The sequence below is a fragment of the Pelobates fuscus genome, chromosome 12, assembly GCF_036172605.1.
Source record: "Pelobates fuscus isolate aPelFus1 chromosome 12, aPelFus1.pri, whole genome shotgun sequence".
Lineage (NCBI taxonomy): Eukaryota > Metazoa > Chordata > Amphibia > Anura > Pelobatidae > Pelobates > Pelobates fuscus.
The window spans coordinates 88791489-88910962 of NC_086328.1; the positions used below are offsets into that span (position 1 = coordinate 88791489).

The 119474-nt window shown below is 43.1% G+C and overlaps 1 protein-coding gene across 1 annotated transcript; it reads left to right on the top strand.

The window, feature by feature from the left end:
- Window positions 1-44854: 44854 nt before the first annotated feature.
- Window positions 44855-88256, top strand: CAPN1 (calpain 1). Its single transcript, XM_063438045.1, has 22 exons — window positions 44855-44978; window positions 46902-47213; window positions 58246-58315; window positions 60419-60537; window positions 61473-61606; window positions 61886-62054; window positions 62610-62693; window positions 63841-63926; window positions 64182-64253; window positions 68868-69028; window positions 71999-72171; window positions 73160-73171; window positions 73668-73879; window positions 74317-74356; window positions 75166-75231; window positions 75380-75437; window positions 75520-75584; window positions 83876-83944; window positions 85693-85771; window positions 85906-86022; window positions 86473-86531; window positions 87739-88256. The coding sequence occupies exons 2-22, from the start codon at window positions 46947-46949 to the stop codon at window positions 87763-87765; spliced, it is 2139 nt and encodes a 712-aa protein (XP_063294115.1). The 5' UTR covers window positions 44855-44978; window positions 46902-46946; the 3' UTR covers window positions 87766-88256.
- Window positions 88257-119474: the final 31218 nt, after the last annotated feature.

Below are 119474 nucleotides of genomic sequence, written 5' to 3' on the forward strand. Positions count from 1 at the left end.
TGTGCTATATAAGTTCATCACGAATGGTGGAGCAGGTTGTCCCCTGGAGCTGGATGACTGTTGGTGCTTCAAGTGGTGCCATTGGCAGGCGATGATCTTTGGGGTTCTCTTGGGGTGAACTCTCGTACGTTAGCAGGGTTTAACTGGGACAGTCCCGTTTTGTTCATCGGTGGCATTCGCAGTATACCTGCTACTGACAAGATGGACTCCAGCTCCTTGTGGTCTTTAGCCTTGTGGGTGGTCCCTTCGTAGGTGAAGGAAATCGCTTGTGGTGTTCCCCAGCGGTATGGAATCCCCCTATCGCGGAGGCTCTGCAGGAGCGGTTGCAATGATTTCCGCCAGGTAAGGGTGTTCTTAGTTAGGTCTGGAAATATTTTCAGTACTGTGCCTTCGAACAGCAAAGGGGTTTTCCCTTTTAACGCTGCCAGGAGGGAGGCCTTATCTGCTAGTGTCTGGAATCTCAATATAAGGTCCGCCGTCGCGGATGCAGGGGCTTGGGCTGCCTTCGGCAATCGGAGGAGCCCGTCCAGTTTTATAGATTTGACCTGTTTCGCAGGTAGCAGGATTCCGAGGAGATGTTGAGCATAGTGGGGTAGTTCATTGAGGTCGACCGTTTCCGGTACCCCTTGGATTTTCACGTTGTACCGTCTCCTCTGGTCCTCTAAGGCATCCAGCCGATCTGTGGTGGTGTCTTGCCGTGCCTCCAGGTCTGTCACCCGTTGTTCTATATTGGTAAGTCTTGAGTCATGGGTGCTCGTGCAAGCCTCTAATTGAGTGATTTTGGTCGTCGCTCTTTCTATGGCCTCCTTGTAGTAAGCCATGTCTGCCCCCAGATCCTTGCGTAGCTCTGCTAGCATTTTTTTTTATTGATCTGCCGTGACCGGGTCACCTGTTTTCATGGGTTCAGTGCTGCGGTTAGGTGTGGGCTGGAAGGAGGCCCCTTCCATGAGGTCTGTGGCAAAGTCCTCGGAGGAATAGGAGGAGAAGTCGTCCGTGAGCACCATCTTGGACCATGCGTCCTGCTGCGTGTTTTGCAGCATGTCTCCTATGTCTCTGCCATGGGGACCTTTGTCTGCTTTCGCCTTCTTTGATTTCCGGGCCATTGTCTGCTTGTTGTCGGCAGCGTACTTTGTAGGGACTTTTGGGTTCAGGTTCCCACATAAACGGGTCGTTTAGGTTTATATTGGGTCGGAGCTCCAGGAGATGCGACTGCTCCGTTGCGCTGCTGGCTCCGCCCCCCCAATTTCTGTTTATTTTACATGTACTTGCTAGCTATTGCACAAGGTAAACATAGAAAGTGCTAACAAGATATAGAACTTTTTTTTTTTTTTTTTAAACGCACCACTTTTCTTTTTCTTTTCACTTTTCTTTTTCTTTTCACTTTTCTGTGTTGTTGGTGTGTATTTGAGGGATATAGAGGCAGGTATTTTGGTTTTCTAGATACATTATATATTTTAAAAAGTGCCTTGTTACACGCCTTTTTGCTCATTTATTTATTTATTATTGTGAGCGTTGTCTGAATTTTGCGGTTTCAGTGACAAACAGATTACTTTTTCAAATCCAGAGTAGGAGCAATTTGGACTTTAGTAAATAACCCTCAATGTGATACCCATTTTTGTTAAAGGGAATTTAATTTAGAACATAATAAATATTTTTATTTTTATTTTTTACTAATTTCCATTTTCCAAAATTTTTATTGTAAATAAAATTTTAAAAAGAAGACAATTACTGGGTTTGGGTGCCAAACAGGGACTGTCCATCCTAAATATGGACACTTGGGAGGTATGAAGCTACTGCTGTATAGTGATGTCGCAAGCACAAAATTTTCGGTTCGCGAACGGCGGACGCGAACTTCCGCAAACGTTCGCGAACCGGGCGAACCGCCATTGACTTCAATGGGCAGGCGAATTTTAAAACCCACAGGGACTCTTTCTGGCCACAAAAGTGATGGAAACGTTGTTTCAAGGGGACTAACACCTGGACTGTGGCATATCTGAGGGGGATCCATGGCAAAACTCATGGAAAATTACACAGTTGATGCAGAGTCTGGTTTTAATCCATAAAGGGCATAAATCACCTAACATTCCTAAATCACAATGGATATGGATTGACACCTGACATATGACATATTGACACCTTGACATATGGATTGACACCTGTCCTCAGAGACCCTGATACACACTGACACAGAGCAGAATAGGGACTGTTCCCCCTACATAGGGTCACTTGGCAGATATGGATTGACACCTGTCCTCAGAGATCATGATACACACTGACACAGAGCAGAATAGAGACTGTTCCCCCTACATAGGGTCACTTGGCAGATATGGATTGACACCTGTCCTCAGAGCCCCTGATACACACTGACACAGAGCAGAATAGGGACTGTTCCCCCTACATAGGGTCACTTGGCAGATATGGATTGACACCTGTCCTCAGAGCCCCTGATACACACTGACACAGAGCAGAATAGGGACTGTTCACCCTACATAGGGTCACTTGGCAGGTATGGATTGACACCTATCCTAAGGATCCCTGATACACACTGACACAGAGCAGAATAGGGACTGTTCCCCCTACATAGGGTCACTTGGCAGATATGGATTGACACCTGTCCTCAGAGACCTAATTGTGTAATAATGGTAATACTATTACCTATTATATAATATTGGAAGGGGCAAGGAAATTCCCTCTAAATAGATGGGTATAGGCAGAGAGTATGGAGACCGCAGTGATAAAGTGTCAATAAGGTGATATAAAGTTAAATGTATCACAGACACACAGCCACCCTTTCTCTTAGCTAGTTTCCAGAAATGCTGGATAGGTAGAAGGGCTATAAAGACTCAGAGAGGTCTAAGAAGAATCCTCTAAACTAGCCCTAATCTCCTTAAACACCTTCAAGGGTGTTTTCAGCTAAAGCTCAATCTAAACGTTTAGATGACTGCCTGATTTCCCATCACAGATGCTGGCTAGGAATAACAGTGTGCAAGACAAAGAGTGGGTCTAAGTGCCCATAGTGCAGTAAAGTGTCCCTAGTGAAGTGAAAAAAGAGAATAACGAGCTGTCGCCCAAGAGAATAACGAGCTGGCGCCCTATCAGGGGACGTGTATATGGCATCGATTTTAGGAACCGGGAGATGGAAAAAGATGCTTGGTCGGTCCTCCTACTTCAAATTTGGGGCACTGCGCGTGCAATCTAATATGCTACCAGATAGGAGTGGTGTGTTAAGTAGTACTATTCCTATCAGTTTAATCCCTGTTATGTGCCTTTTTTTTGGTTTAGTTTTTGAAGCCACAGAGGGACGAAAAATTAGGCATGTACACATGCTTGAAAAATTAGGTATTGTTGTTTGTTTCCCAAGCAGAAAGTGCCCTAAAACATTGCGGCTTGAACCCTAGTTGGTGGCGGATAAGTCACGCAAGTCAACCGGCATTCAGAGCTAAAATACAGCAGCATGTGGACCATTTTTAGCCCAAGGCAGCTCATCTCATCAGGCCTTTTTTAGTCGAATGTATCGCCCACTGTCAGTCCTTTCGGGATCCATCCCTCATTCATCTTAATAAAGGTGAGGTAATCTAGACTTTTTTGACCTAGGCGACTTCTCTTCTCAGTGACAATACCTCCTGCTGCACTGAAGGTCCTTTCTGACAGGACACTTGAAGCGGGGCAGGCCAGAAGTTCTATCGCAAATTGGGATAGCTCAGACCACATAGTCAAGGGGTTCATCGCTCCTCAGAGTGTCGATATCTGCAGTTAAGGCGAGGTAGTCTGCTACCTGTCGGTCGAGTCGTTCTCTGATGGTGGATCCCGAATGGCTGTGGCGATGCGTAGGACTTAAAAAGCTAAGCATGTCCTCCATCAACAACACGTCTTTAAAGCGTCCTGTCCTTGCCGGCGTGTTCGTGGCAGGAGGAGGATGACTTTCACCTCTTCCCCTGTTAGATTCCCATTGTGCTGTGACATCACCCTTATACGCTGTGTAAAGCATACTTTTTAATTTATTTTGCAAATGCTGCATCCTTTCCGACTTGTTGTAATTTGGTAACATTTCCGCCACTTTCTGCTTATACCGGGGGTTTAGTAGCGTGGACACCCAGTACAGGTCGTTCTCCTTCAGCCTTTTTATACGAGGGTCCCTCAACAGGCACGACAGCATGAAAGACCCCATTTGCACATGGTTGGATGCCGAGCTACTCATTTCCCTTTCCTCCTCCTCAGTGATCTTAATGAAGGTATGTTCTTCCCCCCAGCCACGTACAACACCACGGGTACCAGATAGGTGACAATGAGCACCCTGGGATGCCTGTTGTGGTTGGTCTTCCTCCTCCTCCTCAAAGCCACATTCCTCCTCTGACTCCTCTTCCTCACAATCCTCTTCCAGAGTTGCCGCAGGTCCAGCAAGCGATGCTGATAAGGCTGTTTCTGGTGGTGATGGTGACCACAACTCTTCCTCTTCCTCTTCACGCTGATCTACGGCCTGATCCAGCACTCTTCGCATGGCACACTCCAGGAAGAAAACAAATGGTATGATGTTGCTGATGGTGCCTTCGGTTCGACTGACTAGGTTTGTCACCTCCTCAAAAGGACGCATGAGCCTACAGGTATTGCGCATGAGCGTCCAGTAACGTGGCAAAAAATTCCCAGCTCCCCAGAGGCTGTCCTAGCACCCCAGTCATACAAATATTCATTAACGACTTTTTCTTGTTGGAGCAGGCGGTCGAACATTAGGAGTGTTGAATTCCAACGTGTCGGGCTGTCGCAAATCAAGCGCCTCACTGGCATGTTGTTTCGCCGCTGGATATCTGCAAAGTGCGCCATGGCCGTGTAGGAACGCCTGAAATGGCCACACACCTTCCTGGCCTGCTTCAGGACGTCCTGTAAGCCTGTGTACTTATGCACAAAGCGTTGTACGATCAGATTACACACATGTGCAATGCACGGCACATGTGTCAACTTGCCCAACTTCAATGCCGCCAACAAATTTGTTCCGTTGTCACAAACCACTTTGCCGATATCCAGTTGCTGCGGAGTCAGCCACTTTTCCACCCGTGCGTTCAGGGCGGACAGGAGTGCTTGTCCGGTGTGACTCTCTGCTTTCAAGCAAGTCAAACCCAAGACGGCATGACACTGCCGTATCCGGGATGTGGAATAGTACCTGGGGAGCTGGGGGGTGCCGTTGATGTGGAGCAAGACACAGCAGCAGAAGAGGACTCAGCCGAGGAGGTTATGGAAGAGGATGGAATAGGAGGAGTAGAGTAGGTGGCAGCAGGCCTGCCTGCAAGTTGTGGCGGTGTCACCAACTCCTCTGCAGAGCCACGCATTCCATGCTTGGCAGCCGTCAGCAGGTTTACCCAATGCTCAGTGTAGGTGATATACCTGCTCTGACCATGCTTTGCAGACCAGGTATCAGTGGTCAGATGGACCCTTGCCCCAACACTGTGTGCCAGACATGCCATTACTTCCTTTTGCACAATCAAGTACAGGTTGGGGATTGCCTTTTGTGAAAATAAATTTTGTCCGGGTACCTTCCACTGCGGTGTCCCAATAGCCACAAATTTTTTGAACGCCTCAGACTCCACCAGCTTGTATGGTAAAAGCTGACGGGCTAATAGTTCAGACAAGCCAGCTGTCAGACGCTGGGCAAGGGGGTGACTTTCTGACATTGGCTTCTTACGCTCAAACATGTCCTTGACAGACACCTGACTGTGGGCAGATGAGCGGGAACGGCTAAAGGCGAGAGACGGAGTGGCGGATGGTTGAGAGGGGGCAAGGAGGACAGCAGTGATTGACGTGGCTGAAGATGCTGGACCAGGAGGAGGATGGCGGCTTTGAGTTTGTGTGCTGCTTGTACTCATGTGTTGATCCCATAGGCGTTTGTGATGTGCGATCATGTGCCTACGCAAAGCAGTTGTACCTAGGTGGGTGTTGGACTTCTCACGACTCAGTTTCTTTTGGCACAGGTTGCAAATGGCATCGCTGTTGTCAGAGGCAGACACACAAAAATAATGCCAGGGGGGGCCTGACAGCTGAAAGGAGAGGACAGAGACCTGGTTAGCTCCTGCTCTGCAGCGATAATTAAGCTGAATTAAGCCACCTAAACGGGACCTAATCGGCCCAAAAAGGCTACCAACTGGAAGGTGACAACCAGGGGCACACAATCATGCCACACAAGCGACAAATTTGGTATACAGCACCTGCCCTTCCTACGAGGCCTACACGCGTGGTCGGCGTGAGGGAGATGGCCACTCCCCCGCTGACATCCACGGCTGACAGGCGGAGACCAGACCCTCATTCCCCCCCCTCTGGACCGGTGGGGGTTATCCCGGTCTACCCTCGGGAGACCCTGGCACGACCCGGCGAGAAAGCTGTGGAGACGCAGGGGCCTGCAACAAGCGGTGGCACTACACTTAAAATACTCACAGCGAGCAGCCAGACATAGGGCACCGGCTGGACAGGGCCTTCCAGGTTTTATGGGACAAGCTGGCAGTGCCACCAAGCCACGTACTCACCCAAGCGAGATCAAACAGGTGCAGGCACGGACACCTTGAGCACCGAGCCGCCCAGAAGGTCGGAAGCAGCAAGACACTCTCCAGCGGCAGGAGACCGAAGACCTGTCTGGCGGCAATAGGAACCGGCAAGTAACCGTGCGGACGCACATTAGCCCGACCTCCCACCAACCTAACAGAGAGGGCTTGTCCCCAATGATTATGACAGAAGTGCTGGAGGAGTGGGAGGCCGCTCAGCGAGTACCCCCGCCAGCGACCATTAACTTTGCCGCCAAGCACAGCTCACTTACAGCGGAGCCAACTTTACACGCACATCCTGCAGTGCGGCAGCACCAAAGAGGGAACAAAGGAGACACCCAGCAACAAGCTTTAAAGAGCGAGGTCCAACTACCTCTCACGGCGCACACCAACCTCCAGAGGCACAGAGGTGGCAGGCTTACCCCGACAGGGCTGCAGCCCAAGGGACCCGATAGCTACCTGAACTCCCACAACTGGCACCAGACACCTAGCAGAAGAGGCATAGGGTGAAGTGTGGCCCGCAGAAGGACTTGCCCACTCGCTCAGGGAGAAGACTAACGCGGATTGGGGCCCACACCATACTGGACTGAAAGTCTTACTGCATACACAATACCACAGAGATACACTTACTCAAGCGCGTAGGATATATCATAGGTATCACTATGTGTGTCGTGCCACTAGCCTAGTCCAGTCAGTTTAGACATATAACGTACAACTTGTTCATAGGTCCTTTCTCACAGCTGTTGCCTGCTGTCTTATTCTACACTGCATCTTACTTGATGTTACATGCCTCCTACAAGCATTACAGCTGGCGCAACCCCAGAGGTCAACACAATAATCCTGCTTCACCAGCATGTAATCTACACACTAATAGTTAAACAACGCCAACAGCGCTATACCTAGCCTGTAACCGATTAGTCACGACTAGGGGTGCACCGAAATGAAAATTCAGGATGCCCTTGACCGAAAACCGAAACCGAAACCGAAACTGCCTTTTTGCCCAAATACTTTTAAAATACTTTTTTTTTTCTATGATTTTATTAATATAATTCTTTTTCATGAATTTAATAAATCAAATATGAAAAACTACAAGCAAATTTGGTGTCTTTATCAGAAACTTTGAAATATTTCCAAACCGCTGACATTGTAAAGTCACTGAAAGAGGACTATGCCTCAGCTATAGATTTAAAAAAAAAAAAAGGAAAGTGACTTAAAATATATAAACAGATACAAAGATATTATACACACAATGCCACCCAAAGCTGTTAGTTTAAAAAAAATACTAAATTGATGGGGTAAAAGACCTTTAAAATATGATAAGTGCATTAGGTATTAGCCAGGTATTAGTGCATTATTGCCTTGGTATGTTATTTAAAGAAAAAATAAATAAATAATAATTATAATATAATATTTTATTAATTATATTTATTTACATTTGAGTCTGAGTGCAAGGACTAGTCAGACTCATGGCACTATTTTCAGAAACGGCAAAATGTCGGATGGGCGCGAAAATTGTTAGAGCAATACACTTTATCTTCCTGGAGGCTATCTAAGACACAATTAGCCTCCTGTACAGCAGGGCAATCATCACTTAATAGCGAATAGCAATAGAAAAAAAAAGAGAAAATACTTTCTGTGTAAGTGGATGGCTTCCCACAGGATTGGGGATTCTTAGTGAATCTCTGTAATTAATTTTATTAAATATCATTACTTACCGCAGGCGATGTGGGTAGTTTTACAGCAGGCTTCCCCACTGCTCTCACGGCACGCCTGGCACTTCCGGTTAGAAGGTTGCGCGGCGGCAGTGTGCTGTCTTCTCACAGCGGTACCAGGGCGGATGGTGAGCTACTGGGTAGTGGTGTATACTGAGTTACAAAACTCAGTGAATCACACATGTTCAGCCGTTACTTCGCATTTAAAAGTAGCTAACTCGTGAACACTCTTGATTACCTGCATACTAACTATAAAATTGTGCAAGAACTAACATACTCCTGATTGTTATAAATGTTTGAAAAAGCATGTGGATTGCTGTTGGGGTACCCCATGCATGTTGTTCTCTCATTTGCACTACAAAAATAAAGAATTAAAAAAAAAAAAGCCGCTCTGCAATGACGGCATTCTGGTGGTGGACACAGCATGCGTTGATTGGCGTGCTGTCGGGCTGACCCCAGGTGACTGTGCCACTAGCTCCTTGCGACGACCTCCCCCTGCTTCCAACTCGTCTCCTCCTCCTCCTCTCTGTCTCCCCATCTGAACTTTCGCCCTGTTCTTCTTCTTGCCGAGCGGGCACCCACGTGACATCCATGGACGCATCGTCATCATCAACCGCTTCACTTGTATCTGACAACTCAGCAAAGGAAGCAGCAGCGGGTACAACATCATCATCATCACACCGTACGCCATATCCCTGTTATCTACAACCTCTGGCAATAATGGTTGCGCATCACTCATTTCTTCAAACGGATGTGTAAATAACTCCTCTGACATACCAAGTGAAGCGGCTGTGGTGCTAGTGTTGGTGGTGGCGGCAGGCGGGTGAGTGGTATCTTGACAGGTGCCCGAAGCTAAGCTGGAGGAGGATGGTGCGTCAAGGTTCTGAGCGGAAGCTGTAGAAGATTGGGTGTCCTGTGTTAGCCAGTCAACTATGTCCTCAGAACTTTTCAAGTTCAGGGTACGTGGCCTCTGAAAACTGGTGGCCTGCCTCTGCCTGTCATTTTTTTTTTGGATTAGTGGTACTATGCGTGCAATCTACTGTGCGACCAGATATGAGTGGCACTGTGCAGTGGCAGAGGTTGGCAGAGTACACGCTGTAGGCCTGACACACCCGCTTGAAGACAACTAACTGCTATTCAATCTATAACAGTGAAAAAAAATGTTTTGTTTTTAAATCAACGCTATTGTGACACCAGATATGAGTGGCAATGTGCACTTGCAGAGGTTGGCAGAGTACACGCTGAAGGCCTGACACCAGCTTTAAGGACACTGACTGCTATTAGCTTACAGTGAAAAACTTTTTTTCTTTTTAAAGGCACGCTATAGTGACACCAGATATGAGTGGCAAAGTGCACTTGCAGAGGTTGGCAGAGTACACGCTGAAGGCCTGACACCCAGACGCTTGCAGACAACTAACTGCTATTAGCTTACAGTGAAAAACTTTTTTTCTTTTTAAAGGCACGCTATAGAGACACCAGATATGAGTGGCAAAGTACACTGGCAGAGGTTGGCAGAGTACACGCTGAAGGCCTGACACCCAGACGCTTGCAGACAACTAACTGCTATTAGCTTACAGTGAAAAACTTTTTTTCTTTTTAAAGGCACGCTATTGTGACACTAGATATGAGTGGCAAAGTACACTGGCAGAGGTTGGCAGAGTACACGCTGAAGGCCTGACACCCAGATGCTTGCAGACAACTAACTGCTATTAGCTTACAGTGAAAAACTTTTTTTCTTTTTAAAGGCACGCTATAGAGACACCAGATATGAGTGGCAAAGTGCACTTGCAGAGGTTGGCAGAGTACACGCTGAAGGCCTGACACCTGCTTTAAGGACACTGACTGCTATTAGCTTACAGTGAAAAACTTTTTTCTTTTTAAAGGCACGCTATAGAGACACCAGATATGAGTGGCAAAGTACACTGGCAGAGGTTGGCAGAGTACACGCTGAAGGCCTGACACCCAGACGCTTGCAGACAACTAACTGCTATTAGCTTACAGTGAAAAACTTTTTTTTCTTTTTAAAGGCACGCTATAGAGACACCAGATATGAGTGGCAAAGTGCACTTGCAGAGGTTGGCAGAGTACACGCTGAAGGCCTGACACCCGCTTTAAGGACACTGACTGCTATTAGCTTACAGTGAAAAACTTTTCTTCTTTTTAAAGGCACGCTATAGTGACACCAGATATGAGTGGCAAAGTGCACTTGCAGAGGTTGGCAGAGTACACGCTTAAGGCCTGACACCCACTTTAAGGACACTGACTGCTTTTAGCTTACAGTGAAAAACTTTTTTCTTTTTAAAGGCACGCTATAGAGACACCAGATATGAGTGGCAAAGTGCACTTGCAGAGGTTGGCAGAGTACACGCTGAAGGCCTGACACCCAGACGCTTGCAGACAACTAACTGCTATTCAATCTATTACAGTGAAAACAATTTTTTGTTTTTAAATGTAAGCTTAAGCTATTGTGACACCAGATATGAGTGGTGGCACTGGGCAAGTGGGCACAGTATCCACTGTGAGCCTGACACAGAAGTTGGCAGGCAGGCAACTGCAATTACATTACACAGAAAAAAAAAAAAGCAGACTGATGCTCTAGCCCTAAAAATGGCTTTTTGGGGTGCTGTCCTTACAGCAGAGATCAGATGAGTCCTTCAGGACTGTAGTGGACACTGAATACCCTAGCCTAGCTATCAATTTCCCTATCAAATGAGCAGCAGCTACACGTTCCCTCCTCTATCTAAGAATGCAGCTTCAGAATGAATCTAAAATGGATGCTGTACAGGAGGTGGGAGGGTCTGGAAGGGAGGGTCTGCTGCTAATTTGCTGGAATGTGTCTGCTGACCGTGAGGCACAGGGTCAAAGTTTACTCAATGATGACAAATAGGGGGCTAATAGAACCGCGCATGTGTTCGCCCGCCGCGGTGAACGCGAACACGCTATGTTCGCCAGGAACTATTCGCGGCGAACAGTTCGGTACATCACTACTGCTGTACCTAAATTGACCAACTAAACAAGGGGACTCCCAAGCTATTACTACTAGTGCAGAACTAGTGCTGTACCTGAGCAATACTGACAGCATGGAAGAAACTTTGCTGGAAGAGGCACACCAACACCATGCAACAACTGATCAGGTTAAGAAAGAGGGAGCAGAGAGAATATAGAGATTGAAAGCAAGAGTGAATATTGGCTGCTCAGGATCGGTTGGTGAAGACATGGGAAAAGGTAAAGGGTCAGGTGGTAGGTATGGAAGAAACATTTGGGTAAAAAAGGGATGGGAGAAACAGGGTCATTAGTGAAGACAGTGGAAGAGACTCAAGGGTGATAACAGCATTTGGAGAGACACATGGATGGGTGTCAGGGGCATTACTAGATTCCAAAAACATCTGAGGCTACAGCACAAAAAATGTGATGACCTCTATGCTAATAGAGATGCCTTTCAGTAATATGTCCACACCTCTTTACCCAATGGGGTAGTGATGTACTCTAGGAACCCACTGAAAATATTGGAAGACATAAACAGATGATGCACGTACAGGTATTTAATGTGATCCCAACTAGCTACCTACATATTATAGAGAGGGTGCTGAGCAGTCCTTTCCCCCAAACACTTCATTAGTGACCCAGGAGATACCTCAACCTCCCCTTAAGGGAGACAGGCAGAGCAATATACTACAAAACTTTCTTTATTATCATCAGTTCAGCTGCTTTGAGAAGTATGATATAAAATGCAAAAATCTTGCTAATATCTTGCTGCCCCATTTGCAGTGAATGCAGGTGTGTGTTTTTGCAGAGTCAGATGCACACAGTCCTGGGAACATAGTCACACACACAGTTACAGGTATATAGTCAAACACACAATTACAGGCAACCACACATAGATACAGGCAGTCTCACACACACAGTTACAGATAGCCACACACACAACGTTACAGGTAGTCAGTCATACATACACACACACACAGGTACTGGCAGTCACACACAGTCACAGGACGACAGTCATACACACAGTTACAGACAGTCATACACACACTGCTAGAGGCAGTCGTACAACACTGTTACAGGCAGATAGTCGAACACACAATTGCAGACAGTCACACACACATTTGCAGGCAGTCACATACACATTTACAGGGAGACACACAGTTACAGGGAGAAGCACACATACACACAGTTACAGACAGACTGTTACCTCATTCCTTTACGGGCGTCAGGGGTTGTAGGGGCACAGTGGAGAAGGGTGGGGGAGCAGGGGCAGTGTAATGAAAGGGAGGGAGCAGGGAGCACAATGGTTGTAGGGGGTGGGAGCAGGGGTAGTGTATGGGGAGGTTGGGGAGCATGGGGCACAGTGGTGGTAGGTGAGGTAGCTGTGATAGTGTAGTTGTAGGAAGTGGAGCAGGGGACAAAGTGGAGGGTGGTGGGGGAGTAAGGGTAGTGTAGTGGTAGGTGGGGGAGCAGAGGTATTGTATTGGTAGTTGGGGGAGCAGGGGCACAGTGGAAGAGGGTGAGGGAGCTAGGGTAGTGTAGTGGTAGGTGGGAAGCAGGGAGCACAGTGGTGGTAGCTGGGGGAGCAAGGGACACAGTGGTGGTTGTAGGTGGGGGAGCAGGGGCCCCCTTTGCCCTTACTCATAGACCCGAGTGGAGTATGATTACATCTTCCCCTCTGATGCTGCGCGGCCTGTATTAGGGGATTGCTATGAGGACACCTTACAGCTTTCACTTGGGGCATGTGCGAGCTGTGTTGCCCGCATGGCGCCCCCTACTGCCATGGCGCCCTGTGCGGCCGGCACAGCTCGCACACCCCTAATGCAGCCCTGGTTGGGCTGACCCTACTTACATGTAGATGCCTATAAGTGTTTGAACACACACATATCAGGCAGGGCCCTCAACCCCCTCTGTTCCTGTACGTCCAGTGGTCTGATCTCAATTATGTGTCTGTTAGTCCACCCATTGTACAGCGCTACGGAATTTGTTGGCGCTATATAAATAATAAAATAATAATAATAATCATAATAATAACACAATTGTATACATTTTTTTTATAAAGAGGGAGCATGCATTAATGTGCAGAATACCTTTGTGACAAACGCTCTTTACCCTGGACATTTGCCATGAACTCCTAGAGGAGTGTGGAAGCTGGCCTCCTGCCCACCGACTGTGGGCCATATAAAATGTGAGAAACTCACTATTTGTCTTATTCGAAGGACAGTTCCATCCTTGTCCGTGTTAAAAGTTTCCCCGAACACAAATATGTTTCTTCAGTTCGGGAGCTGTAATCTACCGAGTTGTAATCTACCGAAACCACAAACTTAAGTGCTCTCTATGTGTGGCCACTGTTCGTATAACCGAACAAAACGTGCTGGGGAAAATGGTGGCCATCTTATCGCACGGCGTTGGTCGTCGAGTGTCTGGAACTTTAAGTTGGACACTAGACCCTGCGAACACCGGTAACTCCTGGGCATGTTGTGGCGTGTTTTACTATGTTTTTGCTGGAGACCCCATGTTAGGGGTCTGTGTATATAAGCAGGCCACTGGGCCATAATAAATCAGTCTTCTTGTTACCCATCATCAAGTCTTGGCTGATATTTGGATATACCAGAGCTATAATCACTGCTTCGCTTGGTACTTGGGAGAATTACAACGGATATACTCAGTTGGAGTATAGGGGATCTATTACATGGGTGGTAGTGATGGGAATTTTTTCCCCAATGGATATCCCGAAAAGCAGTGAAGGGCCCAGCAGAATCCCTGTCTGAAGAGGAACTCGAGAGAATGGAGCGAGCTAGCCCCCGGGCAGCGTCCCCATATGAGGAGAAGTTCCAGTGGAGACTGCAGGGCGCACTGGCCCAGGAACATGGCCCTATTTCAGCAGAGGAGAAGCTGGCCTAGAGAGAGGGTATACGGCGAGATCTCTGGCAAGAGGCTCTGGAGCAGACTCGAGCTCCAGGGGGAGAGAGCCTTCCCAGTTCAGAACAGCGCAGACAGAAGCATGCAGTGCTCAGGATGCCTATACTGGAGTATCTGCCCCTGGAAGAGTGGGTCATAGAACTCCAGTGTCTGATCAAGAAAGAACTGTGGCTGGACAAGCCATACCGGGCACAATGGTGGTACTCAGTCCAAAGGTGCCCTTGGATGGGTGAGAGTGCAAGACGAGAGGGTGATGACTACAATGGCCCTGGTCTACTATGGGAGGCATTAGAGGAGGACAGTGACTTTGGTAGCACAGAGGAGTCTCGGTATTGGGACATCCGGGAATACCGTATGGACACACTGGAGCTCCTTGATACTACAGGCCTGGGACCCGATATTACCCGTCTGGTCACTATTGAATAGGAACTGGAGCAAGATTACCAGAACCTGTGAGAATCGATTCAGCAACAGGACCTCGACGCAGAGCAAGTAATGAGCTGGGTAACTACGGGAGAGGAGATGATCAGTCTCTCTCCCCAGCGGCAGTATGAGTTAAAGGGAGAAGAGACAACTGTTCTCTCTCCCCAGCGGCAGCCGGAGTTACAGGGAGAGTAGATGATCGGTCCCTCTCCCCAGCAGCAGCAAGCATCACTGGGAGTGGAGCTAGTCAGTCTCCCTACCCAGAAACAGGCAGCGTCACAGAGAGTGGAGGCAGTCAGTCTCACTCCCCAGCGGCAGTGTACCATTCACCTCCCTGACGCTGGGGAGACAACCGTTTTCTCTCCTCAGCGGCAGCTGGAGTTACAGGGAGAGGATATGATCGGTCCCTCTCCCCAGGAGCAGCAAGCATCACTGGGAGTGGATATAGTCGGTCTCACTCACCAGCAACAGGCAGAGTCACAGGAAGTGGAGACAGACAGTTTCACTCCCCAGCGGCAGTGTACCATGCAGGGAGAGGAGACAACTGGTCTCTCTCTCATCAGCAGCAGCAGGCATCAATGGGAGTGGAGACAGTCAGTCTCACTCCCCAGCGGCAGTACATACAACAGGAGGCGGATAGTTTCTTACTCCTTCCCCAGCGAGAACTTGGTGCATCAGGAGTGGATTATAGCAATCTCCCTTCCCAGCAGGAACCTGGATGTACAAACTGGAGCGTGTGGCAGGAGGCCCTCTGGATAACTGAACTTTTTGGGAAAAGTCACAAGACTTACAAAGACCCAGACAGATTGGAGGTTTGGGGTCTGGTTAGTCTCTCCAGTAGGGGGACGATATGTGACAAACACTTTTTACCCTGGCCATTTGCCACAAACTCCTGGAGGAGTGTGGAAGCTGGCCTCCTGACTATGGGCCATATACAATGTGACAAACTCACTATTTTTACTTTTCTAAGGACAGTTCCCTTCTTGTTCAAGTTTCCCTGAACACAAATATGTTACCTCAGTTTGGGAGCTGTAATCTACCGAACTCCAACCACCCCTCTGGCTCATTGTACTTCAAATAAAACCACGAACTTAGGTGCATTCTCTGTGTGGCTGCCGTTCATATAACCAAACAACACGTGCTGGAGAACACAGGCAGTGAGACTTGGTCGTCAAGTGTCTGGAACTTGGACACACGACCCCGCGAACACCAGTAACTTCATACAAACGCCTGCTTCTATTCCCGACAAGCCAGGAGAGCGCTGTTTGGTAGGATTGTTCGCACAAACCAGGCGAATGATCGCTATCTACGAGCCAGGGGAACCGTTCGGCTGTGTTCGTTGCTTCTGAGCGCTATTTGGATATGTTGGGTGCTCAGATCCAGGCTATCCGGGATATAGGATTTGTGGAGGTCCCTATTAATATTACGTATGTTTTGGGGTGATTTGTGTTTTATATTTTGTATTGAATGCCTGGGAGACAATTAGTTTAAGCAAAGTACACTCAATTATTTCCCAGAAACAGAGACTCCTGGGCGTGTTGTGGGAGTGTTTTACTATGTTTTTGCTGGAGACCCCATGCTGGGGATCTGTGTATATTAGCAGGCCACTGGGCCATGATAAATCAGTCTTCTTGTTACCCTTCATCAAGTCTTGGCTGATGTTTGGGTATACCAGAGCCATAATCACTGCTTCACTTGGGACTTGGGAGAATTACAACAGATATACTCAATTGGAGTATAGGGGATCCGTTACAACCTTGCTGTAAATACAATATAACTTGTCTTTAACTATATAAGTCTAATAATTCTATAAAATCTCACAATATTACTATTACATTAATAGGCTTATTTGACTAATCATGTAATAGTTCATCTTACAAAGAGTATTCTACGGATACATAAAACTTGGGGTGAGCCACAAAAGCAGGATTAGTCTCTACATAATATACCATTTATACATAAAAAAGCACGCTCTGCTGTCTGGGCAATATCCAGTATTATATCGTTTTCTCATGGTGAGCGGATATTTTCTCTGTCAGATCTGGTCTGTTACCCGTGTCTCATGACAATAATTATGTCCTCACCTGAAACAGACGAATTGTTGAGATGGTTGCTTAGCAACTGATGATTGTTATGAAAAATGTATAAGCATGGTTTAGACCTACCCTATATACAGTTCAATAAAATAAAAGTTCACTCTAATGAGAACTGCTCTTATAGAGAAAACACGCACATCATTAAAACACGTTATTACACACAGTTCCCTTTCCAATAAAGTCAGCTGCTTTATTTGCAAACAGTGTTACCCAGCAATTTCTTAGTCTCTTACATACTGGACCTTGCTGTAACAGCTTTTATCTGCTTATTTCATGTTAAATGTTGTGACCAGGGCCGGATTAAGAGCCCATTGGGCCTGGTGCTGGCAAATATGATGGGCTTAATTACAGAATCGTATCGACAGAAAACACTAAAACAGTCATACCTCCCAAGCATCATGTATCTGGTGGAGGTAGTGCTGAAAGGAAACTCACAGGATATAGCTATCAGAAAACACATACCCTATGCTAATCTCTCGCTTTCATCTTTCAAGTAAATCCATACCCCCTAACAGCAGTGTCTGGTAAAGCAGGATTTCGGTGGGCAGGGCAAAAGGGTGAGCCACTAATGGGAATCATGTAACCAGAACAGCCGAAAGGGACAAACATGCTCACAAAGGTCAGTCTGACGTGAATGCACATCAGGCAGCCTGCCAATCATGCAAGATGACCAACCAAGGGCATACTGTACAGACAGCACCCTTAGTTTGGCATAAATGTGTCTAATGATGTGTTAGCTTTGCGCTTTCCAAAGACTGTCCCCTAGCACTCGCTGGTCGAATCCTCTCCTAACCTTCTTACTATCAGGCAGAAGCTCCTGTTATACAGTCTGGGACAGAGAAAAGGTGTATGTAGTAAGTGTAGAAGAAACGGAACATACCACAGTGTTAAAAAAATGAAAGCAGGAAGATTATTTGCATAGTGCACAAAGTCAGCTTTACATTGGCTAATTTCATTCCCAGCTAGACCACACCAGTTTTGTTCCCTCTACATCCCTCTTAAATTTCCATACTTAAGCAAGAGCATGTGGAGAGTAGTAAAAAAAACAAATATATATATATATATATGTGTGTGTGGCGGACCGCCTGGCACCCCGACTGGGTGCCTCTGCCAATCAATGCTTCCTAGTGCTCACCGAGTACTCCAAGCACTCCACCAGACACCACAACCAGCATAAACCCTGCAGCCAGAGTTACAGCTTGGTTGAGGTTTTGCTGTCCTTCACCCACCCTGGACCAAAGACCAAAGGATCCAGCTTCCAGTGGGTAGACCTCTCCGAATCCAGAGAGTAAAGCAGGATAGTTCTTACTAGAGCTAGTGATTATAATCCAAGGGAGTATAATGAGTATAGCAATTCCCAGAGTGAATATAGCTGTCCCCTCCACACATGAGATGAGGCTCTATGTTGAGGGTGAAGAGGAACTGGTTTAACCCCTTAAGGACACATGACATGTGTGACATGTCATGATTCCCTTTTATTCCAGAAGTTTGGTCCTTAAGGGGTTAATGGCAGCCACAACTGGCCTTATATGCAAGTCCCTGTGCAATATTTCAGGGGCATTCCCAAGTTGACCTGAGAGGGGACTGTGACAAAGTACACACTGTAATTACATTGGCTCTCAGGTCCAGGACACTCCCACACAAAACATGATAATCCCTCCCCGATGCCTGAAAAATAATTGAGTCAGGAACTGTACTAAACTCAATTATCTCCAGGCACAGAAAACATATATTTACAATAACCCGAAAGTACCCCCAAAACACATGGATACCCCACAAAATATATATAATAAATATCCCCTGATAGCCTCGATCTGGGGGACCAACATATCCAAAAATCACCCAAATCAGTTCAGGGGTTCCACAGGTTCTCCCCAGCCGGTCCATGCAGGGCCGGCACTATCCGAGCGCTGGCTCGCTGTTTTCCATGATGGCCCAGTGGGGAGATCAAATATCTCCCTCACCGGTCCACTTGCATAGACATTCGGCTGGTGAGGGAGAGGTGCACCCGGCGGAGCTATATCTTGCAGCTGTTGGGTGCCTTTCGCAAGATCCAGAGCATTGCCATGGCAACGCCCCCGATCTCGCAAGAGTGAACTCTAGCCTCGTAGACTAGAGTTTACTCACCACTAGCACCACCAGGGATGGTGTGAGAGTGCTGTTCCCCCCTCTCCCAGGTGCCACCGGGGATATAATGCCTGCTTATTTTTTTACCCCTCCAACACACAATCCCTTCAAACATCACACTCACACACAGAACTCTCACATGCAGCACTCTCACACACATCACCCTCACACACAGCACCCTTACACACATCACCCACAGCACCCTCACACACATCAGCCTCACACACAGCACCCACAGCACGCTCACACACAGCACTCTCACACACATCACCCTCACACACAGCACTCTCACACACAGAACCCTCACACACACACACACACTCACACACACTTCACCCCTCACACTCACAGCATCCATCAAATACACACACTTTACCCCTCACACACACACATACTGCACCCCTCACATACACACTACACCCCTCACACACACACACACACCCACTACACCCCTCACACATACACACAGAACCCCTCCAACACACTGCACACACACAAAATACTTCTAAACATATTTATATTATATATATATATATATTTATATATATTGCAGCACCCCTCACACACATACTGCACCCCTAAACACATTACATTCCAGACACACACTAGATCCCTTACCTCTAACTCTGGATCATCTACACACATACACACACTTGCCAAGGAATTGAAAGACAGGGAGAGCAGCAGGCACGGACTGGCCATTAAAAACAAATACATTATTCATTTGTGCTACGTTTGTGTGTTAAAATATTAATTTCTGCTGCTTCGTTTTCATTTTTTAGTTATAACAGTTTTTCTTTCAGGGGATACAATGTAATCTAGCACCCAATTTGACACCAATTTTGCCTCAAACTTGACAAATTGCTAAACATTTAGTACTCCTTTGAAGGAAGCAAAATAAGCTTTTAAGTAAGCACTTAAATTGCAATATAAATCAGTTGTGTGTGTTTTATTTGAGAGATTAAAAGGGAAATGAAAGTGTCAATTGACATCACAGATTTTTCAATGCCCATAGTGATATAATTCCGTTTGTGATCATCTTAACATACTTTCAATGCTAAATTTGCCAGTGCCATAATTAAAGACATCAATCTGGTAAAACATGTATTTTATTATTCTTTTTCACTCAGTAGGAAAATGGCATTTTACAAAAAGCAAAAGCATTTCTCTTTAGAAGTCATAAAAAAAACCTTTCGGAACAGGAACATATTTTTACAAACAAATAGCAATTTATGGTTTCAAATAAAAAATAATAATTTTATGAATGATTATCAATGATAATTGATTTTCTTGCTTTGACTGCATATTTAAGAACTAATATTATGATGATTTAAATGTTTACTTACATTGTAAAACATATACAATCATGGGAAAAGAAAATACACCCTCTCTATGGTTTTACATATCAGAACCAGGGCTGTATTTACCACAAGGCATTTGCCTAGGGTGGTTCTTCTTAGGGCCCCTCCCCCGAGGTGTTAAACTACTAATATTCTAGCCAGGCGGCGAGGAAGCGCTGTCCTCCGCTCTTCTTGCTCTCTCACGCTCTGTGAGTGAGTGAAGCTGTCAGTGTGTGTCTCTCAGAGTGTGTCAAATCAGTGAGGATGGGTATGTGTGTGTCATTTTATGTGTATTTGAGAGTGTGTGTCAGTGAAAGTGTGTGTTGGTTAAACAGTGTGTGTGCCAATGACTATAGGTGTGTGCCAATGACTATGTATCTGCAATTAAGTCCATGTATCAATGAGGGCCTGTGTCTGTCAGTCAAAAGAGTGAAGTGGCCTTGACACAAATTGGGGGGGGGGATTTAGATTTGGGGGGTGCCCGAATTTAGTTGTGCCTAGGGCAGCACAAATCCCAAATACACCACTGATCAGAACATAATAGACATAATAACAATTGTCTGTTCCTTAGCAGGTAAATACCACCTCAGATGAACATAAAAATAAAAACGAACCCATGGCGCGTGGAATACACACACCTTCCACAAATTGCCCTCCCTTCTCCCTCTCAGGGGCTCTATACCAGGTTAGCCTTCCACCTCTTCTAGGTATTGTTCTCACAGGTCCCATACCTTGATAACCGTTTTCAGGGCTGCCATCAGGGGGTGACAACCATGATGGTTGTCACGGGCCCGGCGGCCCTGGGGGGCCCGGCCGCCCGGGCCCCACGTGGAGCGGCAAAACTGCCGCAGGTGCATCTGCACCACGGCCCATCAGGTGGCCCAAGCATTTAGGGCCACCCGATGGGCCCTATATCTTCAGGGCCCGGTCAGCGCTGCGACCGGGTAATTGCGCGACCGGGCCCCTTTAAAAATAAAATAAAAAAATTGCGGCAGCACCGCAAGGGCTGCTGGGAGGAAGTGACGTCCGGTCACTTCCTCCCAGCTTACTGCGCGCGGGAGGAGAGCGGAGGGAGAGCAGAGGAGAGGAAAAAGGAGAGGCATCTGCTCACTCCCATCACCCCCAGCCACCCTCCTGCAACTTAAAGGTAAGAGGAGGGTGGCTGATAAATGAGGTGTATGTATGTCTGTGTGTATGTCTGTCTGTGTTTATGTCTGTATGTCAGTGTGTGTGTGTGTATGTCAGTGTGTGTGTGTGTGTATGTCAGTGTGTGTGTGTGTATGTCTGTGTGTGTGTATGTCTGTGTGTGTATGTCAGTCTGTATGTCTGTGTGTCTGTGTGTGTATGTCTGTGTGTGTATGTCAGTGTGTATGTCTGTATGTTAGTGTGTATGAGTGTGTGTCAGTGTGTGTCAGTGTGTATGTCTGTGTGTGTGTATGTCAGTGTGTGTGTATGTCAGTGTGTGTGTATGTCTGTGTGTGTGTATGTCTGTCTGTGTGTATGTCAGTGTGTATGTCTGTTTGTATGTCTCTCTGTGTGTATGTCTGTATGTCTGTGTGTGTGTGTGTATGTCTGTATGTCAGTGTGTGTGTTTATGTCTGTGTGTGTGTATGTCTGTCTGTGTGTCAGTGTGTATGTCAGTGTGTGTGTATGTTAGTGTGTATGTCTGTGTCTGTGTGTATGTATGTATCTATCTGTGTATGTATATATCTATCTGTGTATGTGTGTGTATGTATGTATCTGTGTATGTATATATCTATCTGTGTGTGTGTGTGTGTATGTATGTGTATGTATGCCGTTATGTATTTATGTGTATGTCTGTATGTCAGTTTGTATGTATGTCTGTTTGTCAGTATGTATGTATGTGTGTGTGTCAGTATGTGAGCATGTATGTACGTCAGTGTGTGTCTGTATATCAGTGTGTGTGTGTGTGTGTATGTATCAATATGTGTGTGTGTCTGTTAGTATGTGTTTATCTTTCTGTGTCTGTGTCCTTTTGTGTCTGTGTGTGTGTATTCCTGTGGGCGGGATTTGGAGGCGGGGCTTGCAGGCGGGCACACGGGGGCCCAGACCTTGAGCTGTGTTAGGGGCCCCACAATTTCTGATGGCAGCCCTGACCGTTTTAGAGCTGTTGCGGACCATTGAAGTTAGTTTATCTATAAGGTAGTTATCTTTGATTTGGGCGCTTACCAGAGCCAGAGATGGCACCTCGGCATGACCACTTCTGGGCCAAGGCCCTACGGTCTGCCAAATAAATCATATTGAGTAATTTCTGCTCAGGCTGGGTAAGGCCATCTGTTGGTTTGGATAAAAAACAGGCCAGGGATCTAACTTTAATTTTCTTTTCATTATTTGTGACCAACATGCCTGTATGGAGGAGATGGAGGAGCAGGACCACCACATATGGATATAATTCCCCTTGGTACCACAGGAGTGCCAACAGGTGTCTGTGGGGGAAATGATAAAAGACACAAAATACCAATAAAAGTATTGAAAGCATAGAAGAATAGAAAGAGCTTATAATAAAGAAAAAAGCAATCTGGCTTTAAAGGTAGAGGGAGTAGAAGTATAAAAATCACAAGTCAGATGATGAAATAGAAAGCTGTTAAACTGGAAATGGGGGGAGGTTCACCAGTTCTCCCTATACATACCGATAAAACAATATTACTTATAATAGTGAGTAAAAAAATCCAAATTAAAAATAGTAATGCTACAATCAGTCTCAAAATTGAGCTCAACAGTGGATTAGATACATATATATATTCACAGAGAACTTATATAAATAGTCCTGAATACATTCTTACATAGAGTCCTGATAATAGTAAATATAAAATATACTGAATATAAGTTCAATAATCCACAGAATGTAGCAAGAGGGAAAATCACACTGAACTGTGTATATAAGTGATACACAGTCGTGGAGCCCTATTGCAGATGTAGTATAATTCACTGGTAATTAATGAATAGAAAAGAAAAAATAACCAAAATCAAACATGAATAAATCAACTGAAAAAAGAAAAGAAAAGGGGGGTGGGGCCTGAGCTTTATGGCGGCTGGACGCGTTTCAAGAGAGCTCCACGCTAAACTGGAGAATTAAGCGACTATACTGCGTCCCAGCAAGCCAAAAAGACAAAGTATGCAACTAACCTCAGCCAGGAGCCTGCCGGGGCACCCTGACTCCCGAGATTCTCAGCCAAATCCTACCTATAACGGAGGTCCCGGCGAGGCCTGGAGAAATAGCCGGGCGGGCGAGACGGCCGCTCTCCCGCACGGCATACAGCACCTCACTGACATGCATCCGCTGACCCGTCCCCCCCCCCCTCTGGACCAGTGGAGGTTATCCCGGTCCCCACAGGCCAGTCACAAACCTCACAGAGAAACAAGGACACTGCACCCTATCCTGCCCGGCACGCAGCTCCCCTTTCCAAGATGGCGGCTGCACCCCCACCTCGTGGCACTGAACCCACACTGCCCGAGAGAAAATACTCTGTCAGCATCCAGCAGACCTTGAAGAAACTGGACAAGATATTCGCCCACTTCTGGGCCTCTCTTGAGGAGAGACATTTTAGCTCCTGGTGGCAAAAGGGGAGACGGAGAGAGTGGAGGAGGGTGGGCCTACTCAGGGCCTCAACCTTAAACATGTACGTGCACCTCCGACAACCAGGACCCCTAGACCACGTGTCCAAAGGGGCAAGACCCTGCAACGTCGTTCACGCCACCAGCGAGGAGCCCGCAGGTAGCGGCATCACCGCACCACGACCTCCTGTCCCCCTCCATGCTGCAAGGACAACCTCAGCCAGGTCAGCAACACAGCGAAACTTGCCGACACCAGGCTGGAGAGAGGCTCTACACTGCACCTTCCCTGCTACGGTGCTACTGGACTCTTACACCCAACACGAGCAGATAGACACCGCAGGCATCGGCTGACTTCTGGCAGTCCAACATGCTCCAGGCGATAACTGATTGGTTTTATCCGTAATTGCCTTTTATGCTTTTACTCTTCTCATAAATTACTCCATGAGACATATTAATATAATTTCTCCTACCTGTTATTTGCTCCTGCCAAAAAACAAAAAAACGTGCTGTTTATTTCTCGTTTGTCTATGTTCAGTTATGCATTGCCCTGATAGGCACGCTGGCTCTGCTAGTTTAGCATGTCCAATATACGATATACTTTTATGTTGTCTGGATACAGGGCATTCCTCTGTCATTAACTCCTGTAATTCTTGCCTGTTATGCAGCATTTTTACTTAGGAGCAACCACAGTAGTAGTTCTAGCTCGATTTTATATATCTAGCCTGATGTGCAGCAACCTATTTACATCACCTGTATGGCAGTCCTGGCAGGTCAGCATAGATTGTACATTTCTGTTAGCTTACTTACTATAAAAATTAGGCATGTGCATGGGGGAAATTTTCGGTTCTAATCGGCATTCCAAAATTCGGGACTTTCACAATTCGGGACTTCGCCAATTCGGCACTTCGGCAATACCTAGTATTAGTACATTTTTCCCCCATAGGCTGCTCACTGTTTAATAGACATGCCCCTACTTGCAGTATAGCGAGTAGGGGCATAATTTACTAATACTAAGTAATCTTTACTTAGTATTAGTAAATTTGGCTGAAAGACCAATTTAGGTCTTTCAGCCTTTTAGTAGATAGCTCCCTAATACCGTGGGAATTAGGGAGTTATCTACTTATTCATTCCTGTCATTACACTGACTGGCTAAGTAACTTACATTTTATATGAATGTATGTTATGTTGTAAGTGTTGCAAATGCTTACAGCTGAATCCTGGCTATGTTTGAATACTTTTTTTATTTAAAATTGTATACTGTGTAACATTCTTCATTCTTCCTCTGGGTAAGTATATTAGTTCTTAGGCAATACTGTGCTTCGGCACTTCGACACTTCGGCAATTCGACATTTCGGAAATTCAGTAATTTCGGAATTTTGGGACTTCAACCATTTGGCAATTCATCTATTCGGACACTCGGAAGTACCCGAATGTCCGAATTGCCCGAAATTCGTCCGAATTAACATTCGGACCGAAACTAATTGCACATGTCTAATAAAAATGGGGCAATGCTATATGGTGCAGAATCCCCACACCATATGTGCTCATCCCTGCCACCATACAGTCACACTCACCCATGGCTATGCCGTGCACTTAGTCCTGTTCCTAAGCTTGTTAATGTTAGAATATATACATGTCCTAATGATTAGATGCATGAACCTGGCTTGTGGTTTATAAAACACCCCTCTTGTCTGACATACTCTACCAATAGGAAAGTTTAAATTTTGATCAAACATTTAGATAAGCATTCCTAACCTATCTCTGATACACTCTGTTTACTAACCTTGTTTTACAAAAATGTGCAAAGTTCTTGATGCCACACTAATGTACTCATATGTTTAACACTGTTTGCACCAGCTGTTGTGGCGCAAATCTGCCTGTATACCATATATACCATATGCACAAATAAAATAAAGAATTTTAAAAAAGAAGAAAGAAAAGCAACACAGTATAGAAGAAAACTGCTTGCTGTAAAAGGAGACAAAACTGAAAAGAAAAGAAAAATAAAAGAAAAGGAGGGAGATGCTTCTTAAAAATCCATAAGTCTTTAATGAAACTTGAATAGCTAAAATAAGTTTGTACACACAAAATAAAATAGGGTAAATAGTACCAATCTGCGCTCAGGTGCCATGCAAAGATACTGCATCAGTAGTTCTCCTGGTGGATGATGTTTGTGGGAGACTTATGGATTTTTAGGAAGCATCTCCTTTTTTTATTTTTATTTTTATTTTATTTTCAGTTTTGTCTCCTTCTGCAGCAAGCAGTTTTCTTCTATACTGTGTTGCTTTTCTTTCTTTTTTTCAGTTGATTTATTCATGTTTGACTTTAGTTATTTTTTCTTTTCTATTCATTAATTACCAGTAAATTATACTACATCTGCAATAGGGTCCACGACTGTGTATCACTTATATACACAGTTCAGTGTGATTTTCCCTCTTGCTACATTCTGTGGATTATTGGACTTATATTCAGTATATTTTATATTTACTATTATCAGGACTCTATGTAAGAATGTATTCAGGACTATTTATCTAAGTTGTCTGTGAATATACATGTATCTAATCCACTGTTGAGCTCAATTTTGAGACTGATTGTAGCATTAGTATTTTTAATTTTGATTTTTTTACTCACTAGCTCCTGGTAACTTTTAAACTTATTTTTATAAGTAATATTGTTTTAGGTATCTGTGGGGGCTAGGCTTCATATGGAACAGTTTCACTGGGGTGGTATACCATTGGAACATGGTCTTAAATGCTTGCTCTTGGAGGGTTACGCAAATGGAAGACTGAGCAGCGGCCTCCCAGATGTCTTGCCAATCTGTGCCCTCTGATGTTTCCCCTAGATCTGACTCCCATTGGTCGGTATATTGTAGATCGCCCCACTCGTGGGATTATACAATAAGGATATTAGCTGGGGTGTTGTTCTTGGAGGCACATTTTCTCAAACCACGTTAAAAGGAGGGGAGCAGCGGCTTTAACCTGATTTTTGGCAGCAAAGTCACGTATCTGTATAAAGAAAAAGTAATGTGAGAGTTTTCTTTTTTTTTAATTCTTTATATTTGCAGTGCATATGAACATAACAAACTTGCATGGGGTACCCCAACGGCAGTTCTCATGCTTCTATTTTCAGACATTAGTAACATTGAGGTGTGCGGTAGTACTTGCACAATTTTAAATTTAGTAAAGGTAATAAGTCACAGGCTAGGTAGGTAAAAATGCTATATAGAGTAGTCTGCAGGTTTACATAACAAGATACGAACAGGCATAACACATGATTCTAATCTAACCTGTAAGTGAGAGGTTATACATAGATAGATGGTGACCCTCAGGCGTACCTAGGGTTTAGGTGTGGGATATACATGCGGAGTGAGGTAACCACTGGATTATAGGGCTTTGGTTATTCCTATATTACTTTTGCATTTAAGAGCAAAAGAGCTAGTAATTAAAGAAGAATATCCTGTAGACTGAGTATGCGTGTCTAAAAGTTAGGTTGGCTTGTCAACAAAAAAAAAGTGAGTGGACAGATTGGCTAATATTTCGAGTATCCTATCTCATATGTTAGATTCATGGCTCTCGCTTACTATTGCTAATAATCATATCCAGTGCATACTTAAACATGAACATATTTAGATTAGCAGGTTGAACTACCGATTTCAGCCCCTTTTGCTCCTCCCCTTATTACACATGCTTTAAGAGTATGGTTATGGAAACGTGAAAAGAAAAGAAAAAACACAAATAGTAATCCTTAATCATGTATCTTGGGTAGTTTTGCAACCGGCAAATAGTGCCTGTCAGTGTGTGGTCAAGCCTTTCACGTTCCGGGGGCCCTTTTCTTCGATCATCCGATCCCTGTAGGTGGCAAGGTTGCTGCGGTCGATGGAGACTGCTTCCAGGCTAGATTTGAGAGTTCTTTAAGTCTCTCATATGTAACTATTTGCTTGTCTACGTACAGGTGTATATATCATTGTAGGCCTGTGTGTTCAATACCTTTGAAGTCTCTGGCTCTCATTCCTGGTGGGAAGTCCCTGTTCCTGAAGACAGGTGTCATAGGGGAGGGGAATTTACAAAGGAAGAATTTGCTTGCTGTTAGGTCCCAAATACAAATTTAGTTGATTATCGCCAGGCAAGTGGTTCTTATGAATGCCCTGTGTTTCCTTGGTAGCCATATAACAAATTGGGGGATATCCTGCCCCATGAGCAATGATTCGATATTGACCCAGCAGCGGGACTCAGGCGGAGAATGCCAGTATGCTATCTGAGTTGTTTTTGCGACTAGGTAATAAAGGTACAAGTTAGGCAACCCTAGTCCCCCTCTGTATTTTGGGCGGTAAAGTAAATTTCTTGAAATTCTGGGGCGTTTCCTTTGCCATATAAACATTTCAATATTTTTTTTTGTTTTTTTTTTGTGATGGGTACCGGCAGGGTTTGGAATAAAAACAAAACAGCGGAAAGGGGACACGACTGGCCCTCATGATCATTGTTTGGGCCGTAAGTTCTGTCGTGATTTTTAAAAACAAATTTAAGCCAAAATGGAAAATATGTTTGAAAAACTGAGCACCAGGGGTGGGCTGAGACAGGGGGCGATTACCCCCAAGGTGGCCCTAAATCCAGGGCCGTCCACATCCAGCAAAAAAAGGAAAAATTTGAATCCCCTTCCTCTGGCTGGGGACTCGGATTTTCCAACTTACCTCACTCTTCCTGCAGCCTGCAGCCAGTGGAGTCGGCAGGCCTCTCCTGATGATGTCAGGAGGACGGGGCGTGACTTTCACTGCTCTTCTCCCCGGGGCGCTGGGGAGTCTGGGAGAAGAGCAGAGGAAGTCACGCCCCTTCCTCCTGATATCATCAGGAGAGGCTGTCCAACTCCACTAACTGCTGGCTGCTGGCTTCTGCTCCTGGCTCCTGCCCACACAGGCCTAACCTAACTCAGTTTTTTTTGGGTTTTTTTATCCTCTTCCTCAGCCCTGTCCTCCTTCCTCAGCCCCTGACCCTCTTCTTCAGCCCATGTTCCCCTTCCTCAGCCCCTGTTCCCCTTCCTCAGCCCCGTCCCCCTTCCTCAGCCCATGTCCCCCTTCCTCAGCCCCTGTCCCCTTTCCTCAGCCCCTGTCCCCTTTCCTCAGCCCCTGTCCCCTTTCCTCAGCCCCTGTCCCCCTTCCTCAGCCCCTGTCCCCCTTCCTCAGCCCCTGTCCCCCTTCCTCAGCCCCTGTTCCTTTTCCTCAGCCCCTGTCCATGATGCTTTGCCATTGTAAAGGCATTTGAAAGGCATGCAAAGCATCAAGGGAGTTTTAGTTTTACAACATCTGGGGATCTACCTTTTGGGCACAGTAATGCGACACATGCAGAAAACATAATCCAAATTAAAGAAAAGGTTGCACTGTAGATGAACCAAACCCATTGACTCTTTGGCTAAAGAATTCTAATTAACAGCACTTGTTGGGAGTTTGTAGGGTGCATTTGAGTGAAAGATAATAGAGAAGATATGAAAGAGCAAGAGAGTGAGAAGAAAAGAAAAGGAGTGGGAGAGGAGGAGAAGAAAACAAATGGGGGGGGGGGGGGGGTAGGGAGGTGAAGAGATCATTTAAAATGTTAACCAAAGTAATGACTCCTCAGCCACCTGGGGTTAACCATCATACATAGAAAGCAGGCAGTGGGACCTCAAGGCGCTTCCTTCTGACTCCTATATTTTCAAACCTCCTGGAGAGGAAAGGAATTCCAGCCAATAAAACCAATTTCTTCCACATGCTTCCTGTTTCTTAGGGGAATCCGCGCCCAGCACATCCATTCTAAATTGGCCTTTAAATAGATGCATAGGTATGCGCAAGTGTTTTTTTGACTGTGCCTGGGCACACCTTAGTTACCTAATTTGCACAAACACTGCTCCAAGGGGCACTATGCCACTCCTCATGCCAGCGGGGAGATCAAAGAGATTGCTCTGACTGGCCCGTAGCAATTCTGTGCAGTCGCAGAGTGCTGTGACACAGCACCCTCACACACACACAGCACACTACCAGCACCCTCACACAGACACAGCACCCCTCCACACACAGCAGCCTCACATCACACGGCACCCTCACACACACACGGCACCCCCGATACATACACACACGGCACCCTCACACACACACACACATGGCAGTGTATGTATGTGTGTATATATATATATATATATATATATATATATATATATATATATATATATATATATAAATAGATATATTGTATTCATACACACATACATATACACACGTCGTGTGTTTGTGCTTTAGGGTGCACACCCTTATGCAATAGGCTGCGTACGCCTATGGTGTCCGTGAGTATGCTTACTGTATAATTAAACATTTTACTCTGAAAGGACCAATATTTTATATTAGAAATATCAATATATATATATATATATATATATATATATATATATATTACTCAATAATTTGGGGTGGCAAGACATAGCCTTACATATTACATGCAACAATATATGGCGCATTGACTTATGGGGCTGGCATAGATTTTTTTTCCAGGGCTGCTTTGTATATCCAGTCCATCCCTGTGTGTCACTCAACAAAATAAGATAATTTAATGTTGAGCAAATGGAAATGTGAAATAAGACAACAAAAAGCATATCTGACCACGAGCTCTATTGCAACAATTGCGGTATTATAACTGTATGTTAAGAGGAAGTCTAGAGTGACAATTTTTCTAAACCAATCAATACAGTCCACTAGTATTTAGTGGGAAATACTAAAAGTTTAAAAGTCGCTAATATTACATACACATTTAACAAAAACCTAGGGTAAAACTATAGCATATACTTAAACACATCTTAAAATAAAGATGATAAATAATTATTAATATATCAAAAACTGAAAGAGAGACAGAAAGGATATTTAAACGGCACAAATGCAACAGTAATCAAGCAGCCCAGTTTTATGTCCTTACGTTTTTGTAGGCAGGCATGGTTATCTTAATAAAAAAGTTAATATCTCGAAAACAAATAAAAGAGCCAGAACTGAGATTTAAGTTGCACTAACAGACCATGCCAGTTTCAATTTCCTGAGTGATCTTTTGTGATCTTTAAATTATTAATATTTCAGTAACTATAATAGATCAATTTATTTAAATGGCACAAACAGGTACATGCGCAACCCTAGCAAATCAGTCAGATTTGGGCAAAATCGGAGTCAACTCGGGTGCTGATGTTCTATCAGATTTCCCTACCCAGTGAAAATTCCCTAACCCCCTTACTTCTGGTGATGCTGCCCCACTGGAAGTGAGCCAAATCATCTCTAGGGGGTAGGGGATTCTCTCAATGAGCTGTGTGGTGCTGGAACCTGTGTACCAGCGCACGTGCAGGAGCACCAGCAAAATACCCTACCCTTCACTGCACATGCGTATAACACAGCTGATGCTGGCACATGTGTATACGCACCGTAAAAATAACCTATCCCACTATTGCGCATCCGCACTTATGACATCACAGTGGCACGCACTCTACACGCGCATGCACCGGGTGAATCCCTTACCACCCTCCTGGTGTAGTGCAGGCACCCTACACAGGTTAGCCAACCTACAGCTGTTTCGGCTCACTTCCTGTACGGTAGTGTCACTGGAAGTGACGGGGGTAGGAAATTTCCACGGGTTAAAGTTTTTTTCATAGAACACCGGGTTACATGATTTGCCTTGAAAAATAAAAAATAACCAAATCAGCATATATAAAAATTTTAACAGCACAAATTGTATATTTGTTTTTAAAATGTAATACTGTTGTGGTGGAATCTCGGTAAAAATAAATTTAGTAGGCCGAGATTACCACGTGGCATGTGTACGTGCATATGCTGATGTATCGATCAGTTGGTTGCACGAGGCAAGATACGATCAGTAGTGTACGGAGCATGTGCAAGAATACAGGATGTAGTATTCCCCTCCTCCATGGTGCTGGACAAGCCATGCGGTCAAGCAGGAAGTTAATTCTTATTTGTATTGATTGGTCAAGAGAATGTGCGGGTGGAGCTTAATATGGGAGGAGTTATGTGCCTATATAAGGAGCCTGCACTATTGTCCGGGGCTCAGAACTTGCTGTATTTTGGTGACATTAGTCCCTCTGAGTCCCGATCGGTGATCCAATAAAGAATCTCTTCCTTCCTGAAGAAACCTGTGTCCATCTCTCTGTGCTTGGCTTCCGTCAGTTTCTCCGGTATCATTTGGTGCATTGGCCGGGAAGCTCATCGTTCAACGGTAGCTGAGAGGCAGAGGCGTGAGACGGTCTATCTTTGCCCACGTTCTCTACGGCTGCACCCCTGAACTTCTGCGTGGACCTCCCTTCGTCTCGGCGCCACTGGTCTGTTGTCCAGGAGATCATCGGCCTCTACGTAAGAAGTGCTGGGGTATCCCCGTCGATGAGTGTGAACTCAGGTTCAGGAACGAGGAGGTAAGACAACTGCTGTTTTAGACGGCAGACCCACTAGGGGTATACCGATTGTGCGGTAGGCCCATAAGGGGTTATTTGTGTATGGAATCTGCCCCCTCTGTCGGAGGGAAGGAGCGAAGGCGCACCGCTCAATCGAACGCTCTTTAGTCAGACCGTTTGATTTGGTTAGTCAGGCGGGGTTCTGGTGTAAATAGCCCTAGCCGGACACCGGTGTCTTGTCTAGACTAGCGTTCTAGGGTGTATATTTTGTTCGCTAGGTCGGAGGGACCGGGAGACTAAGCGGCGTCTGTGTAAATTCGGTTCGCTAGCTCTCAACCTATCTTGGCTAAGTGGGAAGGCGTGTAAATTTGGAACCCACTAGATTTTTGATAGTAATCGACTAAGAGGCGTCTGTGTAAATTCGGTCCTCTAGCTCGCTATATGTGGTGCTTGGGCAGTGTGGCTAACCAAAACGGATGTAGATAGTTTTAGGTAGTCCATTCAAGGTACTGGCCAATAGTTTAGTTGGGAATTGTAAATGTGTTAAAGATTGTTTAGTAAAGTGTATATCTTGTTAGATAGCGCGAGCTCAGCCGTCTAGCGAGAGTGTTAATAGTGTGTTGCTGTATCATAGTGCACGGTACCATAACCCTGTATATTTACTGACACTGTATATAAGTACTAATCACTGTCGTCCATTGCATGTTTAACACCATAACCACTAATAATTGTATTGTGACCTTAAATTGTGCTTTGACCTATGCTAACCGTACTGTAACCGCTATTTGTAAAAGACGATGTTACTGGGGTGTGTTATAGACGGGTAATTCATATATAGAGAATTATAGCGTGGGTGACTGTATAGTTTAGCCAAAGGGCATAATATTGATTATCTAGTGACTGGTTTAACAGCTGTGTGTGTACGGGAATTCCCTGATTGTTTATTGTGTTATTGTGTACGTTTCACTTGGTAACCGTACCACGTGGTGCTGTTGCCAGAGGAAACGGGTGTGACTGTTGAAAAGTACGTGTGCATAGTATTCGTTGTCAACGACGTTCCATTAATAAGTATGGGCGCGTCGGAGTCAACGATTCCGGATCCCTTAGGTTGTATGGTAAAGAATTTTAAAAAGGGATTCAAAACATGTGATTTTGGGGTTAAAATGTCTCCTGTACGTTTGGTCACTTTGTGTACTAGGGAGTGGCCTACTTTGGTTGCGGCATGGCCGCCACGTGGCAGTTTGGATCCAACTCTGGAACAGCGCGTACACGTGGCTGTATCGGGTAGGCCTGAACTTTACGGGCAGTTTCCTTATATTGATTGTTGGAGACGGGCCGTAAATGACTCGCCAAAATGGATTCGGACATGCCACGAGGAGCAATGTCGCCTCATGGTGGCTAGGACTTGTTTGTCCACTAGGACTGGTGTTAGGCCCATTTTGGACACGCCCCCTGAGTCCGAGATCCCTTTGCCGCCCCCTTACTTTCCTTTAAGAGGAAGTGACGCGAATGCAGGAAGTCCTGCACCCCTTCCCCCATTGCCCCCATCCACTTCCGCTTCCTCCTCCAGTACAGAATCCACCCCCTCTCGTACTAAATCTCCCCTTCCGGAACCAGAACCAACCCCCATTAGATCTGAATATCCTGATTTGGCGCCACTTCAGACTTCCGGTCAAGCTTCTTCTAGCTCGGCTCGAAGTGTTCTATTTACTAACTTTTCCCAAAACCAAGCTCCCACATCCTCATGCTTTATTACCCCCCGACCGGAACCTCTAACTGACGCCCCTCCACGTAGCCCCATACTAACCCGACAACTGACCGGTACCCAACAATTAAAACATTATCAGATGCCTCTTCGTCTGAATCCCGGGTCAGCCTATATCGATGCCGCAGGTCAAATGGCACATGCTGACCCAGTCTTCGTATATGTCCCGTTCACGACTACCGATCTCTTGAATTGGAAGACCCACAATTCCTCGTACACTGAGAAACCACAAGCTATGACCGATCTGTTCACCTCGATAGTTCAGACACATAACCCGACATGGGCTGATTGCCAGCAGTTATTAATGACTTTGTTCAATAATGAGGAAAGGACAAGGATTAATCAAGCGGCCATTAAAGCGCCAGAGGATAGAGCCCGTGCTTTGAATCAAGCCAATCCAGCAGCATGGGCCGCAACACATTAACCTAACACCGATCCCGACTGGAATGTAAATGGCGCAGATATGGTTCAACTCAGAGCCTATAGAGACGCTATAATTGCTGGCATGAAAGCCGGAGGGAAGAAAGCCATTAATATGTCGAAGACAGTTGAGGTGATTCAGAAAAGTGATGAAGCGCCCAGTGTCTTTTATGACCGATTATTGGAGGCATACCGCTTGTATACCCCCTTTAATCCGGAAGACGCAGATAATTCCCGAATGGTGAACTCCGCCTTTGTCAGCCAAGCTTACGGAGATATTAAGCGCAAGCTACAGAAGTTAGAAGGGTTTGCAGGAATGTCTATCACCCAACTAATGGAGGTAGCAAATAAAGTATACATGAATAGGGAAACAGAGACAAAGAAAGAGGAAGAGCGCAAGATGCGTAGAAAGGCAGATATGCTAGCGGTAGCGATCGCAGGCGTAGATAGACGGGGCCCAGATAGAGGCGATAGTAAGTGGAATGAGGAACCTCTGAGTAGAAATCAGTGCGCATACTGTAGGGAAGAAGGGCATTGGAGAAATGAGTGTCCGCGAAGAGAACAGTATGAGAGAGACCGACCTAGGACAGGTTATGGAAACTTTAGAGGCAGAGCGAGAGGTAGAGGAGGCCCCGGAGGGAGCAATGGTAATAGAGGGAGCAATGGGAACAGAGGAAGTGTTAGGGAAGATAGGTATTTTCCAGCCGCGCAAAGGTCCCGCGATAGAGAAGGTAGGGACTTTGTAGGATTGGCTGACACGGTCATGGAGGACTATTGATACCGACCGGGCTCCATCCCCCTTGGTCGAGCGGAGCCTATGGTCGATGTATCAATAGGGGGAAAAAGGAGTGCGTTCATGATCGACACTGGTGCTGAACATTCGGTGGTGACTAATCTAGTTGCTCCTCCATCTGGAAGAACTATTACTGTAATAGGAGCAACTGGAAGAAGTGCTGAAAAACCGGTTCTTAAAAGTCGACTCTGTACATTGGGAGGCCACGTAGTAAAACATCAATTCCTTTATATGCCTGAATGTCCAGTCCAATTGCTGGGACGTGATATGCTATCTAAATTACAAGCGCAGATTACGTTCCTACCAAATGGAACAACATCCTTAAAGTTTAATGGACCTTCAGGTATTATGACATTATCCATACCAAAGGAAGAAGAGTGGCGACTTTATACAGCGTTGACTAGCCAAAACCCTAGGAGTGATGAGTCCTTATTCAACATACCAGGAGTTTGGGCAGAGAACAACCCACCAGGACTGGCCCGCAATATTCCACCTATTAAAATCTAACTAAAACTTGGGGTTTATCCAGTGAGCCTAAGACAATATCACATCCCGCAGAAGGCTAAGAAGAACATCCAATCTTATCTGGATAAGTTCATACGGTATGGTATCCTAAAATTCTGTACTTCCCCCTGGAACACCCCATTGCTGCCTGTTCAAAAGCCCGGTACAGATGAGTATCGACCTGTGCAGGACTTGAGAGCAGTCAATGATGCGGTTGTTAGTATACATCCAGTTGTACCCAATCCATATAACCTGCTTGCTTTAATTCCGGGCGGGGCTACCTATTTTACAGTCTTAGACCTCAAAGATGCCTTCTTTTGCCTCCGAATTGCCGCAGAAAGTCAATGTATCTTTGCTTTCCAATGGGAAAACGCTGTAACGGGCTCAAAACGCCAAATGACCTGGACAAGACTGCCCCAAGGGTTTAAAAATTCACCTACCCTATTTGGTTCAGCTCTAAGTCAAGATCTACTGGATTTCGAGTCCATCCCAGGAGAGTGTGTATTGTTACAGTATGTAGATGACTTGTTGATAGCAGCAGTTACAAAGGAAATATGTCAGCAAGCAACGCACGATCTACTACACATTCTCTGGAAGGCAGGATACAAGGTGTCTAGAAAGAAGGCTCAGTTGTGTTTGCCAACTGTCAAATATCTGGGATTCCATATCTCTGAAGGTCAAAGAATTATGGGGCCAGAGAGAAAAGAAGCTGTGTGCCAAATACCGATACCCAAGAATAGAAGACAAGTGCGAGAATTCTTGGGGGCAGCAGGCTTCTGTAGGATATGGATTCCCAGCTACACGATACTGGCAAAACCTCTGTATGCAGCTATCAAAGGTACAGAGCACGACCCCTTCTTATGGACTCAAGAACAGCAAACGGCATTTGAAGATGTGAAGAAGGCTTTGATGAGTGCCCCAGCATTAGGTCTACCTGATCACACACGACCATTCTACCTGTATGTACATGAGCAAAGAAGAATGGCTGTGGGAGTATTGACACAGTACTTGGGATCATGGCAAAGACCTGTTGCCTACATGTCTAAGCAACTGGATGCAGTGGCCAGCGGACTTCCACCTTGTCTAAGAGCTGTAGCTGCAGCCGCCCTGCTAGTAGCTGAAGCCGATAAACTCACTCTGGGTCAAGAACTTTATGTACGAGTCCCACATGCAGTACAGACGTTGTTGGATTACAAAGGAAATCATTGGTTCAGTAATAGCCGTATGACCAAGTATCAAGCAATGTTGTGTGAAAACCCAAGAGTGCATTTAGAGACTGTAAACACCTTAAATCCAGCTACCCTTTTGCCACAACCTACTGAAAGTCAACATGATTGTTTGGAAGTAATGGATGAAGTATTTTCAAGTAGACCCGATCTTCGTGATTTTCCCATCCAGAACCCCGATGTTCAATATTACACCGACGGCAGTAGTTATGTGAAAGAAGGGATCCGCTATGCAGGATATGCAGTAACAACAATAGACAAGGTGATAGAAGCTCGGCCACTGGCGAAAGGAACATCAGCACAAAAGGCAGAATTGATAGCACTGACACGAGCGTTACAATTGGCTGAAGGTTTAAGAGTGAACATCTACACGGACTCCAAGTATGCGTTTTTAACCACTCATGCCCACGGAGCTTTGTATAAAGAAAGAGGACTATTGAATTCAGAAGGCAAAGAAATCAAGTATGCAGCTGAAATCCTACAACTATTGGAAGCAGTGTGGGAGCCGAAAGAAGTCGGTATCATACATTGTCGAGCGCATCTGAGAGGAGATGGTGATGTAACCAAAGGAAATCGGATGGCAGATAGTGCAGCTAAGCGTGCCGCTGAATCGGGAAGACAGGAGTATGTGGGGCATATAGCTGCTCTTATACCAACTCCACTGTCTCAATGGACTCCAGTTTATACAGCTCAAGAAGAGGAGTGGTTAAAAACTGAACCTGGAAAGTATTTGGAGAACAAATGGTATCAGTTAGAAGATGGAAGAATAGTCATTCCGGCATCACTAGCGGTAGAAATTGTCCAAAACTATCACAACGGGACACATTCTGGGAGAGACAGCACAGAAGAATCTCTCAGAAAACATTTCTACATACCAAGATTGTCCAACTTGACTCAGGCCATTGTACGAAGATGTGTAACGTGTGCTAAAAATAATGCAAGGCAAGGACCAGTAAAGCCACCAGGAGTCCAGTTTATGGGGGGACTCCCCATGTCCGATTTACAAATTGACTATACAGTGATGCCTAAATCGGGTGGACATCGTTACCTGCTGGTAATTGTGTGCACCTATTCAGGCTGGGTAGAAGCATGTCCTACTCGTACAGAGAAAGCAGGAGAAGTTGTGAGATTCCTGCTACGAGAAATAATACCCCAATATGGACTACCCTGCTCTATAGGATCGGACAATGGTCCAGCTTTTGTTCATCAGTGCCTACAACAACTGACTCATATGCTTGGTATAAAGTGGAGGCTTCATACGGCATATAGACCCCAGAGTTCTGGTAAGGTAGAGAGAATGAATAGAACTATTAAGAATCAGTTGGCTAAAATGTGTCAGGAAACCCAACTTAAGTGGAACGTTCTCTTGCCCATAGCTCTATTGCGAATCCGCAGTACACCTACCAGAAGGATGGGCCTCTCTCCTTTTGAAATCATGTATGGGCGACCACCTCCCGTACTTGGTAACTTAAGGGGGGACTTGAGTCAGTTGGGAGAAGGAATTACCCGGCAGCAGGTTGTAGAGTTGGGTAAGACTATGGAGGAGGTACAGAAATGGGTACAAGATAGATTACCTGTGAATATTTATCCCCCAGTTCATAGTTACCACCCAGGAGACCAAGTGTGGATTAAAGAGTGGAATAATGTACCGTTAGGGCCCAAGTGGAGAGGTCCTTATGTTGTCCTTTTGTCTACCCCTACAGCGATAAAAGTAGCCGAAGTGACTCCGTGGATACATCACTCCAGGGTTAAACCAGCAGCAGTCGATTCTTGGCAAGTTACAGCAGATCCAGAGAATCCCTGCAAGATCCGGTTAAAGCGCACGACTCAGTCGGAGTGACGAGGAACTTTGTGGATTACAAAATTTTATTGTTTCAGAGATTTGGTAAGTGAGTGAGAGGGCCATAATAAAGCCTGTCCGCTCACCGACGTATAGTATATAAGCCAGGAAAAGTCTCGAAGGGACTCCTGTGAAGACGAGCAGAACTCCATTCCCTGCAGCCCTTACATCCTGGAGGCTGAGGTGCCTTCGCACGGACGAAGACTGAGGATGACGACGAAAGATGTGTTTATGATAATGTCTATTTATGTGTATTTTTATATTCAGGAAGGTAGAGGTACCGACACTCCTAGCTGTGAGGTATGCATTAAGACTACAAGAACAGGTAACCATATTTCCCAAACCCTAATTTGGCATTCACAATACGAGTGTAAAGGAGATGTATCAAGATGTAGATACCTAAATATAGAATATAGTGTGTGCCATTTAGGAGTAGGAGAACCTAATTGCTTCAGTCCGGAGTATCTCGTACAATTTGTACCTCGTACAATTTGGTTGACTCTCAGGAATGGAGATCCTCAGGGGACCCTAATTAATAAGACGGTATTAGAATCCGTACATTCTTCGGGTGTTCTGCTATTTGATGCGTGTAAGGCGATATCAAGTGGTAGAAAGCCGTGGAATGTATGTGGGGATCTTAGATGGGAGAGGACGTATGGGTCTAACGATAAATATATTTGTCCCAGTAGTAAAAATAAATATGTGAGTCCTAGATGCCCAAATAGAGATTATAACTTTTGCCCATATTGGTCTTGTGTGGGGTGGGCAACTTGGGGACAGACAGTAGACAAGGACATGATTGTGACTAAGTTGCCTACCAGCCCATATTGTAAGTCTATGGAATGCAATCCAGTCCATATACTTATAAATAACCCCGACAAGTTCTTAGATACATATGGTAATTTATTTGGGTTTCAAATATATGGGACGGGTTTAGATCCTGGGACAATATTGTTTATAGGGATAGAGACTGATACGGTATCCTCCCAAACTCATCAAGTATACCATTCCTTTTATGAAGAGATGAGTATAGATAATAAGATCCCCCATAATGCTAAAAACCTGTTTATTGATTTAGCCGAAAGTATTGCCGGTAGTCTTAATGTTACCAACTGCTATGTGTGTGGAGGTACTAACATGGGAGACCAATGGCCTTGGGAAGCAAAGGAGGTAATGTCCGGTTCTGAGGCAGTTGACCAATTAATATCTACACAAGCCGATTATCATATGAGTGTTAGAGGTAAATCTGAGTGGAGATTAAAGACCTCCATCATAGGTTATGTTTGCATAGCAAGGAAAGGAATGATGTATAATACTTCTGTAGGAGAATTAACTTGTCTAGGGCAAAAAGCTTATGATGATGATACAAAGAATACAACTTGGTGGTCGGCTTCAAATGTCTCAGAACCATCTAACCCGTTTGCTAGATACGCCAATTTAAAGGATGTGTGGTTTGATCTATCCATCACATCTACCTGGAGAGCCCCAGCAAATTTGTACTGGATCTGTGGTAAGAAAGCCTATTCGGAGTTGCCACAGGACTGGGAAGGGGCATGTGTGTTGGGTATGCTCAAACCATCCTTCTTCTTGTTACCTATTGAAACAGGTGAGACTTTAGGTGTTAAAGTGTATGATGTGAATCATAGGAAGAAAAGGGGACCCATAGAGATAGGCGCCTGGGAAGATAATGAATGGCCTCCCCAGCGTATTATAGATTATTATGGGCCAGCCACGTGGGCAGAAGATGGTACTTTTGGTTATAGAACCCCTATTTATATGCTCAACCGTATTATACGATTACAGGCGGTGGTTGAGATCATTACTAACGAGACATCACAAGCGCTCAATCTTCTAGCGAAGCACAATACCAGGATGAGGACAGCAGTATACCAAAATAGATTAGCCTTGGATTACCTATTGGCAGTAGAGGGAGGTGTATGTGGGAAGTTTAACCTGAGCAATTGCTGTCTTCAAATAGATGACGAAGGGCAAGCAATAGCTGAGCTTACTAGCCATATGGTTAAACTAGCGCATGTGCCTACTCAGGTATGGAAAGGGTATAATCCAAGCAGTTGGTTTGGTAGCTGGTATGAGTGGTTTGGAGGGCTTAAGGCAGTGGTAGGTGGAGTCCTACTGATTTTAATGTTTTTTTTTTTTTTTTTTTTTTTGTAATTCTTTATTTTTGTTGAGGCATGTGATTATAGGGGTACAGAAGAAAGAGAGGGAGACTTTTCAAGGGTTGTACAGGATAGGGTCGTCATAACAAATTGTCAAAGTCTGTGATTATCAACCTCATTTTGTATATAGTAACATGCTATGGCTAAATACTGTTATCTCTCGCTTCAATACTGTTATATACTGTTATCTCTCGCTTCAATACTGTTATATACTGTTATCTCTCGCTTCAATACTGTTATATACTGTTATCTCTCGCTTCAATACTGTTATATACTGTTATCTCTCGCTTTAATATCGCTATCGCTCGCTTTAATACCGCTATCTCTCGCTTTAATACTGTTGGTAATCTCGTTACTTCGTTAAGCAGGCTTAGATATGTGTATGTGGAGTACGCATGGGAGGTTCGATTATAAAGAACTGCACATTTTTCTCGCTATGTTTTGTCGTTTGGTACAAGCAATAAACATTTTTCGTGTAATAACTATAGTATAACCGTCATGTTGCGCCTTTGGTTTAAGTAATCTTCTAGTGCTTCTCATTTACTTTGCAGCAGATGATTTCACTTTTAACAAATAGAGGTCATGTTTGCTCTATGCTATGTTTTGTAGCCACTCTGCCTGCTAAGACTGGACTAAGTTATATGCTATATCATGCTAATGTATATTTAGTAGGCTACGAGCATCCAGTTAAAACGTGACATCTAGAATATAATTCTGACAGGCTAGGACAATGGGAGAAGCAGGCTAATTTCAAACTGATGAAACAAATAAACAAAAACACACACACACACACAAAAAAAAAAAAAAAAAAAAAAAAAAAAAAGAGAAAAATGAGCATTACACTTTCTGCATCATAGAACGCTGTGCAAAGTCATGTGAAGGGTGTATATCAGGCGATACCCGATCCACAATGTCTCTATGAGAGGGTCCCAGCGTGCAAGTGTGAGGGGTCTATAAGCCGATCTTCCGACCTGTCTACTGCTTGCTGTGTGCGGCTGGTGCCTCGGTGATAAGGTCGGTTCAGCCGATGCTCCGCTTGTTCAGGGGTGTTGTAGCTGGAGAGGGTGACTGACTGAGAGCCACTTTAGTCGTCAGCGTGTGAGGCAGGTCAGTTTCTTGGGTAGGAGGTCTCAGGAGTGTTGGGAGTTCCTTCCCTGTGGGGGCACTGCTGTAGAGCCTGGTGGTAGTCGCCGCCAGCGGCCTCGGTTGTCCGGCGTGTGCGGCTAGTGCTTCGGGAGGCTTTCCACTGTGGCCCTCAGCCCATGTGGGCCCGCTGCGTGTGGTAGCAGTGTTATCTGAAGTGCGCTCTGGTGGGGCCCGCTCTTTCCCGCTCCCCCTCCGCCTCCACACCCCCTTATCCTCATTGCAGGCGTGATGTGGGCATAAGGCTTGTCGCGGGGGCTGCTGCAGGGCTCCGCTGTGAGGTAGAGTCCAAACTTACTGGTGCTACTTGGTGTCAGCGGAGTTTCCCGCTCAAGAGAAGTGGCTGTCGGCCATCTTGGAGTCAACCATCTCCGATCTCTGTGTTTATCAGGGCCTGTGTGAAGGCTCTGCGGCATGCTTATGTGGCCACCCGTGGGGACCGGGATGACCCCCCCGGTCCAGAGGGGGGGGGGTGGCAGAGCGCCGGTCGGAGAACCGGGCGAGCGGCCGTCTCACCCAGGCTCAAGCTCGTAGGCCTCCGGCTCTTGTCGGGTTACTTTGGCGCCGCTGGGGTTCTTGTTAGGTGTCCCCTGAATCACCGTCGCCTGAGTGGTGCTTTGGTCACATTTCCAGGTCGGTGTCTGTTTTTGGTCCGCAGTTGGCTCCGTTTTCCAAGCTCAGAAGCAGGAGCTCAGACAAAGCGTGTCTGATCCGACCGGCGGTCAGGCCCCGCCCCCACTGATTTTAATGTTGTGTCTACTCCTGCCGTGTCTTATACCCTTAGTAGTTAGGTCTGTGCAAAGCCTGATAGAAAATATAGCAGAGAGGAAGGCTGCTGCACAGATAATGGCAATTTATAAATATAAGGCTCTAGATCAGGGAGAACCAATGCAGGAAGATGAGTGTTGAAGATTCACATCATAAGATAAGTCTGGTCTGGTTCAAGGTAACTTGCGGTGTATGCAAACTAAGGTTAAGTGATGCCTCAAGTAATTGTGAAATATCAAGAGGCATCAAAGGGGGGAATGTGGTGGAATCTCGGTAAAAATAAATTTAGTAGGCCGAGATTACCACGTGGCATGTGTACGTGCATATGCTGACGTATCGATCAGTTGGTTGCACGAGGCAAGATACGATCAGTAGTGTACGGAGCATGTGCAAGAATACAGGATGTAGTATTCCCCTCCTCCATTGTGCTGGACAAGCCATGTGGTCAAGCAGGAAGTTAATTCCTATTTGTATTGATTGGTCAAGAGAATGTGCGGGTGGAGCTTAATATGGGAGGAGTTATGTGCCTATATAAGGAGCCTGCACTATTGTCCGGGGCTCAGAACTTGCTGTATTTTGGTGACATTAGTCCCTCTGAGTCCCGATCGGTGATCCAATAAAGAATCTCTTCCTTCCTGAAGAAACCTGTGTCCATCTCTCTGTGCTTGGCTTCCGTCAGTTTCTCCGGTATCATTGTGGATTATAATAATTTAATAATGTGAATATTTATTCACATTTTAAAAACATGGGGTGCCAACTTTACACAGCTGACTCAAATTGGATGGCAGGTTACATAATTTTCCCTGACAAAAAACATAGTTATAACAAAAAACCAAAGCAGCAAAATAAACATTTTAACAGCACAAACCGGCCCAACCAACCAGCCAAGTTTCATGTATTTTTGCTGCTGTAGGGGGCCTGTATGACTTTTATTTAATTGGCAATAAAAGCATCACAAATCTTAATTTGTATAGCACAAAACAGCACAAATGTAGATCTAAGCGGATTTATTCTTGTTAGCGCCAATTGTAGAGGGGCCAGCTTCACACAGCCCCAAAGGACAAATTTCGGCTTTCATTTTTTTTTTTTAAGATTATTTAATTTCTGCATTTTTATGATGCATTATATAGATAATACACCAAATGATGTTCCTTTAAGTCAACTACTTAGAACTATACCTCTGTTCTGTAATGGGGGGAGGGGTGGTATGTGGCTCTATGCCATTCTCATAAGAGGAGGGTGCACTTTACTGTATATTGCAGGGGCCAAGTAGGGAGCTTTATTAATATAAATGTAAGGAGGATGGCTATTTTCTGTACACATCAGGCTGTTTGAGGTTTGCCTGGCTGTCCCAGTGACTACTCAGGATGTACAGTACTGTCAGATGCCATTGCTATGTATCATATAGTAGTGGGAATTAGGGCCAGGGTGCTTTCAGCTGCAATAGATCTCATATTACTCTCTCTGCCAACTTCTCATGGAAATACCTCTTCAGGCCCACTGGCCCAGATTATTTGGGTTGGGCCTCTGCAGATCTAGGCGTCACCCTGCAGAGACAGAGCAAGAACGAGATAAAGATAGAAAGACGGGGCTAAGGGGAAAAGAACGTGTTAAACAAGTTATCAAATTCAAAGCTTCTAAGGAGGGATGCAAGTAATATGGATTGCAGTAATGAAAGCGAGATAGATTCATAGACTGTACAGTTTGACAGGAGAGGAACAGGGTGGGGCTGTTAGAGAATCACTTACAGGGGTATTGAAAAACAGCCAAAACCTGCAAAATGTAAGCAGGGGTTTTATTTACTAAACAGTGAAATGTGGTGAATTTTACTCCTACCATTGCAAATGTTAGGGTGACCATATGCATTGAAAAAAGGAAGTATATAATTCTGATATGTTGTTTCCACACGCTGTTTTGTTGTACACTTTCTTTTGTTGCATTCCACAGAAATTCACAGGTTAGTGAATACACCCCATGATAATTAGTGCAGCAGTAGAAAACACTGGCATTGGTTTTTGGATAGCCAGGGAGTATCTGAGACTGGTGGGTGAGTCTGATCCAGGGAGTGTCTGCAACAGAGACAGCCTCGGGGAGTGTCAGACAGCGAGACAGCCAGAGAGACGAGTCAGAGGGGAGTGGGGAGGAGACTGCAGAGAAAATAGACCTAAAGATTTTACCAGGAAGGGAGAGACAGTAAAGGTCTGTGAACCAGAGAGAGAGATCTGGAGTGTCCTGCACATGTAAGTGGCACACGGTTCGACAACCATAACATGTATTTACCTTTCACCAGGGATTCTGCTCTATTTATAAATACATATATAGTCCCTTGTGGCAGAGGGTATTGGGACACATGACATGGAGGGCTCTTAATAAAAATAGTTGAGTCCTTGCCATACCTCCCTCTTTAAATATCATTCCAATTCTCATTATGCTCATCCTTTGGCTGCCTCTGCACGATAGGCGTTGTAATTTGCAAACCCTTAGGTTGCCTAGTCCCTGGTTTGGCACAATAACCCTTAGGCTGTGGGTGTTATATTTTACCTTATTAAAAGTCAATTTATTTAGCTGATTTATTAGTCATTTATAGTATTAAATGTAATGTTTTTCTAATCTGAAAACATGTTTTCACTCTCCTTCCTGTAATGTGTATTTAATATATGCACAATGACTATATTTTTTTCCCCCTGAGAACCGTTTGGTTTTATTATCTATATGTAGTATAGCATAGCTGTAAAATGGTTATTAAATTACTGTAGTTTTGGCAACAGAGACAAAGTTTTGACAACAAGAACATAAGCCATAACATTTTAACAAGCGCTAATATATCTATCTATACATTTATAGAATAATAATACAATTTTTATTTTTACACATTGTACAGAAGCGTTGCTATTTTAATGCAAAATATATTCTATAGTTTTGTTTTTTACGACGTACATTATAATAGTTAGAAATGGTCCCTTTAAAACTGTTTTATTAAAAGAAAGGGATATTGGCATAAGAAATGATTTGGTATGCAGGAATTACTTAACCAAAGTATGACTCAGTTACAGCATCACTTCAACCCTTTTTATTTCTTTTTCTTTTTTTTTTTTTTAGTTGAAACCTGTTACGTTAGTGTTAAACAACAATCTTGTCACACAAATTGTTGTTCGGTGATAACTTAAACAAACATTTTTTGTGTATTTCTTTTCCTCTGCAGATAGGTTGAGAGTACCATATTATTAGATAGTATTCTTTATATATAGATTCTTTGTTATTGCAGTAGATAGGCATGCCCTGATATGTCTCTTCAGCCGCAATCATTGCTATTTAGCAATGCAGGCTCATGTACATTTTGATTATGGTTTGGGAATTTATAACTCCTCTGCATGAGTCAGAGGGACTGGTTGCGGTATGGTGGATTAATTTATTACTTTACTGGGTGAGGACTAGTGCAGGATGAGAGGGAAGGTAAGTAAGAGCTTTTTATAAAAGGACACTAAGCCTGGGGTAGGTAACCTTTGGCAACCCAGATGTTGTGGACTACATCTCCCCTGATGCTTTGCAGGCATTCTGGTTGCAAGAGCATTATCATAGTTCTAGTCCACAACATCTGGAGGGCTGAAAGTTGCCTTCCCCTGCTCTAAGCCAAATAACCACTACAGGTCATTAAATTATGGCAGGAGTAGGCAAACTACATCTCCCATGAGCATTATGGCTGTAAGAGTATTATGGGAGATGTAGTCCACAACATCTGGAGTTCCGATGGTTGCCTACCTCTGATTTAGGCATTGTTAATTGGTTTTCTGTCAAGCCGTTCTGGAGCAGTTTGGAAGACAAAAAAAACAAAACAGGCCTTCCGCATGATCCTCATAGCCTACTCGCTCTACAGCCGCACTGATAATGCAGAAACATCACTAATGCAGTATCAAATATGAATTTGGCAATGGTATGCTTAGAGCAGATGGATAATCCGTCTTTCAGTCCACATTGGGACAGATTTTCACTTGATAATCCGAAAGTGTAATTGTCACAAAATCAGTACACCCTTTTTTATTTTGTTTTTTTTTTGATTAAATGTTGAACAGAACCAAGAATGTACATATACAATGATAATGGAGATGGGTTTCATAAATTGATAGAACATATACAAATATAATTATATATTTCTTCATATTTAGCTTTAACCTCACTGCAAATACACCGATACAGTCTGCATTGTGAATATGGCTGAGGAAGAGATTGTCCCAGTTTATGCCACTGGAATTTCGGCGCAGTTGCAGAAGCAGCGGGAACAGGAACTGGGTATAGGAAAACATGAAAATGCAGTGAAGTTTCTGGGTCAGGATTTTACTCGGATCCAGCAAGAATGTTTACAGAATGGGACTCTTTTCACGGATGATACCTTCCCAGCCACAGTTCACTCACTAGGATTTAAGGACCTGGGTCCAAATTCATCGAAAACCCGTGGTGTTAAATGGGTCCGGCCCTCGGTAAGAATGCATGAATGGAGAATCCCTAGTGATAGTTATGAATTTGTAAATGATTTAGCTGGGGTGGTTATTTTGTAAAAAGGGACTTTTGGCTTTCTGACTATAAAGAACACTTCAAGCACCATACATACCGCTCTAGTGTTTATGGTTCTAGAAGTGCTTAGTAGAAGGTGCTTTTAAAAGGGCTTTTGGCAGCTAAACTCTAACTTTGTAAATCTGACCTCAGGCTGGTACATTCATAACTCAAAATGGTTGACCTTTATTATGTAGGATGGGTCTATTGATAGTGATTGACAGATGGAATGCACATTCACACTTCCCCCTCAGGTCCCTCACCCATCTGTCATGCACTAGGAGAGGCGCAGATATCCAATGTTTACTAGTAATCCCCTAATGTATTATCGTGTGTAAGCACCACAGTACCAAGGAGCATGACAAATTCACATAAGGTGTTTTGAAGAACAAATATTATGCTGAGGCAGAAAAGTTAACAAGTTTAGCCTTGAATTTTAAATTTCCATGTAACTTCTCCTCAATTCCCAGTTTAGTGTGGATAATTTTTTACAATTACTCATTGGCAGGCACTGCGTGTTCTTCTGCAGGTAACTCATTAGCATAGCCCTAAAGATAGTTGCTCTGAGTTCGCTATGTTGTTTAAGGGGAACATCTACAGACGCTGGTAGAAAGGCACTATGAGGGTGTAGATTGACTCTGCAGCAATGTGACCATGTCTGAATATGGTTGACTTCACAACAAGTGAGAGATATAGGGGAACACCACAAACTGTTAATTCTGTACTATATTGATATGATGAGTCTGACAGTTACTCTTTGATAGTGATTAGATTGTATCTTACAATTGCCAATATTCTGGGAGAGAGAGACAGGTCCCAAATGCCTTGGGTACCCACATTGTTTTGCCAAACTGCTGGAAAACAGAACCATTGGCCTGTAGTGATGTCGCGAACACGAAATTTTCGGTTCGCGAACGGCGAACGGGAACTTCCACAAACGTTCGCGAACCGCCATTGACTTCAATAGACAGGCGAATTTTAAAACCCACAGGGACTGTTTCTGGCCACAAAAGTGATGGAAAAGTTGTTTGAAGGGAACTAACACCTTGACTGTGGCATGCCGGAGGGGGATCCATGGCAAAACTCCCATGGAAAATTACACAGTTGATGCAGAGTCTGGTTTTAATCCATAAAGGGCAGAAATCACCTAACATTCCTAAATCGCAATGAATATGGATTGACACCTGACATATGACATATTGACACCTTGACATATGGATTGACACCTGTCCTCAGAGCCCCTGATGCACACGGACACAGAGCAGAATAGGGACTGTTCCCCTTACATAGGGTCACTTGGCAGGTATGGATTGACACCTATCCTCAAAGCCCCTGATACACACTGACACAGAGCAGAATAGAGACTGTTCCCCGTCCTCAAAGCCCCTGATACACACTGACAAAGAGCAGAATAGAGACTGTTCCCCCTACATAGGGTCACTTGGCAGGTATGGATTGACACCTTTCCTCAGAGACCATGATACACACTGACACAGAGCAGAATAGAGACTGTTCCCCCTACATATGGTCACTTGGCAGATATGGATTGACACCTATCCTAAGGATCCCTGAAACACACTGACACAGAGCAGAATAGAGACTGTTCCCCCTACATAGGGTCACTTGGCAGGTATGGATTGACACCTTTCCTCAGAGACCATGATACACACTGACACAGAGCAGACTAGAGACTGTTCCCCGTCCTCAGAGACCATGATACACACTGACACAGAGCAGAATAGAGACTGTTCCCCCTACATAGGGTCACTTGGCAGATATGGATTTACACCTATCCTAAGGATCCCTGAAACACACTGACACAGAGCAGAATAGAGACTGTTCCCCCTATATAGGGTCACTTGGCAGGTATGTATTGACACCTGTGCTCAAAGCCCCTGATACACACTGACACAGAGCAGAATAGAGACTGTTCCCCCTACATAGGGTCACCTGGCAGGTATGGATTGACACCTTTCCTCAGAGACCATGATACACACTGACACAGAGCAGAATAGAGACTGTTACCCCTACATAGGGTCACTTGGCAGATATGGCGTGGTCGTGGGAGGAGGAGGATGACTTTCACCTCTTCCCCTGTTACATTCCCGTTGTGCTGTGACATCACCCTTATACGCTGTGTGAAGCATACTATTTAATTTGATCAGCATGGCCACTTGAGTTTTTATAGTTTTCACGCTGCTTGTAGTTTATATATGGTTCACAAAAATCAAACAAACGATAAAGTAAACATGTAAGGATTCTGAATTTTCTTTCAAACCCTTACACATTGTGTGTACGTATTTGTTGTCTTAAGTTTGTGGCTTTAAAGAGGTTCACGTTGTTTCTATGATGTGCATAACATGTTCTTGTAAATGTTTGTTAAATTTTTCCTGGAATTGTAATTTTGGAATCTGAATAAAGATAGTCAAATCCCTGATACACACTGACACAGAGCAGAATAGGGACTGTTCCCCCTACATAGGGTCACTTTGTGCCTTTTTTTTTGTTTGGTTTTTGAAGCCACAGTGCAGCACCAGAGGGCCTAAAAATTAGGCATGTACACATGCCTGAAAAATTTGGTATTGTTACAGCCGCTGCTGTAGCAGCGGCCAGAAAAATTGATGTTTGTTTCACAGGCAGAAAGTGCCCTAAAACATGGCGGCTTGAACCCTAGTTGGTGGCGGATAAGTCACGCAAGTCAACTGGCATTCAGAGCTAAAATACAGCACCGTGTGGACCATTTTTAGCCCAAGGCAGCTCATCTCATCAAGCCTTTTTTAATCGAATGTATCACCCAGTGTCAGTCCCTTCGGGATCCATCCCTCATTCATCTTAATAAAGGTGAGGTAATCTAGACTTTTTTGACCTAGGCAACGTCTCTTCTCAGTGACAATACCTCCTGCTGCACTGAAGGTCCTTTCTGACAGGACACTTGAAGCGGGGCAGGCCAGAAGTTCTATCGCAAATTGGGATAGCTCAGGCCACAGGTCAAGCCTGCACACCCAGTAGTCAAGGGGTTCATCGCTCCTCAGAGTGTCGATATCTGCAGTCATGGCGAGGTAGTCTGCTACCTGTCGGTCGAGTCATTCTCTGAGGGTGGATCCCAAAGGGCTGTGGCGATGCGTAGGACTTAAAAAGGTCCGCATGTCCTCCATCAACAACACGTCTTTAAAGCGTCCTGTCCTTGCCGGCATGACTTCCACCTCTCCCCCTGTTAGATTCCCGTTGTGCTGTGACATCACCCTTATACGCTGTGTAAAGCATACTTTTTAATTTATTTAGCAAATGCTGCATCCTTTCCGACTTGTTGTAATTCTGTAACATTTCCGCCACTTTCTGCTTATACCGGGGGTCTAGTAGCGTGGACACCCAGTACAGGTCGTTCTCCTTCAGCCTTTTTATACGAAGGTCCCTCAACAGGCACGACAGCATGAAAGACCCCATTTGCACAAGGTTGGATGCCGAGCTACTTATGTCCTGTTCCTCATCCTCAGTGATCTCTCTGAAGGTATGTTCTTCCCCCCAGCCACGTACAACACCACGGGTACCAGATAGGTGACAACGAGCACCCTGGGATGCCTGTTGTGGTTGGTCTTCCTCCTCCTCCTCAAAGCCACATTCCTCCTCTGACTCCTCTTCCTCACAATCCTCTTCCAGCGTTGCCGCAGGTCCAGCAAGCGATGCTGATAAGGCTGTTTCTGGTGGTGATGGTGACCACAACTCTTCCTCTTCACGCTGATCTACGGCCTGATCCAGCACTCTTCGCAGGGCACGCTCCAGGAAGAAAACAAATGGTATGATGTCGCTGATGGTGCCTTCGGTGCGACTGACTAGGTTTGTCACCTCCTCAAAAGGACGCATGAGCCTACAGGCATTGCGCATGAGCGTCCAGTAACGTGGCAAAAAAATTCCCAGCTCCCCAGAGGCTGTCCTAGCACCCCGGTCATACAAATATTCATTAACAGCTTTTTCTTGTTGGAGCAGGCGGTCGAACATTAGGAGTGTTGAATTCCAACGCGTCGGGCTGTCGCAAATCAAGCGCCTCACTGGCATGTTGTTTCGCCGCTGGATATCGGCAAAGTGAGCCATGGCCGTGTAGGAACGCCTGAAATGGCTACACACCTTCCTGGCCTGCTTCAGGACGTCCTGTAAGCCTGTGTACTTATGCACAAAGCGTTGTACGATCAGATTACACACATGTGCCATGCACGGCACATGTGTCAACTTGCCCAACTTCAATGCCGCTAACAAATTTTTCCGTTGTCACAAACCACTTTGCCGATATCCAGTTGCTGCGGAGTCAGCCACTTTTCCACCTGTGCGTTCAGGGCGGACAGGAGTGCTTGTCCAGTGTGACTCCCTGCTTTCAAGCAAGTCAAACGCAAGACGGCGTGACACTGCCGTATCCAGGATGTGGAATAGTACCTGGGGAGCTGGGGGGGTGCCATTGATGTGGAGCAAGACGCAGCAGCAGAAGGGGACTCAGCCGAGGAGGTTTATGGAAGAGGATGGAGTAGGTGGAGTAGAGGAGGTGGCAGCAGGACTGCCTGCAAGTCGTGGCGGTTTCACCAACTCCTCTGCAGAGCCATGCATTCCATGCTTGGCAGCAGTCAGCAGGTTTACCCAATGCGCAGTGTAGGTGATATACCTGCCCTGACCATGCTTTGCAGACCAGGTATCAGTGGTCAGATGGACCCTTGCCCCAACACTGTGTGCCAGACATGCCATTACTTCCTTTTGCACAATCGAGTACAGGTTGGGGATTGCCTTTTGTGAAAATAAATTTTGTCCGGGTACCTTCCACTGCGGTGTCCCAATAGCTACAAATTTTTTGAACGCCTCAGACTCAACCAGCTTGTATGGTAAAAGCTGGCGGGCTAATAGTTCAGACAAGCCAGCTGTCAGACGCTGGGCAAGGGGGTGACTTTCTGACATTGGCTTCTTACGCTCAAACATGTCCTTGACAGACACCTGACTGTGGGCCGATGAGCAGGAACGGCTAAAGGCGAGAGACGGAGTGGCGGATGGTTGAGAGGGGGCAAGGAAGACAGCAGTGGTTGACGTGGCTGAAGATGCTGGACCAGGAGGAGGATGGCGGCTTTGAGTTTGTGTACTCATGTGTTGATCCCATAGGCGTTTGTGATGTGCGATCATGTGCCTATGCAAAGCAGTTGTACCTAGGTGGGTGTTGGACTTCCCACGACTCGGTTTCTTGGCACAGGTTGCAAATGGCATCGCTGTTGTCAGAGGCAGAAACACAAAAAAAATCCACACTGCTGAGCTCTGCAATGACGGCATTCTGGTGGTGGACACAGCATGCGTGCTGTCGGGCTGACCCCGGGTGCCGATGCATGCTGTCTGACTGTGCCACTTGCGACGACCTCCCCCTGCTTCCAACTCGTCTCCTCCTCCTCCTCTCTGTCTCCCCATCTGAACTTTCGCCCTGTTCTTCTTGCCGAGCGGGCACCCACGTGACATCCATGGACACATCGTCATCATCAACCGCTTCACTTGTATCTGACAACTCAGCAAAGGAAGCAGCAGCGGGTACAACATCATCATCATAACACCGTACGTCCATGTGTGTAATGCTGCCTGCCTGAGACATATCCCTGTTATCTACATCCTCTGGCAATAAAGGTTGCGCATCACTCATTTCTTCAAACGGATGTGTAAATAACTCCTCTGACATACCAAGTAAAGCGGCTGTGGTGCTAGTTTTGGTGGTGGCGGCAGGCGGGTGAGTGGTATCTTGAGAGGTGCCTGAAGCTAAGCTGGAGGAGGATGGTGCGTCAAGGTTCCGAGCGGAGGCTGTAGAAGATTGGGTGTCCTGTGTTAGCCAGTCAACTATGTCCTCAGAACTTTTCAAGTTCAGGGTACGTGGCCTCTTAAAACTGGGCATTATTCTAGGGCCAAAGGGAATCACAGCACCACGACCACGATGGCCCCTGCGGGGTGGCCTGCCTCTGCCTGTCATTTTTTGGGGGATTAGTGGTACTATGCGTGCAAACTATTGTGAGACCAGATATGAGTGGCAATGTGCAATGGCAGACGTCTGCAGAGTACACGCTGTAGGCCTGACACACCCGCTTGAAGACAACTAACTGCTATTCAATCTATAACAGTGAAGTAAGTTTTTTGGTTTTAAATGCACGCTATTGTGACACCAGATATGAGTGGCAATGTGCACTGGCAGAGGTCTGCAGAGCACACGCTGAAGGTCTGACACCCGCTTTAAGGACACTGACTGCTATTAGGTTACACTGTAAAACTTTTTTTCTTTGTAAAAGCACGCTACAGAGACACCAGATATGAGTGGCAAATTACACTTGCTGAGGTTGGCAGAGCACACGCTGAAGGCCTGACACCCAGACGCTGGCAGACAACTAAATGCTCTTCAATCTATTACAGTGAAAACTTTTTTTTTTCTTTTTAAATGTCAAGCTTAAGCTATTGTGACACCAGATATGAGTGGTGGCACTGGGCAAATGGGCACAGTATCCACTGAGCCTGACACAGAAGCTGGCAGCAACTAACTGCTCTTCAATCTATTACAGTGAAAGAGGTTCTTTGGTTTTAAATGCACGCTATAGAGACACCAGATATGAGTGGCAAATTACACTTGCTGAGGTTGGCAGAGCACACGCTGAAGGCCTGACACCCGCTTTAAAGACACTGACTGCTATTAGCTGACACTGAAAAACTTTTTTTTCTTTGTAAAAGCACGCAATACAGACACCAGATATGAGTGGCAAATTACACTTGCTGATGTTGGCAGAGCACATGCTGAAGGCCTGACACCCAGACGCTTGCAGACAACTAACTGCTATTATCTTACAGTGAAACACTTTTTTTTTTTTTTTAAAGGCACGCTATAGTCACACCAGATATGAGTGGTGGCACTGGGCAAATGGGCACAGTATCCACTGAGCCTGACACAGACGCTGGCAGACAACTAACTGCTCTTCAATCTATTACAGTGAAAACTGTTTTTTTTCTTTTTAAATGTCAAGCTTAAGCTATTGTGACACCAGATATGAGTGGTGGTGGCACTGGGCAAATGAGCACAGTATCCACTGAGCCTGACACAGAAGCTGGCAGGCAGGCAACTGCAATTACATTACACAGGGAAAAAAAAAAGCAGACTGATGTTCTAGCCCTAAAAGGGCTTTTTGGGGTGCTGTTCTTACAGCAGAGATCAGATGAGTCCTTCAGGACTGTAGTGGACACTGAATACCCTAGCCTAGCTATCAATTTCCCTATCTAATGAACAGCAGCTACACTTTCCCTCCTCTGACTAAGCATGCAGCTTCAGAATGAATCTAAAATGGATGCTGGGAGGGAGGTGGGAGGGTGTGGAAGGGAGGGTCTGCTGCTAATTTGCTGGAATGTGTCTGCTGACCGTGAGGCACAGGGTCAAAGTTTGCTCAATGATGACGAATAGGGGGCGGATCGAACCGCCCATGTGTTCACCCGCGGTGGCGAACGCGAACACGCTATGTTCGCCGGGAACTATTCACCAGCGAACAGTTCGGTACATCACTATTGGCCTGCTATCACTGCAGCCACTGCAGCAAACTGCAGTGCTTCTGGTGCCTAGAGTGCCCCTTTAATAGTAGTGTGGCTGAAATGACCACAATTTATGGAATACAGAAAGAAGGATCTGCACATTTAAGCAAATATTTTACTGTTTCATATTGTTCAAAGCTTCTTAGAGTGCACCTGTGTTATGTACATTAAATGTATACTTTGTGTTATTGTCAGAATCGTACATTAAATCTATGATAGAAGAATGTGTTCCCTCCCCTCACCTTTCAAATAGTTTCTCAGGATACAGAAATATGGTGACAGATAATTTTATTTTATTTTTACCTCAATGAACTGTCAATAAAGCCAACTTGTCGTGTCTTGGGGAAGGTGCACCATTCACACACTTACACATTTATAATGAAACTGTAAGGCACACATGTCCTGTATATTGCCCTGCAGACTCAATCTTTGGATGAATTCCAGTCATTGAGTTCTTAAAGCTGCAGCTCCTCTATATTTTGATGGCGTCTATATTTTGTTGCTGAAGAGGACTTATGCATTTAGAGCAGATTTTATTGCTTAAAGTGAACTTATAACACTGTAACGGTCACTTATCTGGAAGTGACATTTCCCTCACCAGTAAACCTTATCGAATCATGTACTGTGATGCGCTGCAGAGGTAAGTAAAAAACAAAACGAAATAAACAAACACAATGTACTTATCTCCATTGCACTTCCATGTTCAGAGCAACACGTGTGCACTTATGTGTGCCTAACTTACCACAGCTGCACGTGTGCTCGGCCTTTCTTTCACAGACGGTAATTTGGGATCCATTTTAATTAATATGGCAAGCTCTGTCTGTGCTAAATTAGCAAAGCAAACTGTGCACATTAAAATGTTAAAACTACTGACAATTAAATAGATTAAAAAAAGCACAATCCACTGCTAACTTTTCCTCCTAAAAGATATAAAACAGGCCAGTTTGCTTTTTTTTTTTTGTTTTGTTTTTTTTGTGATACATGCAGGAAGACTGGTCATTCCCTACTTTTATTGTTCGGGGATACAGAATGGAAAATGTTATTTTTTTCTGTCTTCCGGAATGGGCTGAAGAGAGCTATGATTCTCTATCTCCCATTGAAAGGTGACAGGGGCGTATCAGTCTGTTACTCCCAATTTATCCTGGACAGAATTGTAAAGAAAGTCTGTTTCTCCTACCAGAAGGTGACACGAGACATAAAGGAAAACAATGAATAAACCTACTGCTTGCATGTTTTGCCTACAGCTATGCTGAAAATATTTTTATGGCTCCTCATACTTTATAAATGACATGTTTTACAGTAATCCTCTCTCACACAATGATTGGGGAGGGGGTCACTGCAAGACCAGGCAAGCTAATACTAGTCAAACAGGTTGGATGGCATTTAACTGTCTTAATCAGTAGCATGCTGACTGCTGTAGTGACATTAAAGGGACACTGTCATATCAAATGATTTTTAACCTTATCTTTACTTATCCCTATATTTAAATGAGGTGTGAAAAATAAAATGTAGAAATGTACATCTTTTTTATCTGGGTGCCTCCATCTTAGCTCTGTCTCAATCAGTGTTGTAAGCTCTGTCCTTTGCACCTGGCAGTCCGTGTAGAAAAAGCATACGGCAAACATTAAACAATGCTTCTATTTCACCTGTTCTTTGCAACTTTTTCCATGGCAATGTCTTGTCTGAACTGGATTATGATGCCCTTTAATAGTTCTTTAATATAAATTTAAAACAAATTTGGGCCAGCTCATGAAAGTAGGTAAACACAGGTTATAGGTGATTTTTAATGTTTTATTCAATGGTGTAAATTCTAAAAAGTAACAGTTCCCCTTTAAGCACCAGTAAAATAATACTTTGCATATATAGATTATCAAATGTATTTTGTTTTTGATTGTATAATTCATAATAGCTTAGCTTGATTTCTGCAAGGTATTTTTTGTTGTTTGTTTTTACATTATGCAACACGGGTATCTTTTTAAACAAACTTACAAAGTCAGTGCTTAAAGGAAAACCGTAATCAAACAATGACAGTCAAATAATGCATGGGAAAAATAATGCAAAAATAAATTGTAATTATAATAATAAAAGAGAGAAAATAAATTACTGCCCTTCTATAACCAGGAATAGATTCCACCAATCGGTAGCCACTCATTCTGACTTACAGGGTTTCTTCTTATCCTTCCAACTACTCTCTAGCATGATTTTATTTGATTAAATAAATAGTTAATCCCCCCCCCCCCCCCCCCCCCCAGCTACAGTTTCACTCAATTCATAGGTTGGCTGCTCAATAGGTTGTGCAGCAATCTCTGCCTGCCAATGTGTGTGGTTAAAGCTCCTGTCTCTCCAAGAGGTAGAGAGAGAGATCCTTAGTACTTGTGCCTGTGCAAAGTTGTTATGGTGCTTAGAGTGGCCCTTGAACACTAACAAATTTGAGTGCAATAGCAATTGTTGACAAACGTGTTAAAGTATCTTCACCACACGAAGATCAACATTTCTGTGCTTGTGATGGGGTCCATCTCTTTTAATATTTTAACGTTTACATCAGGTAATTTTTGTCTTGGGTAACAGAGATCTGCAGCAGGGTAGACATTCATGCTAATAAGAAATTATGTAGGAATATAAACAGAATAAACAAGGAGTTTATTCCTAATCCTTAAATAGAAAGGGGTTTGGCAGAATTTAGGCCAAAGTAGTTTGCTTGGTTCACACATTGCAATCCCCTTGTGAGCAGCTGACAATATACTCTTGACAGAATAAACTGTGAGTGTTGACAACTGAGGTTTTATTGTAATAGTCCTGATAGAACACGGACAGAATAGAACCAAAGCAATAACAATAGAGAAAAGTCACAGACATGATTGTCTTTAGTCTTTCAAATCGACTGCCATAGAAATAAAACAGCTGGTAATGCAACAGGATATTGGGTTGTAACAGAAAAGAGAATTGTGTTTGTGGTGCTTAACTGATGAAACGTTAAGGTCATTATAAGCACTGTCCTTATCATGTCTTCTTTTGCTTGTTTTGTCACAAGTACTTGTATGTCAGGATTATCTATTGTATATTGCTGCAAGATATGTTGGTGTTTTATATATAACTCCCAATATTTACAGTGACTTTTAATACAGAGTTTATAGACTCCATCTTAGCAAGAACTGGTGAATATTACTTCAGGGTATCTTTCAAAAAGTAATTTTAAAAAAGGCATCTGCAATGTGATTTCTGAGTTTGTTTATGCTAATATTTCTGTGTTGATCATAGAAACATGCACAAACCGAGTGAATCACTCTGATACTTTGTATAAAGATGCTAATTATCTTTCATCTGATATAAAAATATACTGTTTCGTATTCAAATTCAGAAAATTTATTTTATCCCTTGTCTTTCTTCCAGCAAGTTGTATCAAATCCACAGTTTATCGTAGACGGTGCTACAAGAACAGACATCTGTCAGGGTGCTCTGGGTAAGGGGATCGGTTATAAATGTTAAATACCTATAAAATGTGCAGTTACCTTGTTTTTGTGTAATTTGTGTTTATACAATACATGCATATAAAATGAACGATAGTTAATGGCTGCAACTATTGTTTAGGCTCATCTCTTTTCAGATAGTGGGCGTTTCAGGGTGTGATGTGTGTGGGTGATGGAGGGCGTAATATGTGTGGTTTTTATTAGGCGTGTGACACTCGGATTCCCTCAGGCCTCCCCTTCCCCCTGTTGGTTCACATTTCTGTTCCGTGACTCACTGCTCTGGTGTTGGGCGTGTTAAACTTTCTCTCAGTTTGTGTATGTGTGCTCTGTGTACATTGTTACTTGTGTTTGAATAGTTTTGGTTTATTTATTTATGTATTATTATTTTTCCAAGGATGGGCATAGTTCCATATTTTAACTAAAACTTTGATTTGTTTGAAAGTGATGTGAGTTTTTTTTTTTTTTTCTCTCGTTCCATATGCACAGTATAATACGCGTATATCATGATTATAATACCGTGATATAACTGTCATGAGACTTGGTATTCATGATTGCTTGCGTACAGATGCATATTGTATTAGATGTCAATTTGTTTTATTAATATTATTTTGTCTGACTAGAGTTTGAGGAGAGGAAATACAAAGTGCCAAAAATGTCACACAAGTAACATTCGGATGCAGAATTGCAATGCCCTCTTGAACATATAGTTATATTGATGTGATAAGACAGCCTTATTATACATGCAATAAATGTTTATATTGCTGTGTAATGCTTTTGGAATGTACCTGGTTATTACCTTGCTCATAATTCTTATACTTTTAGTCCTTTTCTCTTCATAATTTTTTTTCAAGCCTTAAAACTGTTTTGAATACAGTATATATATTTTCTATATTATAGGGTTACTCCAATTAGCTTCTTAAGTCTATTCATTTCTATAGTAGTAGTCTTATACTGTCTATGTATTTACATTTGTAGTCAAAATAATTTAACCCCCATTGAAAAGCAGGTTTGTCAACATTTAGACTTTCAGTTGTTTGCAATGTACACTGTAAACTGTAATTGACCCTTATTTTTCGAACAAATAAACTTCTTCAAAATACTATAAAACTTACCTGTAATCCGGGCCAAGCTCTTCCTGATAAATTCTATTTCCTTTTTTGTCATCATGCAACGTCTTATTATACCAACTGCCAGTGTGCAGTGCGTTCAGATGACAAAAGTAATTTTTGCACAGGACTAACTGGCAGTCCTGAGCAGAGTTTCAGGCTTGCTAAGTCATGTGTGCCACTGGAGCAGAAACACTGCTCATACAGATTGCTTGCTTAACGACAATTAAATGCAGAAGTGGTCACGGAGGTTGGAGTAACCCTTTTAATTATGCTTTACATGTACCTTTTCTTGACATTTCCACCTTCACCACATTCTCTACCAAGTTTCATTTATATCATAATAGCTTGTGATTCTACCATTCATCCATTCTGCCTCCTTATTTTCCCATTCTCATTGACCACTCTCCAATCTCTCCTTTTCGTATGCTTTCTTCATGTCACTTTATCTCGCAAGTTTCTCCACTTTCTCCTCATTGTCTTGTCATTTGTGCCTTTCGCTGCCTTTTTGTTCACATTCTCATCATTATTCCATTATACCTCTTTTCTTTTTCCCACCACTAGCACCATCTCCCTCTTCATTCTTTCACACTCACTGGTCTGTTACTCATCCACCTGCTGCCATACTGTTTTGCTTATTAATTCTTACAAATTCGTACCCCATATACATTTTTCATTCAACGACCAAATCTTCCTCCTTTTTATAGTTACCATTCATCTACACCCACTTTTTTTTCACTCTTCCTTTGCTCTCCACATTTATCCCCTTTTCCTGCCTGTACTGTCTTCTTTCTTTCCACTCTCTATATTGACCGTTTTTTTTACTTTTTTTACATTTACTCACCCACTCCTGTGATTCGTTGCTTGATTAATTCATTCATCACCAGTAGACTTCTTCTTTTACCGCTCACTCATGAACCTTCACACTTCACTGCTGTGTCTCTCTTCTCAAAATGTTCCACCTTTACCGGTTTCTCTTTTCCCATGCAGGTGATTGTTGGCTTCTTGCGGCGATTGCCTCTCTGACATTGAATGATACTATACTACACCGTGTAGTACCCCATGGCCAGAGCTTCCAGGAGAACTATGCAGGAGTCTTCCATTTTCAGGTAATGTAACATTCTGATAGTATACTGGATGAATACAGGGTATTGAATGCTTGGTATCGCCATAATATTTCTGCTTAATTCATGAGGACATTTCAAGCTTGCAAACATATACTCATAGGTTATAATGGAAGGTTTCTCTTCCCCCTGTTGATAATTGCATATTTTTTTTATATATTTTTTAAACATCAGATATTGGTATTCAATGCTTTCAGAATACTTTACTATCCAAAGTTAAATCGAGTACCAAAATCATCATCATTTTTTTTAAATTGTGGCAGATACAAGTCTTTGGATGTCAGTGATAGGCTGAAAGTGCCTGGCCAGTCATTGCTATTCAAGGTTGGATGGCTTTGGATGGATAACTCAGAATTGAGTCTTTCACTTCATTCAAGTGGCTGCAGGAGGGCTGGATTTGGTGTGCTGGGGTAGAGGCTGCATTTTGGGTGCTGTTGGATGACATCAAAAGACTCATAGCACCATAACCATTCTAATGACCTGTACTCGTTATGCTACTTAGAATGTCCTTTTAAATGTCAAGGGTAATTTTAATACCAGTAAATATAGATCAAGGGTTATTTTAATAAATAAATCCGTACCAATATTATGTGCAAAACACGTTCTCTCTCACCAGATTTTAACTGGTGAAAGGGGTCTTGTTTTGCTAATCACAACAATGCCATTAAACTAAGCAGTCCATGATGGGCATTTGCCTGTTCCAACAGAGTAGTATAAGGTTCCAGTTTTATTCTAGGAACCACTGGGTTATAGAGTACTTTAGGAATAATCTAATTATAGCGACACCATGTGGACTTTCCTTTTATTACAGTTTTGCAGCTCTTATTTATATTATATAATTTTTAAGATGAGGCCATTTTATCTATCTTTTGTGCATTATACTTGAGAAAATACACATTTTGGAATCACTTTTGTTACAGCTGTGGCAGTATGGTGAGTGGGTGGATGTTGTCATTGACGACCTGCTGCCGGTTAAAGATGGGAAACTCGTCTTCGTGCACTCTGCATCTGGAAATGAGTTCTGGAGTGCATTGCTAGAGAAGGCTTATGCTAAGTATGAGACTTTGTCATTTTGTGCCAACAAAACCTCCTGAGAAATCACTGTTCCACTCTTCTTTCACTCTGAGGGTTCTAAATTAACCAAAATACGTCCTATTTCAGACATGGGTTTTCAATCTATATTTTCTATTGTAAACAAGTCTTCCTTTTTCAGGATAATATTCTCTGCCCCACAGATTTCTTCTTTCACACTTTGTGTATCCCTATTTCTCATTTTGACAAACATAGTCCCTGTCTCTGCATACATTGGTCATTGGCTTCCCTTCCTGTACAGAGCTAATGGCAGCTATGAAGCACTTTCTGGAGGTAGCACATCTGAAGGCTTTGAAGACTTCACAGGTGGAGTCACTGAGTGGTATGAGCTGAAAAAGGCTCCTGCAGACCTGTTTACCATCATCACCAAGGCTCTGGAGAGGGGATCACTAATGGGTTGCTCCATTGATGTGAGTTATATGTGGGTTCTTTGTATTCTATTCAATCACATTTTGGGTACCAACACGATTTCCTCCCCTCCTATTTGTCAGTTTATTTTTTCTCCACATAACTTATCTCATTATTTATAGCAATTTTTTGTGCTTCATTATTCCCCTTTAAGCTCCTGTTTAAGTACCAAACATACATGTTTTCAGTGTGTGACATCTAGTAAAACGTATAAAAAATAAATAAAAATGCAACTCTAATACTTAGGAGCTATTGTTTGTTCCACCTATGGAACACACATTACATACTTATAGTATATTATTTTCCTATCTAAATTATTTTTATACATGTTATCGTTGTCTTCCTTTGTTCTTCCCTCAAATCTGTTAGTTCACCCATTGTACAGTGCTATGGAATTTGTTGGTACTATATCGATAATGAAATATTATCATATGCCCCTTCTTCAAATGTTTCTCTTTCTTTTCTTCTCTTGTTGGTTCTTCCTGTCTTTCTCCTATCAACTTTCTCTACATGGTCCCTCAACCCCCTGTAATCTCTTATGTTGCTTCTGGTGACAGATCACTAGTGCCACTGATATGGAAGCTGTAACCTTCAAGAAGCTGGTGAAAGGCCATGCCTATTCTGTGACTGGAGTCAAGGAGGTAAGTGTGGGTGTGGGGAATTCTCATTGATACATATTGAATAGCATTAATGTTTTGACTGTGCTATAGTAAATAAAAAGGAGGTAAAGGTTGTATAGATAAATTCTAAACCGGTAGTATCCTTAAGAGGCATCCCTTATAATGCCAGAAAGTCAGTACCCTAAATACAAAAGGATGCACACCAAAGTATATAATCAATCACTGGACACGTGTACCACAATAACCCCCCTACGTTTCGGCACAAACATTGTGCCTTTCTTAACCCCTTAAGGACACATGACATGTGTGACATGTCATGATTCCCTTTTATTCCAGAAGCTTGGTCCTTAAGGGGTTAAGGGACTGTCCCTTAGTTGTTTTGCTTGATTATATACTTTGGTGTTTATCCTTTTGTATTTTGTGTATTGACTGTGCTATAGGACATCACTACTTTATTTATTACATAGAATTAGGGAACAGACATGAATAAATTAAAAATGTACTGGGTTGAAATCAGCGGTGATTGCCAAATGCACATTCTGTGCATTCGTTGCTATAAACAGAAAACAAAAAAAAACGAATTACAGTAATTTCATTGCAACATTGCATGCTAACCCCCCAGATGTATAATAATAAAAAAATAAAACCTTTACTAAAAATCAGAAAAGCAGGCCCTGTATTAATTATCATTGCATTTTTGCAGAAGTCCTTGAATACTTATAGGGGGAAATATCCTGGGAAATTGAGAAGTCCTAATACCTGCGTCTAAGTATTTTATGGATATAAATTACATGGAAACTCAAACCTGGGTATTCTAATTTGTTATATTGCAGTCCATAAACGTGCATTGGTAAACACAAAAAATTAAGTAAGAGTAGATTACAGATGTGAAACGCGTTAGGCAGCACTTCTCCTCCCCCTCCCCCCCATCATTTACTCTTTGTTATATTGTTTCTACCGTATAGTTATAACAATCAGAAATAATACATCTGGACTATGTATAATCAAAAGCTGCTGAACTGTATCCATGTGTCGATATCATACTTTCTGCCCCACCACCCCATAAATCCTGGTGCTTTTTGAAGATAGCTGAATACACTGCTTGATGGTCTGCTGCTTTGGCTAGATCATGTGTCGGGTGTAATTTTTTTTTTTTAATTGTCCACAGGTCAACTACAGAGGCCAAAGCACAAAGCTGATTCGGATGAGAAATCCATGGGGTGAAGTAGAGTGGACAGGTTCTTGGAGTGACAGGTGAGAAGAATATAATGTTCTTAAAAATGATCATCTAGCAAAAACCTACAAATAATGTAATTTAAATCATTGTGTGGCAGATATCACACTAAACAAAGATACTGCTCATCTGTAGACTATTTGTGATTATGTAATGATAGAGCAATGCAAACTGCCCTTCATATAGTTGCCCAGTTACCTTTTAAGTCTTTCCATGCTAGAGCACTTGAAGTAACATTTCACATTCATGTTGATTATTATTTCTCTTTTCTGTAGTTCATCAGAGTGGAATAATGTGGATCCATCAGAAAAGGACCTGAGAATTAATATGGAGGATGGTGAATTCTGGTAAGGCGGATTCAGAGTCTGTAATTTCGATTTCATACCAACAGCATCTCGTGTATGTAGGTTGCCTTTTTCTCTTGAGACAATTGAGGTATATTTTCATAGCATAGGGTTTTTTTTTATTTATTTTTTTTAAACAAAAAATGAACTACTGTCTTTTAACCCCTTAAGGACACATGACATGGTCCTTAAGGGGTTAAGAGAGTATTGAGCTTTTTTCTGTCATTTTTGTCATTTTTTTAAGATCTGGGGAATCTCTATACACACAATGACCTTAAAGGACCACTATAGTGCCAGGAAAACATACTAGTTTTCCTGGCACTATAGTGCCCTGAGGGTGCCCCCACCCTCAGTTTCCCCCTTCCGCCGGGCTCTAAGGGGTGGAAGGGGTTAAATTTACCTCTTTCTACAGCGCCGGGCGGGGAGCTCTCCGCCTCCTCTCCTCCTCCTCGGCTGAATGCGCATGCGTGGCAAGAGCCGCGCACGCATTCAGCCAGTCCATAGGAAAGCATTGTCAATGCTTTCCTATGGATGCTGGTGTCTTCTCACTGTGAAAATCAAAGTGAGAAGCACGCAAGCGCCTCTAGCGGCTGTCAATGAGACAGCCACTAGAGGCTGCATTATCCCTAATATAAACATAGCAGTTTCTCTGAAACTGCTTTGTTTTATAGAAAAAAAGGGTTAACCCTAACTGGACCTGGCACCCAGACCACTTCATTAAGCTGAAGTGGTCTGAGTGCCTATAGTGGTCCTTTAAGTGATGTGCTATTTAGCTGCTGTTAATTTGTATCCACAATCAAGGTCCTAATCTATATTTACTTTTTACTCTGTGCATATATATAAAAATTTCTGTGTGGTCCTAAGCATTACCAGTTTTTCGCTCCCTCAGTGGCACACTTCTCCATTTTTTTTTTTATATGTATATATATTTGAAAAGGGTACGTGCCCCAGCTAGCACTGGTAGTGTCCTAACTGACAAACCATTATTTTAAACAGAGTGGTGACTGTAATAGCTATCTGTAATAAGTACAATATTGCTTATGCTATATGACTTTTATATAAGGTTGTTCAGTTTGAACATTTGAAATTCAGTAGGATTCAACACTTAACGTTAGTTTATATATATATTATACTCAAACTTAATTTTTTTTAAAAGAACAAATGAGTTGATAAGAAAGGGAAAGTGAGGGGGGCGGTGGGGCGGGGAGAAGTAGTAGGGTCGTAGAGGATGCTATATTCAGGATGCCCAGATGTTGTTGTAACGTTGCAAGGAATCCTGAATCTGTGTTGTAAGTTGTTCCATTTCTCTGATATTAGTCAGGATATTGTGCAATTCTACCTGAGATGACAAATAGTTTTTTTTATAGTATAAATAGGGTGGTGATCATATCACTAGTGTCCAATAAGAAAGTTTAAATTAAAGGGAAAAAAATGGTTAGTGTCCATTTAAGTTAATAAGTTTGCACAAATTTCTATTTTTATTGTTAAAACAGATTCAGTATTTTCCCCTGTTGTTTCTGTGAGACACTTTAAGGGGTCGTTTGTACTGTCTTTCAATGACACTTGAGGTTGCAGACAACATTAAACTTCTAATACAAAACATTGTTTTTTTGTCAGAATAACCCATCAAGATGTGCGTGCTGATGACCGATTTCTAAAATTCTAATAGAAAACTTGTTTTATTTGTTTTATCGTCTGGGTTACCCTTCCTATACTGATATATGCTGTGCATGCTGATGACGGACGTTAAACTGCACGCAATTTACATTAGCAACCGGGGAACTAATGACTCCCCACTGACGATGCTGAAGGTGAAGTTACACCTCCAGTAGCAACGGGGTTCAAAGTGAATCGTTCCACATACAGACTCCAGGCACCAAGACCACTTCATATCACTGAATTGGTATTGGTGCTTGGAGTAAACCTTTAAATAAAATAAAACAAAGCTGAAAAGGATATTATGCTTATTCTCAGCCAATTGTGCCACTCCAGTTGCTTTCTGGGGGATAGCTGTGAATATTTCACAAATCACTGCAAGTCTCTTCTCCTTACCCTACATTTTCAGGTTCAGTAAATAACCCCCTAATGTTTCTATACATGTATTTTCATAAGCAAACACCCTTGCAGTGTCACTACGTACAGAGGATACTGCTATACTGTGACCTCTTTCCTTAGGGCCGCTAGACTACATGTAAAAAAAGAAAAGAAAAGTTCTTGTGTGTCATGGACCCACTCCCATTGAACCCCATTTTGATTGTAGTTTGACAGAATTTCTGAAGTATTTCTGCCCGGTTTACCAAGGAAAAACAATAGCCACTCTCATTCATACAAGGTGATTTACTAAAGTAAGAATTGTCAGGAGTTCACGCTGAATTTAAAGTGAATTTCAAATTTAAGGTCAAAATTGATGGACTGAGATTCTCCAAGTCAGCAATGCTTCCACTGCATAAACTTTAGATTTTTATTTTAAAAAAAAATTCATTTTGAATCCATAGTGAACTCCAGACAATTCTCACTTTGGTGAAGAACCTAGATTGTGTTTTATTTGGAGTAACCTTCTTTAAAACAAACCTCTCATGTCAACGTGTAAATGGAATTTAATGCTGCGCTTTTTAAATGAACTTAACTTGTGTGTAGTTTTCTAAGGCCACATTTTAACATTTCTTTTCGATCATATTTTGTGCACCAATTGGGTTGATCTGGTCTTACTTTTGCTTTCTATGGTTTATTTTCTAGTTCCCCAGGACTGGTAAAATCCTGCTATTATATTATATCTCCTCAAAAACAGGCTCTGTTCCTCTTTGCAAAACTTGTTAGGGAATTTTCAACTCATCCTCTTGCATGACCCTCCCATCATCTTTTGCGTCAGATTTGAGCTAACTGTTCCCAGGGTGCCAAATGCATGTTCTCACTGCATGATTTGGAGCTCACTCAGTGCCCTTCTGAATCAAATTTTGTGCTTTCTTATTATTATTAATATTATTATTTATATAGCGCCAGCATATTCCGCAGCACTTTCCAATTATAGAATGGGGAGATCTATCAATATGTAATTGACATACAAAATATTGACACTGACAAGACGTGAAGAAGGCCTTGCTCACACAAGCTTACAATCTATGGCAAAGTTTGGGAAATAATGCATACTGTACTTTCATTGACTGACAAAAACAGTCTACGTTCAAATGGTTGCCATGGTAACATTTGAATGTATAACAGTTTTTTGTCTTTTTTAATCAATTAAAATATGATTGCACAAAGCTATGGCATCTGTGTACAACAATGCTGTAGATTCTTTTTTTTTTTTCCCCCAACAAATTTTAATTTTTTTTTACATGTTGAAATGCTTCTAATACCGGGGCTATTCTGACATAGACAGTGCATTTAAAATGAATGTACGAGCATACAGGCACTCATTTGTCACCTACAGAACAGATGCTGGGAGCACACTAGTTACCCTGTATTCCTAAAGTTTTTGGAATACAGGGTAACGGTTTATACTAGTGCACCCCCTAACCCCCAGTTTGCAGCAAAAAATATTCAAGACTGCGTTCAGCACTGTTCACCTCTATGCCTCCTTCAATATCATCGTGGAGATGTCTCATCTTCTGCATTTGTCCAATCCAATGGTATGTAATGAGTGCTTCCAATAGGAAAGCATGGGATTACATGCTTTCCTGTGAACTGCTTTGGACAATGTTCACTTTACATTGCTTATTTTACTTAATTACACATTAAATTTGTTTTCAATTTGACATTTTTTTTAGTTCATTAAAGTGGTTTGGGGTACAGAAAAGAAAAAGGGGAATCTGGGGGAAAAAAAGGCAAATCAATTGCACACAGGCAAATAGTAGTATATTCGCTATTAGTACTGCACCAAGGAAAGGCTGGTGTGCTTGGAGGCTACATAAGATGGAAATACATACAGTTATCGGTGGATAAGAGCATATACTTAACATCATTACATATCTAAACCCATCTATTATCTACAAATGTGGTTTCTTGCTCAGGGTTGCACACCTTATGTCCTGTAATTAACCGTTTGTGTCAGCAACTATGTAGCAAAGCTCTGAGTTTTCATTAAGTCATGGTTATTCTTGTATTCTGGATGTTGTGGATTTACTTGGTTACTGCATAGGAAACTACCCTAGTGATTTTTTTTTTTTTTTTTTACAAAACTGCAATGTTTTACCTTGAACAGTTAAAACTACTGGACCACTGCACCCTAGCAACTTCATTGGGATGAACTGGTCTGGGTGACTTTAGTGTTTAGATTAATACAGTTGTCACGCTAATCCATCTAAGTTGCAGACAGCTGCACTTAAACCAAAATATGTAGTAAAAAAGCCCATTTAGCTATAGGTGCATATGGCAATCTACACTCCACATGTGCTGTTTACTGCTAATGGGTCTGCCAGTGATAGTATAATACACTGGGAATCAGAAAGGGATGTGCGTATGGGTACCTGTCTGTGGATCGCTACTTTGAAATCATCTGCTTTATGTTCTCCAGCTGCAAATATCAGATTTCCACTTTCACTGCCCATATCTTTTTTGTTTTCTTTCTCTGCCATTTTCAGTTTTCTCCATCTAATTCTCTTTTTCCCTATGCCTCAGGATGTCTTTTCAGGATTTCCTACGTGAATATTCTCGTCTTGAGATCTGTAATCTCACCCCGGATGCTCTCAAAGCCCGCAGATTCCGAAAATGGAGCACAACCCTATACAATGGTTCTTGGAGGAAAGGAAGCACTGCTGGGGGCTGCCGAAACTACCCTGGTAACTATAATCATTTTAGAAATGGACATTTAGAGCAGTACTAGTAATGTTCTGAATCTGTAACTTTATAAATATGAGTGGAGCAGAAGCATTTCCATTCCAGCACATATTTCAACGCAGAGATGCTTCCACATGTTTAAAACGGAATATAATCCCTTAGTTTATATGACTGAGTGATTTACAAGGAAAGAGGAATGGCATACCTATGTTGAAAGTGCAGATCCTTTGGTCACTTTTGTTGGGTAAAGTTGGAACATTGCACTCCTGTAACTGTAGATTGAGTAAATTAGGGTTGTAAGAATTTTACTTGTGTTGTTGTATTGTTCTTAAACAGGAATTTCATGAAATATATTTCATGAAATATTTAAAATATGTGATAATCCAAAATATAATAAAAGCTTTGTTAGACATCTGTTCTCAATCCTGGGGTTTTCTCACATTCAAATCTAATACAGGTGATACTCAAACGTAAAAGGGGAAACTAATATATGAGATAGACGCATTACATGCAAAGCAAGATAGTTCAAGCTGTGATTTGTCATAAGTGCATTCAGTAAATTAGAATATTACATGCAATCAATAAAACAAGGAGTGTACATAGAAACATAGTAAAAACAATAAAGATATAGAAACATAGGTTTTCATGAGCTGTAAGCCATAATCAGCCCACTTATGACAAATCACAGCTTGAACTATGCGTCTATCTCATTTATTAGTTCCCCTTTTACGTTTCATTACTGAAATTAATGAACTTTTGCACGATATTCAAATTTTTAGAGTATCACCTGTATTTGATCCATGATTCAGTCTTTCTTTTTTTTTTTTATAATTCTTTATTTTTGAGTGCAGAGATGATTACAAGCTTAATCGGTGACACGTTTAGTACACAATATTATTGCAAACAATTGGTATATATAGTCAAGAGGTGCTGCACTTTTTTTTTTTTTGTCGAGTAGGAACATGAATTAAACAAGAAGTATTGCAAGATAAAGAAGTAGTTATAGTCGTGTTGTGTAACATGCTAACTTGTATGTTTAAGATGAATTAACAAGCGATGTAGGAGGCTCTATCAGTTTGAGGTGGTGCATGATGCGCTGTGTGGAGAGCCTGAATGTTATGGGAGTGAGGTCTCAGTTCTGGGCTTCAGCTTTGCGTGCGAGGGCAGCAGTGCTGTGTATGGTGTTTAGTTATTCTTAGGGTGGACTGAGGCAGGTGTGCCATATTCAGTGAATTCTTGTCTGTGTTAAGGTAACAGGTCATCACCTAGTAGGCTGCTCTCTATGCATATGTGCCAGGTAGCGTGTTGTTACATGTGTGCATGGGTGAGGAATGAGCGGGGATAATGCCACTCGTGGTGTGTACGGTAAGCATTTCTAATGGTGTAGTGACCCATCTCTCTACAAGTGCAGTGAAGTATCACTAAGCATAAGGATATGAGGCAAAGAGTATGCAATAAAGATTAATGTATTTCGAGAGGTATATTCACATATCTACTGTCTAGAGTGAACGGCTGCAACACATATAACTTTAAGAGTCAGGATAGCGTCCATTTGTGATAATATGCCATTTCCCCCGCTTGTTGTGGGTGAGGTGGATGGCTTGTAAGTTCTTGCGGCTGCGGCATTTTCAACCTATGCCCGCCCTTCGATTTACAAAGTCCCGCAACCAGTATGAGCACCTTTCTTCGGTCGGGTCCAGCATGATCAGGTGAGGCATCGTTGGGCTGAGGCTCCTCTGTATGCTCGGTCCATGTGGATGGTTGGCCGTGCAGATGCGATGTGCGGTAAGATGCCCTCCTCCGGTATGCACCCGGATTGCTGTGCTGCTGCTGCGGGTCTGGTAACCGCTAAGTGTCAGGTACAGTCTGGGATCGGGTCTTGCGCCTGGAGTCTGTCTCCGCTGGGTAGAGCCCTGCCGTTCTGGGGGTGTGGGTCATCCCATGCCCAAGAACCATGTGGCGTCTGGTGCTTGTAGGCCACGAGCCTGGAAGCCTGTGTGGCCAAGGTTCGCCCCTTGTGGGGTGGTTCGGAGGTGTTTAGCCGGACGCTTACGTATTCGCCATATCACTCTCCGCCAGTGTGGCTGGCACCTCTGGGTCATGCCCAGTGTTGCTCCCGGTCCGGGAGGGTCCTTGACGTGGGGGTTTAGAATAGGGGCCATCGAGTTGCCCTGGTGAGTATCCCCTGTCCTCCTTCTGCCGACGGCTCTGACCTTCGCGGGTGGGTTTTGGTTTGGTGTGTCAGGCTGCTGGTGTGCCGCTAACTTGGCCCAAAAGTGGTAAAAAATTAATGCGATGTAGTCTTTTGTGTGGTCGACGGTTTTTGTTTTAGCATGCTCTTGCCATCGCTTGTCCGACACTCTCGTGTCAGAGTGACCCCGCCATCTTGGTGGCCCCTTGCTCCGCTTCATGTAGGGAGGCTATTGTGCCTGTCGCTTGTTGCGGTGCTTGGGGTACCCCGTCTGGCAGGGATCGTGATAACCCCCATCGGTCCTCGGAGGGGGGGGGGGGGGGGGGGGTCGGTGAGTGCATGTCGCTTGTTTGGTGCGGAAAGCATCTGGCGGCTTGGTGGCCCCCGTGTCTCCGCTAGGCCTCATGTAGCTGCTGCGGTACCTGGTTGAGTTGGGTGTCATGATTAGTGTCAGCAGGTCTGTGGCTGTTTCATCTGTTCAAGTAGCCTATTTGTGGGTAGTTTCCAGCAGGTAGTCTCTTGGTAATCGTCGATTTTTGACCCTGCACTACAGGAGCTCATGCAGTGTGCGACCGTTCAGATTGCTGGTTCGGCTCCGCCCCCCCCATGATTCAGTCTTTCTGATTCGTTCAGCAGTCACAGGGAGAGTATCAGATTATCTTTTTTCTTCTGAAATAGAATCCAGAAACTCTTGCACACATTATTTACTTGTGCACCTTGTAACTGTAGTTCTGGAGAAACCCTGTTGCAGAAAATGCCTCATTACTACTTCTTCTCTTAGCCACGTTTTGGGTCAACCCACAGTTTAAGATAAAGCTTGACGAAGAGGATGATGATGACGACTATGGTTCTGAAAAAGGCTGCACATTCCTCCTGGCTCTTATGCAGAAGAACCGGCGTAAGGAGAAACGTTTTGGGAAAGATATGGAAACCATTGGCTTTGCTGTCTATGAGGTATTCATATGCAGAATATAATTAAAGGTTTTGTTAGTACCTTTTTTAACTTTTTTTGTTTTACTGGTAATACATTCTTTGTAATACTTTTTGTGCAATCTTGGCTCAGCCACAATGGAAGCATAACTCTTCATTCTTAAATAGAGGGACTGCACCCAAAGATATTGCAAAGACAGTGGTTGTCTGTGTAATTAACTACTATAATTACAGACCTACTAATACATTTAAGTAATTTGCCCAAAGTGTATATGCCTTTCCATTCGTGAATATTTTTTTTGTGTGTGTGTGTGTGTATACGCACACACACTCACAAAATATATAATTGTTTTTTTGTTTTTGGTGTTAATGTGTTTGTCTGTGGTTTTTTGGGTTCTAGGTTGTATCAGTATCCATGATGGGGTGCAAAATGATATGTAAATCAATACTTTTAAAACTGTTTTGGGTAAATAAGACATGTTTAATAATCACTGATATGCATCATTATTTATGAGAACAATAAAATATTATTTGTCTTTCTATACATGTACGCACATTGTAATGCTCTCAGTCCTGGTGTATAACTTGGCACAGGGGGAGGCAACCTTCGGTACAACAGTTGTTGTGGACTACATCTCCCATAATACTTTTGCAGCCATATTGCTGGCAAAGCATCAACGGAGATGTAGTCCACAACATCTGGAGTGTCAATGGTTGCCTAGCCCTGACCTACAATATCATATATGTTGCCAATAACTTATCAATCAAGCAATTACAAGACTTAGTGGGCCATTGTAAAAAAACATTGTTGGTTTTTATTCTACTATTCAATGTTTTTGTTTCAAACCAAGGCCTTTTATTTTTCTTCTTCAAGATTCATCTGATACATATAGATTTTTATTTTTATTTTTTCATTTTACCATGTATTATCCTTAGCATTATAATGTGAGTCTGAAAGCTTAAACAATGTAACTAATTAGTGATTTTTTTTTCCTTTTTTTAATATCCATAGGTTCCTCCACAGGTATGTACCTCCTAAACATATGTGTCAAAGCGCTTTATCAAACTGAACTATGTTTTTGTTTGTTCATGTTTCATCTTCATAGTTATCCCTTTATCTTTTATGTTTACCCCTTTCATTACTTATTTTATGGATATTTTCCCTACACTTCTGACATACTTGTTGCCTCGTTTATTAAGCTTTCTATTTTGTCACTTTTAATTAAACTGCCTTAGTCTTCCTGTCACTTTGTAAAAATGTGTGTTTATCTGCCATTTTAGAACTTGATTACTGCTAATGGGTCTGCTTTGTTTATTGTCTCATGTATGTCTATCTAGTTCTCTCTTTAATTACTCTTCTATTTATCTTCCTTCTCTCTCTCTCCCTCTCTCTCTCTTTCTCTTTTCATCATAATCTACACTTCATTGTCTAGCTGGGTTCTGACTCTTTTTTAAATTGTCTTCTTTCTTTAAAAAAATGTTTTAAAGAAATGTTTTATAACCTTCTCCCAATTTGTTAGTATAAAGGACAGCCGGCCGTACACTTGAACCGTGATTTCTTCCTTTCAAACTCATCCCGTGCTCGCTCTGAACAGTTCATTAACTTAAGAGAGGTCAGCACCCGACACAAGCTTCCACCTGGGGAATACATTGTCGTACCTTCCACCTTTGAACCAAATGTTGAAAGTGACTTTGTTTTGAGATTCTTCTCTGAAAATAAACACGGAGCAGTGTAAGTGATGTGGTGCTTGACGGATTGGAAGGGTAAACTAAAGATTTTAAAAAATATATCACTAGATCAAGGTGTGAATTTGGAGCGTTAAGATTAGCATAGTATCAGAAAAAGGGGGAACCATAAATGTAGCAATAAAGCTCAAGTCGTAAGCTGTGCAGTAAGTAAAAAAAGGGATCGATCAGTGTAGTGATGACAAACAAAAATGATGGGCACGAGTTATTTTTCCCCAATTCTTTCATTTTTATTGACTTGTCTGATTTATAAATCTCTCTCTCTCGCTCTCTCTCTCGCTCTCTCTCTCGCTCTCTCTCTCGCTCTCTCTCTCGCTCTCTCTCTCGCTCTCTCTCTCGCTCTCTCTCTCGCTCTCTCTCTCGCTCTCGCTCTCGCTCTCGCTCTTGCTCTCTCTCGCTCTCTCTCTCTTTCTCTCTCTGCAGGGAAATGGATGATGAAATAAAGGCTGACCTTCCCACTGAGGTGAGTTTCCCCGGCACCCTGGTGTCTATCTACTATAATAAATGTATGAGATTATCTCGTAAAGAAGTTCTGACACTGGACTGACAAGGCACTTATGCACTGAACATTGAAAAATCACAGTTGACATTGTCATTTTTTTAATGAATTTCTTTTTGTAGTATATAACAGTATAAATCAATAAAGCTGTTCATGTATTATGGGATAATAAAAATTAACATTGTAGATGTAGCCATGGTTGGTCTAAAAGGTCACCTACCTTGAACCTACAACCTGGATACTTTCTAGTTCTTTTCAATATCAATGTAAATATCAGTTATAATACATAGCCCCTTTCTACAACTACAGAGTTGGTAGGGGTATCCGGTTAAAGGTTCATATAGAAGTCCTGTGTATAACTTGGAGACCTCACCATAAGTATATTTTGCTCTTTTTACCTTATAAGCAGCATAACATCACATAGCATTATTGCAAAGATTATGGTGTATAGACGTCTCCTGTCACTGTGTCACAGCACATGGTGGTGTATAACTGCAGCAATTTATTAAAATAGATGGAGGTATAGGACTGCCCACTGTTCATCTATAATCTGTGTGATGTGTGTACAGCTTGCACATCCTTTGTGATGAGTAGGACTGCTGCTAAACTGCATATCCCCTAATCTACGGCTCGACTAGGGGATATACTATTATACACTATATTATTATTATTGTGCTCCAAGGTACAAACTCTTAACCAGCATGATCAATTGTTGTATGTATTGCTAGATGCAGTAGCTCTATTTCTTATTTAATTTTCTTATCCATTCACAGGAACAATTATCTGAAGATCAGATTGATGATGCATTTAAAAATCTTTTCAAACAGCTTGCTGGGGCGGTAGGTATATGTCTAATTTGTGTGATGTGTAATATCGATGTGCTGCTGATTTCTGTGTACACATGCTAAATACGTGTATTCCTATGCTGGAGTATTTGCGTATAATTATGACTTCCATCGCTTCATTCTCTATTTTCTATTCAAACAGGATATGGAAATTAGTGTTACAGAATTGCAGTCAATATTAAACAGGATCATATCAAAACGTAAGTGTGTTTGTGTGCATATATATTTTGGCTAGTGACTGTCTTCACTCCGTCTAAAATGTAACTCTTATTTCTAACCCAGATAAAGACCTCCGTACAAAAGGATTTAGTTTGGAATCTTGCCGTAGTATGGTGAATCTAATGGATGTATCCTTTTAAATAGCTCTTTCTGTTTGTTCCCCTGGATGATGCCAGCTTGTGCTGATCTTTGTTCCTAATTGTATTTAATTATCCCTCCGTTTTACTGTGATACACAATATTATATTATGTTTTTAACTAACTTTCAGAGATGGTAGATATTTGCTTTGTTAGGCTTAATCAGTCCTTCATCTAAAATGCCACTCCCTTTTGGTGGATGATATGATCCACTTCCTGTCAGAATTTGTCCTAATTATTTTTGGCAGAATGTACATTTTTTGTGCATTAGTCGCCTTGCTTCTTTTGATAGCAGTTTCCTGATAGGCTCTCAGAAAGCGCCTTACACATCCAAATACCCATTCAAAATGTAACAAACATTGTTTAAAGGGCATTTAATGGTTTCATACAATTTCATTTTATGTTCATTCATATTTGACTAAAAATTTGCATTTCAGGCCAAGTTTCAAAATCCATGCCTAGTAAAGGATTAAAAAAAAAAAAAGTAATATTTAATTCTAGAAAAAAACTCAACTTTTCACAATCATTCAGAATGGTGCACATTTCTCCACAGTTCAGCTCTTTTTTTTTAATTTTTTTTAACAATAACACCCCCTTAAAAAAACAAACCAAAACTTAACAGAGCAGAGTAAAAAGATCTTGCACAAGACATTAAAGTGACACTATAATCACCAAAACGACTTAAGCTTAATGAAGCAGTTTTTGTGTATATATCATGTCTCTGGAGTTTCACTGTTCAATTCCCTGCCATTTAAGAGTTAAATCACTTTTCTTTCGGTTTATGCGGCCCAAGCCACAACTCCCCTGGCTGTGACTGACAGCCTGCATGAAAACAAAATGGTTTCATTTTAATTCAGATGTAACTTACTTTAAGAGCTTTTTAATCTCCTGCTCTATAAATTGCACTTTAACTACACACGGGAGGCTCCTGTAGGGTGTAGCAAGCTATTGACAGAGCAGGAGATGCCACAACGGCATCAGCAGGCTTGATTTTCATGTTCATAACATAACAGTGTTGTGGCACGTTGGGTTTACATACATATTTTTTTTAACCCCTTAAGGACACATGACATGTGTGACATGTCATGAATCCATTTTATTCCAGAAGTTTGGTCCTTAAGGGGTTAAAGGAAAAAGGTAACGATTCGAGAAACAAGCGTGTGAGTATTAATAGACATGCTTAGAAAGTATATTACTAAATCAGGCTCAACAATTGAACTTAGTATACGCTGGTATAGTAGAGTTGTATTTTAAGACAATTTGCCCTGCCTAGTCAGCTAGGTGAGAAACATTTAGTCTACAATGACATACAGGCTGTACCCTGCTAGCCAATGCTGGTATAGGGAAGCCTCACAAGGTGAAACTGGCTCAGCGGTGCAATACACAACACCAGCAGTGATTGCAGGGTGTTTTACTATGCAATTGACAGGCTATTCTTATGCATGAACGGAGTTAACAGAGTGGGAAACTCCTGTTTAACATAGATTTAGTATATAGGCTAGTGTATCTGCAAGAGCAATGCAAAGGGCTAGTAACAATTCTGTTCCCTCACTATACTGGTCTCAACAGCAAGATTCATTAAAAATAGAAATAAAGACAACAGAAATGAAGACAACAGTAATTAGCATCATGTTTAGTCCTGTAGTCAGGGCCGGATTAACATAGGGGCTGATGGAGCTGCAGCTGCAGGCCCAGGCCCATGGAATAGGCCCATTGATTTAAAAAAAAAATAAAAAAAAATATTAAATTTTTTTTTTTTCTTTTTTTTCACACACTACTCTTAGGGATTCCACCTGGCTTTTATTTTATTGGCACAGACAGTATTTGAGGCTGCCTGGCTGGTGCCAATATTGCAGTGATATTGGCAATACAAATGCTGTTATTTTTCTCAGTATAAACAAGAGATTACTATGCAATACCAGCACTGGCCAGTAGGGGTCACTGTGTGTGGAAAGAGGCAGTGATAGGAAGTTCCGGCATCTCCCTCCCTGCCTATCTATACTCACTGATCTGCAGGGGTGCAGCTACTGAGAGTCCATACTGCAACTCCCACCCTGCAGAGACAGCCTACAGCTCAGGGAAGTAAGGGATGGGGAAAGGCAGCAAGGAGACAGACACTGAGACACTAAGGGACACTGAGAGACATTATGGCAGACACTGAGACACTAAGGGACTTTGGGAGACATTATGACACAGACACATGGGGACACAGTGTCCCCATGCCTCCCAGTGTCCCCATGTCTCCCAGCCAGTGTCCCTGGTGCACCCTAGTCTCCCAGTGACCCCTAGTCTCCCAGTGTCTCACTGTCCCCATGTCTCCTAGTGCCTCCATGTCTCCCAGTGCCTCAAGTGTCTCAATGTCCCCATGTGTCCAAGCTAGTGTCCCTAGTGTCTGTGGCCCTGGTGTCTCAGTGTCCCCATGTCATTAAGTGTCCCCTATTTTCCCAGTGTCCCCATGTGTCCCAGCCAGTGTACCCTAGTCTCCCAGTGTCACTGGTGTCTCTGTGTCCCCAGGTCTCCCCGTGTCCCCAGGTCTCCCCGTCTTCCTAGTGTCCTAGTGACACATACATGGGGACATAGACACATGGGAATACTGGAGGACACAGGGAGACATGGGGCATTGAGACACTGTGATACATAGGGACACTGTGATACATAGGATCACTGGGAGACCTGGGGACACGACACTAGGGGACACTGGGAGACATGGGGCACTGAGACACTGTTACATAGGAACACTGAGACCTGGAGTAATCGACACGTGGGGGCACTGGGAGGAATCAATCTATACAGCAGAATCAAACTAAGTCGTTTTTTTGGTGATTTTACAGCATTTTCTCTTATGTCACTCCTTGTAATTTACATCATGTGATGTCACCCATACATATTAACTTATGCAAATTAGTAAGGCCGGTATGTTTTTCCAAGAAAGGTGGCAACCCTAACTACTTTTCACATACTCTTACTTAAGTATGGAAACTTAAGAGGGATGTATGGGAACAAAACTTGTGTGGACTGGCTGAGAATGAATATAGTTAAAGGGACACTATAGTGACCAGAACAACTACAGCTTATTGAATTTGTTCTGGTGAGTAGAATCATTACCGCCAGGCTTTTTGCTATAAACACTGTCTTTTCAGAGAAAATGCAATCTTTACATTACAGCCTAGTGATAACTTCACTGGCCACTCCTTAGATGGCTGTTAGAGATCTTCCTGGGTCATGGCTGCCTAAAATGCATCTAAACATTCAGTGTCTCCTCCCTCTGCATGCAGGCACTGAACTTTCCTCATAGAGATTCATTTATTCAATTCATCTCTATGAGGAGATGCTGATTGGCCAGGGCTGTGTTTGAATCATGCTGGCTCTGCCCCTGATCTGCCTTTTTGTCAGTCTCAGCCAATCCTATGGTGAAGCATTGTGATTGGATCAGGCCACCACTTCTGATGATGTCAGCAGACTGCTTGTTTTTCTGAGTCCAACAGCATGCAGAGTTACAGCTTCAGGCTTCAATACAGTAAGATTTTTACTATATTTATGGAGGCATGAGGGGCCAGGGGGGCTAGATGGTGGTGTTAACACTATAGGGTCAGGAATTCATGTTTGTGTTCCTGACCCTATAGTGATCCTTTAAGGTAATGCTGACTTTGGTCTATCTAACACTGTGGCATGTTCCCTTTCGTCTACACTCACTACATACAGCTTTTCTCTGTCCCAGACTATATACCAGGATCTTCTGCCTGCTAGTAAGAAGGTAAGGAGACAAGTGGACCAGCGAGTGCTAGGGGACAGTCCTTAGAAAGCGTTGAACGAGCGCATCATTAGATGGATTTATGCCAAGCTCAGGGTGCTGTCTGCATAGTATGCCCTTAGTTGGCCAGCTGCATGATTGGCAGACCGCCTGACATGCATTCATGCCAGGCTGGCCTTCTAATTATTTGGGCAGACATGTCCTCTTTTTGGGCATGTTTTCCCCTTTTGGCAGGTTACGCGATTTGTGTCAGTGGCACACCCTTTTACCCAGCCCATTGACTTCCTGCTTGACTGGACACTGCTGTTAGGGGTTATGGATTTACTTGAAAGATGAAAAGATAAATTAGAGGGAGATTAGCATAGGGTATGTGTTTTCTTATAGCTGCTGTTTTCTTTCTCTCCAGCACCATCTCCATCAGATACATGACGCTTGGGAGTGTTTTACTGTTTTTAATCGATATGATTCTGTTATTAGGCCCGTCATAATTGTCAGCACCAGGCCCACTGGGCTGTTAATCTGGCCCTGCCTGTAGTGTGTGTGTATAGGCTGCGTTGTCATTTAGAGTCCGTGATGGGATGGAGGCATAGTCCGCCTTTGACCTGTGTGAGATTTCTGAGACCGGGTATTCCACTGTAGCGAGAGTTCATTACAGTCCAGGCCAGAAATACCTTTGGGGCAGCGTGGTGGGCAGTTCAGCATATGCCCAGCGTTGGTAAGTCCTGTCCATTGAGACAGCTAGTCCCGTCAGTGCGGCTGTAGGGCCCGGTGTCTCCTCCTCGGGGGTCCGATCTGGCGGTGCCCCCCATGTTGTGGATCCGCGTGGTTACGTGCAATGTGGCTTTGAGTGGGGAGATGTGCTTCATGTTGCGCTGGTCGCCGGGGTTCCGGGTGGGCGGGAGATGTGTGTGCGTCGCTTAGTTCGCATTCCTGGCTCTTCTTGTGTGTTTGTAGGGGCTTGTGCCTGAAGGGTTTGCTGCCATGCCCTGTGTCAGGGCCCGGCAATGTCTGTTTTGCCGAGCGGCCATCTTGGAGGCTCGTGGTACCTGAGTGTAGTGGCTGCGCTTCGCTGCTAAACGTATCCACGAGGCCACCATTAAGTAATCTTGTCGATGGGTTGCCCCCCTGCTGTATAGTGCCTCCTTGAGACCTGCGCAGAGCCGGTCGAAGAGTTCCATTGGGGACACGTGTGCCTTAGTATGGGTGCACTGCTTTCTAGGCATATGCTGGTCGGCCATTTTTGCCGGTCTTTGTGGGTCTGTTGCCCTGTTGTGCTCTGTTACCCTTCTGCTTGTTTTCCCATCAGGTCTGTGTGTCCTGTGGGGCCCGGGATATCTCCCGCCGGTCCAGAGGGGGGGGGGGTAGGTTGCGGTGAGGTCGCATGTTCGCTTTTGTGCCGAGGAGAGCGGCCGCCTCCCTTCTGCTGCAGCTCTAGTAGGCCACATTTGGATCTCCGCGGTCCCTGCTCTGATCGGTCATGGGGTGGTGTCGGTGGGTTCGGTGGTGCACCCTTGAGTGAGTGTTGGCTTGGCAGCCGTCGATTTTTACCCCCGATTCCACCCGCCGGTCCAGAGCTCGTGCCAGTTGTGTCTGCACGGCTCGGTGGTCAGACTCCGCCCCCCATAAATAAAATGATTTAACTCCTAAATGTCAGAGAATTGAGCAGTGAGACTGCAGGGACATGATGTATACATAAAAGCCGCTTCATTTAGCTAAAATTGTTTTGGTGACAATATTGTCACATTAAGGTACAATATATAGGTTCTTCTCCTGTCTGTGCAATTTTGGGCGACTGTTCTAAAGAAGGATATTATGCCACTAGAAAAATTGCAGAGGCAGGCTACAAAATTGATAAAAGGAATGGAGCATTATAGTTATGAAGAGAGGTTAACAAATTGTAATCTAGTTTGTCAAACCGGTGCCTCAGAGGGGATATGATAGCATTATACAAATATATTCGGGCCAGTACAAACTATTGTCTGGAAATCTATTCATGAATGGGACTATACATTGGACATACGGTCAGGGCCGGTGCAAGGATTTTTGACTACACAGGCGAAGATGCATTTTGCCAGCCCCCTCCCCGTCGAAATTTTTTTTATCTTCACCTGTATGTCTTTTACCCCCCCTTTTGACTAACTTACCCCCTTTAGTGTTTTATATCCCTTTTTATGTCCTGCCCCCCTTCTATCCTTTGTGTGTCCCCTTTTCTGTATTTTATCTCTCTTGTGTCTCTTACAACCCTCCTTGTGTATTTTTTTTACTTCCCATAGCCCCTTTGCCTTTCTCTTTCTTCCCCCCCAGCCCTTTTGTGTGTCTTTCGTCCCCCTACCCTTTTGTGTGGCTCTTTCTCCCCAACATATTTGTGTGTCTTTTTACCCCAGTACCTTTGTGCATCTCTTTCTCCCCCTAGCCCCTTTGTGCTTCGTTCTCCCCCACAGCCCCTCTGTGCATCTTGCCCCCCAGCCCCTCACCCTTCTGTGCGACTCTCTCTCCCCCCAGCCCCTTTGTGTTTGTCCCCCTGTATGTTTATTTGTGCCCTCCAGCCCTCCTGTGTCTTTTAATATTCTTCCGTACCTTTTATTGCCCCCCCCTCCCCTCCTGTACCTTTTATTGTCCCTCCTGTACCTTTTATTGTCCCTCCTGTACCTTTTATTGTCCCTCCTGTACCTTTTATTGTCCCCCTGTACCTTTTATTGTCTCACCTCCTCACCTCCTCTCCTCCTGAACCTTTCATAGTTGACCTTTCCCTCCTGTGTCTTTCAATGCCCCCCATACCTTTTAAAGTCCCCCTCCCGTCCCATTTATTGTCCCCCTTCCTCTTCTGTACCTTTCATTATCCCCCTCCTGTATCTTGCATAATCCCCCTAATGTTCTTTTTACTGTCTCCCCTCCTGAACCCTTCATAGTCCCCCCTCCCTACCTGTCCCTTTTCTTGTCCCCTCATCCTGTACCTTTTATTGTACCCCTACCCTCCTATACCCTTTCCCCCCTTCTGTCCTGTATTTTTTATTGTCACCCTCCCCTCTTGTACCTTTTATTGTTGTCCCCTGTATCTTTTATTGTCCCCCACTCCCCTATTCTACCTTGTATTATTGTTCCCCCTCCTGTACCTTTTATTGTCTTCCCTCTTGAACCTTTCATAGCCCCCCTTCCTTTTACCTTTTATTGCCTCCTTCCTCTCCCCTCCTGTACCTTTTATTGCCTCCTCCCTCCTGTCCTGTAACTTTTATTGTACCCCTCCCCTCTTGTACCTTTTACTATTGTCCTCCCTTCTTTATCTTTTATTGCCCCCCCCCCCTCCTACCTGTACCTATCCCCGCGTACCTTTCACTGACCCCTCCGCACCTTCATCCATGTGTCTGAGCTGGAGGTCCGTGGCAAATGATCCAGTTTCCTGTTCTGGTCTGACAGGAAGCAGTTTGTTGCATTTCCTGTCAGACCGGGTAAGTAGGGTTCCGCCCGCTCAGCCACGCACCACGCAGTGACAGACAGGAGGGGAGCAATGCGAATGGCGCTTTCCTCCTTCTGGTCACCGGAGATCGCGCCCCCTGGACCCGTGCGCCCTAAGGCGGCCTCCTGGGCCGCCTTAGGGTAGCGCCGGCCCTGCATACGGTCACACATTTAGACTGGAAGAAAGGAGATGTAGTGTTAGGCAAAGGAAAGTGTTTTTTTTATTTTTTTATTTTATAGTACGAACAATAAGCATATGGTTTTATCAGAGTTTATTCAGATGTTTAAAAAGCAATTGGATAAATACTTGCAAACGCACAGTATACAGGGATATACATTTTAATTATTTGGGTTAAAGCTTCTTGATCCAAGGATACATCTGACTACCATTTGGGTGTAAAAAAAGGATTTTTCCTAGTTTGTTGTTTTTGCTGTTGATCTTTTGGGTCAACAGCAAAAACAAACGTGAGAATGACTGAACTTGATGGATGCATGTCTCTTTCCAGCATGTAACTATGGTAATCAAAACTGTCTGAATATATGTAAGTTGAAATATGCTTGAGATTCAGTGTGAATCTTGCAAACCCGTGACAAGCTGCATCTTTCCTGCTTATATACCTTTTAATTTCATTTAAAAAAAAAAAAAATCTATTTGTTGTTTTATTTCTGTAGTTATTTACCAAATATAATCTGGGTTCAAGAATCAGAATTCCGTATTGGCACATGGCCTAGAATAAACTTGGATCAAAATTCTTTACTCAAAAGGGAAAACATTTTAACTTTTTCAGATGATAATATACCTTTATTACTGATGTAATAACTTTCCCACTCTGATTAATTTGGTTCTGTGCTTTCCTGGCAATGTTCTAAGTATTTGTGGTACATGGACGATCTACTGGTTCTTCATAACGAAAAATATATTGTACAGTCCGTGCATGCTGCCATTTCAGGAAGAAACATTGGAGTTTGTATAATTTTTGCTAGGTAACACATAATGCATTTTATAATTGAGTCATGGAATCATGGTTTTATAATTGTGTTTTAATGGTAGATAGTTTCCTTAATTCTTTTGTCACAGAAAGATGGTAATGGAAAATTAGGACTGACAGAGTTCAATGTCCTGTGGAATAAAATCAAGAGTTATCTGGTAAGTGTTAAAAATATAGATAGATCAAGGGAGACTGATTTCATAAAGTGGAACCAAGAAACAGTAATTTTAAAATCTTTGGGTTTAGAAAAGTTATGGAGCAATCCACATTTATAAAAATTGCAGCTGTCTTGGTACCTGTTTCGTTAATATTTTAGTTTTGTGGTCAAAAAAGTTCATCCCATAATATAGACTGTGCACTATAGCTTGAACAATTGTTTTGCTATTTGCAGTTGCGTATATTCAGGTTAAAGTGGCACTGTCATCACATCCCTGAAAAATGAGTATTTCATAAAGATAAAATCTTTATGAAATACTCATTTTGATTTTGTTGGAATTTCACTGACATTCCAGCCCAGTCAAGAGATATTCAGAAACTAGTGGGTGTCTGTATTTCTCCTCCGCCTGACTTACTTAGACTAAAGGCAGAGTCTAAAATGTAATCCCGACGGCCATCACCAGTGTTGGCCGCAGGGAATTGGCTGAGTCTATAGAGGATCTCTTGGAATCCTCCATAGACCTCAGTGCATGCGCGAGAATACAGCCGTGGCATCGGCTCTGAAGAGGGTTCACCTGATCAAGATGTCCACGCCAGCGATAGTCAAGTTCAGGTGAGTAAATCAAACCTTTACATGCGTTAACTGCCCACCCTCCCCTCAACCACCGGCCTCCGTACCCCCAGGGGCAATGTTACTATTGGGGCAAAGTCCCAAAATGGTGACCGTGCCGCTTTAACTGTACCTAAATGTATTAGAGATCTTTCATCTTTGTAGGTATATAAACACTATATTTGTGTTGAGAAAAATAATTACTTAATACACAACCACACATTTTTTGTTTTGTGGAATCTTTTTTCCATTTGACCTTTTAGTAAATCTCTGTCCAAGATATACAGAATGCCATACAAAGTATCTAGGCGATGATGGGGTATTCAGATTTGTATGCGAGTAGTCAGAAAATTCTTTGAAGGACAGTTTTGGTCATGTGTAAGCTGATGCTTTATTTTTTTCCCCACTAACTAATGAGTTGTGATAGTACTGTATACAGGAAATGGGGACAAGACAAAGGAATAGTTGATCTTTCTCCAAATAACGAACAATCAAAGTCTGTTAGTGACAGATCACATCATGCATCATATTGCAAAATAATGATGAGTGCAGTAAGTGCGCAAGAAAAAATGAATGGAAGCAGTGAGAACATGGTGAAAATGAATGATTGCACTTGGAATGATTCCAAGTGCAAACTAATAAGATAAATAATAGTCTATAGTTAATATATTCCAATGAAATCCTATATTAACGGTTTTAGATATGGTAAGACACAGTATTTCAATCACATGCAGTGAACCTGCCTGGAAATTTCACAATTATAAGTACAAGATATAAGCGAAGACTACATGTCATCTAAAAAATAAAAATGAAGACAAAATAAATGGAAAAAAAGAGAAAAAAAAATCTGTCTGCAAACAGTGTTACCTTTACACAGTGGTAGTATTGGGTTTATGAATAAAAACAATTGTGTGACAAAGTTACAAAAATTCAGCAATCAGCAGGGACATTCCATTGAACAGGATATTTGTTTTTAAATCTAAACTGTTAAACTTGATGCATAACTCCCAGTGGCTAATAAGTATTCTGCTTCCTATTTGAGTAGAACCGAGACATTTTAGAGATGGTAAACAAAGAATCTTGCCTCCATCATACTGCTGTACATTGGGCATTTCCTGATTTAATTGTTTTGTATTACAGACCATCTTCAGACAGTTTGACATGGACAAGTCCGGAAGTATGAGTGCTTATGAGATGCGTATGGCGGTTGAGTTTGCAGGTGAGTTTTGGCAGTTTTGAGTTTACATTGTGATAATTAGCAAAACATAGTGATAATAACAAGAACAACAAGCAAATCCATTTCACCATCTACAAATATACTTGATGTTCATAGTAGTTCTCTATTTTTTCCAGGATTCAAGCTGAATAATGGACTGCATCAGCTCCTCGTCACCAGATATGCAGAGCCTGATTTGGCCATAGATTTTGATAACTTCACATGCTGTCTAATCAGGCTGGAGACCATGTTCAGTAAGTGGCTACACACTTTCCCTTTCTGGGGTGTCATTGAATTTATTCCGGGCATTATTTGATGTATACCAGTTCCAGGCCAGGTGGGTGACTTTCACCCTCTAGGTATGCATTTTCTTTCTAGACTAGTAGATCGGGAAGTTTCGGAGTAGCACACAGGTCTTGTTTTACAGTATATTGTACAAGTATGAAAAGATTTGTACTCACATTATTAAACCATACTGGTTCAGTTTGATAGTGTTGTGTATATTGCTCCATGATCCAGTTCATGTCTAGTATGCAAAGTTCAATTTGTACAATACTTTGTCAGAACGCATAATGATCTGTGGGAGAACCTGCAAGTTTTGTGTTGAGTTTTGATAAATCTACCGTTGTAAGCATACTAGGTCCACCCCACTGATCATTGGTTACTACTCTTACCTTGTGCTTTTTTTCTTTTTCTTCTTACAGGATTTTTCCAGAAAATGGATTCAGACAAGGATGGAGTCATTAACTTCAACCTGTTTACAGTAAGTCATTTCTGAGACTGTCACATCTTTATTTGAGATCATATATATGTATTCGATCTATCTCAATCGTTGTCACTTGTAGATTTCCCAAATTTCATGACTTTAATACTGTTTATTCCTTATCTCAGCCCTTTTTCTTAACCCTTACACTATTAAAATCATGAATACATAATTGACAAGGTTGTTTTCATATCCTAGAGTCATGCATGCACAAGTTGCACATGAAAAGTGTTTGTTTATTGTAAGCTTACGCACAGTGGTTGCATGAGCCACAAAAATAGGAACGTCTTCTCTGAGTGCGGAACACAAGAGACTCAGTCTGTGTACGGTGGTCTGCAGGAAGTCCTACTTTGTGTCATTCTGCGCTGTATTAAAAGGACACTGTAGGCACCCAGGCCACTTCAGCTCATTGAAGTGGTCTGGGTGCAGTGTCACAGGCCCCTTAATTCTGCAAAGTTAATTATTGCAGTTTTTGTTAGGGTGGAAGGGCACTATAGGGTGCTATAGTACTAGGAAAACAACTTTGTTTTCCTAGCACTATAGTTTCCCTTTAATATCTAGGAAAGCTGCTGATAATGATTCTCACAGCGCTGCTTGTGTGAGTTGTATCGCCATAACACAGAGCCAGAAACAGATCTGTCTGTGAGCCTAAAGGGACAACTAAACAACAGTGTGGAGGTAATACGGGCATGTTTTTGAAATAACACATGTATAACAATTTTGGGGCAATGCAATTCTGTGTGGGTCAATGTATATGAAGCAATATATTGGTATAATGTGACTATGTATCGTGCAATATGACATGAGGCAGAGTGACATCTAGAAAATTTGTCATTATGGGAACATTAGAGTTCTGTATAATTACTTTTGGGATTATAGAATACATAAAAGGATTATAGCAGTTGAGGAAATATTTGGCATACAGTTGCCTGTATCATAGATTAATATTTAGGAATGTAGTTTTAAAAGCGGTTTTCTTATTTGTAATTGTTGTTCTGTAGGTTAAATTTGAAAACGTCCTGTCCTTAAATGAGAATTAGCAAAGATATATTTGTTTTTTGTTGTGCTTTCTATAATGCATATAAAAAAACCATACACGTTACTTTCCAGAACAAAAACAAACCAAAAATAATCAAATGTGTTCCTGTGGTCATGTTTTGACCCATTGCTTGGTTTTGGATAAATTGATATATCTTCTTTTTTTCAGTGGCTTCAGATGACAATGTTTGCATAGTGAAACCTTCTCTGTGCATGGGCTGGATCCTCCAATACTCCTATAACCAATTGCAAGTGCCTTCCGCTCCCTGCCGCTGTGCCAAAGCAATATGTTGTGGATATCTCTCTCTGGTGTATACTCTTGTGTGGTCTCGCTCTTACATCTTTATTTTTCCATTGGCCCATAAACCATTTAATCCTCAGTCCTTCGCCATGGCTCCTCATCCCATCAAAAGACTCTTCTATCCCATCAAGTCATAGTAAATGTGTTCCACTACTTGATCAGAGAGATATCTATGCAGCATGGCTCCTATATCCATTATACGCTAAAGTATTTATGGGTATATTGTTGTGCCTGTTTGGGTCATGCTTGCAACTGGATGCCTATAGTTACATTATTCTGTTTTTTTAATACCTTTTTTTAGATGATAAAAAGAAAAGTATGTCAGTCTGTACCAAAGATAGTCAATGCAATGTGTAGACACTCCAAATAAATGTTGATATCACTTACTATTGCATAGATCTTATAATACATATTTTTCTACATGTTTAAAAAAACAGAACCTGTTTTGTTCTTTGTGGTTTACCACGGTGATGTAATGAAATGACCAATGGGGGCGAGTAAATTTGGTGTCTGTCTTTTTATTTTATACTGACAATCAATACAAGTCTGTCACCAGTTTTGGGTAAGTACCAATGTTAGCAAAGGTTGGGCATTGCTGTTGAGTTTGTCTCATTTGATGCTAAAAAGCCTTGCGAGCTTCAAGCCAAAACACGATTCGCCGATAATCTAGGCTTTTTCAGTCAGCTATTAAGAAAAGAGAAATAGATTTGTAAAAATTGGAGAGATCCTGAAATAATTCCTTATAAAGCTATATAAAAAGAGAGCCAATTTTGACCAAGAAAAAAACAAGACCTGAGTTTATTTAGGTTTGTTTTTAGAGGTTTTAGCAATAAATCCTGCAGTAATCTAAACATAATGTATCAATATGTAGAAAATAGAGGGACACAGCTGTATAATTGTAGAGACAGAAAATTATAGGTCGCGCCACACAAATAATGATATAATAAAACTAATGCGTACTTACAGAAAATGCTTTAAAGGGAACAAAGTCCTGAATAAAAGTATATAAATAAAATAGTCCAAGTTGATTGAAGAAATGTGAGAGTACAGTAGATCTTATAGGTTCTGAGATAATCCGATTTCCAGATGACGTGGAGGCATGCAAATAAGAGAAAAGGTTCCAATAGTGTAAAACTGTAGTAAAAAGATAAAATATGACAGTAGTGGTGTTCCTCCTACTCACCTATTCGAGAGCTAGAGACAGCTCAGGTGTAAACAGCATTCAGTGGCGTTGATCCCCCACTGGTAGGATATAGGTGTTGGTAGGTGGTGAAGATCCTCGATATGTGGAAGGAAAAAATAAAACCAAATAGTGCTCTCTGTATGCAGTAACAGGTGATTGGTAATTTAAAGGTATAATACTCACATGCAGGTGAGCAGGATATGCTGCTCACTTTAATAGCGTGGGTGGTATAATCCCCACCTAGGATTCTTGAGTGAGTGGATATTCCAGAGTATTAGATGACCAGGTTTAAAAAAATATATATATCATATATAAAAAAGGTATATGGCATAGGCAAAGTATCAGGGGCCAATATTCATTAAATGATCTATATCAAAAAGGGTAAGAACCGTAAAAAACAGCCAAAACTTATTTTGCCACACAGGGCTTCATCAAATGGCAATAAACACAGCTGTATAACCTAAAGGTAAAAAAATAAAAAATACATAGTGTAATACAGTAAAACATACAAGACTGTCGTTCTAATATTTTGCTCTCACAAAAAGTAGAGTATAAGATTGCCTTACGGGTGTCTCCCCCATTGGTGAGGGGGGCTGGCAAATGAACCCCTTTGCTCTTACTGGTAGTTGAATTTAGGAAGCAGAAGGACCAGGAATATGGTAAATTTAATACCATTTATTTTGAATAACAAAATATCAAAATAGGCCTGTTCCTACCCGTTTCATTCTATTGATGACTAAATATTTGTAGGTTTTTGACACTGCCTCTTTATCTTTCAGTGTCTGATCTAATTGGACTAATGTACAGGACAGGACATGGCCACCATGTGTGTAAGTGGAGTTAGGAGAAAATGGATAGACATGACCTCTGCCCACTGGAACATGAGATACAGTGTCCTTGTAGTCAAAATTGTTTGTTTAAAAAAAAAATAAAAAAAAAAAATATTGGCATAAATACTGATTGATGGGGGACATGCAGGAAGAATACATGCTCGTAAGCCTGATGCAATTTTCATTTTGTGTGCAAGTACGCTGTATGTAAATTTCTTGATGGTTTTGGAAGGTTTTTTTTCTGAATGAGGTACCAAAAAAAGCAACTATTTTTTGGATTCATCTATTTATACATTTGTATTATTTAAAAGTATTGCTGGGGTAGCTATGGACACTGTCTTTTTGTTTGGCTTGTTACTGGAAATTCAGGTCCGGTTTGGTAATGTTGGACAGCTCGTTCAACACAACAAAACAAATTTTTTAAAATATTACTATGTTATGGTTATGCACTTTTACTATACTTTAAGTTTGGGACACATTTCCATAGAGCATACACATTTTTTTTTTTTTTAAATAAAAGAAGAATATTAAAATATGGAAAATGTAACAGTCAAAAGGCTTATTTTGATTATTCATGAGCAAACTAAAATAGCTAAAACACATTTCTAAAAAAAAGTGCAGTGCACGTGATAACAGACACATACCATGACAGTAATAGCAAGCGATTAAAAACAGATATAATAAAACATTGTCATGGAATCAGAAATATTGACTTTTTTTTTTTTTTTTTTTTTTAGGATAAGACAACCTCATGTAGGGCTGACATGACTAGGACATATTTTCATTTGAGAACTAGTAGTCTAAGAGTAATATCTGGACATTAAAGGTAAAGAGTGAAGCGTAGTATACCAGGCTAGGTATACTTGTCTGACCATATAGCAAGAGATATTCTCAAACAATAAAAGCTCCCTCCAGACATGAGAGAGACAGGGTAGGTAAGTATGAGATTAAACAAGCTGAACTAGCTTATAGAGCAACAGGTCACATCATAATAGCCATTAAAGCGGCACTGTCATGCCGAACTTACCTTTCCTCAATCTCTTCCTCTTCTCCCCCTCTCTCAGGATCTGTTCTTCTTTTCTTCCTGTCTTCTTTAGTTTTCTTTAAAATCATAAGACAAAGTAGGGACTCTTTGTCTTATGGAGGATTTCTCCGCTTGACCAGCTCAGACCAGCGGAGGAGCAAAGTGTGCTTCATTTCCGCTGGTCAGAGCAATTTTCCCATGATCCCTAGCTTTCCTCCCTGTTCCCACAATGCTTCCTGTCAGTATTGCCGAACGTCCTGTCACTTAGACAGAACGCCGGCAAAACTGCCGAATTGCATCCTAACAGAATGAGCACTGTTTCTCCATTGGTGTTAGGATGCAATTCGGTACTTTGTTTGTATCGGAATTTCATTCTAATGAATGAAACTCCGATCCTATTCATTGCTGCGGCTGCATCTTGCAGCCGCTTAGTAGATAACTCCCTAATTCCCACGGTATCAGGGAGCTATCTACTAAAAGGCTGAAAGACCTGAATTGGTCTTTCAGCCAACTTTACTAATACTAAGTAAAGATTACTTAGTATTAGTAAATAATATGCCCCTACTCGCTATACCGCGAGTAGGGGCATGTCTAGTAAGCAGTGAGCAGCCTGTGGCTGCTCACTGTAAAAAAAACAAAACACCCCCCCCCCTTGCGTGGGGGTTAAAGATGGGGGGGGACCTACTGTCCTCCCCCCTGGCCCCCACCCCTGCGCGGTGGGTGGGGGCCCTAATAAAACAATAAGGGGGGGGGGGACCTACTGTCCTCCCCCCCCTGGCCCCCACCCCTGCGCGGTGGGTGGGGCCCTAATAAAACAATAAAAGGGGGGACCTACTGTCCTCCCCCCTGGCCCCCACCCCTGCGCGGTGGGTGGGGGCCCTAATAAAACAATAAGGGGGGGGACCTATTGTCCTCCCCCCCCTGCGCGGTGGGTGGGGGCCCTAATAAAACAATAAGGGGGGGGGGGGGGACCTACTGGCCCCCACCCCTGCGCGGTGGGTGGGGGCCCTAATAAAACAATAAGGGGGGGGACCTATTGTCCTCCCCCCCCTGGCCCCCACCCCTGCGCGGTGGGTGGGGGTCCTAATAAAACAATAAGGGGGGGGACCTACTGTCCTCCCCCCTGGCCCCCACCCCTGAGCGGTGGGTGGGGACCCTAATAAAACAATAAGGGGGGGACCTATTGTCCTCCCCCCCTGGCCCCCACCCCTGCGCGGTGGGTGGGGGCCCTAATAAAACAATAAGGGGGGGGACCTACTGTCCTCCCCCCCTGGCCCCCACCCCTGCGCGGTGGGTGGGGGCCCTAATAAAACAATAAGGGGGCGGGACCTACTGTCCTCCCCCCCTGGCCCCCACCCCTGCGCGGTGGGTGGGGGCCCTAATAAAACAATAGGGGGAGGACCTATTGTCCTCCCCCCCTGGCCCCCACCCCTGCGCGGTGGGTGGGGGCCCTAATAAAACAATAAGGGGGGGGACCTATTGTCCTCCCCCCTCCTGGCCCCCACCCCTGCGTGGTGGGTGGGGGCCCTAATAAAACAATAAGGGGGGGGGACCTACTGTCCTCTCCCCCCGGCCCCCACCCCTGAGCGGTGGGTGGGGGCCCTAATAAAACAATAAGGGGGGGACCTGCTGTCCCCCCCCCCCCTGGCCCCCACCCCTGCGCGGTGGGTGGGGGCCCTAATAAAACAATAAGGGGGCGGGACCTACTGTCCTCCCCCCCTGGCCCCCACCCCTGCGCGGTGGGGGTGGGCCCTAATAAATCAATAAGGGGGGGGACCTATTGTCCTCTCCCCTCCTGGCCCCCACCCCTGAGTGGTGGGTGGGGGCCCTAATAAAACAATAAGGGGGGGGGACCTACTGTCCTCTCCCCCCGGCCCCCACCCCTGAGCGGTGGGTGGGGGCCCTAATAAAACAATAAGGGGGGGACCTGCTGTCCTCCCCCCCCTGGCCCCCACCCCTGCGCGGTGGGTGGGGGCCCTAATAAAACAAGGGGGCGGGACCTACTGTCCTCCCCCCCTGGCCCCCACCCCTGCGCGGTGGGTGGGGCCCCTAATAAAACAATAGGGGGAGGACCTATTGTCCTCCCCCCCCTGGCCCCCACCCCTGCGCGGTGGGTGGGGGCCCTAATAAAACAATAAGGGGGGGGGACCTACTGTCCTCCCCCCCTGGCCCCCACCCCTGCGCTGTGGGTGGGGGCCCTAATAAAACAATAAGGGGGGGGGACCTATTGTCCTCCCCCCCTGGCCCCCACCCCTGCGCGGTGGGTGGGGGCCCTAATAAAACAATAAGGGGGGGGGAACTACTGGCCCCCACCCCTGCGTGGTGGGTGGGGGCCCTAATAAAACAATAAGGGGGGGACCTACTGTCCTCCCCCCTGGCCCCCACCCCTGAGCGGTGGGTGGGGACCCTAATAAAACAATAAGGGGGGGGACCTATTGTCCTCCCCCCCCTGGCCCCCACCCCTGCGCGGTGGGTGGGGGCCCTAATAAAACAATAAGGGGGGGGACCTACTGTCCTCCCCCCCGGCCCCCACCCCTGCGCGGTGGGTGGGGGCCCTAATAAAACAATAAGGGGGGGGGGACCTATTGTCCTCCCCCCTCCTGGCCCCCACCCCTGCGTGTTGGGTGGGGGCCCTAATAAAACAATAAGGGGGGGACCTACTGTCCTCCCCCCCGGCCCCCACCCCTGAGCGGTGGGTGGGGGCCCTAATAAAACAATAAGGGGGGGGACCTATTGTCCTCCCCCCCGGCCCTCACCCCTGCGTGGTGGGTGGGGGCCCTAATAAAACAATAAGGGGGGGGCCTATTGTCCTCCCCCCTGGCCCCCACCCCTGCGCGGTGGGTGGGGGCCCTAATAAAACAATAAGGGGGGGGGACCTACTGTCCTCCCCCCCTGGCCCCCACCCCTGCGCGGTAGGTGGGGGCCCTAATAAAACAATAAGGGGGGGACCTACTGTCCTCCCCCCCGGCCCCCACCCCTGAGCGGTGGGTGGGGGCCCTAATAAAACAATAAGGGGGGGGACCTACTGTCCTCCCCCCCGGCCCCCACCCCTGAGCGGTGGGTGGGGGCCCTAATAAAACAATAAGGGGGGGACCTATTGTCCTCCCCCACCCCTGCGCGGTGGGTGGGGGCCCTAATAAAACAATAAGGGGGGGGCCTATTGTCCTCCCCCCCTGGCCCCCACCCCTGCGCGGTGGGTGGGGGCCCTAATAAAACAATAAGGGGGGGACACCTACTGACCTCCCCCCCTGGCCCCCACCCCTGCGCGGTGGGTGGGGGCCCTAATAAAACAATTAGGGGGGGACCTATTGTCCTCCCCCCCCTGCGTGGTGGGTGGGGGCCCTAATAAAACAATTAGGGGGGGACCTATTGTCCTCCCCCCCGGCCCCCACCCCTGCGCGGTGGGTGGGGGCCCTAATAAAACAATAAGGGGGGGGACCTACTGTCCTCCCCCCCTGGCCCCCACCCCTGCGCGGTGGGTGGGGGCCCTAATAAAACAATAAGGGGGGGGACCTATTGTCCTCCCCCCCTGGCCCCCACCCCTGCGCGGTGGGTGGGGGCCCTAATAAAACAATAAGGGGGGGACCTACTGTCCTCCCCCCTGGCCCCCACCCCTGCGCGGTGGGTGGGGGCCCTAATAAAATAATAAGGGGGGGGACCTATTGTCCTCCCCCCCCCTGCGCGGTGGGTGGGGGCCCTAATAAAACAATAAGGGGGGGACCTACTGTCCTCCCCCCCGGCCGCCACCCCTGAGCGGTGGGTGGGGGCCCTAATAAAACAATAAGGGGGGGGGACCTACTGTCCTCCCCCCTGGCCCCCACCCCTGAGCAGTGGGTGGGGGCCCTAATAAAACAATAAGGGGGGGGAACCTATTGTCCTCCCCCCCCCCTGGCCCCCACCCCTGCGCGGTGGGTGGGGGCCCTAATAAAACAATAAGGGGGGGGACCTGTACCCAGGCATTTGGGGGTGACTAGGGGGTCGATTGGATGTAGTGGAGGCGGGAGGGGGGATAAAAAAAAACCGGGATTCGGCATGACAGTGCCACTTTAACTATGAGTGAGTAGGGCCATGGTGATACCAGGGATGGTAAACCCAAAGGGAAGCCGTCAAGGTTGGCCAGAGCAGTAACGCACATCTCCCACACAGACATTTCAAGCCTTCACCCAATATCTATACTGGCTCTTAGATTCTCGTAATGAGACCGAGCCCCAGCAATCCAAAACTGGCCACTCCGGCCCCAGGCCTCCACAAGAACCCATATGCAGTTCCCACTGCTCCGGTCACTCACTGTGAGTGAGGTCTTGGTTGGTTCTATTCACCGCTTTAGATTGATGTTGCTCCCTCTGAGGGTGTGGGATGGGCATCAAGGTTATCCCCCTCCGGGCCCTCAGCCTACGAAGGCAGTAGTGGGTGTTGGACAACTTGGGATGTGTGTGAGCAAACTTTACAAACTTTATGTGGACTTTTTTCCCCTTTGGCTTCTTATGATCCACCATCTTGTTGCAGACGCTGCAACAGAGCGCGTGTTTCAGGAGTTGCACAGTACCATTTCCAATTGAGAAGTAGAACCTTAGGTCCCAATTTCTTGGTAGGACAGGATAGTTTTATGTACTCTGTAGGTAACCAAACCAGTTAGCCCACTTAATAGATTGTCGTTTGAGGTCGGCATATTATTTATAGGTTTCTCTACTCTCTTGTAGTGTCGATTGGGCCCATAGAAAACCTTGAACTAGTTGCTGTAAATGGACCGTGACTAGTGATGTCGCGAACATAAAATTTTCTGTTCGCAAACGCGAACTTCCGCAAATGTTTGCGAACGGGCGAACCGCCATAGACTTCAATAGGCAGGCGAATTTTAAAACCCACAGGGACTCTTTCTGGCCACAATAGTGATGGAAAAGTTGTTTCAAGGGGACTAACACCTGGACTGTGGCATGCCGGAGGGGGATCCATGGCAAAACTCCCATGGAAAATTACATAGTTGATGCAGAGTCTGGTTTTAATCCATAAAGGGCATAAATCACCTAACATTCCTAAATTGTTTGGAATAACGTGCTTTAAAACATCAGGTATGATGTTGTATCGATCAGGTAGTGTAAGGGTTACGCCTGCTTCACAGTGACAGACCAAACTCCCCGTTTGACGCACCGCAAACAACCGCAAACAGTCCATTTGCACAACCACAAACTCCCCATTTGCACAAGGTTGGATACTGATCGATGGTTCGATATTCTGAGCCCTCTCTGATTTACTGTACACGACAATTCGATATTCCCACAAATTTTATATAGCATTTTATGTTTGTTTGAGACCACCTTAAAAATATTGGATATCGCTAAAAATCATGATCACTATATACTTTCTCTACAAACCTCTAAAACAAACCAAACTACTCATCCATCCGCTATACCACTTTATCCCACCTAGAACTAGTGCCCAGTTAAAATACTTGACTCTTATTACCCACACTCAGTCATGCCACACACATTTCACCACTACTCTCACTGAATCTCTATAATAAACACAGGTTACTGGCTATGGGAGGGATAATGTATAATAAGCACAGGTTACTGGCTATGGGGGGGGGGGGGGATAATGTATCATAAACACAGGCTGCTGGCTATGGGAGGATAATGTATAATAAACACAGGTTACTGGCTATGGGAGGATAATGTATAATAAACACAGGTTACTGGCTAAGGAAGGATAATGTATAATACACACAGGTTACTGGCTACAGGAGGATAATATATAATAAACACAGGTTACTGGCTATGGGGAGGATAATGTATAATAAACACAGGTTACTGGCTATGGGAGGATAATGTATAATAAACACAGGTTACTGGCTATGGGGGATAATGTATAATAAACACAGGTTACTGGCTATGGAGGATAATGTATAATAAACACAAAAAAAATTAATCTAAATTGTATGCTGTCTAGGAGGTGGGCGGGTCTGGGCGGGAGGGTCTGCTGCTGATTGGCTGGAATGTGTCTGCTGACTCTGAGGTACAGGGTCAAAGTTTACTCAATGATGACGAATAGGGGGCGGACCGAACATCGCATATGTTCGCCGTCCGTGGCGAACGCGAACATGCGATGTTCGCCAGGAACTATTCGCAGCGAACCTTTCGGGACATCACTAACCGTGACATCTGGAACAGGTGTAAGTGGGGGCTTCCTGGAAGGGTATTGGGATGAAAACCATAATTCAACATAAAAGGAGATTCCGGGGTGGAATCATGTTGCTTTGAGTTATAGGCAAATTTAGGCCGTAGATAAGTCTTTCCAATCAGATTGTAGATGGGTACAGTAACAGCAAGCCGATTTCTGCAATCATATATCCGACGGGGTGGTAAAGTTTCTACTTTCTTTTTTTGTCAAACACATCTTGATACTCTTTATAAACATGTTGATTTCATGTTGATCTCCAATATAGAATGAAGTATCCTGTCTAATAGAATCATCATACATTGCAGTCACGGCGGTAACAAAAGCATTCCATGTTTGAACGCTGGGGCCATTAATGCACAGGAAGTCATGGACCCATTTTTGGGGTGGACCTGAGAGAAGGGTGATAGCACTCAATAAGTCCTAGGTTTTAAATCAAATAATAGTTCACACGCCATGATGAAGGACAGATATTTAGATCTGTGACCTGAGAACCGTTCTGGCAAAGACACTTGTGGTTCTGGTGCTATGGCATGATCTTCTGGCAGAGGTATCAGGTGGGCTGCAGGTGGAGCTTGCGGAGATCCAGTAACGGGAAGAAGCACATATCTGTAATTCTTGTACGGCTTGCATTAGCATGGATACTTGTCTGGTCAAGGCATTAAGCCTTTTGGCTTACTCTGCATGCTCCATGTTAGGTTTAGTTATTCTGTTGGGTCTTTGACAGGTGGGGCCCAGGAGGCAGTAGTGAGACAAAAGCGAGGTACCAATTAGGGATAAGACAGTCTTGTAGTCAGGGTAAGCCAAGGTTAGGCAGCGAAGGTTCAGAAACGGTAAAGATAGGTTAAGGACTGGATGAAGACAGGATTCACAGAAGTGTATATACAGAAGAGCACAGTATAACTAAACACTGAGGTAGAAGTTAGCTAGGTTTATATAGGGGAGAGGTATCCCCCTCTTACATATCATTGGTTAAACAGTGATTACCCCTTAAAGATGTTTCAGGTGTTGTGTCCCTGCTGTCGGGCGTGCGTGTACCTAGACTGTGTGGAGTTTAAACGTGGGTTCGGCTGGAGCTTCCCGCAGGTCATGGCGTGGGGAGTCGCAACGCTGCATCCACGAGTCACAGGGATGACAGACGTCTGTCCTTGCGGTCTGACATGTCGGAGTCCTGGGCATGCAGCGAGGAGGGACTACCGCAGGAGTGGACAGAGATGTGGCGGGGGAGCCCCAGGTAAGCATGGTCGTGACAGCCTGTGAGGTTGTGCTGGGATGAAATCATGGGGTCTCGACCGGTTCTGCTTATTCCAGCAAGACGACCAGGAGGTCTCTCCAACACCCGCTTCCACCGGTATGCCCCAAGTAGTTGTTGGAGTTGGGTTGTCCGACAGGCTAGTAAAAACCATTCAGATCACGTCATGAGGTAACTCTGACTCACTACAGCACTTAGTTTGCTATTTTGCATGGGAAAAATATCGGTAGGAAAGCTTGATATTGGGTTCTCGCATGGAGCACATGCTATGTGCGACCATTCAGCATGGTGGTCAGGCCTCACCCACCCTAGCACAAAACTTTTAATACAAACTTCAAAAATGAAATATTTTTATAAACATAATTTACAAAAACTATACCAAGTAAACATTTATTTACAACTTAAATTTTTTTGCTTTAACCCCTTAAGGACACATGACATGTCTGACATGTCATGATTCCCTTTTATTCCAGAAGTTTGGTCCTTAAGGGGTTAAAAAAAATAAAAATAATTCCAATTCCAGGACAAATAGCAAAGCACAAGGTGTAGTAGAATGCATAATTCTCATTAATGGGCATGTGCCATAATAACATAAAACAAACCATCAAGGGAGGACTGCTGTATTTGCCCCGGTCGGCAAGTGAAAGCAAACGTAATTTCTTGTGCACAAAACTCACAGATCTATCGGTTGATGGTCCTAAGCTTGACAGATAGGGGGTGCTAAAGTTGAGAAGATTGACATAAGTCCCTACAACCTTCATTAGTAGCACTTGTGCCACAGCGGTCAGTGCATTTTTTTTGCAGATATAGACTATGTTCTCCATGAATTTTGGATTCGTCCTTTGGAGTGGATCACTGGCTGTAGTAGCTATAGTGCCAGGAGTACCCCCCCATCCCCCCATTGTAAGGAGGGTTTAGCTCATTAGTTGAGAGTAATTCACTGATGCTGTCAGTCAATTAGTTATGCTCTACACTGCAGTACTTATGACTAGGAGGTAGCTTTATCGAAACACAACAAGTCTTCTCAGTACCTAAACTCACCTAACTCTAACCTATCCTTTGCAATACACTTTTTGATGTAGTGTTTTTTTGTAGTGGTTTTATGTTTTATGTTGTATCAGAACATTAATGGGTTTGTGCCATAATGAAAGTATTAATGGGTTTGTCATATTTAAAGTATTATTATTTGTATTTATTTTAGAGGACATTTGAAAGGTAACATTTTAAGGGCTTAAATGCATATATATTGAAAGATCTTTAATATATATGAATGCTGAAGTAAAGCTCTTGATGGATCTTGATGGATTTCAAGATCAGAGACAACATGGGTTTACTTCAGGGAGATCATGCCAAACTAATCTTATTGATTTTTTTGATTGGGTAACTAAAATTATAGATCAGGGTGGTGCAGTAGACATTGCTTACCTCGATTTCAGTAAGGCTTTTGACACTGTTGCACATAGAAGGCTTATCAACAAACTACAATCTTTGAGTTTGGATTCCAATATTGTTGAATGGGTAAGGCAGTGGCTGAGTGACAGGCAACAGAGGGTTGTAGTCAATGGAGTATATTCGAAGCTTGGGCTTGTCACCAGTGGGGTACCTCAGGGATCTGTACTTGGACCCATTCTCTTTAATATTTTTATTAGTGATATTGCAGAAGGTCTTGATGGTAAGGTGTGTCTTTTTGCGGATGATACTAAGATATGTAACAGGGTTGATGTTCCAGGAGGGATAAGCCAAATGGAAAATGATTTAGGTAGACTAGAAAAATGGTCAGAGTTGTGGCAACTGACATTTAATGTGGATAAGTGCAAGATAATGCATCTTGGACGTAAAAACCCAAGGGCAGAGTACAGAATATTTGATAGAGTCCTAACCTCAACATCTGAGGAAAGGGATTTAGGGGTGATTATTTCTGATGACTTAAAGGTAGGCAGACAATGTAATAGAGCAGCAGGAAATGCTAGCAGAATGCTTGGTTGTATAGGGAGAGGTATTAGCAGTAGAAAGAGGGAAGTGCTCATGCCATTGTACAGAACACTGGTGAGACCTCACTTGGAGTACTGTACACAGTACTGGAGACCCTATCTTCAGAAGGATATTGATACCTTAGAGAGAGTTCAAAGAAGGGCTACTAAACTGGTTCATGGATTGCAGGATAAAACTTACCAGGAAAGGTTAAAGGATCTTAACATGTATAGCATGGAGGAAAGACGAGACAGGGGGGATATGATAGAAACATTCAAATACATAAAGGGAATCAACACAGTAAAGGAGGAGACTATATTTAAAAGAAGAAAAACTACCACAACAAGAGGGCATAGTCTTAAATTAGAGGGACAAAGGTTTAAAAATAATATCAGGAAGTATTACTTTACTGAGAGGGTAGTGGATGCATGGAATAGCCTTCCAGCTGAAGTGGTAGAGGTTAACACAGTAAAGGAGTTTAAGCATGCGTGGGATAGGCATAAGGCTATCCTAACTATAAGATAAGGCCAGGGACTAATGAAAGTATTTAGAAAACTGGGCAGACTAGATGGGCCGAATGGTTCTTATCTGCCGTCACATTCTATGTTTCTATGTTTCTATGTTTCTATAAGCTTGTCTTTTAAATATGACTTTCCAGTCCTTGTGTTTAAAACCCACTACTGCAACTCTACCCAGTAGGTGAGGGGAGGCAGTTCTATCATGTAGAATGGAATGCAATTGAGGAAGTTTGATAGGTATGTATCAAAGTCTCTTTTACTGCCAATGCCCGCTCATTGACACGGCAAGAGATGAAGTTCCCATGTGTTTAATGAAGCTCACAACAAGAGTCAGTGTCCTGCATTTTCTTACGATCAATAACCATCCAAACTTTCTATAGATATACTTAACCTTACAGCATTGCCAGCTGAGTCAACAACTGATGTTTTTTTTAATAAATTGTCTTTACAAAATTCTGTTTTATGAGGATCATGAATGTTTCTTTCATTACACTCAGGAAGGCTGCCAGATTCATAGGAAACTTAACGAGGCAATTCGGATGAACTTAACTCTTTGTTTTAATTCCACGGAGAGCACAATACAAAATGTACCCTTTTCTGATCCAAGAGAACTGTTATTCAAGTGTTGTCTTTGCTGCCTATAGCCATACTATTCAAGTCAATAAACCAGTCTGATCTGGCCACACCCAGCTGAAATCTGAAGATCTTCATTCTCTGAGTGATGAAAGCGTCACTTTAAAGAGGTTCCAGGTAAATCTGAGAATTTAAATCATCTAGCAGTATAATTGTCATGCTACAGAGGGTCAGAACCTTAAAAAATCCCACCCAGAAACCCACTCTCCCATAGCTCCCCTCTACCACTTTCAATAGACCCCAACCCCACTCTAACAGACTCATCTCCAACTTGGAAGCAACCCGTAGTGAACTCCTTAGGACTCATTGGGATGAGCTCTTTCAAATAACGGGACCTAGTTACCCCGGCGTGCACAATCGGACAAAGTTCAAAAGCACTGCAGCACATGTTTTGAGCTCAGACCTATGCATCTTGCCCAGCACGAGTTATATTGGCTTAGTTACATCTTTTCTCACTGTTGTGCATATTACACGTTTGTTAATGCAATTACCTTATATTTTCTCTTATCTGAACTGAAAAAATAAAGAATGTAAAAATAAAACATTGAAGGGAGGGTTTCCCTCTTAATCAATATGGACAGAGGAGATCTATTGGAATGAAATTCACATCACTCTCATAGAGCTATTCATTAAACTGGGAATTGACAGATATTGACCAAGGAATTCAAATCTTTAGACCAAAAGAGCTGAATAGAAAAATTCTCTGCTTTAACTATTTACCAGCTTAGCTATGGGGTCTTACAAGATGTTTTGTATTGTAAGTTACATAGAAACATAGAATGTAACGGCAGATAAGAACCATTCCACCCATCTAGTCTGCCAAATTCTCTAAATACTTTCATTAGTCCCTGGCCTTATCTTATAGTTAGGATATCCTTCTGCCTATCCCACACATGTTTAAACTCCCTCACTTTGTTAACCAATACCACTTCAGCTGGAAGGCTATTCCATGCATCCACTACCCTCTCAGTAAAGTAATACTTTCTGATATTATTTTTTTTTTTTTATAAATTCTTTATTTTAAGATTTTCGTTGTCTTTGGGGTAGGGGTACAGAAGAGAAGAAGGGGGTTAGAGTTTTATAACATAGTACATAGAGCTTGGTTATCTTTGTTATGACAATCGTGTTTGTAAGGCGTATGTAGTGTGATATTATTCTTAAACCTTTGCCCGTCTAATTTAAGACTTTGTCCTCTTGTTGTGGTAGTTTTTCTCCTTTTAAATATTTTCTCCTCCTTTACTGTGTTGATTCACTTTATGTATTTAAATGTTTCTATCATATCCCCCCTGTCTCGTCTTTCATCCAAGTTGGCTATTTTGTCATACAAGTTGCTATTTCACAACATTTCTCAATTTCGGTAACCCTGCCAATGTTTTTACAAAGACTAAACAGACACAAATCTAACATTCTGTACATTTGTTTAATTGTATTTTTTCCCGTTACTTCAAACAACATCCTAAGTGTTATCAAATTTGTATGTCTCTGGAATGTACCTATTTTAATTTTTCTATTTCCTCAGAGTCCATCGTTTTTTCTATGTGTCCAAAACAATGGATAAAGAGGAGCAGCCTAGATCTCACCAAAATGCAAGGATACAAAGGTTCATGTCTGTGTCTTTTCAGGTACATCTTTGATTATTTGGTATATATATATTTCTTTATCTTTTCATATATCTCCCATGCAGATGTATGAGAAAAGCTTGGATTGCATATGGTGTAGAGTATTATAAAATTCCTGATCTTATGAATAAATCTGTTGTCATGCTCCACAGTTTGTTTGTGCCTGGGAAGTAAAGTATGACTGGGTTTGTGGCTAGATGGCAGGGGATTTAACGGGGTTTGTTTAACCATTTTATTCCAGGAGACCAGGCATTCACTTGTCCTTCTCAGGTGTGGATGTGGATGAATTGTCATACCATTAGAGAGTAAGTGAACAATTTCTGGCGCTGTACGTATTTGGATCAGTGAACTGGACATCTTTTGGTTCAAGTGTTATTGGAATGGGGAACTGTCAGATTACCTGCCAGGGTCAGAATCCATTCTTCAATGCCGCTATTGTGAGCCTATTCACCAGCCAGATCCGGCTATCACTTTAATGACATGTATAAGCCTGCATACTCCCTTTGTCAATACACACAAACATTCTGAAAAGGCAGAAACAATACAATTTGGATTGGTTATTTAAAACCCCTTCTGCACTAGTCATTTCCCTTTTGTGGGTCTTGCTTCACTCAATTAGTTTTAGTAGATAATGTTTACTTTGTTTTGACCTGACATTGTCCTTAAGAGTAAACTCTTCTGAAATCCCTTGACGCGGTTTGAGTTATTGTAATTGTAAATCTGAGTCACAATTCCTATGACCTCTGCTTTAATTTTCTTACCTAGGTTTTTTTTATTGCTTTCACACAAGCTGTGTGCATTTACAGTGACCACTGTAAATCTTGGTTAAAACTTCAGACCATTTCTTTACTTTGATAGAATGGTTGGTACTAGCGCTTTGTAGAGCTTTATAAGAGTAAGAGGAATGTTCCTAACTTGGTATTAAAAAAATAGCAGCTAAACACCAATAAGTGTAATTTCTCCAAATAGCTCCAACAAATAGTATAAAGATAAAAGTGTAGCGCTTCTGGAAAGGTAATAATTACCTTTAAAACAATAATCCGGGTACTTCAGTATTAGACTCCGGATGCCTGGAAATATCAATAATATAACATAGTGCAAATCATAAAGGACAGAAATAATATACTTAAAAGTATATGTACAGAACACTCACAAACATGGAGCTATTAGACCTAGCTCTGGTGTGCATAGCCTCCGGGTCCTTTTAGGCGACCCACCCCTATGGAAGGTAAGCGTCCGATCCTAAGGAGAGCACATAGAACGGAAATAGGGTAGCACAGTTAAAAATAGTGGTGTAAGGTCTAGTGCCAAGCCAATACTTACAAACATAGAGCCCCTATGGCTATGTGGTAGCGTATTGTGCAGTTTGGGACTGCACTACCGCTTTAGTAAGCAGTTCTTGATACCGGGAGCCAGGATTAAAAGTAAAGTAACAAATTTATTGATAAACTATTAAAACATACAAATAAAATCAGGAACAATGTCCATGTAGAAGACCGTAACGCGTTTCACTACTAGATGTAGCTTCCTCAGCCGGATATGCTGTGTATAAATTCTTGGTTTCTCGATGTCTGCTTATATATTTAACAAAAAAATGTTTTTCCCTTTTACTAAGGGAATATAATAAGAGGGATGCCTCACTGAGAGTGGGCATTTAGAATTTGAGAGATAAAGTAGAGACCGTATAAATAGGAAAATAGCACGTAGAATCACTAAAGGAACACAAACATGACTAACATGGGCACTTCAAAATGTATATTTTGAACATGTACTTTATTTATATTTAATTTAATTGTATATATATATTTTTATTTTAAATACTCATTTCTCTACCTTTCACAGATGGGATTATAATAAGAAAGACACCTCACTGAGGGTGGATAATATAAATTTGCAGGGTAAATAGATGATGGAAATAAGAGCAGAAGGGAAAGAAGAAAAAGAAAAGGAAAAGACAATTTGAAGAATTAATAATAAAAGACAAACAAACAAGTTTAGGATCATTGACAGGTACACTATAAAGGGGGGATGGAAAATGATTAATGGGGGTCATTAAGGGTAAACTCACAAAGCAAACTGTATTATACTGTATGTTTTTTAATTTCTAAAGGTATGTAAAAGGCACACAAGACAGACTGAAACATTATAACATTAAAAATGTAGAAAAATAAGTTAGTTGTGGTGGAGTTATATATGTATGTATATGTATGTATATGTGTGTGTGTATATATATGTGTATATATATATATATATATATATATATTTTTTTTTTGCGGCTGGTTTCCCCCACCCCCCCTTTCTTTTACTAGGGGAATACAACAAGGGGGAGGACTGAGAGTGGACAATTAGAACTTTCGAGATAAGGTAGAGACACGTTATACAAATAAGAAAATAAGATAATAGCACGTAGAACCACTAAAGGAACACAATCACAAGATTAACTAACATGGGCACTACAAAATATCTATTGTTGTTTTCTTTAAATGTATTTAGTTATTTTTTTCATTCTTATTTCTCTGCCTTTCACAGAGGGGATTACGACAAGAAAGAAACCTCACTGAGGTGGATAATACATATTTGCAGGGTAAGTAAGCAATAGTAATTTGAGCTAAGAAAAAAAAATGAGAAAAAGAAAATAGTTTGAAGAATTAACAATAGAACACAAGTAAACAAGTTTATGAGCATTGATAGGCACACTACAAACGAAGGATGAAAAAAAGATTAAGGGGGGCTATTAAGGGTAAACTCACAAAGCAAACTGTACTGTATTGTATGCTATTTGATTCATTTTCTAAATGCATAAAAGAGGCACACAAGAAATGCAGAACAATATAATGGAAAAATGCAAAAAAACACATTTGAATATGACCGGTTTTCTTTTGTCTTTTTCTAAAAAAAAATTTTGTTTGTTTATTTTCTTTTATTTATTTATTCATTTTTTTTCCCTTCTTCCCTATATTTGAATATGCCACGCACATCTCATATATACTGTATAAAAGCATGGAAGTCCACTTACTCCCGTGGGAGGAGCTATGTGGATAAGTTCTTGTTTTATATGTACATAGGACTCGGTAAACGGCGAGGAGAGGGAGACTGTGTTACCTAGGGTAGAATGATTAGATTTTGTACATTAAATGCAAATAATCTGCTCTTTTCCAGTTTGTTTTTTTTAAAAAAAAGGAAAGTGTAGAAATATGTGGAATCCAAGAAACTCATTGGATGAAAATAGACAATATAAATATAAAATCAAATCGATACCCGCAAGTGATCATTTCTTCCTCACCCAATAAGAAAAAAAGAGGTGTAGCAATCCTCTTCTCTAAGGAAGTAGAGCTAAAAATAAAATACCAAGAAATTGACAAAGATGTAAGATATATAATCATTGTGGGTGAAATAAATGGAAAATTGATGACGTTAATAAACATCTATGTTCCTCATAAAAACCCTTTGAAATTGTTTTTGAGAATATTAAATAAACTGGAAAAAGTCAAACAGGGACAATTGCTGTGGATTGGTGACTTTAACTGCATACTGGACCCTTCAATGGATACAAAAAACTCTCTCAGGTCTGATTAGAGATAGAAACATAATAAAACAGGCAAGGAAATGTCAAGAACTCCTAAGTAAGAACTCCCTATAAGAAATATGGTGAGTATTTCACGCAGAAGAGAAAAAAATATACATGCTTTTCAAAAACATACTGTGCCTAGTCAAGAATTGATATATTATTAGGTGAGGCAGGAATGATAAACCAAACTCAAAAGGTTAGGATTCAAGACATAGCATGGTCAGATCATAATGCTGTGTTTTTAGATCTCAGAGAGAATTTAATCAGTTTTAATAGAGATTGGAGAATGAATAATTACCTGTTACAAAATCAAGAAAACAGAGATTATATAAACAAGATGCCAGAGCTCTACTTCCTGGAGAATGAGATAGAAGATACTTAAAAAATAAATAAAAAATATTTTTACAATTTTTTATATTCTTTATTTTGTTGTGCATAAAATTACAGACAATCTGGCATAGCCACGACAGCTCAGACCAACGCGATAGCAACAATTCTTAAGGTTATTAACATGGCTTCATTTAAACATTGCACATTTTTTAAATAGGTGGTGAGTCGTGTAAGTCACTCTGAAATCGTCCTCCAGGTCGGTCCTGTATCCAGCGTTTCCCATGACACCGCTCCTTTGCCCAGTAGCATGTCTTGTTTTGTTTCTCTTGTTTCTTTAGTGTGACCTGGTTGAAAGACCTCCTGGAATCACATGCCTTGTTACGACTCGTTTGTTTTACTCTGGTTTCCTGTTCCGAGTTTGAGTTTTCTTCGGGAGTCGCAAGAAAGAAAGAGGAAATGGTCATCAACACTCCGCCAGCTATATGGAAAGGATGACACTGATTGGATGGTCATGTTGCTAGGCGGACATTGCCTATATGAAGTTCAGACCTGTTTCTAATGTTTTTTTTTTTTTTCAATAATGTTTCTTTGCTGCTGAGGGAAATAAAGAAAGAGTGCAGAATAAAAAAAAGATCTGATACTTAGCTTCATTTTTTTACCCCTTCTAATTGGGTGATAATGGCATAGGATAGGCTGCAGGCTGACCATATGGTTTTAAGCTGGTGCACCCCTAATCGTCCCTGATTACTTTTCAGGGCAAGACATTTAGAATTAATATGAGGATGCTTACCTAGCCAGATGAATTTGTCAAATAAAGACTGGGCTAATTTTAACCAGCTGTCTGCACAATACACAGGAATAAAACAAAAAAGGTTTAATCATTGGGTAAAATATAAGACTTAATAACATTAATTCACCCCCACTAGGAGAACTCTTTACCTTTCCATTGTTTACATTTTTTACCAGTATATTGTAAAGGGTGCATAAAGTTAACGTCCATTTGATTAGACGGATCATTCGTTATTTCTACTCCCAGATATGAAAACAATGTAATATTACAAGAAAAAAATAATTTACCTAGCAGATCTTTCATGATTTCATCAGATACATTTATTGGTAATACTGCAGATTTTTCAAGATTTAATTTAGAACCTGAAATATTTGAAAACTCTTTAATTATATGCATGAACCGCAGATGGTGAGAACAACATCATCTGCATACCAAGTGGTCAGAAAATATCCCAAAGACCTTAATTTGTTGATCTGATCTGATTGCAATTGCTAATTGTTCAATTACCATCAGGTATAAAATAGGCGAAAGTGGGCAACCTTGCTGTAACGGCACCCCAGGTATAGAAGGGGTTAAAGCCGTCAAAGATGTTCCCTTCCCGGATATGAAGACAGCTACCAAACGCTCCAAACAGCCGAACAGGAAAATTCACGAATAAATCCCCCCAAGTACGAGACAAGGCTCTGTATTAAGGGTCAAGCAGGAATCTGTTTAATCTCGGCTACCTGCCCAGCTTTTATGCAGGTTTCCCACCAGGTGGACATTCCCCTAGGGGACCTGATGGAAAACTGTGACAACTTCGTACAGTAACCAATCACAGCAATACAGGTATAAACACTCCCACCTGAACAGTATAGGACCCTCCTCTCTATCCTGGAGATAATTGGGAAGTAACTCAATTAGCTCCGAGGATAGAGCATAACCTCCATTTTACAAAGGATAATAAAAATACCTAAAAACACATAATTCTAAAACTCACGAACAGAATCCACACATTCAATGTATCCCCAGATAGCTTGGATCTGAGCGCAACATATTACCGAATAGCGCTCAGATCCCATACACACAGTCCAATCGCCATGGAGCCAAAGTCTTTCACATAGTTTATTTGTTATACGAATGGGCTCCATGGGATAGCTATCTGGGTGGCTCTGTTCTTATAGAAATGTACCGAACGGTACAGCGTTCGTATGAATGGGAAACAGATGAAGGGAGGTCAGCGGCTTCATCGGTGTTCGCATGAAAATAGTGTCCGTTTTTAGTTCCATGGAATCGTCGACGTACACCGCTGGGCGTTCGTATGTCCAAGATGGCCACCGCCTCGTGTTCGTTCATACGAACGACAACCACGCAGCCAACCATTTGACAATGGGAAGTGTCTGCGGTTAACCACAATGTTCTAATGAGGCCAAGAGGTTAACAAGCAGCACACTTCCCTACTGGGTGGCCGGCCGTTCGGCAGTTCTTTCGGCAAAAAGGGGAATAAAGCATAGGAACCATACGGACAGGGCAATACACGAACAAACAGACAAACAAGCATAAAATAAAAGTAATTCAAAGACAGAGAGGTCTGTCACACTTGCCTTGTGCCATTTGTTGTGTTGAACATGTTGGAAGTAAAACCATGCCCAATAACACGTGCTGAAGGGAAAGAATATAGAGATAATATTGCATTTAGAATGTTACCATGTAGACCAAAAGCTTCTAGTACATGCTTCAGATAATCCCACCTGACTCTGTTGAAGGCTTTCTCCGCATCCATCGACAGAGCCAGGAGGGGTATCTCCTCCATACACGCAGTATCGACGACTTCAATGAGCCTTCTGACATTAAACATACAAGATCTAGACCCTATAAAGCCTGCCTGATCATTGTGTATAATAAAAGGAATCACAGTATTTAATCTAGAGGCAAGAATAGAAGAATACATTTTAACATCTACATTAAGTAGAGAAATTGGTCTGTAATTTTCTATATTTTCAGGATTCTTATTCTGTATAAGGAATTGGTATAATATGGGCTTGAAGCATTTCATTCGGGACTTGGCAAGATTGACTAAAGTGATTAAATAACATTCATGCCGCCCTCTGAAGTCCTGATCGCACTACCGCGCATGCGCGTGGTGTGCGCGGCCGCGAGCTGAGCTGACTGACAGCTCAGCTCGTGGTATTTGCCCGCCCCCTCTCCTCACTGACAGGCTGGAGAGAAAAGGCACGCACACAGTGCCTTCTCTCTCCTGCACACGTCAGACGTATCTTAATACGTCTGACGTGTACAGGGCCTTTTAGGGCCCTACATGATAGGAAGTCCCTCTGGTGGCCGTCTGAGTGACGGCCACTGGAGGTATTCCTATCAATCAATGTAAACACTGTATTTTCTCTGAAAATACAGTGTTTACATTAGATCGCCTGCAGGGAGCTATAGATCTCACCTGAACAAATACATTAAGCTGTAGTTGTTCAGGTGACTATAGTGTCCCTTTAAGTAAAAACATTTTTCCCCTTGCTTGATCTTGGCAATCACCTTTTTAGCTCTATCATTTTTTTATTTGTTTGTCATTAATTTATCTGCTCTGTTACCTTTATAATACCACTTTCTTTTGATTTTATCAAGAGTATTATTTGCTTTTTGCATTAATTGGATATTTATCTGATTCTTGGTTTCCATCAGCATCTCAGCTGTTTCTTTTGAGGGGTGACTAGTGTTTTCCCTTTCCAGATTTTCAAATTTTATATAAAGCTCAGCCAAGCTCTTACCTCTAAGCCTTTTCTCTTCGGTGCCAATTTTAATTAATAGATCTCTGGAATAGAGATATATGTGGAGGCATTCTCCTTAAAGAAATTCTCAGTAGCTTCTTTGATTGAATTCAGATTTTGCTTCTTATACAATAAAATGTTAAATCTCCAATTAGATCGAGTTATGGCAGTTTTATCATTAAGAACCATGATAACTGCGTTATGGTCAGATCAAGAAACGCCAATTATCATGATTTTTTTTTATCAACTTCACCATATCTCTTTTTGCTAGAAAATTGTCCAATCTAGAATAGACCTGATGAGAGGAAGAAAAACAGGAGTAATCCCTCTCTTGAAGATGCAATATATGCCATAAATTAACAAGACCAGGGCCGGACTGGCCCACCGGGATACCGGGAAATTTCCCGGTGGGCCGTCTGCACCTGGGGCCGGGCCGACACCTGGGTCTGCTGGCGGCCGCTGGGGGAGGTCTGCTGGCAGCCGCTGGGGAAGGTCTGCTGGCGGCCGCTGGGGAAGGTCTGCTGGCGGCCGCTGGGGAAGGTCTGCTGGCGGCCGCTGGGGGAGCTGCGCTGCTGAATGAGACCGGTGCCGGAATATGACGTAATATTCCAGCCCCGGTCTCATTCAGCTGCACGCTGGGGGAGCAGAGCCAGACCTCCCCCAGCGGCCGCCAGCACAGGTGCCCCTGCCCCAGCAGCCTCCTGCACTGCACGACCCCCTGGCAGGTAGGAGTAATGTGTGTCAGTGTGAGTTTGTCTGTGTGTCATGGTGTGTGTGTCTGTGTCATGGTGTGTGTCTGAATGGTGTGTGTGTGTGTGTCTGTCTGTGTCATGGTGTGTCTGTCTGTGTCATGGTGTGTGTCTGTATGGTGTGTGTGTGTGTGTGTGTGTGTGTGTGTGTGTGTCTGTCTGTGTTATGGTGTCTGTCTGTATGGTGTGTGTGTGTGTGTCTGTCTATCTGTGTCATGGTGTGTGTGTGTGTCTATCTGTGTCATGGTGTGTCTGTCCGTCATGGTGTGTGTGTTCTGTATCATGGGGTGTGTGTCTGTCTGTGTCATGGTGTGTGTGCCTGTCTGTGTCATGGTGTCTGTCTGTATGCTGTGTCTGTCTGTCAAGGTGTGTGTGTGTATGTCTGTGTCATGGTGTGTCTGTCCATCATGGTGTGTGTGTCTGTGTCATGGGGTGTGTGTCTGTCTGTGTCATGGTATATGTGTGTCTGTCTGTGTCATGGTGTCTGTCTGTATGGTGTGTGTGTGTGTCTGTCTGTATGGTGTGTGTGTGTGTCTGTCTGTATGGTGTGTGTGTGTCTGTCATGGTGTGTGTGTGTATGTCTGTGTCATGGTGTCTGTCTGTATGGTGTGTGTGTGTGTGTCTGTCTGTATGGTGTTTGTGTGTCTGTCTGTCATGGTGTGTGTGTGTCTGTCTGTCATGGTGTGTGTGTGTCTGTCCGTCATGGTGTGTGTGTCTCTGTCATGGGGTGTGTGTCTGTCTGTGTCATGGTGTGTGTGTCATGGTATATGTGTGTGTGTCTGTCTGTGTCATGGTGTGTGTGTGGGTCTGTCTGCATCATGGTCTGTCTGTGTCATGGTCTGTCATGGTGTGTGTCTGTCATGGGGTGTGTATCTGTCATGGTATATGTGTGTTTAAAAATAGTGTTTTTACTCACCTTTTTTTTTCCCACGCAGCGAGCTGGTCTCCCCCTCGACTGGCCTTGCCTCTATGGCTGAGATCATCAAGCTTGATGATCTCAGCCAATCCAATGCTTTGCCATTGGATTGGCTGCAAAACGTTACACCAATCAGCCTCTCCTCATAGAGATGCATTGAATCAATGTATCTCTATGGGGAACGTTCAGCACCTACAGAGTGTGGAGGCCCTGAATGTAGGTGCACTGACACAGGAAGCACCTCTAGTGACCGTCTGAGTGACTGTCACTAGCGGTGTCACTTTGAAGCAATGTAAACACTGCCTTTTCTCTGAAAAGTCAGTGTTTACGTTGAAAAGCCTGTAGGGACATGCATATATTTATTACTCAATCATCTGTCATGGCAAGACATAGCCTTACATGTTACACGCGACAATATATGGCGCAGTGACTTATGGGGCTGGCATACATTTTTTATCCAGGGCTGCTTTGTATCCCCAGTCCGGCCCTGAACAAGACCATTTGTTTTCAAAATCTGATTAAACTGTCTTGAGAGAGTCTTAGTATGACTTTTTTTTGTCTATCTTAATATAAATATTTTGAACTTTAACCCCTTAAGGACACATGAAATGTGTGACATGTCATGATTCCCTTTTATTCCAGAAGTTTGGTCCTTAAGGGGTTAAATGTCCTTATCAGGGATGAAGGAATTGCAGGTGCAGTTAGTTTTTAGTCACTGAGCGCTTCCTTTCTTTAGTTTCCCCCCTCTTTTCTTTTCCTTTCCTTCTTCCTCCTTTTTCCTTTTTTTTTCTCTTTCTTTCACAAGCTCTTATTCAAGCTCAGGTCAGGAATAATAGACAGACTTTGGGGTATAGAGGAGGGAGAACGTTTATAATTATCCTAAACAGGATTAGCAGACAGGCCCTGCGTGGAGCTCCCTGCCTGCCAAATTTTCACTTTTTTGGATCTCTTTTCTCTCCCTTACCTCCTATCTTTCTCTGATTTAATATTGCAGTGCAAAACCCCTTAGCTATAAGAAATACCAGGTATTATAAGGTACTTATCAGTTATTTATCAGGTGTTTGGTCGCCGTGGTCTTTGGTCTCTCTGATCTCAGATTCCCGTAGTGACAAGATTCTCACTGCGCCCTCGAACGCCTCCAGCACCTGTCAATTGTTCCAAAGTAGTCTTGCTGACTGGGACCTGCACTGCAGCAATCTTTGCTGCAAACAACTTCTGTTTACCACCGCACCAAACAGCTCAAAACAGCTCCTCTCTAGAGCAGGATCCCAAATTTTGCCGGTGTCCTACATCAACCACGAGGCGCTACCTACGTGCGTGATCGCGTCATCGCTCCACCCCCCCCAATACTTGAAATAGTTTAAAGTAAGTAGTGTACTTAAAGGTCACTGCCACCTGGCTCATAACAGCCTTGGATCACACTCCATCTCCATGCACTGTTGTCTTTTTTAGGATTAATATTTTGTTTGTTTGTATGGGTTAAAGGAACACTCCAGCTGAAGTGCTTTATTTGTGAATATAGTGTCCTTTTTAATTTTACAAAAAAGTGCAGCTTTTAATAGAAATTTTCACTTTTATAAATGAACCTTGTCACACCCTTCCCTCTACTCCCTCCCCCCCACCCTCACCCCCCAATCAGTGAAAAGGTCCTTTTGCTTCATAGTAGTTTGGCTCAGTGGAGCTAAACACAAGAGGCAGACAATAACCCAGAGCACCTGCCTTGCAAAGACTTCACATTGAGCTGCATTGGGAAGTCTGTGATTGGACAGCCACAGTAAGACTGGGCTAGGTTGGAAGGGGACAGTTTGCAAAGGTTTCAGAAAAGAGGTCTGCAGCTTCTAACCACTGTTTTACATATATACCCAATGAAAAGAAAAAGCATAATTAGATGCATTCATTTTTTAAAAAAAAAATCTTTATTTTTCGAGCAAGGGAATAACAAACTGGCCACAACAGCACTTCCATGTAACATAGTAACATGACATATGCATTACAAGACAGGTGTGTGACTAGAATTAGGAGGAGAGTGGGCCACTCGTCTAGATGAGTATATCAGCACTCCACTTGATAAACCGTAAAGCCAGTAGAGTAAAGGTGCCTGGGTCACGGTGGTTGAGTGTTTTCTATGATTGTAGTCTAGTCTGAGTAGCGATCTGTAAGTGTGTGTCACTGTTGGGTTTTATGTAGTGACCAGGTCACTGTTCTGTGGAGGTTATTGGTGTTAGCTTGCCGGAAGCCACTTCGGTTTACAGTGTGCTGTTTTCTAGCAAATGTTGCTTCAATTAAGCTGGACTAGGTCCGATGGTGAAGTGTAGTCATTTTGTGAGATTCTAGGTATACGTTTGTTCAGGAGTTTGTGTAGGAGCTTGGGTGCATGATATAGCCTATCTGGACCAGTAGCGTGCCAGCATGAGAGGGGGTTTCTCTATTTGATTGTGTGGTGCAATTTAGGGAGGTTGGGCACCTATGGAGGTTGTACCCCGTTATGTAATGCAGCTAGCAGTCCCAGCTTGTCAGACATTGTGTGGCATCGCAATATGAGGTCCCAAGGAGCTGCATGAGGAGCTTGTGGGGATTTAGAGATTCTGTATACCCCGTTGAATCCAAAGGTTTTGACCTGTCTCATTGGCAACACTGCGGCTGCCAGGCGTCTAATAAAATGAGGTAGATCTTCCAATTGTATTGACTCCTTCACCCCTTTTGATCTTGAGGTTCTTGTGTCTGCCCCTGTCGTCAAGTATGTTTATTTGTCAGGCAATATTTGCCTGTGTGGATTGCAGTTGTTGTATACTGTCTTCCACTGCAGGGAGGCTCTGTCTCAGGTCTGTTACTTTGTCCTGTGTCGCTTGAGTGTGTGAGGTTACCGCTTGCACTTCAGTAGTGAGTGTCGCCAGATCTGCTTCCCACACCTGCCTTAGGTTATGTTGGAAGCCTGCCAGCATCATCTGAATGTCACTTTTGGAAGCAGGTGCACAGTCCTGCAAGCCCTGATATGGTTCCTGAAGTTGGGGGCTCAGTGGGGGGCTATCTTGTTGGTCCCCATCTTCCGATTGTAGTGGTGACGCCTCCTGGGGGGTCTGGGCCCTTGCTGCGTTTAGCATTTGCAGTAGTTGGCCTTTGTCCTGCTGGGCTTTTGGGGTAGGTGGGGGCAGTTTTTGTGATTTGCATCCCATCTCACCTCTAAGTGGGGCGCCGGGTATTAGATCTTTTGGGTCGAGTGTGTGCCACGGCCAGGGCCCTTCTATGATGTTTCAATGTTGTCAACCCGCACAATCGGCCTTGCCGCCTCGGCATCTGGTTTTAGAGCCTGGGGACAAAAAGAATGTCATCTATGGAGTCTGCCGGGTGTACTGCATGTGATGACGTGTCTGGTTGCTAATTATGTAGCAGAATAGTTGCAGTGTACCCCAGATTGAAGTGAAAATTCACAGAGCTCAGAGAAATGGCATCTGCTCCGATGCAGCGTTAGGCTCTATCCCCCACATTCATGTTTTTATTGGGGGTATATCTACTAAATATTGATTTATTTATTTTTTTAAAAATGTACATTTTTTATTTCAGTAGGGGAGTGTCCCTTTAAGCAAACATGTATATACACTGATTTATCGTATGTCATAAGACCTTGCACATGGACGATAGTAACATTGGTTGAAGTAGCCTTTAGTGTAATGCAACCTTTTAAATAATAAATTATAATAAGGAGTGATGAATTTTATTTGAGATTTTATTTTATCCAAATGCATAGAGCCCAGTACGTCCTTGTTCTTTCACATGTCCTTATTCTTTGAACATAATTTGCCATTTTTTTCCTTCCCTCCATGTTGTAATTGCAATCTATTTTTGTTCACAAAACATCTATATAATTTTTTAGGAAATTAATTGTTTAGTCTTTCTTGAGTCTCCAGTCTGGCAGCTCACTGTAAAGAAAGCACTGTATTTTAATATTTAAAGGCTTGTTTTGGCACGTTCATCGTATATTAAGTACTCTCCTTCTCTGTGCCTTTGTATTCTACCAGTTTATTCCAGTCAATATCTCCTGAGATTCTTAATAAATTCTGCTAGGGAAAATCTGAAAAAATTGGCAGTAACATGAATGTTGATTTTAAAATATTTACTTAGTGTTCTTAAAGGAATTTATATACAACATAAATAAGTATTGGTAGAATTGGAAGGCCAATTTCAAATGTGTGAAGGACATAACACCAGTTTAATTTGATAATACCTGATTGTCCATTAAGATACAATAATGTGGACCGTCTTGACATTAAACAGATTTAAAGGGTTATTTCAACCACCATGACCACTTTAGTGGTTTGAAGTTGTCATGGTGCTTGGAGTCTGTATGGATAGTCCAGTGAGGAGGATTGATGTCATCAGAGGAGCATCGGGCTGAAGGAAACAGCACGGGTTTGCAGGTAACGTTATTTCTAGCAAAATAATATTGTTAGTCACTTAAGCCTTTCTATATTCTGCTTTGCAGAGTTTAAATTCGTAGGTCCTTTGCTGATCAGAATAGAAAAGAGGAATAAACAAGTTTTCATATAGTAGCACAACACCAGAGTCACTATAACACAGGCTGGATATACCGCCTGATTGCAAATGGTTTACATCTACAGTAAAAGCTAACTACTATCAGGCTTATGTACTTAAAGGGACACTGTAGTCACCAGAACCACTAAAGCTTAATGTAGTAGTTCTGTTGTGTATAGCATGTTTTTGCATCCTTTTCAATGAAAATGCAGTGTTTACATTGCCTACTAACACCTCTATATGTAGTCACTCAGACAGTCACTAGAGGTGCTTCCTATTTCAGTGGCAAGACAAGCTTAGCAATGGAGAAAAGTTAAATAATGTCAACTCCATTCTGAGGTTGACATGGACCCAAACAGGTGCTCCAGCACTATAGTGTTGCTTTAAATTATGCCTCCGTACTGAATGTGGGAAAACCATCCAGTTTTGTATGGGGACATTTGGACTGCAGAATCTGGACACTGTTCAGTGTCTGGACTTTGCATGAGCCAGATTGTATCTTTATTTTAGCCTATATGAACACTGCCTGATAGTTAAAATCTGGTCTCGGACTTTAAATGTCTAAACTATTTGCCCCCAGACAGAGCTTAAAGCCAGCAGGCAAAAAATGTCCAATGTGCAAGGGCTATACATATGGTTAATGGTCAGTGGCTGTTAGTCAACCGCCTTAAAAAAAAACAAACAAACAAAAAAATTAAAGTTAAAGAAAAGCTTATGGGTTTTAGTATTACCGCCTCCCATCAAACTATGCTGTGGGCGTGGGCATATCTATATAAAGAGCTGGAGTTTTAAAAAAAAAACAACTAGCGACTGGGCAGCTATGGCTGCTCTATAGTTCAAAAGGCCAAATGCAATTGGGACTGCAAGCAAATTACCAGTAAGTCAAATTCTAAAATGTCACTGTCTGCTGCCCTAACTGCACTAGGAAGACTTACTCCCCACTGTGGCGTATATGCCAGGAGATATATTCAGATCCAATCTCTTTAAAAATGTTTATTTTGTTAAATGTCCAGATCAAATACTTTTTATTTAATTTGGAAGTGACAACAGGACAGGATCCTGAAATATGTGCCCCTCGAAATCAGCAATTTTTGGGGCATGCATTATGATGTGTAGAGTAGGACACCTGTAGTTAACTAGGGTTGTCGTCCTACAATAAATGAATGTTTGGATGTTGCCAGAACTGATAAAGTACAGGCTTTGAGCTAAAAAATAAAAACATGGGAATTCTAGCGCTTGTTTAAAGTTTATGTGGTAGCTCGGACTTCCCAAACCAGAGTCTCTTCCTTCTGGCCGTAGGTAGATATAGAAAGGGAATCAGGGCAAAAAGGGAAGCAGCGCCTTCACAAGTGTCCTCAATTCAAATAAACATGGAATGATATGTTAAACAAGAGACAATCTTCTGGAGCTTGAAATCAGCTCCAGATATATCCTCTCTTATTTATAATCACCAGCATCAAAAATCCTTTCTCTTATTTATAATCACCAGTATCTAAAATACTACACCATATTCTATTTTATTTGTCCTTTTGTTTTACATATCGTTTCATGTTTATTTGAATTGAGGACACTTTTGAAGACGCTGCTTCCCTTTTTTCCCTGATTCCCTTTCTACCGGCTTTGTGCTGCCCCATCCATCAATTGCCCACCTCATGGCAGCCAAACAAAGCACCTTCTACACCCGCTGTAGCATAAATTTACCCTTCCCTCTACCCCACAGACAATATTCCCCATTCCACTGCCAAACAGATATTGTATAAAGTATATTTCTCGTCCATCCCATCCATCCCTGTACAGTCCCAGTACACTCGTTCTATACTCTATCAAAGCTTCCCATCCATATTTGTCTTGTCTATCTCCCACAATATCCTACTCTCATATTTCCTTTCATGCTTTTTTTGTCTGCCCCTCTCTGTCACCCCTCCCCCTTCTCTGTCACCTGACCCCATTTGCCCACTGTCATTTCTGTTCCTCTCTCTTGTGCCTCCCCCTCTCCCCATTTCAACAAAAAACTAAAAATGTAAGAACTAAAAAACAGGAAATGCTGTTTAGATCTGAAATGCTGTCATGTTTCTGTACGAGAGATACAGCAACCCCGGTAGACTGTTTCAGCCTTGGTGGACCTCATCAGTGAGATTTGGCTGGTGCCCTTTAAGGCACATTGAGCAATGGGTCCACATCTGGATTACCCTTTTAACTTGGGGAGATCATAAGCAAATGTACATGCTATTTTCCACCCCAACAGATGAGTCTCTGTCATGCCACCCTATCAAAAGTGGCTCTCGCAATGCCCCCAACCCTTCCCTATGTCTTATCCCATGCCCCTCTAATTCCTTGTGTCCCTTAGGGCCTGTTTCTACAACAGAATGTGTTGCCAAATGTCCTTTCTGTAAACTAGCAGTGGGATCTGTGTGGCATCTTACTAGTTGCTCCTTACTCCACCAAGGGGAATACCCAATGCAGCACAGAATGCCATATGCAGACAGGATGTGCCCCCGCCATTTGAGTGTCTATCCAACAAACTCACAAGACTGACAAGAATATGTGGCATCCATTTGCTTCCTTTTGTGAAGGAGCCAAGACGTGTTGACTTAACTCTTTGTTCATAACCTACAAAATGTGCCAGCAATATCCTTGCTAACCATGTTCAAGATGGATATTTCAAAATAATCTGGAACACCGTGTAATTTTGAAAAGAGATAGGGACATGCTTAGAAGTGCAATCCGTGAGAACAAAGGGTGGATTACAAAGAAAAAAACT

Coding starts and splice junctions, on each gene's coding strand:
- CAPN1 (XM_063438045.1), top strand. CDS start 46,947: ATGGCTGAGGAAGAGATTGTCCCAGTTTATGCCACTGGAATTTCGGCG. Junction 63,927..64,181: donor ACAGGTTCTTGGAGTGACAG/GTGAGAAGAATA, acceptor TCTTTTCTGTAG/TTCATCAGAGTGGAATAATG. Junction 86,023..86,472: donor CAGGCTGGAGACCATGTTCA/GTAAGTGGCTAC, acceptor TTCTTCTTACAG/GATTTTTCCAGAAAATGGAT.